This window comes from Aethalodelphis obliquidens, unplaced genomic scaffold (assembly GCF_003676395.1).
Source record: "Aethalodelphis obliquidens isolate GAN/ISIS:26980383/991018 unplaced genomic scaffold, ASM367639v1 scaffold77, whole genome shotgun sequence".
NCBI lineage: Eukaryota > Metazoa > Chordata > Mammalia > Artiodactyla > Delphinidae > Aethalodelphis > Aethalodelphis obliquidens.
The window spans coordinates 5,409,702-5,553,880 of record NW_020838021.1 but is presented as its reverse complement, the minus strand read 5'-3'; the positions used below and the strand labels follow the sequence as shown (position 1 = coordinate 5,553,880).

Genomic DNA, 144,179 nt, shown 5'->3' with positions numbered 1-144,179 from the left:
TAAGTGTAAATTTAGAAAACCTCTATTAACACACAACTTCTCAGGAAGACGTTCTTTCCTAAGGCAAGGGACATCTTTATTTCAGATTACATTGTCATCTTGATCATCCTCTATTTAGAGCCAAAGTTCTGCTTACACCAGTGCTTCTCAAAATTTGGTATATGTCAGAAACCCTCAGAGAGCCTGTTAAACATGCAGATTCCAGGGCCCCAAGCTGGTCTTGATTCAAAAGGTAGGGCCTAAAAAATCTGTATTTTCACAAATAACCCAGACAGTTCTTTTGTAAAAGTTCCAAGGACCACACTGTGAGAAACACTGACTCACACGTTTTCTTTCTCCCCTTGTGTTACGTTGTTTTGAATCCTTGCATTATAAATCCTTTCTGTATCTCTCTTGAGTGCCTTCTGCATGCCCTAATCAACCTCCACTAATATTCCCTGGGCCCCATCTTGTCTCATTAGCCTGAACTGGAAAAAGTTACATTTTCTACATTTTCCTTCTCCAGATTCATACCTCTCTGGCCTTCACACACGTGCAGCCCCCTTAGAAAGCACCAATTAGGTGGACCCTTCTAGAAAACTTCCAGTCTTCCCTAAGCCAATCAGATTCCTAAGTGTTTCGTAGCAGGAGCTCTTCAAATAAACACATAAGCTCTGTTTCTAGAAAACCTCCCTGTTACCAAGGAAAACCTTATCTAAGCCTTTAGTTTCCTCAATACTACAGAGTGGACAAGATAAAACAAAGGAGGAGGATCTCAAACCCATCTCTTTAACATTTTTTAGCAACTCAAGAAAAAAAAAAGGTGTCAGTGAAGAGCTAGAATCATATTTTCTTAAAAATTCACAATTGTCTGTTGATATGAATTATCCAAGTTATCACTGAGCCCTCATACCACAGATAGAGAAGAGATAGTAAGCCATCACCTGGAGACTCATTTGGGGAGATTTTCATGTAGATCAATGCCTGGGCCCTGCCCTAGACCCGGGTTTCTCAACTTTGGCATTACCGACATTTTGGTCAGATAATTTTTTGTCATGAGGTGCTGTCCTTAGCCCATAAAGCTTAAAATATTTACTATCTGGCCCTTTACATAAAAAGTTTGATGACCCCTGTGGTAATTGAATTAGCCACTTACTCAATTTTCAGGGAGACTGAAGCTAGGGAGGAGAGGCAGAAGTGAGATGGTAAACTTCTATTGCTTGTTTTAAGCCTTATAAATGAAGTTGAGATAGCATAAAGACATGACAATGCACTGAAAGACAAAACACAATTTCTTCCTCCAAATTAAATTTCTTTTTGAAAAAAAAATTCTATGTCTACTTCACTGGTAAGACCTTTTTAAACCCCTTGTCTTGGAAATTAAAATGCTTCATATTTGTTCATGCTTCCTGGAATTCTGTTTTCCTGGAGGTCATCAAAAGCTCTGAGCTTCACTTCTTCTATCTTAGCTACGGAACCACCTCCTGGAAAAAGAGCCTATTAGTAGTTGATTTTCCTAAGCCCATCTCAGCCTTCCTGATTTAGAAGACTGTCCCTGCTATATGGGAACATAGGCTGGGAATAATGAGCGTCATAGCAAGGCTGTGCGGGGCTGATTAAAACAACTGCTTCTACATATTGAAATAGCTACAGATGAAATGATGTGATGTCTGGGAGTTGCTTCAAAATAATGGGAGAGAGTAGGTGGAGATATATATGAAACAAGAGTGACTATCTCTAATAATTTTTGAAGCTGAACAGTAGGCACTGCATGTTCATTACATTATTTCCTCTATATTTGAAAACATTTGAGAATTTCAATAATACATTTTTTTATTAAAAGAAAGTCTGGGGGGCTTCCCTGGTGGCGCAGTGGTTGAGAGTCCGCCTGCCGATGCAGGGGACACAGGTTCGTGCCCCGGTCCGGGAGGATCCCACATGCCGCGGAGCGGCTGGGCCCGTGAGCCGTGGCCGCTGAGCCTGCGCGTCCGGAGCCTGTGCTCCGCAACAGGAGAGGCCACAACAGTGAGAGGCCCGTGTACCACAAAAAAAAAAAGAAAAGAAAATCTGCTTCAAGTGCCAGATGAGAACAAAAATGCTTAAAAACTGAAAGGAAAGATCCTCAATTTTCTTCTGAAGCAGCACTTTAATGTTTTGATTTGATGGACCTTGGGCCATGAGGAGACAGTTCCCCAAAACTATTTAGTCCTAATTCTTAGCAAAATACCTAGCATGATGTAGGTGCAAAATAAATATTTATTGACTCAATGAACAAACCCAGGTCCTTTATGCTACAAGATCCTCCAGGAGAGTAATAACAACCATGATAACAGCAATAAGTAACAATTATTGAGGATTTATTATGTGCCAGGCACTGTGCCAAATACTGAGAATACATCATTATTTCCTTCAATCCTTATTACAACCTTATAAGCTTCATAAGGGCATGAATTTTTACTGTTTATTCACTGGTATGTCCCCAGTGCTTAAAACATGACTGACACAATAAATATTTATTCAATGAATAAATCTAACGTATGTGCTATTAACATAACCCTTATGCAGATGAAGAATCTGAGGCTTAAAAAGGTTAAATGACCTGCCCAGCTAGCAAATAGCAGAGCTGGGTTCAAATCCAGATAATATAACTCAAAAAATTCTCTTTCAACCACTAACTATACTGATGCTAATTCACACTTCAAAGTCTTGTCTATTATTATAACTGTGCCAGCCAGTGACCTTCAAAGGCCCTAAAAAATACAATATGTGATGAAAATATTTTGATAGCAACTCAAACTGAACAGACTTAAGAGTATGGGGTACTGCTTGGAACAGGACTAAAAGGGAACTTAAACATGAAAATGGGTCTCTCCCAAACATCTCTATCAAGGGTCCCCAACCCCTGGGCCATGGACCAGTACCAGTCCATGCCCTGTTAGGAACCGGGCTGCACAGCAGGAGGTGAGCAGCGGGTGAGCGAGTGAAGCTTTATCTGCGGATCCCCATCGCTCTGCATCTCTCACATTACCGCCTGCACCATTGCCCACCCATGCATCCCCACCATCTGTGGAAAAATTGTCTTCCATGAAACTGATCCCTGATGCCAAAATTGCTGGGGACCACTGATCTATATGAAAGATACTTGTGAAATCTTAGAAGCATTCCCATTAAAGTTAGAATGAAGGCAAGGATAACCTTGCCAAGGAAAACCTATCACCACTATTATCTATCATTGTATTGGAGGTCATAGACAAAGCAATAAGATAGCAATAAGACAATTCTGTTAGAATTAAAAAGGAAGAGACAATATCATCTTTGTTTTTAAACAAAATAACCTATTAGAAAATCCACAAAAAGCTTAAACACTACCAAAACTAAGAGCGTTTACAAGACTGTTGGATGCAATATATGTTATTTATTAGTAGCAACCACTTTAAAAATGCAAAATTAATTTAACAAATTTTTAAAGTCATTCACCATAAATTTCAAAACTCCATGGTGTCTAGGAGTAAATATAGTAAAAGTTACATAAGATTTTTATGAAGATAACATATAAGATGTAAAGGAAGACCTAGATAAATGAATATGTCATGTTCATAGACGGAAGTTATACATAGATGTCAATTCTCCACAAACTGACTTGCTAATTCATTGAAATTCCAATCAAAATTCCACTGGAATTAAGAATAAAGGGTCGGGGCTTCCCTGGTGGCTCAGTGGTTGAGAATCTGCCTGCCACTGCAGGGGACATGGGTTCGAGCCCTGGTCTGGGAAGATCCCACATGCTGCGGAGCAACTGGGCCCATGAGCCACAACTACTGAACCTGCGCATCTGGAGCCTGTGCTCCGCAACAAAAGGCCACAACAGTGAGAGGCCCGCGCACCACAATGAAGAGAGGCCCCCGCTCGCCGCAACTAGAGAAAGCCCGAGTGCAGAGGCGAAGACCCAAGGCAGCCAAAAATAAACAAATAAATAAATAAAATTTAAAAAATAAAAGAGGAGAAAGGGTCAAGAATAGACAAAATGATCTTGCACAAGAACAAGGAACCCTGCCCTATAAGGTTTTAAGACTTATAAGGAATAGTATTTTTTATTTTATTTTTCATTTTTTTAAGGCCTATGTGAATGTTTTTAACATCTTTATTGGAGTATAATTGCTTTACAATGATGTGTTAGTTTCTGCTTTACAACAAAGTGAATCAGTTATACATATACATATGTCCCCATATCTCTTCCCTCTTGCATCACCCTCCCTCCCACCCTCCCTATTCCACCGCTCTAGGTGGTCACAAAGCACCGACCTGATCTCCCTGTGCTATGCGGCTGCTTCCCACTAGCTATCTAGTTTACGTTTGGTAGTGTATATATATCCATGCCACTCTCTCACTTTCTCCCAGCTTACCCTTCCCCCTACCCATATCCTCAAGTCCATTCTGCATCTTTATTCCCGTCTCATAATCTAGTCTCATAGAATTGTGGTCGGAAAAGATATTTGATATGATTTCAATTTTCTTAAATTTACCAGGGCTTGATTTGTGACCCAAGATATGATCTATCCTGGAGAATGTTCCATGAGCACTTGAGAAGAAAGTGTACTCTGTTGTTCTTGGATGGAATATCCTATAAATATCAATTAAGTCTATCTGGTCTAATGTGTCCTTGAAAGTTTGTGTTTCCTTATTGATTTTCATATTGGATGACCTGTCCATTGGTGAATGTAAGGTGTTAAAGTTCCCTACTATTACTGTACTACTGTCGATTTCCCCTTTTATGGTTGTTAGCATTTGCCTTATGTATAGAGGTCCTCCTATGTTGGGTGCATAAATATTTACAGTTGTTATATCTTCTTCTTGGATTGATCCCTTTTTCATTATGTAGTGTCCTTCTTTGTCTCTTGTTAATAGTCTTTATTTTAAAGTCTATTTTGTCTGATATGAGTTTTGCTACTCCAGGTTTCTTCCAATTTCCATTTGCATGGAATATTTTTTTCCATCCCCTCACTTTCAATCTTTATGTGTCCCTAGGTCTGAAGTGGGTCTCTTGTAGACAGCATATATATGGGTCATGTTTTTGTATCCATTCAGCCAGTCTGTGTCTTTTGGTTAGAGCATTTAATCCATTTACATTTAAGGTAATTATCAATATGTATATTCCTATTACCATTTTCTTAATTGTTTTAGGTTTGTTTTTGTAGGTCTTTTCCTTCTCTTGTGTTTCCTGCCTAGAGAAGTTCCTTTAGCATTTGTTGTAAAGCTGGTTTGGTGGTGCTGAACTCTCTTAACTTTTGCTTGTCTGTAAAGGTTTTAATTTCTCCATTGAATCTGAATAAGATCCTTGCTGGGTAGAGTAATCCTGCTTGTAGGTTTTTCCCTTTCATCACTTTAAATATGTCCTGCCACTCCCTTCTGGTTTGCAGAGTTTCGGCTGAAAGATCAGCTGTAAACCTTATGGGGGTTCCCTTGTATGTTATTTGTTGCTTTTCCTTTGCTGCTTTTAATATTTTTTCTTTGTATTTAATTTTAGGTAGTTTGATTAATATGTGTCTTGGCATGTTTCTCCTTGGATTTATCCTGTATGGGACTCTCTGTGCTTCCTGTACTCAATTGACTATTTCTTTTCCCATTTTAGGGTAGTTTTCAACTATAACCTCTTCAAATATTTTCTCAGTCCCTTTCTTCTCTTCTTCTTCTGAGACCCCTATAATTCGAATGTTGGTGCATTTAATGTTGTCCCAGAGGTCTCTGAGACTGTCCTCAGTTCTTTTCATTCTTTTTTCTGCTCCCTGGCAGTTATTTCCACCTTTTTATATTCCAGCTCACTTATCCATTCAGTGGTGGGCTGCACAGGCCCCCGGGGGGTGTGGACAGTGACCTGTGCTTGCACACAGGATTCTTGGTGGCAGCAGCAGCAGCGTTAGCATTTCACACCCATCCTGGGGTCCGAGCTGATAGCCACGGCTTGCACCCATCTCTGGAGCTCATTTAGGCAGTGCTGTGTCTTCTGTGGGCAGACAGGGAAGGAATCCCCTCTCCTCGCGCACCCCAAAACAATGGTCTCTTGCCTCTTCGGCAGGTCCAGACTTTTTCCCAGACTCTCTCCCGGCTAGCTGTGCAGCACTCTGGGTCTCACTTTGCTGTTTCTTTCAGTGGCTACTATTTGGGGTTGAAAATTAGACATTCTAGAAAATATGTTGTAGTGATTCTGAATTCTGGTATGTTCCTATGATTACTGAGTTTTTATTCTAGTAGACAGTTAACTTACTTGAACTGAAACTGCAAACTTTGTGTACCTTGTGGTATGCAGCAACTGATATATCTTCTTTGTTCTTACGGCTAACCACTTAGATTTTTAGCCTGGCCCCCTGTGCAGTCTCCCATGTGCCTGTGTAATTAGGACAGAGATGAAGCTCAGCCTTTCTGTGGTTTCCTTGCCTCTAAGGTTTCACACCTAAATACCAGCTGTCCTGCTGGCCTTGAGCTCTGTCTATTGGCACTTCAAGTCCTTAGGCTTCAGCTTTCTGCTGCTCCATCGAAGCACAGATGGGACTACATTCAGTTAAAAAAAAAAAGCACTACTAACTATATACCCGAAACAACTGAAAACAGGTGCTCAAATAAGTACATATGCATGCATGTTCATAGCAGTACTGTTCACAATAGGGAAGAGGTTGAAATAGCCCAAATGTCCATCGATGGATGAATGGATAAACAAATTATATACACAGGCAATTGAATATTATTTGGCCACAAAAAAGAATGAAGTACTGGTATCTGCTATAACACAGATGACTGTAAGTGAAACATTATGCTAAGTGAAAGAAGCCAGACGAGAAGGCCACATATTATAGGAATCCATTTATATGAAATAATTGGAATACATAAATCCATACAAGTAGAATACAGGTTGGTGGTTGCCAGGGGCTGGGGGGGAGGGTGGACTGAGGAGAAACTGCTTAGTGGGTAAGAAGTTTTACTTTAGAGTGATGGCAAAGTTTTGGAATTAGATATAGGTGGTGGTTCACAACATTGTATATATATTAAATGCCACTTGCAAATGATTAATTTATGTTGTATGAATTTCACTTCAATTAATTATTTTTAAATTATTTTTCAACATTACTAGCCATTAAAGAAATGTAAATTAAGACCACAAAGAGATATAAATACATACTTATTAGAACAGCTAAAATAAAAAAGAGCAACAATATCAAATGCTGGCAAGGATATGGAACAACTGGATGTCTCATACATTACTGGTGGGAATGTAGAATGGATGATCATAGTTTGCCAGTTTCTTATAAAACTAAATATCCAACTAGCATACAACACAGCAATCATATTCCTGGGCATTCACCCCAGAGAAGTGACATTTTATGTCTACACAATAAACCTGTACACGAATCTTCACAGCAGCTCCATTTGTAATAGTCCAAAACTGCAAACAACTGAAATGCCCCTCAGCAGGTGAATGGTTAAATAAACTGTGGCACATCTATTCTATGGAATACTAATCAGAAATAAAAAGGCATGAAATATTGAAAACACACGGATCTCAGGGGCCTTATGCTAAGTGAAAAAAAAAGTCAATTTCATAGGGTCAAAAAATTCACATGCTATATGATTCCATTTATATAACATTCTAAATGTGACAAAATTGCAGTGATGGAAAACAGATTAGTGGTTATCAGGGGTTAGGCATGGTGAGGAGAGGAAGGGTGAATATGACTATAAAGGGGTAGCACAAGGAAGATCTTTGTGGTAACATGATTGTTATTCATCTTGATTGTGATGGTGGTTTCCAAAATCTACACATGTGACAAAATGACATAGAACTATGCATACATTCTATCAATGTCAGTTTCCTGGTTTTGATATTGTACTACAGTTATGTAAGATGTAACCACTGGGGGAAACTGGGAGAAGGGTACATGGACCTCTCTGTACTATTTTTGATACTTGCTGTGAATCTATAATTGTTTCCAAAGTAAAAAATAAATAAATTAAAAAAATATACCTCAATAAAGCTGATTTTAAAAATAAAAATAATTTTTAAAAGTTAAACCAAACCATGGGAATTCCCTGGTGCTCCAGTGGTTAGGACTCGGCGCTCTCTCTGCTGGGGCCCAGGTTCAATCCCTGGTCAGAGAACTAAGATCTCGCAAGCCACAAAAAACGTTAAACCAAACCACCTACTAAAAGAAAAAGAAAAAAAAAAAAAGCAAATGCTCAGATCTTTCTCTATGTAGCTCCCTATTTCAAGTATAGATTTCTCTCTGGTCTTTACCTGTTTTGTGTTGGGTCTCATGAGTTCTCTCTTGCACATGCATACTTAAGCTGACAAAAGGATTTGGGCAGAACTTATATACACAATTTGAGTCTCACTCCTTCTATAATTTTCTTGCTGCTAGGATTTCCCTCTTTAAGCTTCCAGTTGATTTTCCAGCCCTGAAAGGTACCTTGAGCCAATAAGACTGTGCTTCACCCCTGTTTCTTTAAACCATAGTCATGGGGGTTAGGAAATGGCTTCAGACCAGAAAGTCACAAACTAACTCTTACCCCTTGCAGTTGCAGTGTTTTTCCTTCTGTCTGATTTTGTGCACTTTCCAGTGTCTGTAGTTTTTAAAATCAATTTTTATAATTGTTACCCGCAATAAGATTCATTTGACCACTTCACTCCTCCACAATTACCAGAAGCTTCTGTTTTATCTTTTTAATTATATCAATATTATTATAAGAGCTTCCTTGTCATGAAATCCACATATGAGGAAAGTTTCCAAATAAAAAGAAGCTCCAACTCTACCACAAATTTTTTCTGTCAAATGTTCTTAATATGAATATCTTAGCCACTGTATTCCTCAGGATAGATAGAAGCATAATCAAGCTCATATGTACTGTCAAAAAAAACTGACCTTTTGGGGGATACCAGCTTTATTAAAATATAATTAACATACCACATAATTCACAATGCAAAGTAGTAACCACTATACGATCACAGCCACATACCACATAATTCACACGTGTAAATTATACTGTTCAATATTTTTAGTATATATACAGAGTTTTGTGATCATTATAATAATCAATTTTAGGACTTTTTCATCACCCTCAAGAAGAAGCCCCTATACCCTTTAGCTATGACCCTTTTACCCCCTAGTCCCCACAGACCTAGGCAACCACTAATCTACTGCCCATTCTGGACATTTTGTATCAGTTGAATCATATAATATATGTTCTTTCAAGGCTAGATTCTTTCACTGAGCATAATGTTTTCAAAGTTCATCCATATTATTGTAGCTTCATTCCTTTTTATGGCCAAATAATATTCCATAGTATGGATATACCATATTTTGTTCATTCATTCATAATTTTTTAATTGGGTTGTGTCTTTTTTTATTATTGAACTGTAAGATTTCTTTATATAGTCCAGATACAAGTCCCTTATCAGATATATGATTCACAAATATTTTCTTCCATTCTTTTTTAAATTTATTTATTTTATTTGTTTTTGGCTGTGTTGGGTCTTCATTGCTGCACATGGGCTTTCTCTAGTTGCGGCAAGCAGGGGCTACTCTTCGTTGCAGTACGCAGGCTTCTCATTGCAGTGGCTTCTCTTGTGGAGCACAGGCTCTAGGTGCACGGGCTCAGTAGTTGTGGCTCACGGGCTTAGTTGCTCCGTGGAATGTGGGATCTTCCCAGACCAGGGGTTGAACCTGTGTTCCCTGCGTTGGCAGACGGATTCTTAACCACTGTGCTACCAGGGAAGTCCTTTCTTCCATTCTTGTGGGTGTCTTTTAGCTTTTTTGATAGTATCCTTTGAAGCATAAAAGCTTTTACTTTTTATCAAGTACAACTTATCTATTTTTTTTCCTTTTTTGCTAATGCATGTGGTGTGATATCTAAGAAACCAGTGACAAATCCAAGATCACGAAGATTTACTCCTATGTTTTCTTCTAAGAGTTTTATAGTTTTAGGTGTTAGGTTTAGGTCTTTGATCCATTTCAAATTAATTTCTTGTATGTCGGGTGAGGCAGGGGTCCGACTTCATTCTTTTGCATGTTGATATTCAGTTTTCCCACACCATTTGCTGAAGAGACTATTTTCCCCTCATTGGGTTGTTTTGGTATTCTTGTTGAAAATCAGCAGACTGTAAATGTGAGGGTTTATCTCTGGATTCTCAGTTCCATTCCATTTATCTATCTGTTTATCCTTATGCCAGTGCCTTACTGCCTTGATTATTTTTGCATTGTCGACAGTTTTGAAATCAGAAAGTGTGAGGCCTCCAACTTTGTTCTTCTTTTTCAACATTATTTTAGCTATTCTGGATCCCTTGAACTTCCATATGAGTTTTAGGACTACCTTGTCAATTTCTACAAAGAAGCCAGCTGGAATTCTGATACAGATTGGATTGAACCTATAGATCAGTTGGGGAAGTACTGCCATCTTAATGACAGTTAAGTCCTCCAGTCCATGGATATAAGATGTCTTTCTATTTATTTACACTTGGTTTAATTTCTTTCAATAATGTTTTGTAGTCTTAAGAATATAAAGTTTGCATCCCTTTTGTTAAATTTATTCCTACATATTTTAATCTTTTTTATGCTATTATAAATGAAACTGTTTTCCTAATTTCATTTTCAGTTTGCTCATTGCTGTTGTATAGAAATACAATTGATTTTTGCATATTAATTCTGTATCCTCCAACTTTGCCACACTTGTTTATTAGTTCTAATAGCTTTTAGTGGATTCCTTAGGATTTTCTATATACTAAACTGTGTCATCTGCAAATGAGATAGTTTTATCCTTCCTCTATCATTTAAATGCCTTTAATTTCATTGTCTTGTCTATTTGCCCTGGCTAGAACTCCAGTGAAATGTTGAATAGAAGTAGTGAGAGTAAACATTCTCGTCTTGTTCCTCACCTCAGGGGGTAAATCTCAGTGGTGTACAACCTTTATTTTTTGCTCATGTTACATGTAAGCTATGGGCTATTGGAGGGTCATCGCAACTGTGCTCAGTTCTTCTTAGCTTTACTTTGTAGACATAGATGTCTTCTCATTCTAGGACCCAACCTGAGGCCTTACCTGGGCTATACAATTCTCTTGGCAGAGGGCAAAAACAAGAGGCTGAGCCAAACCACATAATCACCTTAAACCTCTGCTTGGATGTGACATGTGTCATATCCATTCACACTCTATTGCCAAAGCGTGTCAGTGGAACTCAAAGTCAAACCTATACTCCTCCCACAAGAGGCATGGCAAGTCACCTGGCAAAGGGTAAGGATACACAGTCCTCTTACAGGAAAGGTGGGGAGTAAATAACTGTGAACAGTAATATCATCTACCCTATTGAGTCTATATTTAATTTTCATCATCTCTAAGAGTTACAAAAATGATTAACTAAGCAATAAATGCAATTAATATCTTGACACAAAAACACAATGATGCCAGCTATTTTTTGTGACCAAGACCATTCTTTAGAAATTGTCCAAGGTCACAGAGAATACTATATAGGAAAAGTTATCTAAAACTTCAAAATAAGGAAAAATGATGATTGCATGACCTGTTAAATACCATGGCAGCACATTTTCTAATAAGCCTTTTAGTCACCTGACTCTCTCAAGGTTTGTAACTTAAACTGTCTACAACTGATAAGAGTCCAGAGAATTTTAGTCTTATAAAGTTAGAGGTTAACTTGCAGAAAACTACTAAGAAGTGATTCACTTTTTGGAGGCTGCTTGGTTCAGTGAAAAAACTCAAATTTTTCAGTTTATTGCACTATAAAACATTAGCCAATTTTGAATCTAACTTATTTTATTTTGGCATTGTTTTCCCAACTGACTAGATGAATCCCTGTTTTTCAAATGTTCTTTGAACAAGCATTCTTGCATATCAGCTGATTCTTTCATTACTTGGCTGGAACAAAACATTGACATGTGCTACCAAACTACTCTGTCTGAGACTTGTGCTTTTATAGATATCACCTAGGCCAAGCAATTTCCCCTGAACCTCTCTCCTTCCAACCTCTCACCTATCTTCTGTGCTCCCACAGCACCCTGTACTTTTCCTATCAAAGCACTATTCACATTGCATAGGAATTGCCTGCTGATTTATCTTCCTCCCTTCCCAGACCGTGAGCACCTTGGCATAGATCTTGCCTTGCTCAGATCCCCAGGGCCAAGTACAGTGTCTCCCACATCCCATATAATCAATCAACATTTGTAGAATGAATGATTGGTCTGTGATTGTAGCAAGTTGATGACAAATAACTAAAATGAATGAATGAAGCAAGAAAAATTGGTCTTCATAATTCCAAAAGACACATGCACCCCAGTGTTCATTGCAGCACTATTTACAATAGCCAGGTCATGGAAGCAACCTAAATGCCCATCGACAGACGAACGGATAAAGAAGATGTGGTACATATATACAATGGAATATTACTGAGCCATAAAAAGGAACAAAACTGGGTCATTTGTAGAGACGTGGATGGACCTAGAGACTGTCATACAGAATGAAGTTAAGTCAGAAAAAGAAAAACAAATATCGTATATTAGCTCATATATGCAGAACCTAGAAAAATGGTACAGATGAACTGGTTTGCAGGGTAGAAATAGAGACACAGATGTAGAGAACAAACGTGTGGACACAAGGGGGGAAAGCAGCGGGGGGTGTGTGTGTGTAATGAATTGCAAGATGATTGGGATTGACACGTATACACTGATGTGTATAAAATAGATAACTAATAAGAACCTGCTGTATAAAAAATAAATAAAATTCAAATCAAAACACAAAAAGAAAAATTGGCCTTTAGAATTCAGGGGAAGATATCTCAATAGACATAATAACTATGGGAGAAAATTAAAGAGAGAAAATATAGCTGGTCCTCACTTTCAGAAAGGCCAATACATGAAATTCAAATTTAGGGTACAAGAGTACACATTCATCTTCCTAAAGCTTCTTTGTTTCATGAAATAATTCACTACAGTTCCCTGAAACAACAGGATCTCCTTCTGTGTTTAAGTACCTCTTATTAATTATCTGACTGAGTTAGCTTTAGAATCTGTTGACAAATGAAGATCAGAAGTGAAAATGTGAGTCAATGAGAAAATTATTTGATTTATGCATGTGTTTTCTCTAGAGCACTTTACAGGAACATATTTATTGTGTAAAGTGAACCAGGAGTACCCCGGATAATGAAAAAGTTTAGCTTACAGGCCAATAGCTCTCTACCTCTAAAGGCCTTTGGATAAAAAAAAAGAGGGGGTGAATGAATGTGTTTTTATGCTTCATTTTATCACCTTTAATGTTTGCCATCTTACTTACTATCTCCCTGGTGAAGCCCTCCCTCCCCTTCTAAAACAAAGTATCCTCCCATTCTTCCTCAAAAGAGGACATATTGTTAATAATGCTAACATTTAACTAAGCTACACTAATCAGAATTTTAATGGAAATTTGTTTATCACTTTAATTTTTTAATATTTATTTATTTTGGCTGCGCCAGGTCTTAGTTGTGGCATGCGGGATCTTTTAGCTGCAGCATGTGGGCTTCTTAGTTGTGGCATGTGGAATCTTAGTTGCGGCATGCATGTGGGATCTAGTTCCCTGACCAGGGATCGAACCTGGGCCCCCTGCATTGGGAGCACGGAGTCTTACCCACTGGACCACCAGGAAAGTCCCTATCACTTTAAGTTTAGCATGTGTCTCTGTTAAGCCATTCAGTATGTTCTCCAAATGCAGTAGGTAAGTGAAAGTTTTGTTAACTGAACTGTGGTTTTTAAAATGTCCTAAGGAAGCTTTCTGACTAAACATAAAAGCAAATCACTTATTTCATACCTCAGCAACTTTAATGATTCACCAAGGCAGAGAATGCATGTTGGACATATATTTCTTACTTTGAGAAAGAGTTTAAACTCTATTTGGACTGGTAGGCAGTCAGAATTTCCCTGGACATATCCCACAGGGAACAGTGAGATGTGACTCCTGAAAAATTCCTAATGACTTCATCTTTCAACATACTAGCTCTAAAATGACTGGGAGTATGACTGCATGAAAAGTGCCTCTGGCTTATATCTTCTATCACCCTTAATGTTCTTTCTTCAAAGGTTAGCCTATTCTTGTTCCTAGGACATTAGACATCTACCTTTTATGTCTGCCAACAGAAATGAACGATTAAAGAGACCCTGGGAAAATGTGCCATGTAAATTGCCTCAATGAGTATTATTTCAATTATAAAGAGAAAAAGATGTGTTTGAAAAAATTTGAACTCCAATATTTTTTTAAGTTGCTCTAAACTAAACTAATATCCTTCCCAAAATAATGGCCGCTTCCACCAAAATAAAAATAACCAGAAAGAGAATTTTCTTTAGCCAACTCATTGTCTGTCAAAAATAATTATATCAACCTTGAAAAGAAAAAACACTGCCATTTATTAAGAGGTATAGAAAAGGAGAGGCACCCACTGTTATATAGAGACCAATCTAGAAATTCATTTACTCAGGCTCCCTCGTGAAAAAAAGCATGGATGAATTAGCCTACCAGTCATCTCTAATTTATCAATGGGTTGCACTCCAAAATTTATTTGTAAGTCAACGGTTTGAAACTCAGAACATATTTTCTCATAAGAACAAAGGGTAGTTAGGGTCTCAGACCAGCTCACGAAAGCCTACAGATTGTAAATCTACCTCAGCCATGGAACTGCTGGTATCAGTCTGCAGGCTGGATCCTGATAACAATAGGCCACAGTACAGGAGAGAAGAATAAAAGGATCTCCTTTTCCCTTCCTGTTGCAGAGCAATTTAAAGAAAACTTTCCCAAAAGGTCAAGCTTAGGTATAATACCATCCGTTCCCCTAATAATCCTGCCCAATGTCTTTAACCTCTCTTAAACCCCTCAAGGCTAACACAACCCCTAGTTTCATGTTTGTTGAGGTAGAGGTCAGCAGGCTGAGCAGCAGATAGTAGGGACTCAGCTCTGATTTCTTGTATGTGAGATATGGACACCAACTCTAGATAAATTGGGATACAGAGAAAGGACTCTGTTCACGGATGTTGGGTCCATAGGTGGCACTAGCCATAAGGGGCAAGGTGGCTAGTCAACTATTGCAAGAATCAAAAAATTAAATATCAGTTGTGACATAATCCTACAATGAAACTGGAGGAAACAAGCAAACACAAAATCCAGAAGCTTAACTTCACAAATCAGCCCAAGGTAAAACCACCAAGTGGGCCAGGTCCCTTTTGGCAACTTTCCCACCCCTTCTTTCACCTTCAAGTGGCCATCTGAGTTGCCTACTGTGGCACTCTCCCAAGATCAGGCCATGTGCCTTTCTCTGACTTTTGCCTAGGTAAAATCTCTCAGTGCTTTCCTAGGGAATATGAGAGCATGATGCACTACCATCAGAAATCACGTGTGCTTCCGTGCTAGTGAGAGAATTGATTGCCTCCTCCCACAATGCCTTAGCTTAATGAATATGCACAACTCCAGAAGTGCTTGTAAAGTGCTTAACTGTGAGAATTTCATACACCACAGCTATCCAGTAGGGTGGGTATTTTGGAACCAGGGCCTTTCAGTGTCCACTTAAACTATACCTATAGACAACTACCTACCTCACCTATATATGTACATACCAGGCCTAGAACCAAAAACCTCTGGAGAGTTGATATCCCCAGGAAATCTCCATCCTCTGATTTTAAAAACAACCATTTATTGAGCTCTATATAAATATGGGCCAAGCACCACTGTATAAATTATCTCACTTAATCCTTAGGACTACCTTATGAAATGGTTGTCATTATTAGCCTCACTTTACCAATAAGGAAAAAGAGGCCCAATCCATCTAAAAAAAAAAGGCAGGGAAAAAGTAAAAAAGGAAGAGACAACAGGACAAACAGAAAACAAATAGCAAGATGTCAGATTTAAACTTAGCCATCCAATAATGACATTAAATGTATGGTCTAGACACCCCAATTAAAAGGCAGAGATTGTAAAATTGGATTCAAAAACAAGAAAATCCACTTTAAATATAAAGGAAAAGGATGGAAAAAATATACCATGCAAATGCAATCAAAAGAAAGCTTGAGAAGCTATATTAATATTAAAGTAGATTTTAGAATAAGGAATAGTATCAGGGGTAAAGAAGAATACTTCATTTTGATAAAGGGGTCAATTCACCAAGAATATATAATCCTAAGTGAGCATGCACCTAATCACAAATGTTCAAAATACTTGAAGCAAAAACTGACAAACTAAAAGAAGAAATAATTATCACAATTATATTTGTAAATTTCAAAACACCTCTCTCAGTAATCGACAGACCAAGCAGACAGAAAAATCAGCAAGGATACAGAAGATTTGGAACGCCACCAACCGACCTGACCTAATTGGCATTTATAGAACACTGCGTCCGACTAAAACAGAATACACATTCTTTTCAAGTGCATGTGGAATATTCACCATGGTAGGCCAGCTGCTGTGTCATAAAACAAGTCTCAGTAAATTTAAGAGGATTTAAATAATTCAAAGTAAGTTCTATGACCACAGCACAACTAAACTATATACCAATAACAGAAGGATATCTGGAAATACTGCAAATATTTGGAAATTAAGCAACAAACTTCTAAATACCACATGGGTCAAAGAATAAATCACAAGGGAAGTTGGAAAATATTTTGAGCTGAATGAAAATGAAAATACCACACAGCAAATTTGTGAGATGCAGCTAGAGCAGGGGTTAGAGAGAAATTTATAGCATTGAATTATTAAATGTTTATACGACCCCCCACTCACCAACATCAGAATATTATGCAAGGAAAAGTAAAGAACAGAGGACAAAACCCAGCTCTGAATGCAACTCCAATCATAGAAAAGTGAACCACTGCAGATAAGAGGAGAAGGTTTAAGTGGTATCAAAAGTAGGTCTGAACTCCAAACTGCTTACCTTAGTAGTAGATGCTTGCTGACGATTCACATCTAGGCTAATAAGAGGTTAGATCCAGGAAGTTCAGTGAAGGTAGGCTGGAGAAGGCAGGGGAGTCAGAGTGAACAAGAGCAGCATGTGCTAGCAGAGTTGAACTCTGATCCCAGGACAGAGGCTGTTACTCTTGATTTTAAAATATTTTCTTGCTAAGGATGGGTTTTCCCTGAGGCCTAATACACTTATCTCCCCCAGAAATAGCCTCTGGATGGGTTCTGTCCCTAATTGACGGAAGATTAAAGATGCTGGGATTGTAAGCTCGTTAAACTCTTGTTAATTCCCAGATATCATCCCCATATTATAATCACCTGAGGGGCTGTTGTTTTTAAAAACTACTCCAGGCCTGCATCGCCAGGAGAATCTGATTCAGTATATTTAGAGTGGGGAGTGGAGCCTAATGTTTTTGATTAATTCTGATTCTGATGATTCCCAGTTTGCATACTGGTATAAATATTACCACTAATAACAATTGCTAACAGTTACTGAGTACCTGCCACGTACTAGGTCCTCTTTACGTGCTTTACATGTATTGTGAGATTTAATTCATGAACAAAAGGGCACTGTGAAGACCAGGTGAGGAAGTGTAAGTGGAGTTCACCCCACTCAGAGGAAACAGACAAGGAAAATCATCTTGACCTCGAGGCAATAACTTTTCAATGATCTGTAAATATACAAAAAATATGATTAACACAGATTAAGGTGATAGAAGGACTGGTGACATCAGGCTTAGTCATGAAAACAAGACTGAAAAAGTCTTGAGGCAACATGGAATAGTATACAGAGGTATGATCCAATCCTGGGCTAGTGTGATAACAGGTTGGCTTCAAGGATTCTGAGCTCTACCAAAATTGGTCTGAATTCTCAATCTGTTCAACATTCTTTCTCCTCCAGTGCCAAATTAGGATTAAACCAGATCCAAAAAGACCTACACCCTCTAGATCTGAGTAGAAATAGGTTGGCTTCCTGAACATCTAAATCCTTCATGAAGTCTTCCCAGATCAACCTGTTGAGAACAAAACTTCCCAGATCACACAGTCTGAGGTCATTCTTCCTCTGAGTACTCACCATCATCTTAAAATGTAACTGGACCTCAGATGGCATGTGGTATGAATACCTTACTCATTTTACATCTCATTTCCTGCTTGTATATCTTGTAAGCATGATCTTTTGTCTGTATTATTGATGTCTTGGATCAATTATCCTGGAAAGCACAAAAGGTGCCTGCATAATAGTACCTGGCAGTGGTATACCTAATTACAGTTTATAAATGTTCTTTGATGATAATATATGTAACCCTAGAAGATACACACTGCATTAAAATAAAGATCCTGAAAGCCTTGAATATAGTACAATAATACCATTCTGGTTAAAATTTTGTGAGGACAGGGGAATAGCTCTTTATCAGTCTGATACTCAAGTCCAAGGACATCTATCATCTGACAAAAACCAGACATTGTCTAAGTTAGAGTTTAAGTACCAGATCATTTTCTAGCTCCTATCCCTGAAAGGAAGGCTATTTCCCATTTGCAATGATGCATTTCTCAAGTTTATGTGCTCTGTGCTCAGTCAAAATCTTCTCCTTTCCTTCTTCCTCCATTAAACACCTCCATTTAATACCGCATCAAAGGAATTAAGCTTTGTTAGCCTGACCTATGTAGAAATGGTCATTATAGCTTAAAACGGAACCTAAGAATCAGAAACAAAGAGCAATTCTTCTTACATTAATGTGTATCTTCTCAGGTTGCCACACACTTCCTTTAGTCACTATTTCCAATATCTCTCCTATTGTTATTCTCAATTATCACGTCAATTTGTGTTTATAACTACAACAAAATCTGTATTCAATTAGCATGAATTAGCATCTTTTAAAGAAGTCGTCCTTTTATTCTCAAGTTTACACCAACTAAAATCTCTTTGGACCTGACAGGATATCTAGGAATGTTATTAAAAATTTCAATTAAAAAATTAAACATTTAAACTTGCTTCTGATAAGTAATAAGATAGAATATATTATGTGATAAGATAGAATAATATAATATTGTAATATTATAAGCTTCATTCTACCTAAGAGGCAACCTTTAGAGATCAGTATCCACAAAAACGTAAAAAAAAAAAATCAAAGGCCAGGCACAGCTTTTAAACTAATGAGATCTTATGTTGCTGGGATCATGGAAACCAAACAATGATCACATGAGTTTTCTGATCTTTACAAACATGCTTATAAAAAGTAAGGCCATCATAAATCCCAGTTTAAGAACCTGGTCCCAAATATTCAAAAATGTTTTCCTGGACTAAACCAAAGCATCAGAGACCTGGGTGCCTGAGATGCATATTTTGGTGTCATTGTAGAGATATCCTTAACTTGAATGAGCTGAGGTGTTGGCCATCAGCTAACATTGAGGTCCATTACAAGATATTGATACATCACTTTGTTTTATTTACTGAAAAGACAGGACCACTTCTTTATGAGAATGCAAAGGAGAAGTTTCTTTAGGCTTCATTGCCAGAAAATGTTATTCTCCATCACGACTGGCTTTTTATTTACGGACACTGTAATTCCTGTAACTGACCACATTACCTTCTCTGTGTGGCCTGACAGGTTTTTCAGAGCCAATTCATGACACAAGTGTACACAACATTTGGGGGTATTGGCCTCACTTGGGGCATTAGTTTCACTCAGAAATCAAATTTTCTTCTTTACTTTTATTTTTTTTTCTTTAACATTTTGAAGAGTGTGGCCCATTTATTTTTTAACATCTTTACTGGAGTATAATTGCTTTACAATGGTGTGTTAGTTTCTGATTTATAACAAACTGAATCAGCTATACATATACATATATCCCCATATCTCCTCCCTCTTGCATCGCCCTCTCACTCTCCCTATGCCACCCCTCTAGGTGGTCACAAAGCACCAAGCTGATCTCCCTGTGCTATGCGGCTGCTTGCCACTAGCTATCTAGTTTACGTTTGGTAGTGTATATATGTCCATGCCACTCTCTCACTTCATCCCAGGTTACCCTCCCCCCTCGCCATGTCCTCAAGTCCATTCTCTATGTCTGCGTCTTTATTCCTGTCCTGCCCCTACGTTCTTCAGAAGATTTGTTTTTTTAGGTTCCATATATATATGTTAGCATACGGTATTTGTTTTTCTCTTTCAGACTTACTTCACTCTGTATGACAGACTCTAGGTCCATCCACCTCACTAAAAATAACTCAATTTCATTTCTTTTTGTGGCCGAGTAATATTCCATTGTATATATGTGCCACATCTTTTTTTTTTTTAACATCTTTATTGGGGTATAATTGCTTTACAATGGTGTGTTAGTTTTTGCTTTACAACAAAGTGAATCAGTTATACATATACATATGTTCCCACATCTCTTCCCTCTTGCGTCTCCCTCCCTCCCACCCTCCCTATCCCACCCCTCCAGGAGGTCACAAAGCACCAAGCTGATATCCGTGCTATGCGGCTGCTTCCCACTAGCTATCTACCTTACGTTTGGTAGTGTATATACGTCCATGCCTCTCTCTCGCTTTGTCACAGCTCACCCTTCCCCCTCCCCATAGCCTCAAGTCCGTTCTCCAGTAGGTCTGTGTCTTTATTCCTGTCTTACCCCTAGGTTCTTCATGACATTTTTTTTTCTTAAATTCCATATATATGTGTTAGCATACGGTATTTGTTTTACTCTTTCTGACTTACTTCACTCTGTATGACAGACTCTAGGTCCATCCACCTCACTACAAATAGCTCAATTTCGTTTCTTTTTATGGCTGAGTAATACTCCATTGTATATATGTGCCACATCTTCTTTATCCATTCATCTGTCGATGGACACTTAGGTTGCTTCCATGTCCTGGCTATTGTAAATAGAGCTGCAATGAACATTGTGGTACATGACTCTTTTTGAATTATGGTTTTCTCAGGGTATATGCCCAGTAGTGGGATTGCTGGGTCGTATGGTAGTACTATTTTCAGTATTTTAAGGAAACTCCATACTTTTCTCCATAGCGGCTGTATCAATTTACATTCCCACCAACATTGCAAGAGGGTTCCCTTTTCTCCACACCCTCTCCAGCATTTATTGTTTGTAGATTTTTTGATAATGGCCACTCTGACTGGTGTGAGCTGATACCTCATTGTAGTTCTGATTTGCATTTCTCTAATGATTAATGATGTTGAGCATTCTTTCATGTGTTTGTTGGCAGTCTGTATATCTTCTTTGGAGAAATGTCTGTTTAGGTCTTCTGCCCATTTTTGGATTGGGCCGTTTGTTTTTTTGTTCTTGAGCTGCATGAGCTGCTTGTAAATTTTGGAAATTAATCCTTTGTCAGTTGCTTCATTTCCAAATATTTTCTCCCATTCTGAGGGTTGTCTTTTGGTCTTGTTTATGGTTTCCTTTGCTGTGCAAAAGCTTTTAAGTTTCATTAGGTCCCATTTGTTTATTTTTGTTTTTATTTCCATTTCTCTAGGAGGTGGGCCAAAAAGGATCCTGCTGTGATTTATGTCATAGAGTGTTCTGCCTATGTTTTTCTCTAAGAGTTTGATAGTTTCTGGCCTTACATTTAGCTCTTTAATCCATTTTGAGCTTATTTTTGTGTATGGTGTTAGGGAGTGATCTAATCTCATGCTTTTACATGTAGCTGTCCAGTTTTCCCAGCACCACTTATTGAAGAGGCTGTCTTTTCTCCATTGTTTATTCTTGCCTCCTTTATTAAAAATAAGGTGACCATATGAGCGTGGGTTTATCTCTGGGCTTTCTATCCTGTTCCATTGATCTATCTTTCTGTTTTTGTGCCAGTACCATACTGTCTTGATTACTGTAGCTTTGTATTATAGTCTGAAGTCCGGAAGCCTGATTCCTCCAGCTCCGTTTTTCTTTCTCAAGATTGCTTTGGCTATTCGGGATCTTTAGTGTTTCCATACAAATTGTGAAATTTTTTGTTCTAGTTCTGTGGAAAATGACATTGGTAGTTTGATAGGGATTGCATTGAATCTGTAGATTGCTTTGGATGGTAGACTCATTTCACAATGTTGATTCTTCCAATCCAAGAACATGGTATATCTCTCCATCTGTTTGTATCATCTTTAATTTCTTTCATCACTGTCTTATAGTTTTCTGCATACACGTCTTTTGTCTCCTTAGGTAGGTTTATTCCAAGATATTTTATTCCTTATGTTGCAATGGCAAATGGGAGTGTTTCCTTAATTTCTCTTTCAGATTTTTCATCATCAGTGTATAGGAATGCAAGAGTTTTCTGTGCATTAATTTTGTATCCTGCTACTTTACCAAATTCATTGTTTAGCTCTAGTAGTTTTCTGGTAGAGTCTTTAGGATTCTCTATGTACAGTATCATGTCATCTGCAAACAGTGACAGCTTTACTTCTTCTTTTCTGATTTGGATTCATTTTATTTCTTTTCCTTCTCTGACTGCTATAGCTAAAACTTCCAAAACTAGTGGTGAGAGTGGGCAACCTTGTCTTGTTCCTGATTTTAGTGGAAATGGTTTCAGTTTTTCACCATTGAGAACGATGTTGGCTGTGGGTTTGTCATATATGGCCTTTATTATGTTGAGGTAAGTTCCCTCTATGCCTACTTTCGGGAGGGTTTTTTTTTAATCATAAATGGGTGTTGAATTTTGTTGAAAGCTTTTTCTGCATCTATTGAGATGATCATATGGTTTTTCTCCTTCAGTTTGTTAATATGGTGTATCACATTGATTGATTTGCGTATATTGAAGAATCCTTGCATTCCTGGGATAAACCCCACTTGATCATGGTGTGTGATCCTTTTAATGTGCTGTTGGATTCTGTTTGCTAGTATTTTGTTGAGGATTTTTGCATCTATGTTCATCAGTGACATTGGCATGTAGTTGTCTTCCTTTGTGACAACTTTTTGTGGTTTTGGTATCAGGATGATGGTGGCCTCGTAGAATGAGTTTGGGAGTGTTGCTCCCTCTGCTATATTTTGGAAGAGTTTGAACAGGATAGGTGTTAGCTCTTCTCTAAATGTTTGATAGAATTCACCATCTGGTCCTGGGCTTTTGTTTGTTGGAATATTTTTAATCACAGTCTCAATTTCAGTGCTTGTGATTGGTCTGTTGATATTTTCTTTTTTCTCCCTGGTTCAGTCTCAGTAGGTTGTACTTTTCTAAGAATTTGTCCATTTCTTGCAGGTTGTCCATTTTATTGGCATATAGTTGCTTGTAGTAGTCTTTCATGATCCTTTGTATTTCTGCAGTGTCAGTTGTTACTTCTCCTTTTTCTGTTCTAATTCTATTAATTTGAGTCTTCTCCCTTTTTTTCTTGATGAGTCTTGCTGATGGTTTATCAATCTTGTTTATCTTCTCAAAAAAACAGCTTTTAGTTTTACTGTTCTTTGCTATTGTTTCCTTCATTCCTTTTTCATTTATTTCTGATCTGATCTTTATGATTTCTTTCCTTCTGCTAACTTTAGGGTTTTTTGTTCTTCTTTCTCTAATTGCTTTAGGTGTAAGGTTAGGTTGTTTATTTGAGGTGTTTCTTGTTTCTTGAGGTAGGATTGTGTTGCTATAAACTTCCCTCTTAGAACTGCTTTTGCTGCATCCCATAGATTTTTGGTTGTCGTGTTTTCATTGTCATTTGTTTCTAGGTATTTTTTGATTTCCCCTTTGATTTCTTCAGTGACCTCTTAGTTGTTTAGTTATTTAGTAGCATATTGTTTAGCCTCCATGTGTTTGTATTTTTTACAGATTTTTTCCTGTAATTGATATCTAGTCTCATAGCGTTCTGGTCAGAAAAGATACTTGACAGGATTTCAATTTTCTTAAATTTACCAAGGCTTGGTTTCTGACCCAAGATATGATCTATCCTGGAGAATGTTCCATGAGCACTTGAGAAGAATGTGTATTCTGTTGTTTTTGGATGGAATGTCCTATAAATATCAATTAAGTCCATCTTGTTTAATGTATCATTTAAAGCTTGTGTTTCCTTATTTATTTTCATTTTGGATGATCTGTCCATGGGTGAAAGTGGGGTGTTACAGTTCCCTACTATGATTGTGTTACTGTCAATTTCCCCTTTTATGGCTTTGTCATTACTCTGAACTCTTTTTCAAGTAGAATGCCTATTTCCGCTTCACTTGTTTGGTCTGGTGGGTTTTTACCTTGCTCCTTCATCTGCTGTGTGTTTCTCTGTCTTCTCATTTTGCTTAAATTAGTGTGTTTTCGGTCTCCTTTTCGCAGGCTGCAGGTTCTTTGTTCCCATTGTTTTTGGTGTCTGCCCCCAGTGGCTAAGGTTGGTTCAGTGGGTTGGTTAGGCTTCCTGGTACAGGGGACTGGTGCCTGTGTTCTGGTGAATGAGGCTGGATCTTGTCTTTCTGGTGGGCAGGACTGCGTCCAGTGGTGTTTCTTGGGGGTGTCTGTGACCTTATTATGATTTTAGGCAGCCTCTCTGCTAATGGGTGGGGTTGTGTTCCTGTCTTGCTAAATGTTTGGCATAGGGTGCCCAGCACTGGAACTTGCTGGTCGTTGAGTGGAGGTGGGTCTTAGCGTTGAGGTGGAGATCTCTGGGAGAGCTTTCGCCATTTGATATTACGTGGAGCCGGGTGGTCTCTGATGGACCAATGTCCTGAACTTGGCTCTCCCACCTCAGAGGCACAGGCCTGACACCCAGCCAGAGCACCAAGACCCTGTCAGCCACATGGCTCAGAAAAAAAGGGAGAAAAAAAGAAAGAAAGAAAATAAGAAGAAAGAAAAGAAAGTTATTAAAACTTAAAAAATTTAAATTATTAAAAATAAAAAAATTAAAACATAATTTAAAAAAAAGAAAGAAAGAAGAGGGCATCCAAACCAAAAAACAAATCCACCAATGATAGCTAGCGCTAAAAACTATACTAAGAAAAAAAAAACGGACAGACAGAACCCTAGGACAAATGGTAAAAGCAAAGCTATACAGACAAAATCACACAAGGAAGCATACACACTCACAAAAAGAGGAGGAAAAATATATATACCTATATATAAAAAAAGGAAGAGAACAACCAAATCAATAAACAAATCTACCAATGACAATGAACTCTAAATACTAATCTAAGGTAAACATAAGACCAGAAACAAATTAGATGCAGAAAGCAAACCCCATTTCTACAGTTGCTCCCAAAGTCCACTGCCTCAATTTTGGGATGATGTGTTGTCTCTTCAGGTATTCCACAGATGCAGGGTGCATCAAGTTGATTGTGGAGATTTAATCCGCTGCTCCTGAGGCTGCTGGGAGAGATTTCCCTTTCTCTTCTTTGTTCGCACAGCTCCCGGGATTCGGCTTTGGATTTGGACCCGCCTCTGCATGTAGGTCGACTGAGGGCGCCTGTTCTTCGCTCAGACAGGACGCGGTTAAAGAAGCAGCTGCTTCGGGGGCCTGGCTCACTCAGGCCGGGGGGAGGGAGGGGTATGGATGTGGGGCGAGCCTGTGGCGGTAGAGGCCAGCGTGACGTTGCACCAGCCTGAGGCGCGCCGTGCGTTCTCCCGGGGAAGTTGTCCCTGGATCACGGGACCCTGGCAGTGGCGGGCTGCACAGGCTCCCCAGAAGGGGGGTGTGGATAGTGAGTGACCTGTGCTTGCACACAGGCTTCTCGGTGGCGGCGGCAGCAGCCTTAGCGTCTCATGCCCGTCTCTGGGGCTCCATTAAGCAGCGCTCTTAATCCCCTCTCCTTGCGCACCAGTAAACAAAGAGGCAAGAAAAAGTCTCTTGCCTCTTCGGCAGCTCCAGACTTTTTCCCGGACTCCCTCCCGGCTAGGCTAGCCGTGGCGCACTAACCCCTTCAGGCTGTGTTCACACAGCCAACCCCAGTCCTCTCCCTGCGCTCTGACCGAAGCCAGAGCCTCAGCTCCCAGCCCCGCCCGCGCCGGCGGGTGAGCAGACAAGCCTCTCGGGCTGGTGAGTGGTGGTCGCCCTGATCCTCTGTGGGGGAATCTCTCCGCTTTGCCCTCCGCACCCGTTTCTGCGCTCTCCTCCGCAGCCCCGAAGCTTCCCTCCTCCGCCACCCGCAGTCTCCGCCCGCGAAGGGGCTTCCTAGTGTGTGGACACCTTTCCTCCTTCACAGCTCCCTCCCACTGGTGCAGGTCCCATCCCTATTCTTTTGTCTCTGTTTATTCTTTTTTCTTTTGCCCTACCCAGGTACGTGGGGGAGTTTCTTGCCTTTTGGGAGGTCTGAGGTCTCCTACCAGCGTTCAGTGGGTGTTCTGTAGGAGTTGCTCCACATGTAGATGTATTTCTGATGTATCTGCGGGGAGGAAGGTGATCTCCACATCTCACTCCTCCACCATCCTGAAGGTCTCTCCCCTCCCTCCGATGTTTGTTTGCCTCCATTGACTAGAATGAACTTCCACGAGAGCAGAGTTTGTTTTGCTAAAGGTTGTACATCTGGTGCTTAAGAGGCACTCAAATATTTTTTGATTAAATCTTTCATAGGATTCTCTATAGCAGGTTTTTTGTAAGTAAAATTTTACTGGAATTCAGTCATGCTCATTCATTTCCATATCATCTATGGCTGCTTTCACACTATAATGCAGAGCTGAGGAAGTCCGAAAGGGTCCACGTAAGCCCACAAAGTCTCAAATATTTATTCAAAGTCTCAAATATTTACTATCTGGCTCCTTACAGAATGATTGCTGACCCCCAACAGCACTCACTTGTCCTTCATTTCTGAAGTTAAACTGCAAGTGCTCTAGGCACAGGAGTTAGGTCTTAATACTCCTGTGTATGTAAAACAGAAAACCTTTAAAATAGCTATCGAATAGATTTTCTTCTTCCAACATAAATTATTTCTGCTCAGTTAAATTCAAAGTTAGCATTTTCCATCCTCAGTGCATTTCTAGCAAGGCCAAAAGCAAAGGTTACCTGTGTTCAATAATTTGGGGGCGAGAGAGGAGAGATTCTGAGGCTAAGTAGCAGCAAATTTTCACAATCATGACATCTTTAAAATGTGAATGCAACATAACAACTGGAAAGCTATTCCCTGATGTGTTTCTAACAAATGATTTTGAGGTGAACCATAGTTATTTTCTCATTGTAAAAATCATTCTAACAATGTATCATGTTTTTAATGCCAGGCACATTATGGGTGCACAACAGTCATTGAATGGATCACTCTCCCATAAATAATCACTGTGCTCATCAATTTTTGCAAATTATAATTACCTGAAAAGGGGCATCAAGATTTATATCCCTGGGCTTCCCTGGTGGCGCAGTGGCTGAGAGTCCGCCTGCCGATGCATGGGACACAGGTTCGTGCCCCGCTCCGGGAGGATCCCACATGCCGCGGACCGGCTGGGCCCGTGAGCCATGGCCGCTGAGCCTGCGCGTCCGGAGCCTGTGCTCCGCAACGGGAGAGGCCACAACAGTGAGAGGCCCACGTACCGCAAAAAAAAAAAAAAAAAAAGATTTATATCCCTTTGCGAATTCTAAAATACACTCAGAATGTCTCAATCTTTTTTAAAAATAAAGCCTTTATTGTCATTCTTTCTCTTAAAAAAATTAATTTGCATAGTTATCATTGGTTCTAAGGAACTGAAGAATAAATGAATAATTCTAGGCATCATTTCAGCCCACTGTCTACCCCAGGTACAGAGGTAAGCAAATAGGATTTTCTCATATTATTGGGTAAGATGTCTGTTATTTGGAAACATTGTAGTCCATGGACTAAGACACAAATAAGAAGAAAGAGCTAGGAATCTTATCTTTGCTAAGTTATTTTGAATAAGCAACAATATACACAATGATATACAATCATTTGAGAAAACTATTGTTTATTTAGAAAAAGGGTTACATGGGTAGAATTCATTAGATAAAAAAACTTTATTTTAAAAATGTCACTGTGAAACTTTTCCAGATTAAAGTTAAGCAATACAAAGCTCCTGTAGCTGTAGACTTAAAAGACAATTAACTTTCGATCCCCCCGCCCAGATTTTTCTAACATAATTACAAGAAAAAATGGCAAGGGACAAGGGAGTGCTGGTACCTTTTTTTTTTCTAACAGGTTTTAATGTCTTACACATAGTATATAAAATGATTCCTAGGCATTGCATAAGACACTGCTCCCACTTTGATTTTTACTAATATTAAAAACAGGCCAAATAATAAATTAAAACTGAGTTTTTAAATGAGGTAAATTCAAGAGGGTTCAATAATTGTTTATTTTCCATTTCAAACAATAAAAAGGAAGCATTTCAAATTGAAAAAAAAAAACTAAACTCAGGCAATATTTAGTTAACCTAAAGGGAAATTCTGTACATATGTAACCTTATTTGCTTCTTGGAAACTGTATACAGCACATTGTGCTAAAAATATGGAAGTTAATACTTTCAGCCATTTACTGAAAATAAACATGTAGAAACTAAGCAACAAGTTAAATACAATAATGCACAACTCAACAATTTTAAGTTTTCGGCATGGAGCAATAGAGCAGATCACTGAATAATTTAAGGAGATGCAAACGGGCCCTCTTCGTTCATAATTCTTGGCAATCTACTCAGGACAATAAATTTCTGGTCACAGCTGAACAATTTCATTCCAATCTCATCTGAAAGAAACAAAGTGATTATATTGATAGATAAGAAAGGCATTGGTAGGGGGCAGGGAGGAAGGAGAGGGGATGGATGGAAGGGGGAAGGAGGGACAGATGAAAGGAGGAGGGAGGGAGGGAGGGAAGAAGGGAGGAGAGGAGGAGGAGGAAGGAAGGAAGATTTAAGAAAATCAATGAGTTCTGTCAATAACAAAGGCTTGAATTAAGTCCCTAAATAAGGATGAAATATTTGTGTATTTCTTATTGCCTATTCTTAGAAACCACTAAAGATAGGTACATTATGATGAATTTTAAAAAAAACAAACCACAGAACATTTTGTCTGTGAGAGAGGGAAAGGGGGAGTGGGGGGAGGGGAGGGAGGAAAAAATGAAATAGAATTCCACAGGGACAAGCAATAGCTTGTCAAAAGTAAACAGAACACATAACCGTGAAAAGGAACCAATTTTACCTGATCAACAAAAAAAGAGAAAAATGACATCACATTTTTCACAAGGACATGATTTTAATAGTTACTTATATTAAGATGCAATGTCTGCTAAATTATAAAAATTGCTTTAAAAATATATTGACTTAATTATACTCATTTCCTTTCCTTTATGTATTGACATTTTTCAAATACTGCATATTGAAATAAATTCAAAACATGATCATTACAACATGTGGCAAATAGTTTCATATCTGCCTAACATTGTTCTCATTCAAATTTTAATCTAATGCTTAACGCATTAAACTTTATTGATGAAAATACTACATTCACATATTTCATTAAAACCAGAGCTAGAAGGGCCTTAGAAAATAATCACACTTGCATGATATGCTGACAAATAATTTACATATCGTTTCTATACAGTATTCTGTTCACACCATGTATAATCTTGACATTACCAATTATAATTATAGATACATTAATGTTGAACTTACAGTTTTAATACTTAAAAATCATTGTTCCTGTTCATCACTGATGAATGGATAAACAAAATGTGGTACACATCCATACAATGGAATAGTATTCAGTTATAAAAAGAAATCAATTTCTGATACATGCTACAACATGGATGAACCTTGAAAACATGATGCTAAGTGAAAGAAGCCACATATAACAAAAGGCCACATATTGCATGATTCCATTTTTATGAAATGTCCAAAACAGGCAAATCCATCGAGACAGAAAATACATTAGTTGTTTCCAGAGGCTGCAGGAAGGAGAGAATTGCAGGTGACTGCTAACAGATGCAGGGTCTCTTCTGAGGGTGATGGAGATGTTCTGGAATTACTGGTGATGGTTACAACACAGGGATATACGAAAAACCACTTTTAAATGGAATATTTTATAAGAACTTCATCTCAATTTTTTTTAGCTGCAAAAAAAGTCAATGTTCCAATAAAGAGAATCACGGTATCAGCATGATCATAATTAGAATAAAAAATGCCTATTATGAAAATGTCATAATTACTGGGCAAGGGAAATTCTGATGACACATTTAAGGGCACATTAAAGGATAAAACTGCTATTGCTGTTAAAACATGTGAAGATGATCTTTCCCAGGAACTGAAATTAAAATTTTTACAAGAAGCCAAAATCCTCAAGCAATATAATCATCCCAATATTGTCAAACTTATCAAAGTTCGCACACAAATACAGTCTATCTACATGATTAAGGAACTGGTTCCAGGAGTCGATTTCCTCTCCTTTCTGAGAAAGAAGGATGAACTAAAACAGTTAGTGACATTTTCATTAGATGCTGCTTCTGGATGGCAAATCTCGAGTAAACATTGTATACACAGGAACCTTGCTGCAAGAAACTGCCTGGAGGTGAAAATAATGTTCTGAAAATCAGTGACTTTGGAATGTCTCATCAAGAGGATGGTAGTGTGTATTCATCTTCTGATTTAAAGCAGATTCCCATTAAATGGACAGCACCAGAAGCTCTTAATTATAGGAGATATCGTTCTGAGAGTGACGCATGGAGCTGTGGCATCCTCCTCTAGGAGACCTTCAGCTTAGGGGTCTGTCCATACCCTGGAATGACAAATCAGCAAGCACAAGAGCAAGTGGAAAGAAGATACTAGATGTCAGTCTCTCAGCAGTAACCAGAACATATTTATAAAATAATGACGTCTTGGGATTACAAACTTGAAAACCACCCCAAGTTCAGTGAACTTCAGAAAGAACTGCCATCAAGAAGAAAGTCACATAGTGATGAAACAGCACCAAATTCAGACTTCAGGACTCTATCTTCCAGCAGAGTAATATTTTATTCTCATTAATAATAAGTTTATATCACCTTACCTGGAATATTCTTCTTCTTGTTTATTAACTAGTTTTTTAAATATGTGCAACTTTAACCATTGTAATAAGAAAGCACAGGTTCTAAATGCAAGAGATCCCTCAAATCTGTCTTTTCCCATCTAGGACTGTTTATGTTTCTCAAAGGGTTTCTACTTCAGGCTCAGTTCAGAGTTGACTGTCCTCCATCCTAGACACCTCTACTCTCTCAGTGCTATAAACTGCATTGGTAATACCATCTGTGCAGGATACACTCCAACAAAAGGTGGCCTTCCACTATGCTAAGACAAGATTACATTTGTAAACATCACTTCCTATTGGGAATTATCTGGACAACTTTTAGTAAGGTTGTCATTTCCCTCTGTTCCACCATGCCCTCCTCCTTTGTCAGGGCATCAGAAAACTATGCATGAAATGCCCTCAAAGAGTACCCTTTCAGGGTTGAGGAAGTTGATTTTAAATGATGTTACTTTATAGACAGCTGTGACAGCAAGAACGAAGTCTGAAACGTTAGGTCTGGGTGAAAGAGCAGCTAGACTGGTGATCAAAATAGAGAAGAAAGGCAAATAGAAAATCAGCCTTATTATCAGAGCCATGCCTTTATAAACACACACACACTTTCTATTTTTATCATCAAAAAGGTCCTAAGAAATGTTTCAATAGTTCATAGACTCCTCATAAAAGAACACTCTGGGGCTTCCCTGGTGGCGCAGTGGTTGAGAGTCCGCCTGCCGATGCAGGGGACACGGGTTTGTGCCCCGGTCCGGGAGGATCCCACATGCCGTGGAGCAGCTGGGCCCGTGAGCCATTGCCGCTGAGCCTGCGCGTCCGGAGCCTGTGCTCCGCAACGGGAGAGGCCACAACAGTGAGAGGCCTGCGTACCGCGAAAAAAAAAAAAGAACCCTCTGGATGGCAACAAAATTTATTTAGAGAAACTATAAAATACAAGCCCAGTGAATTAAAAGATTATTCCTGGTTAATCCTAGTACGTGTACACATACACACACAGGCACGCACATGCCAAGTACAAAGGTACACATGGATGAAGTTGACAGAAGAGTCCAATGAACATTTACAAGAAAGAAAGAAGTTACAGGAGAAAGATATAGGGACAGCCATCCTAATTCCACTTTACTCCTTCATTTACCCTTAAACTGCTGCCTAGCAATTCTTATCATAGCAAACACACTTCCTGAGGTATCCCAAGTGGATAAAATGGAACAGTTAAAACTAGGATTCTACTGAACTGAATCTCAGCATACCCAGGGGTGCCTCTCAAGATAAATGTGTGTGTGAGGAATATGTGTCACACTCAAGGGTAAATGTGGCATGGGAGCCTTTTGGAAGTGCTCATGCCTACATCCAGATAAAGAACAGCACAGCACCTGAGTGAAAATTTGGTCTGCCTTAAGTGGAAGAAAGGAAATAGAAAATTCCTCCTGTTCTCTCCAACTGTTTGGTGCCTATGAATATCAGTGTACAGAACTCACTGATACTTTAAAGGATGATAATGAAGAGAAAAATAGTTTAGGTCTATCATTTCAATCTCCTAACAAGACTTTTTTACACATTTAATGATTGCTACATACAGACCCAGATGAAAGTATAATAAACCTGCCCTCAAAAAATATGTTGCAGCACACAAAGCAACTTCTTAAACAGTATACTATCAAATGCTATAAATACACTGAACCTTCTTCTGGGGGCAAAAATAGTCAGTGATGTTTCTCCTCAATTCCAAAGAGATATAGTTAATACTCCTGTACATAGCTCTCCATGTAAAGTTAAGAGTATCTGAAACATAGCAGGTAATAAAGAAAAATACTTGATTGTTTGATTAGAAGGAAGAGATGAAGTTACTGCCTTCAACAAGACCACAATCTAAGGAGAGGGATATGTAACACATTCATATATACATAGGAATCAGTGACTAGGACTCTATAGGCAAGCTGACACACACGTGTAAGCAATGGGAAACTACTGAGGAAGATACTTAATTGAACACTTCCTACTCCAACACATATTATTACCAGCATCTAGGACTGTGTCTCAACATGGTAACACATTCCTAAAATAAGCAAACTTGGAGCAGTTAGGAGGTCAGTTTCCAAGTATGGACTGAAGAAGAAAGGCTCAGAACAGGAATTACAAAATCGATTGCTTACAGGGGCTACTATAAAATGGAAACAAATGGAAGTGAGCTGGGTGGGGCCTGAATGAGGTAAACTACAAAAAAAGACCCACTCTATTTAAGGGGAACAAGCACCTAGGCAGGTCTAGCTGACTGTTGCCATGCAGAAATCAGGACACAATGTTGCCAGATGTTCCAGTTCTTCAAAAGAAAATGAAATTTGGATTTTGTCAACTCTTCTGATTTTTAAAGGCAACTTTTTTTTTAATGTTAAATATTGTGCAAGGCCAAGAAGGTATGTCTAATAAGCCACATTCTGCCTAAGGGCTGAGAATTTGCAACCCTGTGTTTAAACGATAAGAGTTAGGTTACACGTAAGAGACCAGAGGTGAGAGACAGACCTGTAAAATATATTATTAGGCTTCACTGGAGTATTAGAATAGGAATGTAGTATACTACAAATGCAGATGGATAGGATAGAGTTAATTGCTAATATTCTTTGAAATTAAGAGCCAAGAATCCAGAATCAAAGTGCAAGAAGACTGAGCTTCTCAAAACCTAGAAGCAAGTCTCAGTTTAGCAGTGTCTGGTTCACAAAAGGACTCTCAAAAGTTAGCTGAACTCAGTGAATTGAGGACCACACATATCAATTTACAATTGCGAAGCTAAAGAATGCTTCTAAGTGGAAATTTTTCATAGACAGGAATTTTTGAAGATTAAACTAGGGGAAACAGTTAAAGGCAAAGCAGCTAGTAGTGTTCAAGAGACTAAATCAAGGAAAGAGTAGATGAATTTGGACGAAGACATTAGCAATAACGAGTAACAGGAGATACAGAGAACAAGCAAAAAGGATTTTGCAACAAAACATTATGAAACAGGAAAAGAAGACTCTGGAAGGAATTTAATCTGGGTCACATTTATATATTGTATTTTCTTAACTCTAACATGATCATTTTAATGTTTTTGAAATCAAGGTGATACATACAAATCAATGTCATTTCTCTATCCACTTTTCTCAAAAAACAGTTCTAGAAACCAACAATGAATCTTACAATTAATGACATCTCTGACTCATGGAAATGTGACATGTGTAGCAGTTCTCCTTTCTGTAGAATATAAAATAAATTAAAAAGGGAGCAGGGAGCAGCAGATTTGAAGTAGCCTAAAGGTAAATGGTGCCAATAAGAAATGATGAGACCTCTAAATGAAAAGGAAGAACCACATAAAGACTTGACCAACCCTAGAAGGTATCCAACAGAAGGCAGCCACAGAACAGCCCAAAAAAAGGGAAAAAATCAACCGGTGCCTCACAAAGAGTCTACCCAAGAAGAGAGTAAAGAGAGATGTCCAAAATCACAATGAAATTGTCGACGACCATGACTGGCCCACTGCTAATGAAGATATAAGAGGCAGAGTGTTTTTGTTTTCTTTAATAAGGGGACCAGGTGAAAGCAAGAAGTAAAAAGCAAAACGCCAAACTGAAACGAAGGTTATGGTGAAGAATAAAAAAAGAAGATTAAGAGTTTATGGTTCACTGGGGAAGACAGCTAGTGGTTAGGGTGGGCAATGGCTAGAATTTAAGAATAGGTAATAATATTTCTTTTATAATCTTTCTAATTTTAAAAAATCTACTGAATTCTAAATGCTCTCTCATAATTCTCATCCACCCTTCTGTAATACTTAGATAACAAGCACAAAATAACAGAACAGAAAAAGCACACTATTTGTCAAGAAGTTACCTACCTGGCAACCTCAAATCCCTGCTTTGCAGCCAAAATAAACAGGACAAAATCCATACTCTAAAGCTCACACCTTTATACAAAACAGGCTCTCAGACATTTCTCACTCTTAAACAACTGTAAACCGCCTTGGCTATCTATCCAGTTTCATTAGAAGATTAGAAGCAGCAAATAATATTAGGAGGAGGGTAGAGAAAGCAAGTATACTTGATATCATTAAAAAGTGACAGCTAATATGGAAACCAGAAAATTGTTGATTCTTCAACAACTTCTAATACAGCCATCTCAAACCATTAAATGTAGAGGGCAAATCATCCTACATACACCTCAATAATCCTAAGGCATCACACCAAACAATAACTATTCAAGTGATGATCTGAGTGCTCAGAAAAGATTATATTAAGGTTCTGAACAGTCCGTCCACATACAATTTATTTAAGATGGATAAAACACTTTTAAAATCTCACATAAGGCATAACTACTTTGAAAACAAAGTTGCATATTTTAAATTCCAGAACTAAAAGCACAGACCATATTTTTGGCTTTGCAAAACATGGGCAGTGGTAGAAAGAGAGGCAGGAAACTTAAAACAAAACTCTGGATAACGTGTCTGCATGAAAAGGCAAAAAGAAGATCAGAGAACACTGAAGGGCAAGAAGACCTATGTTTGCATATTGGTGTGTCAGCTAATATCTCTGTCACCCTCTTCTACTTAACCTCTTAGAGTCTCAGTTTCTTCATCTGTAAAATGCAGATACCACCATCACCTACAAGGTACTTTAAAAAAGTAACTATCCAGAGAAGATGGGAATGAGTGGTGAAGAGAAAGCCAGATGTTTTTAAATACATCTTGGTGCTTTAAAAAAAAAAAAAAAAGGCGTAGCTAACAGCAAGCTTAAAATGAAAACAGCTTAAAAATAACCGGGAATCTTGTCTCGCATCTTTACCCAAAGACCTGACCATTATATTTAGGTGAAAAACTCTAGCTGTATCTTGCAAAATGGATCTAGTTTCTTCAACATTATCAGACCTCATTTTATATTTCTATCTTTAAATGAAAAGAGGTGAGAGAACACTCACCTTGATTGAAAGTCTTCATTATCTGTGCTTGTCCGAGGACTTATGAGTAGATGACAAATTAAGGGAAAACAACTTTTGGGGGGAAAAAAAGAATGCTGTCTCATCTTTTAGTATAATCCCTCAGCTTGCAGGCCTAATTGGCTCTTACCAGCCTGGTAGCCTCAAACTCTACCAGCTCTTCTCATCTGCCACATCATCTTGCCCTGCTACTCCCCATGCCCCCAGCCCAAGGGACTCTCTGTTCCCCTTCTTCCTCTCGGTGGTAGAGCCAGAGGGACTTTAAATCCCTTGATGGCATAAAACAATCTCAGTCACCAAAGAAGTTTAAAAAACAATCAAGTCTCCCATTTCCACGTTTTGTACATCTGAGAGGGTTAACTGGAGAGACCATTTAAAAGGTAGTAAGTCCTTGAGCATTTAGACCACATACTACAAGGGTACAATTCTAAATAAGACCAGTATCAAAGCTTTCCATTATACTGATTAAAAACATCAATAAGATGAAAAGGATATTGTTTCTTCTCTTCCTTTCCTCCTGAACTGTCCCGTTTCTCTTTCTTTTCTATCTTTTCTTTATCATGCCTGGACTCCTATAACGAATGGTGGAATTAGTTGGGGAAGGGAAAACCAAATATAAAAATCAGCTCAAAATCTCTTTTCATCACTCACCAGTCATAAATTTTTCTTCAAACTTATTTAATATGACACCAAAAGCACAAGCAACAAAAGAAAAAAACTGGACTTCATCAAAAGTAAAAACTTTCATGCATCAAAGAACACTATCAAGAAAGTGAAAACACAACCTACAGAACAGGAGAAAATATTTGCATATCATATATCTCATAAGTGTCTAATATCAAGACTACGTAAAGAATTCTTACAACTGAGCAACAAAAAGACAAACAATCCAATTAAAAAATGGCCAAAGCATCTGAATAGATTTCTCCAAAGAAGATATACAAATGGCCAACAAGTACATGAAAAGATGCTCGACATCATTAGTCATTAAGAAAATACAAAATCAAAACAACAATGAGATACTACTTTACACCCACTAGGATGGCTACAATAAAAACTAAATAAATAAAAATAAAAACAGAAACAGAAAATAACAAGTGTTGGCAAGGATGTAGGGAAATTGGCACCCTCATACATTGCTGGTAGAAATGTAAACTGTGCAGCCACTGTGGAAAACAGTTTGGCGGTTCCTCAAAAAGCTAAACATAGCATTACCATATAACCCAGATATTCCACTCCTGGGTATATACACAAGATCATTGAAAACAGGTATTCAAACAAATACTTCATAGCAGCACACCAATGTTCATAGCAGCACAATTCACAATAGCCAAAAGGTGGAAAACAAGACAAAAGTCCATCAAGTGACGAGTGGATGAACAAGTATGGTATATTCGTAAAATGGAATATTACTTAGCCATGAAAAGAAATGAAGTACTGATACATGTAACACCATGAAGAATCTCAAAAACATTATGCTAAGTGAAAGAAGTCAGACACAAAAGGCCACATTATAATACAGTTCCACTTATATGAAACAGCCAAAGTTTTTGATAAGTCCACAGAGACAGAAAGCAGATTCGTAGTTGCCGGGGGGTGGGGGTGGGGGTGGGGGTGGGGAAGGGGTGATGGAGAATGACTGCTTAATGAGTATGTGGTTTCCCTTTGGGGTGATGAAAATGTTCTTGAACTAGACAGAAATGATGAGTGCAAACACTGCAAATATACTAAATGCCACTGAATGGTACATTTTAAAATGGTTAATTTTATGTGAATTTTACCTCAATTTAAAAAATACTTATTTAAAAGGAGCAGCCTCCCTTTTAAAACGGTCACCTTATAATTTTCCAAAACTGCTTTTAAGAACTATGAATATATGGCATATATGTTGAATATATATCATAATGATGCTTTGTAAACACTTTACACTTTAGTAATGGCTTGCTTACTTTATGGCAGATGCATCAGATGTATTCTATCATCCATTAGTATCTAAGAGAATGCACACTATACTTAATTTTAAAATCAAATATGAGTTGTGAACACATAAGTTTATTAGGAAAAAATGTTATAAAAATGTGTTTAAAAATCAGAATTAATAAAGACTTTATAACAGTGTGATGATCAGGGAGAATACATGCGACCATATTTTAACCTCATGAATGAAGAGAAACTAAAAGAACTGTTGTCAGAGAAAAAAGAAAACACGAAAAGAAAGGCTGAAACTCAATGAAAAGAAGTAGCTGGGAGTGGAATGGAGAGGAAGGGAATTTCAGAGGTAAACTAATTCCACCCTCCCAGTAATTTGGGACTGAACTGGCTCAAGTTCTCCAAGATAACCTGCCCTCCCCCAAAGCCTCCTCTTCCTGCCCCCAAATAATTAACCAAAGACTACTTGACTACAAAAAAACCTCAGTATTTGCTAAATTTTCTAATGGGTGATTTTCTAAGAAAAAGTATATTGTTCTTTTTGTTCTTGTAATTTACCTTTTTGCCACCAGAGGAGATTTTATCCATTTTTTCAGATTTAAATGAGTCACCGCCTTTTTCTTTGCCTGACGATTTTGACTTATTTTTTTCCTTGTCTTTCTCATTTGGATAAGGAGACTCACACGGACTCTCACTTTTGTGTTTTGAAACCCCCACTAAAATTATAAAAGAGAATCATGAAAGCCTTTTCCAATTCAGTTTGATGACTGCTTGGGAAGTATTAATAAGTCTACCTACTTGTTCCATTTTCCTCTTTCCGCCTCTTGGTTAAGTCCGGTGGCACTTCTCGGTCATTGTTTGAGTGATCCTAGAACCAAGAATTGTGAACTACATTGATCAAGAGTTTTTGTTTTAAAGTATTACTTTTATACAAGAAGAGAATAGCTAGTAACTAGCATTGGAGAATATCTGTGGTGCTTTCACATACTTGGTAAAATGACATGAAAGACAAGCAGAGCTGGTAGAGATTATTAGGCTGAAGATCCTTATTACTGACTACGGTGAAAATACCAGTTAAAACACTAAATAATAGACTGTCATGCAACAAACTAGTACTTTAAAAAAGGCAACAAACACACTACTGTACATGATAATGAGCTTTCCAAACTAATTTTTAAAAAATTACAAACCCTTTTCCGGTCTTTCCTGTCCTTTTCATCTTTTTTTTCTCTTTCTCTGGATCTTTCCCTCGACTTGTCCAAATCTTTCTTGTCCATTTCTCTCTCCTTACTCTTGGACAGTGGTGGAGGAGTATGATTAATGTAGAGCTGTTAAATTAAGGCAATATTACTAAAGATTATTAGTTTTCCAGTATTGGCATCATTTGCTTGATTGTTTATTTAATGAAAGACATTTGGTAGTAGACCCAAAGTCAAAACTGGTCAGCTGTCTGGATTATGAGAGGTAAAATAAAAGAGCATGGCACAAATTACGCAAAGAATTCAATTCTTGACCTTATAAAAATTATCATTTTTTTAACTCAACCAGTTCATTTCTGCCTCAACTGAGATTTTTATTAGTAAATTCACAAGCTACAGTTCCTTATATAGCTCTGTTGTGAAGACCCATAACCACCATTATTACAAGAGTCCATATGTGAAAAATAGTGACTGAATTTTCTCTACTGCAAACAAACAAAAAAATACAAACCTCTACACAATCATGGAAATTTAAAATAGTTTTACCATCCACTGATAAGCAATTGATGACAGTGAGCAAAAGTATAAAATAAAACCTAGCCTTGACTTTACTAATAAGTCTTTTCTGCCTCAGTGTATACCATGCATAGATTATCCTAAATACTGTTATAATAAAGGCTGCATATTCACTACTTCTAAAAGCGCTCCAATTTCTGTCAAATAATCACAACTGATTGTAAAATTTGTCTTACTGGTTCTAAATAGCTCAGAAAGCCATATTGTCAGTTAAGGTTGATAAAACAACTCAGACTGAAAAATGATAAAACCAATATTCTCTTTTACCTATTCTTTCTCCAATGAAAGGCCCATAGACAATAAAACAGCCAAAGATCAAGGATATGCTAATTCTAAATAATTAAGAGGTAACCTTACTTATGCAAGTTGTAAATATGGAAATCCATTCTAAAACAAAATATTAAGGAAATAATAAGACACCTAACCTTACGGCATTTATAACTGTGCTACAAGCTTACGTTTAACTTAAGACATTAAAAATGTTAGGCAGCAGAATACTGAATATAACTCATTACATAACTACACAATTCTAGATATAACTTGGGAATGAAAAGAACAGTGAGTCAAAAGTCAAATATTTTTACACAAAGAAATCCTTTGGTATTCAAAGGAATACATGAAAAAAGACAGCCATCAGTTTGAGAATTAAATTAACACTTGTTTTTTTAACACCACCAAATATTTTCAATTCAGTTTGCTCAGAAATACTGCCATAGCAATGCATAAGTAGATTCTTTAAAATTTCAATGTTTAAAAGTTGATGATCAACTGAAATAGACAAAATGTTTATTAATAACAAAGAGCAAGAGAATGAGAAACAACCATAAAGTGCTTGTCCAAAAGGTACTCTTGCTGGGTATATGCCCTAAATGACACTTTAATATTTTCTAATTGTGAGGTTTATTCACATCTTAAGTCAATACTATTTATGAAACTGACAAGACAAAGAAAGTAATATGTTATTACAATACTCAAAGAAGACTTATCTTAGGGAAGTATTGCTTAATTCTTCCAGTAAAAAATTTTTTTTGTTTGTGATTACAAATAAGCACGTGTACACACATACATACATACACACACACACACACACACACACACACCCCTCCACAAGAATGAAGTTTTTAAGTGTACCTAACTTGAATTCTGTATTGCAGAGAATTGGGAATCCTAGAAATTCTTAGTTTAGAAATGTACCAATTCTATTCCTTCTTTCTACCCTTCTAAGAATAGTTCTGATCACAATGCTCTTTTCCACAAAAACATACAGTCTCTCATTGAGTACGGAATAAAATGCATATTCCTTAGCTTGGGTATTCCAAACTCTTCACAACCCTTGCACAATTCTACCCTACTATGGAGTGACCCAATGTACTCTAGGCTGCGGCTACCGCTGCTCCCTAACACCCTGTGCTTCCCAGCAGTTCTCTTCACCAGAACGGTCGCTCATTTTTATCTTAATCTCTTAAACTCCTACTTTGCCTTCAAAGACAGATCGAAAGCCATCAGCACTTCAACATTCCCTCAACTCCACAAATCACTGTCCAGTGAACTCTTATTTTATATTAACCTTTTTTTTTGTGGCAGGAATTCCCAATTAATTTCATGTCATTTATTTTTGTCCATAACATAGTTTACAGGATAGTAGGGGAGCTAATGTGCTTTTTCTACTTTTACACACTTCCTAGTGTCTTGTACACATAGTGAGTACTCAATACGTGTTTGATGAATAAAATTAATGATTTGTTAAACTGATCTGCATGTAGCATTGTTGGATTTGGGTTTTTTTTAATTTACTTTTATTCCTGATACTACTGGATCCTGTTTTTTACTGGCTTTTATCCTTGACATTGAGATCATTAGATCCAAAAAAACAATTTGACTGATCTTCAAATTCTGTTTAAGAGACCACTGCCACACTGACCCTTTTAAGGATACAATATATAAAGATGGCCTCACATGTAGGTTCAGGTTTGGTTGGTTGTAAATCCTTGTTTTAAGATGATGAACAGAATTAAAAGCTGAATTTTACTGAGGTGGTTATTGCTGCCCTCTGAAACTACAGAGAAGCTTGGTTTAAAGGAGCATGCTTTTGGGCTTCTCTGGTGGCGCAGTGGTTGGGAGTCTGCCTGCCAATGCAGGGGTGACGGGTTCGTGCCCCAGTCCGGGAAGATCCCACATGCCGCAGAGCGGCTAGGCCCATGAGCCATGGCCGCTGGGCCTGTGCGTCCGGAGACTGTGCTCCGCAACGGGAGAGGCCACAACAGTGAGAGGCCCGCGTACCGCAAAAAAAAAAAAGGAGCAAGGTGAACTGACAGAAAAGATTTGGACACTAAACTAGAATCCCACTTGAAAAGCCAAGTCCATGTGTATTACAAAGTGAAAATAGTAACTAGTTTAGTAAAAAGGAGGATCCTAGGGGCAAAGTATAACTAAAAGGTCAAACTAGAGCAGGGAAACATTTTTATATGTATGATGACAAAGTAACCTGAAAAAATAGACACATACCTTTCAAATCCTCTAAAAAGTAAAAGCTACCACAGAAAGTTTAAATTATAGATCATTAATTTTAGAGAGCACTCAAAGTCCAGTGAAATTTTTTTTCTAAGACATTCATATGCTATTAAACTTTCTTAGACACACAAAAAATCAACATCAACTACTATGCTTTACCAAGTCCAAAGGCATAAGAGTTCATTTCGAATATTTACTGAATACCTAATCATATTGCCAGGTACCATACTAAGCACTAAGGATCTGAAAAGTGGTATGAGTTGCAATTTTTACAAGGGTATTCATATGCCATTTTCAAAATTTTCTGGTTGAATGTGGAATAAATCCATTGAATTTTAAATGCCCACAAAATCACCATCCTTTTTTTTTAAGCGGGGTGGGGGGATCACTATAATTTAAAAAATAAGACAAACACACGAAAGAAGTTAAGAACCCTTTCAACTACTATTGAAATGGGTGCTAAGAATCAAGGAACCATATTTTTTTTTGGAATTTTTGTTTTCATTGTGGTAGGAACACTTGAGGAACCTTAATTTTAGTCCAAGTTTTGGTACTAACAAGTTATATGCCACTGGGAAAAGATCAAGAACTTTAGTCTCTTATTTGTTAAAAAAGACACTGCCACCTGCCCTACCTACCTCACAGCACTGTGATGAATATGAGATGAGATAACATATGTTTATCTCATATGTTTTATTTTCAAAAGGCTTTCACAAATGTAAGGAACCATAATCTTCATCATTGCTTAGAAAATCCAGTTAACTATAACAGCAGGTTTTCAACTGCTTCAAAATATGTTTCAGGAAATAAATATTCACAAGGTAACATTGTTAACCCATGAATTTAAAATAGTCCACACAAGCCACTGATGGTTAAGACTGACATACATACACAATCCCACTCTGGTTATGAAAACCTACTATACTGGAATACATATTCAATTTAGCAAATAAAAAGTTTTACTTTAAAAGAAAGCATTCACAGTTCAACTGATTCTCTTTTGATTAATACAGTATATTCTAAAAACAATGCTATAATTTTAGGACACAGGCACATCAGCTAATCTAAACTGTTAAAAATTAGTGCTTACTTGCCCAAAAGCCACAGACATTTCATTATAAAGCTAACAGTTCTAAAAGCAGTTAGTACTGTCAACTGGCTTTGTTTCAAAATATCATTTTTTACTGGTCCACCAGTAAGGAATCATACTTAGCAGCTATAAGAGGAGGCAAAGTAGAAAATCGAAGTGAAACAGGGTACAAATTTTATAATAATAAAGACAAAATAACATGAACATTGGACAATTCAACTATAACCATGAAATGAATGAACTCTGTAATAAGATACACAAACTGCACATGATTTTTAGTAGCAGAATCCTCAAGAAAGTAGAGTAATAGGCAAGAATTAATACTGACATGTAAACACAACCATCAAGTTGAGTATTCCCCTCCAGGAGAATGATTAGTTTACATTAACCATATTTCTTGATAATATGCTACAACTACCAAAAAAGGTAGCTCAGCAGAGGCGATATAAAGATTTTTATGGGTTAAGATGGGCTCAGTTTTTAGAACAGTTATGTGAATGCATCAGATATATTTTTTGGCCTTTTGGGTTATCTAAAAAAGTTAGAAAACAGCCTGACAGATTTGTTTTGAGAAATTAAATAAGCCTACTCCTCAAAAGAAACCAACAACTCCTTCCTCAAATCTTAAACTTACTTTCAGATTTTGAAGCATAAAAGGATAATGCATAACAGCAAGGAGAGATTATAGAAAGGTTGCCACATTACACACATTTTATAACAATTTCATTAAAAGGGACCATTGTCATCCATTGTTTCAGTTTGTGATAGGTATTTTTAAAGGTTATTCCACTAACTTACTGAATTTACTAGGGTGAGGGTACCTACTCAATAAATGAAGTAAAGAATTTTTCTTTGTTTTACTTAGGCATGATGATTTTAAAAGACTCAAACCTTTGCTGAAGACTCCTTGAGTTCGATGAGACTGTCCTGTAGAAAATGAATGGAGATGACAGGTGAGCTGGCATAGTTCTCAGAACCCAGAGGAACTTTGGGAAGTATGGCTGTAACCTGGAAATAAACCAGCTACTTCTTGTGAGGATAAATCTCGTGATGTCATTGTTATATGAATATCAACAGTAAAAAACAAAAGCAAAACTATGTAATGGAATTGTAATGTTTAAAAAAAACTAAATTATATGTACTCATTGTAATAAACAAAAATCTTTCTCTGCTCAGAACTTTAAAATAAATGTCAATGCCACATTTTTCATAACACTGCATTTAAACTACAGATAATGGTAAAAGGCTTAAGAAAGCAAAACATTTTTTCTCCACAAAAAGTTTTAAATAGTGGAGGTCACTGTGGAAGAACAATATTGCCTTATATTTTCATAGTTTTTCTTTAATAGGGAGGTTTCAAATTTTCCTTTACTTGTGACTCCACCATAAATATATACACATTTTATCCTAGCCAGAAAACTCAGTGGCATTACATTAACAAGAAAACAAAATGTATTTATAAAAGAGTAATCACTTTTTTTTTTTGCAAAGTGCCTCTAACAGTGAATCTCATACCTCCCACAAAAAAAAGCACTTAAAAAAAGAAAGAAAATGAAATCAATTATGGTATTCAACCACAGTGCTCTTGATGAAGAATTAGTTAACTTACAGGTTTAAAAGTTCAACGTACTGCAAATTCAAAGATTCCATGAAATTAGATGAGTTTAGAATTAAAATTAAATATGGAGCAAGGAATGGCTACCCTGAGTCTTCAAGAAGGCTACACCCACGATTTTGTGCTGCAGTTGAATGCCTGGGGTTTCTCTTTGCTGGGTGGTAGAATTGGATGCCACATCTGCTTTTATCGTAACGCAAGGTTCAACTTGTTGGGAACCCAATGGGTATAAACAAACCTCCAAGGGAAGATACAACAGAAGCTGCATGCTCACTGAATATACACAACTACAGGAGAACTGATCACCAAGGAGACTTTAAAATGGAACTCCTTTCAAGACTCCTTCTTAGAAGGCACACATCGGTATGATGCTCATCAAGAAGCTTGATGAATTCAGAGGTATCTTGTTTATCCTGTATCATCCAGGAAGTCTTCAGTGCTATATATTCTTCAATATTTATGCCGAAAAATAGGCTTCATTCTGCTGAAAAGATTCATTTGCTTGTAGCTACCATTGCACTCCAAAAAAGACTGCGTAAAGCAGTGAGGCACTTCTGGGTAAAATTTCTCTTGCACTTTGAAACACTACAAAATTAGTGCTAGGTCCTTGAAGTTTTAATATTTTTATAAGAAAAATACTCAATAGGAAAAAAATATCAGTCCACCAATATGTAAAAAATTCATTTTCTAATGCAACATAAAACCTCCAGTGGCTCCAGTGAATACTTGGCACAAGACTTGAAGGAAGTCAGGACACGTATTCCAAACAGGTGAGCCTAACATGGACGCTGCCTTCCTCAGGCTATACTAACCTTTACTGTTGCGGAATGTGATGGAGAAGGGTAGGTATCAATTTTGCGACGTTTTTGTTCTGTTGGGATGAAAAGAAATAGTCACAATAAGGTATGTTTCCACTTTTTTCCACACACTTAAAAAAAAATCACCAACTTCTAAGGTTATCAAGTATTAGTTCCCCCTACTAAAGTCCCTAGATAACTTGCCATAATAACAAGACAAGAACCAACTTTATATTACAACAACCAAAGGTAAACAAATATAAATCAAACTTGCCCCTTTCAGGCTCTGCAATATCTGATCGGGGAACAGGTGACTTCAAGGACCCAGAAACTGGTGTTTTCTCTCCTTTAACGTTTTCCTTTAATTTCATTTCCTTTGCTATATCTCTTTCTCTGGATGGCTCCTTCTCTCTTTCCTTTTCTTGAGTCGACTTTGATTCTGCATTGGGGACAGTGGTCTTGAATTTCTCATCTTTAACTTTTTCTTCCTTCTTGAATTTTTCTTTCTCTTTGTCAGACTTAGGTGTTCTTTCCTTCGTCTCTCTTGCTTTTTCATCTTTATTTGGCCGTTCTTCCTTCGGTTTTTCTTTACCATCTTTACCACCAAGTACTCGGGCCTCTGGAGTAGTAGCTGGAGTCTTTTCTTTTTTCTCTTTTTCTTTCTCTTTCCCTTTTTCTTTGTCATTTTCTTTAACAGCTTTGCTGCTTAAGAATAAAAACATGACATTTTAAGACAAATGGTCATAAAATACATTCAATGTTATAAATCATAAAGCGTTTCTTACTGACTTCAAAAATTCTAGAACTATGAGTAGCCCTTTAAAAACTAAAGGACAACTTTAAGACAAGTAAAAAGCAAGTACTTCTTTATCCAGTAAATAATAACCAAATTCACAAATAGCAGATTAAAAAAGAATAATTAAAGTGATGTTAGGCCCTTTTTTTGTACATGTTCATAACCTTTGAGGATTACAAAGTAACAACCCAAAACTATCCCATAAGCCAACCAAGGGTGCTACCATCAGGAACTGGATTACTTGGCTGGATGGACCACTGGTCTAAATTAGTAGGCTTCTCTCATGTTAATTATTCTTACCCAGATTGTACACAGCAAACACTCAATCCTAAAATTTTTTTTTAACTTCACCACATACATTCCCCTGCATATCCCAGCAGAGGAAACAAAGTCAGTCTCAGCATTATACAAAACGTGAGAATGGTAAGCACATCATCAAAACAGCAGTATAGACAAAATTTCTCAGTCCAACAAAAATGACTTCCATAGTATTCATCTATCACCCTCTGTCATTCATGTCTAATGAGGTTGCTTAATCATGTAAGAATTCAGAATTTTGACATACAGCACAGTGTTCCTACCTGTTAGAGCCACTATTTCCATTGCTTGAATTCCCTTTTGGTGTGGCACTAGAAGCTTTATTAACTGCTTTCACACCACACTGAGATCTCTCCCTTGATTTATCTGAAATAAAGGTAAGGTTTTATTTGACAAGCCCCTAGATGTAAATAAGCTACAATTGCACAGCAAAATGATTAGAGACTAGACAGAAAGAAACAAAGGGCTGATCACTTCTTGACAGTTACATACTCCTACTTAGGGATTAAAAAAGTAACACTAAGCCAGCATTTTACTTGTCATGTGATACAAAACATTTCAGTTTGCTGAAACAAAATGTATTACTTATAAATTTCTACAAATAAGCATACCAGTCTCCTCATTACTGCTTTCATCCGATTTAGATGCACTTCCTACTGACGATGAAGAAGGCCCACCGCCAGGCCCATTTTGTACACTGGCAATTGCATTCCTCGGAGGGGGGTCTTTGTGATGAAACTCATTTTCAGGTATCATGTATGACTTTCTACTTTTCAACTGCCCAGAGTAGCTGAAAGTCGCACAAAGTGTTTAAATATACAAATACAAGTCAAAAGGCACAAACATGGGGTTTAAAAGAATAAAATTAGCAAGTTATTCACTCTGCTACTTGATTCCAGAGAATAAAAAATATTAATTTTCAGTAAGTTCCTGAATGTCTTTATAAGAGAACCTAGATGCTTTCTTAAAAATTTCAATGTAAACTAATCCTTCAACTAAAATGCCTTTTTTCCACTATTGAAGATTTGATAACTCAACTGATGATAAAATTACATTTCCTCCAAACCAGGATATACTATATATGATTTTTGAAACTATCATCCAGTATAGACCGGAAGCTGATAATCAGAAGTGACAACTCTCACCAGCCTGTGGGAACATGATCGCATAATCTCCCATAATCTCCTGAAGTAAGGCAGAAGATAAACTTCAACACTGTAAGACATTTTAAAGTCTTCAGAATCCTTCTGTAATCTAGTCTCATAAATCACATTAAAGTATAATTGTGTTACCCCATAGCCAATGCATATAGATCTGGCCTCTTCTCTTTTTCCTCTTGGCAGATTTTATGCACTCTTCTTTCCAAAGCCTGACCCAGATTCAAAACTTTTGGGTACCAAGGAAGTATTTTTGTTAGCACAATCAAGATATTCCTGATGTGAGTATATTCGCCTGTTTCAAGGCAATGTACCGATGCCTACAACAAACATTTTAAGATCTGTTATTAAAAAAGTATAAGTATGAAGAGAAAAAACCACCTTTGAGAAATACAATTTTTTCTTACCTTGGTTAGTTTGTAATGCCATTTATGTACAACGTGTCGAAAATTTTCATAGTCTAATTGATCAGCTTTATTTCCACCATCAAAACCAGTTGCCCGTAATATAGTAAGAAATCCTGGATAATTTCCACATTCCTAAGGGCAAAAAATAGGCTGTCACTTTTAAAGAAAAATTCTGTCCTCCAAAATAGTAGAAGCTGAAACTTAAGTAGACTAGATTAATGATTCCATGTGAAAATATAATGTGTATTTTCAATGATAGGTAGTTTTCACAGAAAGATCCACCTTATTCAATGACATTAATTTGAAATGTCAGTTTGAGATAGGATAAAAATATAGCATGTTTTTTAATAATGAATGAATTGTGCTTAAATTTTAAACATTGTTGTACAACTGAATCTTAAACTCAGCTTCCCTTTTAAAACTGAACCCAGAGCTTACTGGAAGCGGTCATTATATACATGGTAAATGGGTAAAATGTAAGAGTATTTGTCATACCTTTTCATATGTGGCTCTATCACTGTGCCACCTGGTCACAGTCTCTAACATGCAGCAAAGGAATCTCCCATATCGACTAGCTTCATTTTCAGTACAGCTTGCGACTGTGTAAATTATATCAGAGAAAACCTACAGAAAACAATGTGTGAAAAACAAAAACAAATCAAGGTCAAAATTAGTTCAAAATATTAAAAGATCATGTAATAGCAAATCATAATAAACTAAACAGGTAAGTTTAGTCAAAATGCATCTTCCCCTTTTATATTCACAATTCCAGAGACCTTTAAAGATTCTGGCTTTTGTGAGGAAATAGCACATTCATAAAGCAACAATAACAACAACAACAACAAAAAAAAACCACTTTTATAAAGAAAGCGGATTTACAATGAGGGAAGAAAAAAACTATCATTATTATTACAACGTAACTTATTTAACAAAGACTTAGCCATAGATATTACTGGGGTTAAGGGGACAGTAAGCAGAGGCGAGGCTGATAGAAACTAGAAATAGGCAGCTGAGAGGCTGTAACATACGTCATGTTTTTAGACCACAAAATGCAGCAACTTATTATTATGAAAAAAGCCAGATGCAAAAATCTGTGAATGTGACCACATTGAAAAGCATCCCTGCTTTTATATATGTGCAAAAGTGTAAGCTTTTTCATTGCTTCTTGAGGGGGTGAAGGTTAAAAATGGAGAAGAGAGTTCTGCCTATTATGACAAACATATAAACCCAAATATTGAGTTAATGGATTAACTAGGGGTGCTTATTATATATCAGGCACTACTCAAAGTGCTTTTGTGTATAGTGACTCATTTATTCCTCATAACAATCTTATGAAGCAGGTACTATTATCCCGTTTTACAGATAGAAAACTGAGGCACAGAGAGGTTAAAAAAAACTTGCCAAAGATCATATAGCTAGAAAGTAGCAGAGCTAGGATTCAAGTTCAGGCACTTGGCTCTTGAGTTCATGCTTTTAACCACACACACAATAATACCTCTATAGATTATATATAATGTTTAGCTATCTTTGTGTGAGACTTTTTTTTAAAGGTTGCAATAAAAAGAACTTACTCGATCATAGCAAAGAAGTGTGGAAAAATTTGGAGTTTTCTGTTGATGTACCAATTCAACAAAACGAGCACAGTAAACAGCATCAATTGCTGAAAAAATACATCGAGGAAATATACACAGCTGTAGAAATTTTGTGATGGTCTCATTTTTGGTAGATTCTAAAAATAAGGGAAGAATATATTAAGTGGTAAACTTCTTCCTCAAGTGCCTCAAGGCCACTAAACATGACAACATAAACTTTAGTGTAGAGAATGATATAAAACCACAAACTATTTATAGTTTGTAACCAAAAGGTCATGCCTGGGATAAGACTTTCATTTTCACTCTGTGGACATTTTTCTACCTATAATTTCTCCAGAGATAAGATTTTATACAGAAAAGTTGAATGATAAGCTGCCAATATTGTAGTTTTAAGTTAATTAATTTCACCAGCAAATTAAATCTGTTCCTTCAGTGAACATGTGAAGTCGACTCTGCGTTAATGAATAACCAAAGAATGGGATAGTGAACACTGAGTTGAAATACAAACATAATATACTTCAATACCTCCAAAGTTATAAAAGTTTGCTTTTTTAATGTAGCAGCGGCAGAAATGTAACAATTCCAACAACTTACTTGCTAAAAGCCAATTGTCCTTTTCCAGTTTCAGTCTCTGTAGCACTCGCTGTACATGTTCCATCTGCTTCTTTTCTTCTTCAAGAAGCTTGTCCTGAAGGGCAGTACATCGCTCCTTCTCTTTTTTCTTTTTATTTGGAGGCTACAAAGTATAAGTTGGATACTTTTCTAACTACAGGCACATTACCTCTCCTTCTTTTAATTAAAAAATTTGAGGAGATAAATGCTGATATCTTATACTAATTACTTCAACAGGGATGTTTAGGAGTCCACTTGGATGTGCTTTGACCTCCATTCAACAAATCCAAGACAAAGTCAGTCTTCGTACACTATCAAAACAGGATACCTTCTCAACACTGGTACTTTTACTCTGAGGCATGGAATCATCTTTGATCCTTCCTTCTCTGTTCCAATATTCTAACTGCTTACAAGTCTTTTGCATTCCTACTACCTCCACCATAGTCTATGCTCTCAGTACTTCATAATGAATTACCCAAAAAGCCACCTAGTTGGTCTCCCGCCTAATGCCAGTCCCTTGCCCTATCAAACGTATCCTTCATATCACCGTCACAAGCAATCTGCCTAAAGTACCATTTTTACCATTATCACTTCCCCACTGAGGAATCTAAAATAGCTCTCAATTTTATCAAGCCTTCCTTTTTTTTTTAAGTGCATTTTTAAAAACTAATTATTTATTTGGCTGCGCCGGGTCTTAGTTGAGGCACGTGGGATCTTCGTTGCAGCACACGGGATCTTCTTTTAGTTGCGGCATGTGGACTTTTAGTTGCGGCATGCGTGCAGGATCTAGTTCCCCAACCAGGGATCAAACCCCGGCCTCCTATATTTGGAGCGCGGAGTCTTAACCACTGGACCCCCAGGGAAGTCCCTCAAGCCTTCCTTTCTAACTTTCATCGCTCTACATCACCTGGCCCCAACCTAACCTTTCAAATTTATCACTAAGCCCAATCGCCACAGTAAAAGTGGTCTCTTTAAACCTCAGACTACTTCATACCTTTGCTGAAGCTTTACAGTCACCAATTTGCCTCCATATTTCCAAACTTAACCTATCTTCAAGGCCTATCCAGTTCAAGACTCACCTCTTCAATAAAGCTTTCTCCTAAAGGATTCTCCTTTGGGGAATTCCTATTGCTCTTGCAATTGGAGTTAAGTAGATCATTTTAAGTTGCTAACACAGCCCTCAAATACCTTTTGATTGGTCATAACCTCCACGTACTCACCAAGCCCCTGCCCCACCCATGGAGAGGATAACCTCTAAACCCACTTAGAAAAACATTATGTGTAACAACAAGATAGGAACCTGAGCTAATACAATTCCAAAGTATGGATAATGTTGAATTAATACCATGAAGTTATTGTACTTGAGCTACTAGACCAAAAACCTACCATTTCCTGATTGTCATCAATTGCTTTCATCTGGACTTTAAGTTTATTGACTTCCCGTTCATAGCTGGTATGTGGAACTGCAAGGTCATACATTGTCAATGACCAGAATGTGGCATAGAATTGAGGGCTGATGTCGTCCCAGACTTTGGAAACATGTAAGGAAACCACTGCTTCATGGACAGGAGCCATCACCATTTCACATGATGTAATGTACTTGTGAACTTTATGTTGCTGTTTATTTCCCTTCTCTGATTTTTTAAGTTCATCATACTTTGACTGGAGATAAAAAGTAAAAACACACACATACAATATAATTTATAGCACTGATTTTCATAGTATAAAAACCTAGGTTCCCTTTTCAAGAATCAGAAGATGACCAATCAAAACTGTTGCAGGAATTCTAATTTCTTACCAACAACATTTCTTTTAAGATAAATCATCCCTGGAAGCTGTTTCAATATTTAGCCCTGTGTGCTTACTATGAGCTTTTCCAAAGATTCTTATTGCATCTGACCTGTTGAGTAAGTGAATAGGGTATGTGGGCCCCCTGTCCATTTCCCCCACCCTACTCTCTCTTGCTGTTGCATGAAGGATTGAACATGCAGGGTTTCCACTCCTGCTTTTGAGATATTCAAGGGAACCAAGTAGAGGGTCTTAACACTAGTAAAGAGGCAGAATGGAACTAGTAACAGCCAACCAAAACAGAATGTTTTATCGCTACATGTAGCCCCTATCATCTGTTACGATTTGTCAATTAAGAAGCTGGATCAACACAAAGAAAGGTTATGAGAACGTTACCATAAGACCGCTAAGTAGGGGGACCAACTGTCCAGGTTTTCCAGTGATTGAGGGGTTTCCCAGGATGCAAGACTGTAGTGCTAAAACCGGGAAAGTCTCAGGCAAACCAGGACCAACTGGTAACCCTATTGCTAAGCTAAATTATGATTTTCTCTGAATGGCTATGGTATACTGGAGTTTAAAGCATGTGGGAACTGACTTAAACCACAGCTTTTTTTGGCCTGATTGGTTTATCCTAATTTGGGGGAGAGTCAGAGGAAGGCCATACCCTTAATTGTATGAGAAAAAGAATCTGTTAGTACAATGGGAGGGACTACATATTAGTTCATAGAATGTGTGTCAAACATAAAAAAGAAAACAATACAAAGTGGAGTTGTTGCTATTATCTCATGTCCTTCAGTCTCTTTGAGACGAAAGAGCTCTCACCCAGAAAACTGTCTGGGTTAGGCATCATCCCTGAAGATGAACCTAAGAGGAGATCTAAAACTAGCTTCTTCTTTATGCTAGAAAGCACTTAAATCATTTACAGTTTGTGCTAAACATGGAGCCCAGAACTAGAAGGTCTGAAGTCAAAGGTCCCACTTCCAGTTCTGCATCGTGATAGGCAAAAAGAGTCTTGGCTCCTACAGTCCAGCTGCCGTCCCTCCTGAGCGCTCCATACCCCAGGCTCACTGGATTGAAGGCATGCCAAGTACTCTTTGTTCCACAGGGTATCTCAAACAGGCTCTGAGAATCATACAATTACTTTAGAAGTGGGAAAAATTATCTCCTGTCTTCCCCATTTTAGAGAGCATGCTGGTAACTACTGAGGCCACATAGGTGGCAAAGCTATAAATATAAAGAACATTACTTAGGAGAGAGGTCCAATTACACCAGAGACCTGAGAGAATAGCAGCTGGGATAAGAAAGGCTTTTAAATTTTTGAGGGTGGGTCCTATTGAAGGCAACTAATATGAATCTATGTGAACAGAAAGACAGCTGTTGAGGTTCTAACAAAACACAGAATAAAACAGTGATGAAACTAACTAAATAAGATAGCTTATCTACCTGATTTGGTCATATTCAGAATATGAACTAGGGGAAAAGCCTTTCTTTTAGACCAGTGCTGCAAGGTGGCTCTCAGCAATTAAAACTGAAAATTAGGTTACAGGTATGACAGTGTTATAGAATAGCCCCAGTCTCCCTAATCCTTTGGTTCTGAATCTGTGACTTCTATTTCCAGGCACCCCCCTCATTCCTATCTAGTTGAAAAAAAAGCTTGATCAGAAAAGACAGCTATACTGCATATTTGCCTAGGACAAATATTTCCTTGCCTAAAGTCAGTTTAACCCTTCTTCAAGCTCACATCTTCAGTCAAGTAGATAAGTATAACAGCTCTACAAAGTCACCTGGGGAACTAGACCTACGGAATAGAACTGATACCCACTGTTACTGTACTTTTTTTTGTTGTTTTTGGCCGTGCCATGCAGCATGCGGTATCTTAGTTCCTCAACCAGGGATCGAACCCATGCCCTCTGCAGTGGAAGTGCAGAGTCCTAACCACTGGACCGCCAGGGAATTCCCCGCTGTACTTCTAATTACTGTTCAAAAAGCTCTTGGCCTAACAATGTTATTCCCATGAGAGCCTGCCAATAGTCAATTTATGGAAGGGACCTAGCAGCCCTCTAATACTCATACTCTCTCATCAAAGGTTCTTCAAGAGGGGCTTTCACCCAAGAGGCAAAAGTAAGGATCCCTAGGAAAGCCTGGATGCCCAATCCAGTGTAACCAAGGTTGCCGAGGAATTCCCTTTCCAGAGGGTGGCATGTGGCCTACCCCTGATTTGGTTGTATAGCCACCTCTGTATAGTTCTCTGTTTTTCTCCTCAAACTTGAAAGGAAAATGACATTTCTTTGTTTAGATATTTTTACCTCTTAAATGACAAAGACACAATATTTTACACAGGCTACGGAAAAAGTAGCTGTTGGTATGAATGACCTGCTCCATTTTCTGACCTGGAAAAGTTCAGCCAACCTCAGGCAACCAGGTGTTCCTGTTTGCTAGGGTTCAATAGCGCTGATTAGTGTGTCACTTCTCAGTATAGCACAGGGCAGGTCAGAATTTCTGAGATGAAGCAATTCTCCCACCTCAGTCCTGCAAGAAATCAGGTCCCCTGTTGTATAGCTGAGACTGATCTACTGTGGGGTGGGGCGACAACACAAAACATAACTACACAAAGAGAGCATAACAATTTTCTGGATTGAGAGAGTCTAAAGGAGAAGAAGCAGCCCAATCCTACTCCCTTATTCCCTTTTTCCCTCTAGAGAGTACAGCACAGTATTACAAGTGATAATTGAATCAATTAACATTTAGTTAGTTGTTAGAGGGTAAGTGTGAGACTGTAGCAGTTGATATGTAAACACTAACAGCTGATGGTTGATTAAATGATCAATTAGATCCCAAATTTCTCAGCACCTTTTCCCCCACTCTACTACACAGCCCTGTATCCCCACTGGGAACAAGAAGGGAGCCTACTTAAAGATAAGGGAACAAGATCTTCCTCAAAATCTGTAGTGAAAGCCTTGCATAGCATAGACTTAAAAAACAACAACAGATAAACAGAAGGGCCAGAATCTAAGCCTACAGAAAAATGAAGAACATGCTTGGGCTCCAGTCAGAGTGGGGAAGTACCACAGTTTCCAAACAGAGTACTGACCATGGCCCTGAGGGAAAAGGAAAAGTAAATTCCTATTAGAGGTAACTGGTTTAAAGGGAAGAGTCCAGGTGGCAGATAGAGAAAAGGAAGGAGGGCTGTCTTCTCTTCCCCCACAACCTTACTTGAATTTCAATACAGTCACTAACAGGATACCCTGCTTGGGAGGGCTCGCTCTAGTTTGCTTTTTGTTGTTGTTTGTTGTCAGTTGTTTCATTTAGGTGGAGAGAAATAAAACAAGAGTCATGAATATACCTTTCCTAGAAGTTACACAACAGAGAGTGCAAGAGTATTTAGAATGTTTGGGGGTGGTTAAGTCTGTCAGTCTTTATTTCTTTCAAGGCAGTACATGTAATAGCAAGTCAACTGTCTGACAGTGATACTGTCACTGAGGAAACAGGATTCTCTGTATTCAAGAGGAGTGTTTCTCAGAATGACGTACCACATTCACCTGCATCAGAATCATCTAGTGCTTGTTAAAAAAACAAAAACAAAACAAAAATCCCCAGGTACCATTCAAATTACTAAATTAGAATTTATGGACATGGGGTTGAGTTTTTAAGATGCTTCCTTGGTGATTCTCTAATAATTCCCTGATGAGCTGCACTAATGTTGGAGAACTATAGTTCTAGAGGGCCCATAAGACATCAACTTGGACAACTGGTGGTGTAGTAACAATAAAATTATAGAACTAGTAAGACTTACTTTTTAAAGGGGATATTTTCATTGCCCACTGCACAGAGCTGAGTATTAACAAAAGAGCAACTCTCTCTATCTATGTCAAATTAAAATGCATTTACAAATAAAACAGTTAAGTAGTAATGTGGAATCATTCCTGAAGGGCAGCAAAGATACTTATACTTACCGAAATATGGTGTGCATACATTGGCCTAGACAGGAAAAATGCTGCATCATGGGGTGTGTGAAATTCATTACAGAGCACATCAATTGAAGGCACTCGCTTTATATAATCTTCTGTGCTTAGATTAGATGCTAAAAACCCACCAAACTGTACCAGGGTATCATGACACTAAATTTAAAAAATAAGACAAAAAACACAAATGTGCTACCATTTTACTAAACCAACATAACATTTTCCAAAATGACTAAGATATATTTTAACAATATTTTGATTAACAATTAAGAATTCAAATTTTACTACTTGAAAGAACTTTGGAGACAATCTACAAACTTAATCATATATCATACTACAAAAAAGATACCCAAGTCCTGAAAAGCTGACTAATCTAAGACTTTAATAGTCAACCAAGGTCTCAAGTTCCAAGCTATTGTTCACCACCTTTAGTAGCAGAATATATTTATCTAAATCACATAGAACAATTTTATGTATATGCAAGTCAATTTTCTTGGCCCTTAAAAGTCGAAAACTTTATAAAATATGATGTTTTTTATTTCCTTGTAATATAGTTGGTGACAGTTAAACACATCTTGTAGGCTAACCATAGGTTTTGGTGCTTAATATTTTTAAATATACTTTATAAATGAAGATCATATCTACTTTGTTGTGGCTGAAATTCCAGATTTCCAGAGATCAGAAAAGATGAGAGCAAACAACTTGACGTTATCTACTCAACTGAAAACATTATACATATTATTATACCCCCTAGATCCATCTCTTAAATATCATAATTTGCAAAGAGTCCCAATTTCCAGAATGTCTATTATATATTGTATATAATATATATCATATGATATATATATGATGTGCAAAATGACATTTTTCAAATTGTATCACATTCTATATTTTCCACTATCAAGATTTAAAAACCCACAGAAACACAAAGGCCACTTTAACTTGCCTGATCATAGAGCTTTCCCACGAGTTTCAAATGTTTCTCTCCACCTTCCTGAAAGATTACCCCATTCCTCTGCTGAGCCATAAGCAAACAGAGAGGAAGAGCAAGGTCATGGTCTAATAGTGCATCCTTTAATCTCTGGGAGGATTTTTTAGTGTTTCTTATCTGGCCAAAGTAACCACCCTGCAAAAGAGAAGACATAACTTTACCAGTGTACCAGTACATAAAACATGCCATCTGATTTGAAGAAAAAACACAGAAAGGGTTTGGTTACAATCCTGAAGATAACAAACCCACACACTCTACATTCCTTCCCTCTCTTTACAAATTTATTTTACTGACACTATTACTGCCACTGGCTTTAGTCACTGGCTTAAAGATAACTGTCAACTGTCTTTAAACTTCTACATATTTTCCACTTTCTACCATGCAGTCCCTTATAAAGGATTATCCTTTAGTCAGTGTGGGGCAGAGTCAACAACTGTCAGATTTATGCCCATTGGGGTATCAAGGACCACAGAAGATTTGATATTTATTTCCCTCCAGATGTATTACTTACTGTCTTTTACACTTTGTTTCAGCTTTTTTAAAAAGGTTAAAATAACTAGTATATCGCAATTTTTAAAAGGGAGGTGGGGGCGATTTTAAGAGGAGGGTATGTATGGCTTTGACACTTAGCTTTATGTACTTATGTGCTGTTTAAATTCTTTATTATGAACATGCGTACATTTTGATTACTGCAGCTTTGTAACACTGTCTGAAGTCTGGGAGGGTTATGCCTACTGCTTTGTTCTTTTTCCTCAGGATTGCTTTGGCAATTTGGGGTCTTTTATGGTTCCATATAAATTTTAGGATTATTTGTTCTAGTTCTGTAAAAAATGTCATGGGTAATTTGATAGGTATTGCATTCAATCTATAGATTGCTTTGGGTAGCATGGCCATTTTAACAATGTTAACTCTTCCAATCTAAGAGCATGGGATATCTTTCCATTTCTCTGAATCATCTTCAATTTCCTTTATTAATGTTTTGTAGTTTTCAGCTTATAAGTCTTTCACCTCCTTGGTGATGTTTATTCCCAAGTATTTTATTTTTTTTGATGCGATTTTAAAAGGGAGCATGCATACATTTTGAATTTTGAGTCACTAAACAAAAAGAGCAATTCTCACCTCAGCTTTTAGTTGCTCTCCACCAGTCATGGCCTCTAGTTGCTCCATTGTCATTTCTTCTGTAATTTCTATTCCTGCCATTTTTTGTACCACTTCTTTCAATATAAGCAGGTCAAAACTATTTAGGAAAAATAAGAAATAGTCTATAGTTGAAACTTCAAACATAAAAGTAAAAATGAATTGTAATTAATATACTAAGAATCCCTAAATTATTTGTATATAAATATTTGGGGCATGTAGTATGTTTAACTTTTTACTTGGAAGTAATTTCAAACTTACAGATAGGATACAAAGATAAGAACAGTACAAAGCACACCCACATAGCCTTTATCCCTACTTCACCTGTTATTAACATTGTGAACATCCCGTTCACTTTATCATTTCTGCTTTCTCTCTCTCTCCCCCATCTTCTCTCTCTCTCTCTCTCTCTCCCTCCCTCCCTCCCTCTCTCTCTCTCTCTCTCTCTCTCACACACACACACACACACACACACACACACACTCTCTCTCTCTCTCTCTCTCTCTCTCTCACAATTTTCTTGAACTATGTGAGAGTAACTTATCTAGTAAGTAACATCATTTTAGAGGTACCTAAAATTCCTAATTACCCCTAAAATTGCTAATGTGTTTCCTAAGACTATCGCTATTCTCTTACATAACCACAGCAATAGTTATCAACTTTAGTAAACCTAACACTGATGCAATACTTTTATCTAATATACGGTCATATTTCATTTTTAGCAGCCAACCCAATAATGCCCTTCATAACATTTTTTTTTATCCTCCAGTACAGGATGCTCAATATATATTTTTTGATAGTATAGAGCCATCTCTTTAAACAATCACACACACTTAGGAGGAATGGAGGGAGGGAGAGGAGAAAAGAAAAAAGGAAGGAAATGCAAATTCCAAGTTGTGATATTTGAGCCTAAGATGACAGTTTAGTGGCCTGCCTTACACATATTTATTACTGTGCCAACAGTTATTCATTTGAATTCTCAAAGTTTAGGACTGTCAATGGAAATAACACCTTATGACTTCCAAGATCTTCCTTACTTTGTTAAGTAATGAAGATAAGGAAAAACATTCTTTCCTACAGAACAAATACAGATGTTTTTCCAAAGAAAGGTAAAGCTAGGTATACCCAAGACACAAGTTAATAGACAAAGGAACAGTTTTCTAAGATTCTTATTAAGTGCTTACTCTCTCAACTTGCCTCGCTTCTCTAAACATAGTTTTTGAAAACAAGAGGGCCCTCTTCAAATAAGTATGCAACAAGTACCAATGAAATATTTTGTTTTTCCTTTAAACAATCTTTTCATTAGATGGTCACAAAAACTATATCACAGTACAGAAAACTGAACTAGAGATTTAAAAGTAATGTGATGTTTTCCTGGCCTATACAGACACAGAAGAGTAAAATGTATACGAATGGCCAATAGAGGAGTATAAAGCAAGTGATATATGCGGATTAAATCCCAAACCTAATTTTTTTTAAGCTTTCCCTAAACCAAAACAATCTGTCAAGAATTACTTAGGTAATACTTGTTTGGAGCACCAGATAGCTTTACAGATTTCTGTTTGCTTTCTACCAGAAAGCTTTTGAAAACCATTTCCAGTTCTTTTGAGTCTAGTCAGTCTATTGCTGATGGGGTTTAATATACATTCCAATTCAAACTCTAAGCACTGATATTGGTCCAGAATAAAATAATAAAACTCAGTATTTATAAAGAAAAGAAGACAATGTCCAAAAGGTGCATTAGTGTTACCTATCTCTGAAGTTTAAATTCAAAAAATAGTTGTGTTTTAAAGATACTATATATACCCTCAAAATAAACACATTCCTACCAAATGTTCAATGTAAAGGCCAATTACTGTCCAGTAGCATAATCAATAGTGCAATGAGTTTTGCCATAAGAGGATTTACAATATACCATATCAACCATTTATTCAAAAGCCTAACAGGTAGTCAAAGTGAGTTAGTTACTTTAATGAGTTACACATATAGCCAAATATTACATTTCTTTCTGCATATTTTAAGTTATTTCTTTTAATTAAAGAATTCCATATAAATAAGTGAGCAATTATTTTCTTAAGCCTACAACCAACAAACAGTTTTTCAACATAATAGTAATGTCAGTATCCCAATACCGGCAGAAGTACTCTAATTACTGAATTTCATTTACATATAATTTGCTATGAATACCTTTTGCCTGCCTTTAGCTGATTAGCCACATATTGAAGAAGACCAGCAAGATCAATTGGATATTTACGAAAAACTGCACCACAGAAACTAGCCAGACCTATATGAGATAAAAAAGGAATAGGGCTTTTTAAAAAACAGTTCATAAAACAAAAAGCACAATATTAAGTGTTATTTCAACGAAATTTCCCAAACAAAATGAGGTGGGAAAAATTGTATTGCTGATGCCACTGAACAGAATTTTATAATTAATAATAGCTAATATTTATTGACCATACATATGCCAAGCAGTCTATTAAGCTCTTTATGTAATTATCTCATTTAACCTTTGCAGTAATTATCTCAGGTTGGTATAAACCTATCGATGAGGGAAATTCCGAACAGACAGGTCACGTAACTTGCTCATGGACACACAGTTGGTATGAGGTAGAACAGTGATTCAAACTTATACGGCCTGATTCCATAACTTGTGACGTTAATTAGGCCACAACAAAATCTTGCAGATAACTCAGTAAACTTGAATGATCAACAAAACACCTGCCCCTCAAATGTCTGAGTCACACAAAAAAATCTCATTTTATCTAGGAACATGCCACTAGTTGTGGAGGGGCAAGGAAACATTGCCAGACCAAGAGGCAATCAAAAGACCAATTTTAGCCAAGAGTCCTTATCACATTAGTAGGGAGAAAACCCCACTCAAGACAAGAGCAGGAGGGACTTCCCTGGCCATCCAATTGTTAAGACTTGGCACGCCCAATGCAGGGGGCATGGGTTCAATCCCTGGTCAGGAAACCAAGATCCTGCATGCAGCACGGCGTGGCCTTTTTAAAAAAAAAAAAAAAAGAGGAGGAGACCCCAGTAAAGTCAAGTGATCTGCAGCCTTTTCAAGAATTATTTGCTGAGCACCTAAAGGACAATGGACAAAACACAGGTCCTGCCCTCAAGGAACTTACAGTCCAGAGAGATATAGAAAACTAAACTAAAATAACTATGATGAATAAAAAGTTCCATAGAAGTACAGAAGAGGGGCACCTTATTCTGACTTTTGGGTTGTTAACAGGGAAAGCTTTCCAAAGAAAGTGACCTCTAAGCTAAAATCTAATGAATAAGTAGAAAATGTGTTGGAAGAGATGAGTGGGCATAGAAGGGTATCCCAAGGGTACCCCAAGAAGAGGGAATAACATGTGCAAAAGAAAGTGCAAGAAGTTCAGCATTAACGGAACCTAGAATATTAGGGAGGGGCAAAAGATGAGGCTAGTATAGAAAGGACCTGATCCCAAAAGAACTTACTTGTATGATTTATTACAGATTGCAGACTTCAAAGAGCAATGGGAAGCTACTGCAAGATTCAGCTATCAGAGACACAACAGGTTGAAAGAAAATGTAACTGGCTGCTAGAAATCAAAGGTACAAGGAAAAAAAACAAGGCTAGGGCTTTTTGTTAAACAACCAAGTTTTTGTTCTTTTAAGGTGACTGGAACCTCAGGATGGAAAGGAGAGAAGGGAGAATAGTTCCCTTAAGATTAATTCTTCTAGGGACTTCCCTGGCAGTCCACTGGTTAAGACTTCACCTTCAAATGTAGGGGGTGCAGGTTCGATCCCTGGTTGGAGAGCTAAGAGCCCACATGCCTCACAGCCAAAAAACCAAAACATAAAACAGAAGCAATATTGTAACAAATTCAATAAAGACTTTAAAATTGGTCCACATCAAGAAAAAAATCTTAAAAAAAAAAGATTAATTCTTCTAAAGTAATAGAATGGATGGGAACTTTCATCTCCCCAGTAATGCTTGCCCAAATGCTATCACAGCCAATACTGGCCTCTTGAGTTAGAAAATGAATTAAGTACCATATGAACCTCCTTACACAGCCAAGGACATGGACCCTCTGTAGAACAAGTTGAGTGGCTAGATATTCTCAAGAGCACTTGACAAATAGGCTCTTAGCATAGGTAACAGAATACATAGCATAGCAATGACAAAAGATGGAAATTTCATCCTTGGAAAAATAAAAATACTTACTCTGAAGCCAGCTTGAGATGGTTGTGTCGTCATGTTTCATTCTCTCCTTTTCTGGATTAGCTAAAGCTTCAATGATACAATCTTTCATATAATTAAGAAAAAATTTTGTCACCACATCCCTAACAAAGACCGCTAAAACAACAACAACAAAAAGCCACCCCTTGGAAAATAAATTGTTAGCTCCAATTTATTACCAATTATGGAAAAATACACTCACTGTAGTACCAACTTTTCTTTTTTAGCCTCTTTCCCAGCTTTCAGCAAGCAGATTCTAACTATATCAAAGATATTTAGTAATCTTAACATTGTCTTTCTCAGTATACAACACAGACACACACACAAACTCCCAACTGGTCAACCTCTCGATCAGCCAACTGAATCAACCTCAGATGGTTGCTAAAGGAACTTAGAATGAAAATAAAACATTCACCACTAAGATCTATGAAACGTGAAATCTATGTTATTACTTCACCTGAAAGGATACAGGCCAAGACGTCATAATTCAACGAAGTGAGGTATTTCAATGAATCTACTACAGGTGTTATTAAGTTATCATACTTCTGTATTTGTGACAAGATCTGGAAGACAGCAACAAAGAATAAAAGGCATTGACTAATCAAAAGAGAACTTTTACCGTGCTAACTAAATAATGGCTACACTTTTTTTTCAAAAGAAATAATGCTTAAAATTAGTTTCCTTCCATTGTGTATTTATATAAAACCTACTATTCTATCATTTCCTTAGAAAATATTTTCTTAGGCTACAATTTCCAATTAGGAAATAATTCCAGGGCATCCAAACTTGAATTTTGGAATTATAGAGGCTAGACTTATGTAAAATGTGTTTTAGAAATCTCTTTCTAAACATGAAAGTGTTACATCTGAATCACAATGAAATGCTGTTCAAATGTTTCTAAAAACTAAAATCAACAAATAATGCATCACTTTATTAATGTTTTTATAACTCAAAATGTGGTACACAAGACAATGTCAGTCTGTTTAATAACAGTAGCACTGTCACTTATTGTTAGAAAAGTAGATCAATGTGTTAAACATATTACATACTAAATTTTGTTTTTAGAACCATACAATGTTTCATTTGCTAAAGTTTTTGTCCCCTAAAACTATCAAACATTTTTAAACTACATCATTCTATTTCCACTTGTGCTGATTTAAAGACTACAAAAAGAAAAATCCCTGAAAATAGTATTAACCTCAAAACATACATAATCAAACAAAATGGTTGGATTGCTGTGGCTCAACTTCCCAATTTGTCTTCCAGAAGGCTTCACATTTTCCTTGGTTAGACGCCTACAAGGGGAGAAAAAGGTGGCAGGGATCATCTTAAGTAATTTCCCTTTTAATGTTGGTAGCTTTGTTACATCATGAAAGAAATTTTATTTCCCAAATATCCAAAATGGATCCATGTAAACAACCACCCTCATCATATGCTTTACTACAGGACTTGGGCTATTTTGATTAGGCATTCTCCAAGAGGGTATTAAAATTTTGTATTAATGCTTAACATTTACAATATACACATGTTCATTTTATAGTAATAGTCTAATAAGCATTAAAACTCTTAACGTACTCTACAAGTACATAAAACTCTTCTTACAGAGAATAATTATTTTAGATTTAGAAGGGCTCATTATCACTTTAGGGATTAAGATATCAAATTTGGTGTAATACTTTGAAATGCCTCATGCCATCTGTGTCAGTGACCCTAACAGAGTAACAGCTAATGCTGCACTCACTCCTTGATACAAGAAGTTCTCTGGTTTTCATATTCAAAGTAAACAATTCTTGAAAAATCAATTCTACTCTTGTCCTTCCTCTTTAATTCTCCCTCTACTCAGTATTCTTTTACTAACATTTTGGAAATTTATATCTACGAAATGCTTACAAATTCAAAACAATTATTACACAGGATCTTAAACTCTTCTGATGAAATTACTACATAATAAATCTAGAAACCTGAAAAACTAACAAGTGACAGGAAGCTTTCTAGAGTGAAAATGTAATGAAGCAAATAATGAATTTAGTTGACAATTCAAGGAATGTGACCATTCTGGAAGTGACAAACTTGATATAATTATCTTAAGAAACTTATGACAAAACTGATCCATTAATCAAAATTATTTCATCAACAACTGCTTCCCTTTCCCATTCTGCATGGCCCAGTTTCTTTTTGTCCCATGGAAAAGAGAGACCCATCAGTTTTAAACTTTGGCTATACTCTGTTCTACTTTGAAGCTTTATTTGAAGCACAAATAAAGTTCTACCACCACCTGCCCTTACTTCTAACCCTACTATTTCAGGCAAGCCCTCCTACTTGCCAAAGCCAACCCTTCCTTTCCATATTTTTTATCCCATTCCCTTCTGCTTCCTCTCCCCCAACACCAAAAAAAATAAATAAAAGGAATATTCTCTTGATTATGTCCTCCTCTCAAGCAACCATGGTGCTTGGCATATGGAACACAATCAATGAACATTTGTGGCATGAATTACTGGATGCCCTATAGAAAATTCATGTTTTAAACAGTAATCAAAACTTGTGAAATTCCCAAGCAATAAATTAATACATTCCATTCTCAACTTAAAAAGTTCAATCAATATCAAAATCATATTATTCAAGGCTGGTGAAATAGCTGAGCTTACAAATATAACAAAAATCCGAGTATATTAAAAATTCTGCACATATTCTTCTGTGATAAACATTTGTATTAATTTACTTATTCATTAATTCATATTAATGTCTTCTGTGACAGGCAAAGTGCTAAGCACCAGGAATACAAGGATGAGTAACAGCACCTGCTCTCAAGCTCAGTCCAGCTGGGGAGTAGATTTAAAACCACTTTTAAAATTTTTATATTCTTAAACAAATAGAGCAACTTATAGAACAGTACTTATTATATGCTATCAATAGTATAAAAAGGGAGGGAATAATATATTTGTATTCACTTGCATATACATAAAAATAGCCGGAATGATAAATAAGAAACTAAACAGTGACCACTTTTTTTTTCCCTTGGGAGAACTGAGTGGACAGGGTGAGAGACTTTTTACTGTCTACCTTTTCATATCTACTACAATTTAAACCGTGTGAATATATAAAATAGTCAAAAAATTAGATAACTTTAAAAAGAAAAATAATCATAGCAATATACATAAGCGGTATGATAGTAGTTATATGCATATGACATAGTGGTAGCACAAATAAAGAACAATCAATTGTGCTTGGTGGTATGTGCAAGGGAAGGCTTCACAGAGGTGACACTGGAGCCCACTGTCCAATGATGAGGTCACCAGATGGAGAGAGGAAAAAGAGGTAAGGGAAAACCTGTACAAACAAAAGAAACAAAAAATTATATGCAAAGGAAAAGGAGACCATAGCACACTCAGGGAAACATAAGTGGGCTCAGTACAGCTAGAGGTAGAATTGGCGGGAAATGAGGATGGAAATAGGGAGAGACAGATCATGAAGGTTCTCTTATATCACCAAGCCATAAAGTCTGACATATAACCTGCAGGCAATGCTTAGTCACCAAAGGATTTTGAAGAAAGAGAATAATACAAGGCACTATAACACTCCAGATAAAAGAACTAAGTTAGTGGTGGTAGAGAGTGGAAGAGACAGATTCAATATTTAATGTATCGGGGCTTCCCTGGTGGTGCAGTGGTTGAGAATACGCCTGTCAATGCAGGGGACACGGGTTTGATCCCTGGTCCAGGAAGATCCCACATGCCTCGGAGCAACTAAGCCCGTGCGCCACAACTACTGAGCCTGTGCTCTAGAGCCCGTGAGCCACAACTACTGAGCCCGTGCACCTGGAGCCCGTGCTCCACGACGAGAGAAGCCACCGCACTGCAATGAAGAATAGCCCCTGCTCGCCGCAACTAGAGAAAGCCCGCGTGCTACAACGAAGACCCAACACAGCCAAAATTAAATAAATTTATCAAAAAAAATTTAATGTATCATTAAATAATCCATATAAAGCACTTAGTTCAGCGCCCACCACACATAGTAATGGCTTCAAAAATATTCGTTGTTGTTAAGCTAGAAACTCTACTTGGGGAATTTTTAAGCCTAGAACTCTTTTGGAAGGACCAGTTCTAATATCATCTCTTTCCATGCCTTCCCCAACTTCCATGGGGTGAAATATTCATTCTCCTCTCTATCATCCCATAGAACTTTATACATATTGTATAACAGCATCTATTAAACCAGACTGTGATTGTGCACACACCTGTTTCCCTGGTAGACTGTGACTTACGACAATATCACTCAGCAAAGAAAGTATCACTGGGGGCTTCCCTGGTGGCACAGTGGTTAAGAATCTGCCTGACAATGCAGGGGACATGGGTTCGAGCCCTAGTCTGGGAAGATTCCACATGCCACAGAGCAACTAAGCCTGTGTGCCACAACTGCTGACCCTGCGCTCTAGAGCCTGCGAGCCACAACTACTGAACCTTGCATGCCTAGAGCCTGTGCTCCACAACAAGAGAAGCCACCACAATGAGAAGCCCGTGCACCACAACGAAGAGCAGCCCCTGCTCGCCGCAACTAGAGAAAGCCCGTGCACAGCAACGAAGACCCAACACAGCCATAAATAAATAAATGAATAAATTTATTATTTAAAAAAAAAAGTGTCACTGCATACTGTTAGTTAAACCAGTGAATGTACTACTTCTAATTAGAATAACCATACAACTGCACAAATGTAAAAGAAATGATAATGAACAGCCTTGCTGAAAACCCTTGCAATACAGCAGTGTAATTAGTATCTAAACCAATACTGATCTGAAGTATACAATTTTCATAATTAAACTTCAAACAGTTTATCAGGAAGTATCAATAGATTAACATCACTCTTTTGTTTTGTTTTGGTTTTTTTTGCGGTACGCGGGCCTCTCACTGTTGTGACCTCTCCCGTTGCGGAGCACAGGCTCCGGACGCGCAGGCTCAGCAGCCATGGCTCACGGGCCTAGCCGCTCCTCGGCATGTGGGATCTTCCCGGACCAGGGCAAGAACTCGTGTCCCCTGCATCGGCAGGCGGAATCTCAACCACCGCGCCACCAGGGAAGCCCCACTCTTATGTTTTTAATGACATGAAAATAAAGCACACAAATGAAAAAACTAGAAATTTTTCAAAAGTTGACTCCCTAAGGAGATAGTTCTGCATGATTCTACTAGATCTTCCAGAAAGAAAAAATAAATCTTTATTATAACTTTCAACAGAAATTCCTAGAACTTTGACTACCTTGTACAAGCCACCGAATGTATTATGCAAACTGAGCGAAGGCTACACAGTATGCTCTCCTTTAAAAAAAAAAACACGTCATCCTATAATATAATGCATCCTGAAGAGGATTTTTATCAGATTTTATAGCTGGGCAAACATGACAACTACAAAAACTAACATGGTAGTCAAAATGAGCTAAAAACCACAAAAATTGATAGTCACTCTATGTGTAGTATATAATTAGCTACACCATTAGCAAATACTCCTGGGCTTCCTCAAAACTGAGGCTCAGACATAAGCTGGCTGAAAGACATTGTAAATCAGATCCAGATATTAAGAAGAAAAATAAATTAAAACTTACTTCATGATATATTTGGCTCTGTCTATTGTTTGAGCTTTAACTTTTACTAAAAGTGGATGACTGTTGTAAGTTTCATTCTTCCACTGGCCATACAGACGATATCTTGAAAATGATGAGATGAAGAATTAGGAAAAGTTAAACACTTAGAGGTTAGTGCACTAGAATAGTAGCTAAAAATACAAAAATATTATGTATTTACCTATGCTGATATGGAAATGTTTTAAACATTCCCCACAGTTCCTCAGACATACAAGCATTGCAGTCCATCAAAGAAAGAGATGGAAGTAATACCTGGTCAGTAATGCTAAGCAAGCAGCTAAGGATAACTTCCTACGAAAAATGGAGGAAAAATTATTTCAGTTAAGAGGTGCATATTAACCCCCCCCAACAAATTTATGTAAGCCTTGGAAAAATTGCCGTTCCTTGATTTAATAACACACCATATCTAATTCCCCACACTATCACTGTACGTTTCACAATGGTTATTTGTGTTTCTCCATCTAAGAAAGCAAATGAGGTGAGGGAAGGAAAGGGGTAGCAAGAATGAGGGACTTTTTATCCCTTTTCCTTTCTCAACATGGTAATCCTCAAAAACAGGAGGCTGTCAATCTTAAAAGATACTTTGTACGATATGCCAAAAGCTACATTCAACATGTAAAGTATAAAATAGTTATTCACATAGGTGATTAAAGCTTGTTCACAGTAAAATTTACAGTATGCTGTACCTAGACAAACATTAGACACATTGGATTTTTCTAGTCTCTTACCGTCTTCTCTTTATCTTCTTGTTTGCTTCCATCAGACTGAAACTAAAATTAAAAAAAACTATAAATAAAATGCAAAAAGGTTAAGATTATGCTGTCACAATTTCGTTTCTAATTTGAAAAAAAATTAACTTGCACGTAGTTGTGAATTATTTCGTTACTTGTTACACACATGTAGATTTTACATACAGTCAGTATTACCAATTAACATTTTAAATTCTCATCTACATTTCTAACCTCCAAATAATTTGTGACATTCATGAACTTTAAATGCCAGTTTTATAAGCCAATTCTTTTCTCAACCTCATTATCACAAACCAAAGCATCCTAAAACTGATCTGAGTATTTATTATAAAATTGTAGCCAGCACAATTTAGTTATAATGCATTTGCATTTCTCCTTCGAGATGTTCTAGTTTTCCCCCTCAGAATTGGTAAAATCTAACACTAAAGCAACGACAACAAAAATTAAACCCAAAGAAATCCAAAGCTATGTTTTAATTCACCACCACTTAAGCCCTAAGAAATAGGCCCAAAATATTAATACCATTGCTGACAAAGACCAAACCACTTCCTAACTTGGACAGACTGAATGAAAAAGCATGGGTCATTATTTTATCAGTGATTTGCAGGTGGGCTGCTGAAGTGCCATGTTTGACAATGCTGTCTATACATACAAAATGAAATTGTGAGTAACATTTGTGTGTGTATAGGCAGGTGGAGTGTTGGGGGAGTACACAAAGGCCAAAAGGACAGGTGAAGCACTGATACTCAAGGACAATCTAGATATCTGGAATGTATTTAGCTCAATACCAAGTATGAGAAAGGGAAAAGCTAATATGCAGCTAACATACCTTATTGGTAGATAAGGATATTTTGTGCATGTATGTTTTCATGCTTGAGTAAGTTAATGGGTGTTACTACAGGGAAGTCTAACTTCTGTGCAATATTTTCACATAAGACTAATTCAGGGACGGCCATGTTACCTTGATGGGAAAACATACAGAATCACACTTTTTTAACTGGCAGGTTAAAAAGATATGGTTCCCTTTCACAGAAACGATTATTAAGTCAACATACATCCTGGTCAGCAAATAAGGAGTCAGGTTATGAAGGAGTGGCCTGGCAGAAAACAAACTATATAGTTGCTTTTATTTTGTTGGAAGGGGATGGTAATTCTGGTGGCATACTGTGTGTACACTGGGAGGCAGAAATAATGGTATGTCATAATTGGAAGAATCCAGTTTATAGGGTATTGTGTTGGGGATAAAGGCAGTTAAGCTACTCCTTTGCTAGCATACTATGATTCAAATTAACCTAATAAAGCTATAAATAGTTTCCTCCATACAAATAAAACATTTTCTTAGTTACTAAGCTGTCCTAATTCCTCTTACTAGATACTTATATTAGTTTCTAATGTCTGTTTGTCAATTCTCTAGATTTCACAAGCAGGAAAATTTGAAAGAGAGAAAGAAATATGGAAAGCACAAGGAAACTATCTAGAAGAGCAGTAAGAAAAGGTTTCTATCAAAGGCTAATTATAACCAAGATGAACAACAACAACAAAACAAGATGTACATGCATGTAAAAGTGATTTTCTTTACACATTCCACTCCGCTGATGCTTTCTTTTTCATTTAGTTTAACTTAATTTGCTTTTTAATTCAGAGCACATACAAAACTCTCCATTCCCACAATAGAATACTGAAAGTTTTATTGAATGGCCAGGCAGAAGTTGAAGAAAGAAAGGATGGGGAGGGACAAAAGACATTCATTCATTTGTTTACTATGTGCCAGGCACTGGGAATTCAAAGATGAACAGTAGAGAGTTCCTATCTTTGAGGAACTGACAAGGCTACTTGTCAGTAAGAATCTAGAAAATCAGTAAGAATCTGTCAGTAAGAATCTAGAAAAGAGAGATCTTTCAGGATCTCTTTAAGATCAAGACTACACTTACCAATGTACTGTTAGGAACTGAATTTTAAGTTTGAATAAAATTGAGCACTCACAATTATGTCTACACAGACCATCAGCTATAAATGACCCCAAGCAGGTTCCAATCTTGCCCTATAACAACAGAGCAGCTGACAGGGCTGCATAACACTACTGAGCACTGCCCTCCCCCCCCAAAAAAGCAGGTTCATCAAGAAGGGGCTTTTGGAGAGTTGAGAAATAAAGGCTGGAGTAAGTCATAGATATAACTAGATAAATTACTTTTTTATTACTAATGTCCTATTTTTAGTACCTCTAACCCATGAATGTTTCAAATGCTACTTTAGAGCAGGGGTCCCCAAGCCCCAGGCCGAGGACCAGTACCGGTCCGTGGCCTGTTAGGAACTGGGTCGCACAGCAGGAGGTGAGCAGCAGGCGAGCGAGTGAAGCCTCATCTGCTGTTCCCCATCCCCCCCACCAACATCCATGGAAAAAATGAAAAGGGAAAAAAATGAAAAATATTTAAATTTGTGACTTAGACTACATCTAAGTAAATTATGGCATTATTGTCACCGTCCTTATTATCATTCATTGAGTACTACATGCCATATAATAGGCTAAGAACTACGCATTTATGTCTTAAAGCTACTCTAATAGAAGAATCTTTTTGTTAGGGTCTAAATAAGACCCATCAAAATAACTTAGAAATAGGAAAATATAACCTATAAGTTAAAAGTTATGGGAACCTAGCCAAAGCAGTCTTGAGGGAAAAAAATGGAGCTGGAGGAATCAGACTCCCTGACTTCAGACTATACTACAAAGCTACAGTAATCAAGACACTCTGGTACTGACAGAAAAACAGAAATATAGATCAATGGAACAGGTTAGAAAGCCCAGAGATAAACCCACGCACCTATGATCAACTAATCTATGACAAAGGAGGCAAGGATATACAATGGAGAAAAGACAGTCTCTTCAATAAGTGGTGCTGGGAAAACTGGACAGCTACATGTAAAAGAATGAAATTAGGACACTCCCTAACACCATACACAAAAATAAACTCAAAATGGATTAAAAAGACCTAAATGTAAGGCCGGACACTCTAAAACTCTTAGAGGAAAACATAGGAAGAACACTCTTTGACATAAATCACAGCAAGATCTTTTTTGATCCACCTCCTAGAGTAATGGAAACAGAAACAAAAATAAACAAATGGGACCTAATGAAACTTCAAAGCTTTTGCAAAGCAAACTACAAACAAGATGAAAAGACAATCCTCAGAAAGGCAGAAAATATCTGCAAATGAATCAACGGACAAAGGATTAATCTCTAAAATATACAAGCAGTTCATTATCAAAAAAACAAACAACCCAATCAAAAAACGGGCAGAAGACCTAAATAGACATTTCTCCAAAGAAGACATACAGATGGCCAAGAGGCACAGGAAAAGCTGCTCAACATCACTAATTAGTAGAAAAATGCATATCAAAACTACAATGAGGTATCACCTCACAGCAGTCAGAATGGCCATTATCACAAAATCTAGAAACAATAAATGCTGGAAAGAGTGTGGTGAAAAGGGAACCCTCCTGCACTGTTGGTGGGAATGTAAACTGACCACTATGGAGAACAGTATGGAGATTCCTTAAAAAACTAAAATAGAACTACCATATGACCCAGCAGTCCCACTACTGGGCATATACCCAGAGAAAACCATAATTCAAAAAGAGACATGTACCACAATGTTCATTGCAGCCCCATTTACAACAGCCAGGTCATGGAAGCAACCTAAATGTCCATCAACAGATGAATGGATAAAGAAGATGTGGCACATATATACAATGGAATATTACTCAGCTATAAAAAGAAACAAAATTGAGTTATCTCTAGTGAGGTGGATGGACCTAGAGTCTGTCATACAGAGTGAAGTAAGTCAGAAAGAGAAAAACAAATACCGTATGCTAACGCATATATATGAAATCTAAAAAAAAAACAAAAAACCAAAATGGTACTTATGAACCCAGTGGCAGGGCAGGAATAAAGACATACACATAGAGAATGGACTTGAGGACACAGGGGGGAGGGGAAAGCTGGGGCGAAGTGAGAGTAGCATCGACATATATACACTACTAAATGTAAGATAGATAGCTAGTGGGAAACAGCAGCACAGCACAAGGAGATCAGCTCGGTGCTTTTCGACGACCTAGAGGGTGGGATAGGGAGGGTATATGGGGATATATGTACGCATATGGCTGATTCACTTTGTTGTACAACAGAAACTAACACAGCATTGTGAAGCAATTATACTCCAATAAAGATGTATTTTTTTTAAAAAGTGGAGAGATATGTGTCCATACTACCCTTGACTAGTTCACTCATGAAACCCCAGCAACAAAAATTTCCTTTATTTGATAAAAATTCTTTGATTTGTTACTAATTTATAACAAATTTCAAAAATGAGAGGGAAAAAAACATCTATCACTACAACGTAAAGAAGCTAAAGGCATTCCTACATAAAATCAAATCTACTCTTGAGGGAAGTGAAACTGCTACTTTAAAGTGGCATCTTATATTTAAAGACAGAAATAGATTAAAGTATATTATTAACGCTTTTTAAAAAATCATCAAAAGCTAGTGTAGTGATAGCTTACATAAGTGATAACTTATTATGATCTAAAAAATTCATGACAACTATATTTTTAACTAAAATTGAATACCTAATTATTAGTATCTAATTCATGTTTAGACATATCTCATTTGATCCATATTGCAACCCCAGGAGCTAGATAAGCCAAATATTATTACCACGAATCTCTGGCTTAGAAAAGTGACCAGCTTAAGGTCACATTACTAGCAAGTAGCTAGCAGCTCATCCTGATGAAACTAGTTCACCTAATTATCAATTTCTAATGCTTTAATTACTCTGTTTGGGGGACAGCCTTAAATGAAGAATCTGTGGGCAAGGTAGGTTCCAAAGTCAACACATAAAGTAAAAATTACATATACTCACAATTACCCTACAAAAATCCCTTATATCATCTATAAAGTATACAGAAACATTACCTTTCATTTAAGTCCAACTCAAGACTCTGTTTTTCCCCTCTAATATTAGGAGAAATCACTAAGTGACCACGAGATGTGAACATGAAATAAAGTGACTGGCTTGCATTTAGGGGGCCATGTCACACGAAAACACAGTTTAAAAACTAGACTAACTGAATGTGGTGAGATACTCTCTAAGACACCTGAGAAACTGAACCAAAATGAAAGAAAAAAATTTCTCCAATTTCACCCTTGCTCCTAGACATACACACAGTATTTTGATGGAACAAGTCTGGCCACATTCACATAAACTAAGCACAGGTATGGTGTAATTCCACTGTACTTGACTGACTCCCATACCTTCATCCAAAAGGAATATTAATTTTGAGCTCTAACCCACACAACCAAGTTAGATCTTCAATTTTGAAAAGAAATAAATGGACTGAAGCAGGATCACAGGCTCTCCCTCCCCTAATAGCTAACAAAAAACAACAAACATCAAGTCAAAATTCTAAAGTAGCTGGTTCATAAACTAGAGTTTCAGGATCAATGGTATTAAGGTACATTCTCTCCCTAGGAACCCAAATTTTTATTATGAAAAATTTCAAGTTTACATAAAAGTTGAATGGATAGTATACTTATCCATAAACACCTATATATCTACCATGTAGATTCAACAATTAATATTTTGCCTTTTTTTCTTGACCAAATAAAATGCAGACATGATACTTTATCTCAAAAAAATTCAGTGTGCATCTCCTAAGAATAAGGACAGGGACTTCCCTGGTGGCGCAGTGGTTAAGAGTCTGCCTGCCAACGCAGGGGTTCGAGCCGTGGTCCAGGAAGATCCCACATGCCATGGAGCAACTAAGCCCGTGTGCCACAACTACTGAGCCTGTGCTCTAGAGCCCACGTGCCACAAGTACTGAAGCCCGTGCGCCTAGAGCCCGTGCTCCGCAACAGGAGAAGCTACCGCAATGAGAAGCCCGCATACCGCAACCAAGAGTAGCCCCTGCTCACCACAACTAGAGAAAGCCCGCACGCAGCAGCGAAGACCCAACACAACCAAAAATAAATTAATTAAAAAAAAAAGAATAAGGACATTCTTCCACATTACCACAATTATCATAATCACAACTATTCCGAATATCATCTAGTACCCAATCTAAGGTATATATCCTGACCCTTTGACTCTAGGTTTCTCTAAGCTTTATCTGTGAATCAATTTAGTGCACTTTGGCTCTTTACCAAAGGCCAACATAAGAAATAGCCATATAAAGAGACAGTGAGATAACTGAATTAAGATGACAGAGTGAAGCATGAACACATAATTTCTCTCCCCCAATCCCTAATGCAATGAACAAAGTACGTCTTCCTATTTGTTTTTAATCTCCCAAATTCACCACCAACCAAGCAAAAAAAGAGGAAATTATGCTATTAACTTCAAGGTGATGCACACACAAACACACATAAGATTCTGAACTACAGACAGTGTGGTATGGCGCCTGACCTTAACCCAATCCCCAGAAGTATCGAGCAAGGAAGGTAAGTCAACAAAATCCTTTAGGCAATGTGGCCTGCAAGGTAAATAAGTAGCCTGAGGAAAAACCCTTGTGAGTAGAAGCCCAGCAGGATTCTGGCTACTAAGGCTTGCTGTCTCTCAAAGGAACTGTGCTCAGATGATGAGAGAATCAAACTCCAAGGGAGTTGGATACCCACTTGGTTGGGCATGCCTAGCATAGGATGGGTAACACGATCTCAGAAGACAAAGCAGAGGTTCCCTAAACTGGGGGCTATACTCAGCCTCACTGAGCTTATTCACTCCCCTATTCCAGACTACAGAAAAGATTGAAAAGAGAACCCAATACTCAAACTGTAGCTTGAGGGGAGAAGGACTGGTCATAAATAAGGTAGGAAGGGTGTGAGGATTCACTCACACTATATGAAAAAGAAGTTGTCCATATTAAGATGAAAAGAAATGCTGTGGCTACTATGGAAACATAAATAGCCTAAAAAAATCATATAAAAGACAAATGAACTTAGTCTGGAAGAAAGTAGAACACAGAGGACAGACAGATTCTCCAAAAGTATCTGCATATTGTCATAGAAAAAAATATTATGAACTCAGTAAGACAAGAAAAGCTTGGATATGAGATACACAGAATGAGATGAAAACAGAGACTGCAGAGATAAAATAAAACACCACTGATACAGATATAATTTAAAATAGCAAGGAATTTCAAGAATTGAAAAATTTAGACAACCAATCATTTCTTCCATTTTAGACACACTACATTTGTATAGGCAGTAGGGCATGGTGATTTTGAGCTTGGCCTCTGAAGCCAGACTGCCTGGATTGAACTCGCATATCTGTCCCATACTAGCTGTGTGACCTGGGACGAGTTACTTAACCTAGAGCACAAAAGGCTTGGTAAAGATTAAATGAGCTGATGCATGTAAGGTACTAAAATAGGGCCTGACACAGAGTAAGAGCTCAATATTAGTAATCACTATCAGAAACAACTTAATCCACTAACATCAGCTGGATGCAAAAAAGCACCAAGGAATTCATCTTTATGTGTGTAGGTGCTATCAAAAACATTTAAGTATGTCAGGTGAGCATGTTAAAGCTGTGCTTTATAATTAAAGAAAATTTTAAAGATACCAAAACGTGTGCATTCATATAGAAATATTCTATAGAGCCACCTCCCTCTTTTAAGCCTGAAATAAGGACCAAAATTGGTTAATATACTAGAACAACAGTTCTCAAAGTTTGCTCTTTGGATCAGTAGCACCTGGAAACATGTTAGAAATGCAAATTCTCGGGTCCCACCCAGACCTACTGAATCAGAAACTGAGGGTGGAGCCCAACAATCTGTATTTTAAGAAGACCCCCAGGTGATCCTGATGCATGTAAAGTTTGAGGTTCACTGTACTAGATAGTCCTATACTACATACCTCAAATTTCAGAAATACATAACCACATACACATACACACACACAATCAGAGACATAAATGATTTCAAATAACTATAGGCTGAAAAGACTATTCTGTTAAGTGATATCTAACATAAGCTATTTTTTTAATATGCATAATTTATATATACAAGCAACCTCAAGCTTATGAATGAGAGATTTGTTAAAGATTTGTTCATTGTAAATACATTATTTGGAACTAAGGTCATATTCCCCCTTTAGAAGCAATCTTAAAAACTCGTGTTAAATTCCTAGCTAGGCAACATAAGCCTTTTAAACCTATAAACACATAATGATTTGTTATAGTGAAATGTTTTTAGGGTAAAAACAATGAACCAAAATTCTAAGTCAGATCATTGGAAAGATTCACTTTTCCTACCACAACCTTAGCAATGAGAGAAGACAGATTTCTTCCCACACTGGGATCAAAATAAACTTTTTCTGCTTCCCTTCTGCCCTTCTACCTCTGCAAAAATAGAGACTAGAGTTAGGGGCAGGCACCAGACACAATTCTGATAGAACAGAGATAAATGAGGGCTGCAATGGAGATGGCAGAGTGGAAGAGTAACAGCTTTAGCACCTGTGTATCTTGATAACAATATTGTATCTGTATATGTTTATACATATGTCTGTATACGGGACTTCTACAAGTTTGATGTTCGGTCTCCTGCTTACAAGTTTATGATACTTGTAGCCAAAGAAAGAATTTCAGAACAAGAGATCTGAACATTAAGATTTTCAATGAAAAAGAATAGCATAAAAAAAAAGAATACCATTAGTGGGTAAAGGTAAGATGAAAAAGAGGCTGTTTACATTGTCTCAAAGTATCTCCCCACAGGATACACATTAACAACAAAGAGAAAAAGAATAACTACACTGGAGAAACCTGGCAGCCATCACCTTAACCAAGTGATCGATGTTAACAGCACCAGTAATGGGACAAATTGACTTCACATGCTTCCCAATACGATTCAATGGGAAAAACAAGTACTAGTTAACATGACATCCCTTTCAGACGATAAGGATCAAGATAATGAAACACTGTTATACTTCTTTTTTATATGGATATATGCTATATAATAAATATTATGTATAGTAATGAACTACTTAGCAGATTTCTTCAGCATACCTTTACACAATATAAATTTGTTAACATTAAAAAAATTTATCTACCAGCTAAGTATTTAAAGCCAAATCAAACATCTCAGGTCTCAAGTGATTAATACACAACAGTTGTTAAATTTTCTATATAGTTACTGTAGTCGAAAATTAAAATTAGGTGCAATCGCCAAACACTGGAGAAAACTGCATTTGTGCTTGTAAGGATTTCTAGATTCTTTTGCTTACGTTGCTTTACAATTGAAAAGAAATTGTGTATTCTTTTCAACTTTAAGACCTTGGTTAGGCAAAGATCTCATAGAACACAAAGAGCAAACTATAAAAGAGAAGTGCTGTTAAATTGGAATCGATCACAATTTTAAATTTTTGCTTTTCAAAAGACAGTAAACAAAATGACAAGGCAAATCAGACTGAGAATAAAAGACAACTGAATTTAAAATGGGCAAGAGATTTGAATAGACATTTCAACAAAGATGATTACAAATGGCAAATAAGGGCATGAAAAGATGCTCAACATCACTGATCATCAGGGAAATGTAAATTAAAAGCACAAAAGATAGAACTACACACCCATTAGAGTGACTAAAATTTAAAAGACTGACAACACCAAGTGTTGATGAGGATGTAGAGCAAATGGAAGTCATATACATTGCTCCCAGGAATGCAAAATGGTACACACATGTTGGAAAAGTTTGACAAAAAGTTAAACATACACTTACCCATATGGCCCAGCAATCCCATTCCTGGGGAAACAAAAACATATGCACCCCCCCAAAAAAGACTTGTACAAGAATATCCATAGCAGCTTTATTTATAATGGCCCCCAACTAGAAACAACCCAAATGCCCATCAACTGGTGAATGGATAAACTCTGTTATATCTATATAATGAAATATTACACAGCAATAAAGAACTACTGACATGTGCAACAACTGAAATGACTCTCAAAAGCATTAAGTGGAAGAAATCAGACAAAAAAAGAGTACATTCTATACTATCCCATTTATGTGAAGTTCTAGAAAAAGCAAAACAACAGTGACAGAAAGCCTACCAGTGGTTGCCAGGAACCAGCAATGAAGGGAGGGAACTGATGGCAAAGGGGCAAGAGGGAACTTGCTGGGATGATGAAAATATCCTATATCATGATTGCGGTGGTGGACACACAACTGTATACATCTGTCAAAACTCATCAAATTGTACACTTAAAATAAGTGAGGTTTATTGTATGTAAATTATAACTTGAAGCTAATTTTAAAAAATAATAAGTCAAACATGGAAGCAACCTGTTTCCATCTACAGATGAATGGATAAAAAAGATGTGGTGTGTGTATGTGTGTATATATATCTATATAGACATATAGATACATATATGTGTGTGTGTATATATATATCTATATATGTATATATATAGATATATATATACACACACACACACAATGGAATATATCACTCAGCCATAAAAAAGAATGAAATAATGCCATTTGCAGCAACATGGATGGACCCAGAGATTACCATACTAAGCGAAGTAAGTCAGACAGAGAAAGACAACTATATGATATCACTTATATGTGGAATCTAAAAAGATGATACAAATGAACTTATTTACAAAACAGAAACAGACTCACAGGCATAGAAAACAAACATAGTTACCAAAGGGGAAGGGGGAGGAGGGATAAATTGGGAGTATGGGATTAACAGATGCACACTACCATATATAAAATAGACAAACAATAAGGATTTACTGTATAGCACAGGGAACTATATTCAATATCTTGTAATAAACTATAATGGAAAAGAATCCCAAAAAAAGAATATATATATATATATATATATATATATATATATGTAGAGCCAAATCACTTTGCTCTACATCTGAAACTAACACAATATTGTAAATCAACTATACATCAATAAAAAAAACAATAACATAAAGTTACCCTTGGGGTAGTGATTAGAAGGGCATTTAAGGAAAACTCTGGGGTGCTAGTACTGTTCTATTTCTTGATCTAAATGGTGGATACATGGGTGTTTAGTTTGGAAAATGTCACTGAGCTGTACAATTATGGTTTGTGTGCCTTCTGTATTATGTTTTATTTCAATAAAAAGTTTACTAAAAAAAATAAAAGAATGGATCCTGAACAGTCTGAGGTTGAAGGAACTTCACACAAATAATGGCAATGATTCAAAACTGCAGCCAAGAAAACTGAGCAGAAGAAAAGCAAGAGGAAAGAATGTTGAATTAACCACTATTTATAAGGGGATTCAAAAAGCAATCACACGTCCAAAGCATATTTTCCTATCTGGAGGACTTGACTAATAATCTGGCTGGATTTAAGTTTTTATATATAAATGGTTGGGACACAACTGACTTTCCCCAAACCTTACTCAACATAACCTTTTCTTAAGTTTACTTTCTTTTTATTTCTAGAGAATATACTCAGAACAGTTTCATTCCATAATTTAGTTTTCTGCTTGGAAGAAAAAAAATCTTACTAACCTCCTTCATAAATGACTTGCCTATCCGCACCACTTTTGCGAATAAAATGGGATCGTGAGAAAGGTGAGGACCAAGGTAACAGAACATATTGAAGACGTCTCTCCTCAAATCTTCAAAGCTCTCTGCTTGTTTTGGTGCTCTCTTATTTTGCAAAGCATTAACAGGTGAGCCTTTAGCACCTTTAGGAACGCCAACTCTACAAAAAGAAGGAAAATTTATATGTATATAACTATACAATACCCCATTTTAAGTTAACACAATCATATTAATCAGTAAGTAAAACTTTTCTTGCTTATATTTGCTTTCTCTATTTCAACTGTGCCTAACTTCATTATACCAAATAATTTAACTGGTAGAAAAAGACAAAAACAATACTCATTTGAAAAAAAAAATCAGAGCTTAAGAGACTGTTTCAAATTAACTGCATAAGAAAAGGAAATCAGAGAAATGCAGATTCCAAGTAACATTTAACATACATCATATGAATTTGTTTTTAGTTAAATTTGGCCAATATCAGGAATCTGGATATGGGAATGGGGAACAAGGGATGGACCTCAGAGACACAAAGATGAAACAGAAAAATATGGATATAACAACACTGATTCAAGTTAATAAACATTTCTCAATCTGGCTTCCACTACCTAGACTGAATATGAGGTAGGTGGTGGTAGGGAAGGTGAGCAGCATAATGAAAGAGGGTGTGTCACACTAAAAAGGACAGCATGCCCAGAGTTCTCACCTGCTGAGCAGGTGTCCCGCTGTGGAGTCACAGGGGTCACTCTCTGAGAAGAAGCCTTCATGGTCCACAGCCCAGGTGGCACTGAAGGCAGCAGCCAGCAGCTATGCACGAGTCACAAGGCTGGGGCTTTTGAGGCAGGCTCTGATCTGTGGGGCTGAAGCCAGAGCTGCTGCCAGTACTGCTCCTAAGTATCCTGCAAGTAGGCTGAGGGCTAGCGGACTGGTCGACACAGTAACTATGGGATGATGAGAGAGGCTGCACTACCAATTTCCAGAACAGCAGCCTATATGCCAGGAGAGATAAGGCAAGCAGAGAGGCAAAGTCCTCACTCAGAGCCACTCAACCCAGGATAGAGGAAAATTACACTAAGTAAAAACCTTAGGAATTCTCTGCCCCCCAAGAGAGGAGGAAAAGTCAAAAACAGAAGAATGGAGTTTTCACTCTCAACGGAGCAAACCCAACCTAGAAATCTAACATACAGTTTTTAGACAACACTGCAGCACAAATTCTGCAACACCTGGTCTCCATGATAGGACACAATTCACTGATTAATACCTGCCAAACTGATATGCTCTGTGAATAGTTCTTATCTTCTGATAAAACATACTAAAATATATGCCTGGTTTGAGGAGACAAGATAAACATGCAGATTTTTTTTTTGTAGTCCGAAACTATTTCTACCTCAATTAGTAAAGCATACAGTAAACATACCTTCGGTAGAGAGGCTCAATAGTTATATGAATAAGCTTGCAAATTGCAAGGGCTATTAGTTTATGTGAAGCTGCATAGTATGGAGGCATCTGATCCATAATGTTCTGTGCATGCTGCCAATCACCGATCTTTAACAAGGCTTCCAACAAACCAAGTTTTTGGTTGTCAGGTGGCTAAAAAGGAATAATTACAGCAAAGATACTCAGAATACAGACACCGATAAATCTTTATATATATTTCATTTAAAAAATTAAGCCAAACAATACAACAATGTATGTCAACAACAGCTGCCATTCATGGGAACTGCAACACTATTTTCCTGAAAGTACAATCAAGTTTTTTAGTGATTGGAAAATAACAACAGGATCTGCTTTTTCATTTAGCAGCCAAAGCATGACAGTTTATAGACTTGGAATTAAATTAGGTCCTACTTAATGTTTTATTGTGCCACAGGGAACTAGAATTCATCCATCTTTGAGAATCCCTTTAGGACTGGAGAGACATTAATACACAGAACACAAATACAGTCAATACGTGTGTTATCTTATTTAGAATACACTCTGAAATTTATATAAGAAAAAACATTGCAGCCTCTTTTGGGAAGGTGCCAATCAGATTAAAAACAAAACCACCTTTGCAAATTTGTATTCCAAAAACCAGGTTTCACCACAATCAAAACTAAGAAATTATCCTTCCATAAGTTGATTAACCATCACAAGTTAAATTTCATAATTCTAAATCCAGAAGACAATGTTAATTTTATCAGAATAAACTATATACCTTCTCCACTTTCTCCTCTTCTTTTTCCTTTTCTTTCTCTCGCTCGTCAATTTTATCGGAAGACAGTACAACCATTGTAAGTTTTCTAACAATCTGCTTAGCTTCTACAATTTCTCGTTTGTGTTCATCCATAATGCAATTATCAGCTGGAAGAAGCTAAAAATGGTTCATTAAAATTTCATAAAACAGCTAATACTATTGGCACATCCAAAATGCAAGCACTATCTACTCTCTATTGATAAAACTAAATAAGAAGCCTGGCCTATTTATGACCATAATTTCCCTTCTAAATAGGTCTCTCTTCATTATTTTCATATAACCTGACAGGATTAAGTACCTGAATTTTGTACACCTTTTAAACTCAGGTAGCAATTCAAAGTTTCATCTCTTCTGTCTGTCAGAGGTCCTAAATTAATATAATACTACAACAGTGATGCTTACCATTGAATTTATTAGTTTACCCAAGAAGATGTGTACCTGTTCCATTAAAAATATCACAGATTTCCCCTTTAAAGGCCAAACTCCAAATTAAATAAAGTACTACATACGGATCCAATTTGGAAGAGGTAAACTACTGATTGACATAAAGGGGCAAAGTTGATTCCTCTAAATGAAAAATCTCTTGGGAATGACATATATACACTAATATGTATAAAACAGATAATAAGAACCTGCAAAAAAGAAAAAGATTATACTTATGGGTATAGCTCTCAGAGCAGCCCTGATAATTTATACGGGTTTCCTTTATTATTGCTTGCTTCTGTTGTCATGCTTAGAAAATACATTTTCTTCTAGTTATATAAAAAAAAAACTCTACAAACTCCATTAAATTTCCATGGGATCTAGAAATAAACTTTACATGTCTATAAAAAAATAAGTAAAAAAATAAATGAAAAATCTCAAGTCGAAAAATTATGAACAGCTTGACATCTCACTTTTCATTTTCTAGATACCTATTTGACTTAAGTCACAAACTAGTTTCTAGTTTATTACAAAAGAAAAAGTAATATGTGGATAGTTGACCCTCCATTATGAACAAAGGATCAAGTATCTCAAGTTCAGCCATCTTGTATAAATGGAAGATGGCTAATGTGGACATTTCGTAAAATAACCTAGACACATAACCAACAAACCATTACTTAGTAGCTTTTGCTAGGCACTATGGTGAGCTATAAAAGAAGCATTCCTGCCCCTAGAAATGCATAATCTATTTCAGTAGCTAAGTCTAATGCAAAGTAAACAATCAGTAAATAATAAAAGGAAACACAGTGAAATATTAAGCCACATACTATAGACTTTATCCCATTAATCAAAAAAGGGGAGTGGGAGAAAATGCATTATGGACTGGTACAAGGAGGTAAATGAGACTTTTTCTCATTCTTTATTCTCTCCACTGGCAATCAAACCCATTTTTATTGCTTTATTTATATATCTATCACATATCTACCACAGGTCCTCATCTTTTACCTAGTCTACTGCAATTGCCTCTAAAATCTCCATTTAACCCCAATGGGTTAAATCTAAGTTTTTAATTATAGTTCTCTCAATTTCTAGTCTTCTGTATTTTGAGAATATGTTATTAGGTGTATATAAAGTTACAACGATTATATCTTCCCATAAACAGAACTTTATTATTATAAAGTGACTATCTCTATTTTACCTGACAATAATAATTTCCCTAGTATATTTTCCCCACCATTTTACTTTCAACCTTTCTTTGTCCTTAGGTTTTAGACGTCTCATGTAAACAATAAACTGGTTTTTAATCCCATGTGAAAATCTCTGTCACCTTAACAGGAACACTTAGTCTGCTTATATTTAAAGTTAAACTGAAAAATATCAGTAATAAATGTATCATCATTTTTGTACTTTCCATTTGTCCTGCCAGTCTACACTTGCCTATAAACTCATACCTACGTCTTCAGATTCTCCTTTTTCTGACCAAGTTTCCATGTTTTCAGTTTGTACATCCCTTCTCTACTCTAAATCTTGAATGGCTCTCTACTATCAACAAGAAAAAAAATCCAAACTCCTTACCATGGCACTTAACAACCCTTCACAGTTTGGTCCCCAACCTAATTCTTTCTCCCTCCTCATTTCTCCTACATACCACCCGAGGCTCCAACCACTCTGAGCTTCCTGCTGTTCCCCTAAGGTGATAGTGAAGCCTTTTCAAACCTCCTGCCTTTATATTAGGTTAATTCTACCTACAAAGCTTCCCACCTTTTAAGCCTGGCCAACACCTACTCATCTATCAAGTTCCCAGTTCAACATCAGTAGTTTGGAAAAGCCTTCCAGAATCCCCCCAAGACAGAGATGGTCACTATCTATTCTGGGCCCTCACAGCACTTTGTGAATACTTCCAATAAAGTACTTATTGTATAATGCAAAATGTTTTCTCCCTTGCTAGACTATGACTGCTTCCAAGGTAGTGATCAAGTTTCATTCAACTCTGTAACCACAATATGCAATGACAGGCAAGGAAGTGATTTCAAAGGCGGTGAAGATGATGTCAGCTTTGGACAGTTCATAGATATCCTAATGCACAACTTAATAAAACAGGAATTTCTATGTTACAAACCTAGAGTTTTCAAATTGACAGGCTAAGCTGTTGCTAAACTAGAGATTATAAATCATAATCACATACACACTCCTCTAAATCCTAGATCCAGCAATAAAAGCACAATACCAGTCATTTATTATCCAGTAAAAATACAAAAGAAGCCATTTTTTTAAAGTATATGAAAAGTTCCCCATTCATACTGAATGCCTAAAATTAACATGTGGGTGAGAAGGAAGAACTATTTAGGTAATCTCATATTTCCCCTAATTTGTGTATAATACTGAAGTCTAAAACCACATTGATTAGAACTTGGCCTCGCTCTCCATGAGGTATGCCTTGACGACAATTAAGAACTTTAACTTCATAGCCAACCTTGAATTCTGTAACGGTGACAAAACGTATTTCATTTCCATGGTTCCAATGAACTAAATTCATTTGCTTTATAAGGTAAACACAAAGCAGTAATGCAATAGGGCTTCAAAAATTAAGACTTGAGAGCCTAGAACCAATCTTGGAGTGCTATATATGGCTGCCTACTCCTCTTCCCCACCCCTGGGACGAACAACCAAATATTCTTAGCAGCCCACTGGACGGACTTACATGTACATAAAGATCATCTAAATCAATAAGATTAAATTGTAGAAGTACTGCTGCAACTCTGTACAAAGATGAAGGAGTCTCTCCATTTGGTTCCTTGAAAAACAAAAGAAAAGTTTCTATTTAGTGCCTAAAGTACAACTAAAATCATATCCATTTATCTACCAATAATTAAGAACAATTACATCAAATAACTCTAGGTCAACAATAAGCTTCATTGCTCTTCCTGATCATAAATAACATCCAAATTCAGGACAAAGATATTTATGTGAATATCCCTTTTCACACTAGCACATCTGATGAACACAAGGAAAGCAGTTTCAAAAATGGACACATTTTACAATACATGCTGATATTTGAATAAAATCTGAAACTTGAACAGAATGAGATTTTATACTGCATAATATCTATTTTGGGTTTCTGTTTATATGTGTGTTTTCTTAACTTGGTTTTTCAAGTACTTCTCAGTGGAGATGCAGATAGACAAGACTGACAAATCTGGAAGTACGGAACCATCTGTGTCTGCTTTATACTTTTCTTCCTATTCTTTTAGTTCTTGGGGTTTATGCTAAGTATATCTGCTTGCCAGCTGATTTCCCCTTCAAAACAGGTGTCTATACTTAATACACGTGAATAATTCAACATTTTAAACAAGGAATGGTCAATTCCAGGTCAGCCCTATGGACCCTACGGAGAAACAGAAGGATCTTTGAATGCTATCAAGAAAACTTTTTCCTAATTTTTAAACTGCTTGGGGTCAGATGAATAGAAGAATGACGTGAGGACAACTAGCAATTATTAAATGGCAAAATGCAAATAAAAAGCAAACAGTGACAATACACTATGTTCTGCTTCTACTCAACACTGAAAATGAGATCTTTGTAAGTAAGCGCCCCCCACAATTGTGGTAGGTGTTATGTACATAATATATGAAGCTAACGAAACTAATAGATATCATATAAAAAAGGCATTGTTTCACTGTAATTTTTAAGACAGATAAGTCTTCAACTTAGCAATAGTTTGATTCTAAATGTTTTTTAAACGGTTATTTAGTATCAAAACATTTTCCCGTTAAAAACAAATGGTGGTCACACTTTTGAAGCAAACCCACAAAAGCTCACTACCTGACTTGAATCCACCAGGAATATTCTCATTTTTCCCATTATCTCTGTTTAAATGAGTCACAAGAAGCCCCTGACTCTCAGGACAAATGTCAACTCCCGTACACTGATTTTCATATTGCTCTGCACAATCCCTGTTCTGTCCTATCCTACCTATCCATAGCCTTCTTAAAAAACTTCCATGGAATCCTCTGGAATTCCTGATCCATCCTCAGCAAAACCCCATATATCCTGAACCTCTCCTCTAAATATATCCTCTAAACCCCTCCTCCCCCCTTCACCTTGACACTTGAACAAAGACTAGACTCACTAGGAACACCACTCCCACTGTAACCCAGTCAAGTGGTGGCTCTTTTCCCCAGACCCCTCACACTACTAGGCCTGGAGATGGGGTATGAATCATCTCTGCTTTTTATAGTTGTTTTCAGACTATTCTCCCTCCATGCTCCCTAAAGCTCAGCCAGCTCTGAATTTCCTATCACTCACTATCCCTCACTATTGCTGTGATCTAGTTTCATCTGTGATCTAGTTTCATTCTGCTGTGGTCAAAGAAGATATTTTGTATGATTTCAATGTTACAAATGTATTGAGACTTGTTTTGTGGTCTAATATAAGGTCTATCCTGGAGGATGTTCCATGTGTACTCAGGAAGAATGTGTAATCTATTGTTGTTGGGTGGAGTGTTCTATATATGTCTGTTAAGTCTAACTGGTTTACAGTGTTGTTCAAGTCCTCTATTTCCTTATTGATCTTTTGTCTAGTTGTTCTATCCATTAATGAGAGTGAGGTATGGAAATATCCAACAGTTATTGTAGAACTGTCTATTTCTCCTTTCAATTCTGTTAATCTTTGCTTCATATATTTTAAGGCTCTGTTTGGTGCATATACATTTATTAACTGTTGTGTGTTACGTTCTTGATAGGTTGACCCTTTTATCAATACATAATGCCTTTTGTTATCTATTATAAAAAATTTTGTCTTAAAGTCTATATAGCCACCCCAGCTCTCTCCTGGATACTATTTGCACGGGGTATCTATTTCCATACTTTCGCTTTCAACATATTTATATCTTTGGATCTTAAAGTAAGTTTCTTATAGATAACATATAGTTGAATCATGCTTTTTTTTTCCCTCTCATTTTATTACAATGAATTTTAACAGTACAGAAAAGTCACGTGACCTTGGTGGGTCTGGATCATGCTTTTTTATACATTCTGCCAAACTCTGCTTTTTAATTATAAAGTTTAACCCATTTACATTTAAATAATTAGTGACAAAGAAGGACTTCCACCATTTTGTTATTTGTTTTCTATGTCTTATATTATTTTTTGTTTCTCATTTCCTCCATTACTGTCTTTTTTTGTAGTGTGCCATTTTGATTCCCTTCTCCTTTCCTCTTCTATTTATTTTTTAAAGTATTTTCTTAGTGGTTGGTTATCTTGAGTCTTACAATTAACATTTTAAACTTATAATAACCTATTTTGAATTAATATCAATTTAGCTTCATTTTTTTTTTGGCCATATAGCATGGCATGTGGGATCTGAGTTCCCTGACCAAGGATCGAACTCGCTTCCCCGGCACTGGAAGCACAGCATCTTAACTACTGGACCACCAGGGAAGTCCAAACTTAGCTTCAATATTATACAAAAACTCTGCACCTATAAATCTCTATCCCTCCCCCTTTTATAGTGTTATACATTGTGTGCCAATCAGATTTATAATTGTTGTTTTATTCCTTTGTCTTTTAAATCATATAAGTAAAAAGGAGGAGTTACAAACCAAAAAATACAGTAATACTGGCTTTTATATTTACTATATAAATATAAAGTTTACCTATAAAGTTTCCTTTACCGGTGTTCTTTATTTCTTCACATGACTTCAAGTTACTGCTTAGTGTCCTTTCATTTCAGCCCAAAGGACTCCCTTTAGCATTTCTCGTAGAGTAGGTCTACCAGCAACGAACTCCCCCAGCTTTTGTTTACCGTAGAATATCATAATCTCTCATTTTTGAGGGATAGTTTTGTTGGATATAGAATTCTTGGTTTCATTCATTCAGCATTTTATATATGCCATCCCACTGCCTTCTGAAGAGAAATCAGCTGTCAATCTCATTGAGGATCTCTTGTATGCAATGGGTCACATCTGTTTTGCTGCTTTCAAGATTCTCTTTGTCTTTCAACATTTGACTATAATGTGTCTCAGTGTGGTCTCTGGTGAGTTTATCCCTCTTGGTGTTCCTAGAGTCTCTTAGATGTGTAGATTCATATTTTTCATCAAATTTGGGAAGGTTCCGACCATTACTTTCTCAAATACACTTTCTGTCCTTTTCTCCCTCTCCTCTGCCTCTGGGACTCCATAATGTACATATTGGTACACGTTTTTGGGGGGGTTTTCTGGCCGCCTGCACAGCTTGCAGGATCTTAGTTCCCCAATCAGGGACTGAACCCAGGACCACGGCAGTGAAAGTGCCAAGTCCTAACCACTGAACCGCCAGGGAACTCCCCACATATTCGTACACTTGATGGTGTCCTATAGGTCTCTGTTCATTTTTCTTCATTCTTTTCTGTTTCTGCTCCTTTCAACCTCAATTAACTTATCAAGTTGTCTAATTGTTTCTTCAGCCTTCTCAAATCTGCTGTTGTACCCATCTAGTGAATTTTCATTTCAGTTATCACACCTTTTAGCTCCAGAATTTGTTTGGTTCCTTTTTTTTAAAAATAATTTCTGTATTTTTTATTGATATTCTCTGTCTGGTGAGACAGTGCTTTCCTGGTTTTCTTTAGTTCTTTTCCCATGGTTTCCTATAGATAATAAGCATATTTAGGACTGTTGATTTAAATTATTTATCTAGTATGTCCATTGCCTGTGCTTCCTCAGGGACAGTTTCTATTAATTTCCTTTTTCTTATGAATGACCCTTACTTTGTTTCTTTGCGTAACTCATCATTTCTTGCAGAAAACTGAACATTTTGAATACTGTGTGGCAACTCTGAAAATCATATTCTGCCCCCTCTATGGGCTTTGTTGATGCTGCTTACTGTGGTTTATTGTTGTTTGTTTAGTGACTTCTCTAAACTCATTTTGTAAAGTCTATACTATTATTGTGTGTGGCCACTGAAACCTGTTTCTTTTTAGCTTAGTGGTCAGCTAGTGTTTTGCATTTCTTAAAGGCCTGAAGAGAAAAAAGAAAAAAATACTCTTCCAGTCTTTGCACATTGGCTCTATGTTAGGGCACTCCTCAACACTTAGCTGGGCCATTTACAATTCTGCCTTAGTCTTCACTTCCTGCTTGTGTAGAGCCTGAAGGCCAGCCAGAGGAAAAAGCTTAGGGTCTTCTCAGCCCTTTTCTGAGCATGCATCCAGTTCTGGGCATGTGCTTGGCCTTTTTTTCTTCTGATTCCATGGTACATACAGGAACTTTTCTAAAGCCCTTATTCCCCTGTGTATCTCCTTATCCAACTTCTTCCTTCCCAGGTTTTCAGTCTCTCTACTGCTTGTCTGACTGTTGTCTCTTACTCCAGACTGCTAAAGCCAATAGTTGTGTCTTCAAATGTTTTTGGCAAAAGCCACCCCAGGGCTTCCCTGGTGGCGCAGTGGTTGAGAGTCCGCCTGCCTATGCAGGGGACACGGGTTCGTGCCCCGGTCCGGGAAGATCCCACATGCCACGGAGCAGCTGGGCCCGTGAGCCATAGCCGCTGAGCCTGCGTGTCCGGAGCCTGTGCTCCGCAACGGGAGAGGCCACAACAGTGAGAGACCCGCGTACCGCAAAAAAAATAAAATAAAAATAAAAAGCCACCCCAGCCCTAGGGATGCTCCCAGTCAGGCAAAAAAAAAGACAGGCCCTTGCACCAGTCCTTCAGGTAGCAGCCAGATAGGCTGAATTCTTTGTAAACAATTCTTTATATCCTCTGGCATTAGCAATCTGTACTAGGAGTGCAGGCTTCTATCTTCACAGCCACCATCAATCTGGGTGTGAGGGATAGTAGGCAGGCAATTTAAAATATCACAGTACTCTCTTACCCCAAACAGCAGCTTCTTTCTTCACCAAACCTTTCCTTAGTTGTTTTATGTTTTTACTAAATTCCAGAGTTCTGTAAAAGTCGATTCAGTTTTTTGCCAGTTCATTAGTTGTTTTCATGAAGGGACAGAGCTCTGGAGTTCTCTACTCTGCCACTTTTACTTATGTCCTATTGTTGTCATCTGTGGACTCCTGGGTCACTGCCCTTCACTTAGCAATGAATGATCTTAGCTTCTGATTCACTTTCACTTTCTCCAACTCTATTCCTTTCTTAATTTTTGGAGATTTTCAAATACACGTTAGTGATTCTTCCATCATCTTGGTCTCTCAGTTCCTTGAATCCCACTCTTCCAAAGATCTCCTGTACCCTATCTCAGCCATTCACTCCATATCCTGAACTTTAATATTACCAATAGCTACAACTCCTCAAAGTACTAATTTCACATATCCACCCTTAAGTGGGTCCTTAATGCTGCTGGCCAATCATACTCTATTTCTCTTGTCCATTCACTCTCCCACTCTCTTACACAACTATTTCCTACTTTCTCTCCTAAGCTCCAATACCTCCTTTCTCATCCTCTCTCTCAGTTGATGACCTTGCTTTCTATTTCAGCACGAAAACTGGAGCAATCAATAGGACTTCTATAAATTCTCACCATCAGATCTACCCACCTACCAACAACTGTACCCACATATGCTGCCTTTCCACCTGTTATTACTCTATGCTCCTATTTAAACTCCATCCATCACTTATGCCATAAACTGCATTCTCTCTATCCTACTCAAGAACACTGATCCAATAATTCTCTCCTCTTTCTCCTACATCACCAGTTTTCCTTTCTATGCAATCATTCCCATCAGCATATAAATGTATTCTCTCTCCCATCTTCAAAAAAAAAAATCTTGAGTTCACTTCCTCTACCAGCTATCACCCCATTTGTCTGTGCCTCTTTGTAGCAACTCTTTTACAGAGTTGTCTGTTCTCATCGTCTCCAATACCACTCTCCCCATTCTCTCTCTTAACACCACCCAAACTCTACAAATATGGCTAGCTCTGACCTCCCTGCTGATAAATCCAATGACCATTTTTTAGTCCTCATCTTAAATGACCTATCAGAGATATTTAACGGAATTGATCATTCCTTCTTCTATTTAGCTTCCAAGATGCTATATTCTTTTTGTTTTCCTCTTTCCTTATATGTATGTGTTCCTTCTATACCTCCTTTGCTGGTTCCTCCTCTTCTCCCAGGCCCTTTAACATCAGAGTGCCCCAAGGCTCAGCCCTTGGTTCTCTTATGTCTCTATATCCAACTTGATGATTTCATCCAGTATCACAACTTTAAATATCATCTATGTGCTTTTGGCACCCACATTTCTATTTCTAGCCCAGTCCTTTCTCTAGAACACCAGATCCAAATATCCAGTTATTGGAACTTCCCTGGTGGCACAGTGGTTAAGAATCTGCCTGCAATGCAGGGGACACGGGTTCAAGCCCTGGTCCGGGAAGATCCCACATGCCGCGGAGCAACTAAGCCTGTGTGCCACAACTACTGAGCCTGTGCTCTAGAGCCCGCGAGCCACAACTACTGAAGCCCGTGTGCCTAGAGCCCATGCTCCGCAACAAGAGAAGCCACCGTAATGAGAAGCCCACGCACCACAGTGAAGAGTAGCCCCCGCTCACCGCAACTAGAGAAAGCCAGCACGCAGCAACGAAGACCCAATGCAGCCAAAACTAAAATAAACAAATAAATAAGTTTATAAAAAAAATATCCAGTTATTTACTCAACATCTCCACTTGGATATCTAAATCTTTAACAGGTATCTCAAACTTAACATGCCCAAAACTGAGTTCCTGATTCCTACCCACAACACTCTACCTGGCACATAAGAGGTACTCAGTCAATATTTCTTAAATGAATAAATGTGGGGTTATAACGGTGCCTGACCATGGTACTATTACTGTGTTTTGAATCCAGAAATCAAGGGTGAGAGTCATCATCTCCTTCCTCTTTCCTGTGGCAAGACAACTCCAGCCAAGTTTGTCTTTCAATACCCTCATACTTTCTAGTTAGTCCTTTCTTCCTGCCCTTTGTGCTGACCTTCATGCTGTCCCTAAACCCTCTATTGTAGCGATCCCTGGTAGGAGAATCAAACAGACATACCTGCCCAATTTTCCAAACTGGTCATGTGCCCTAAAACTGTTTACATCTGTACCACCCTTCCAAGTCAAAACATCCAGTATAGCTGACCCCAGGTTGAAGCCAGAATTAAAATCACTCTCACTGACTTCATAGCAGAAATAATTACCTTTGCCTAGAAGTCCTAAGCATTAAGGGAAAAAATTAAAAGAAGCCTGTTAATCCAAATAATTTCCAACTGGTGAAAACATGGGTTATGGTCAGTGGGAGTAAACATTTTCAGATAGTGATGGGGAGGGGGGAGTGGAGTTAGGCAAGGGACCAATACACAGGGTGAGCACACACGCCTAGGAGCCAATTCCCCAGGTTACATGCCCTAAGCAGTTTTTTATTTTCATGGCTTTTCCTACTTTACCTCCCAAGACCACAAATTACCTAAAATCCCTGACATTTCTTCCCCTGCCCGCAGTGGTCCTTAAGACTGCAGATTCTCAAAACAAGATAGCTCAGGCAAGAGAAATAAGGGAATGGTGTTATACAGAGCAATACAAGGGTTACTCTTTCCAATAATAGGTCACTTCTAAATCAAATGTTTCTTGGCTGGGTATTTCTTATGTAAGACAAAGGCCCCATTATCTACTAAAAAAAGGATCATTCTAACATTGGTCAACCCCCATGGATATTTTAATTCAGCTCAAAAAGTGTTACCATTATGAGGAATATTTTCATGTAAAAATTTTTAATTCTGAAACTCACATTCAACTAACAATACTTGATATTAAGCAGTAGGTCATCCATATTCACTGCAATATGCTCTGAAAACCTCAGTCTGCAAAGCCCTAACCTATATTCTAATTAATCGTGCCCAAGTTAAATTTCAGCTACCCTGTCACTTCAGCAGTCGGCTTCATGTTCTCAAACCCAAAACAATCAAGGTGCCTCTTAAAATGTGATGAAACACTTGAACTTCTCTTTCTCTGTACTAAGAGCAGACTCCCTGGCTACTGGTAGGAATAGGAACATCTGCCATCACTAATTTTTGAACCAAGGTGAAATGCTCTTGCCCCAAAACCCTGCCATTCATCTTGTTTGGTATCACAAAGCTATATGCTTTTAGTTCTGATCTAATTTCTCTTCTGGAGCATTCCAGAGAAATGGAAAACTGAAGATAAGCAAAGGCAGTAGGTGGTATATATTTGAGAATCCTAAAAGAAAACTGTCTTACTATCCTGAACTTGAGCTCCAGAGGACAGGAATAGACACTCTTCACCAGAGTATCCTCAATGCTTAGCAAAGCAACAACATACCCTAAAAACTCAATAAATGAGTATTTCTTGACTAGTTGAATATCCCAGGCAGGTAGACAAATTAGGAAAGCTATACCAAAAAGGCAACAGAGGCCTTATTACATTAAAATCCTCCATGCTATCAAGAGAGTTATCTTCCTAAAACATAGATAACTCATTTGTAGTAATTAGTGAACATTTACCATAGGCTAAGCAATAAATTAATCCAGAGAAATTAGTAAAATATAGACCATCCTAAATGACTAACAACCTAGCAAAGGAGACAGACATGGTTTATTCTAATATAACCTGATAAGTGCTAGAAGCCTGTGTCAAGTTTTATGAGAACAGAGTTTAAGAAGTGACTAATTATGCACGGGTGAAGTGCCCACCAAAACTTTATAGCACAAGTAGCACGTGATCTTAAAGAATAAATAAGAGTTTACAAGATGAAGAAAAGATAGGCGAGAGGGGGTGGGTAAGAACAGTTTTCTAGTTATAAAGAACTGCATGTAAACAGAGGTCTATACATAGCAATGCCCCCACCTAAGTTCAGGAAATGGCTAGTAACTGAATATGACTAGAATATGAGGTTTGAGGGAAAAAATCATTAAAGATGAGGCTAGAAAGAAAGAATGGGGCTAGATGGGGAAGAGCCTTTTCTGCCACATTTAAAAGTCTGAATTTCATCCTGCAGGTAATGGTTTTTAAACAGTGAGTCAATTCGATCTCTTTCAGAATGTAACAGTAGTTAATAATATGAAAGGTGGATTGAAAGAGAAATAATCAGAGGCATAGATTTGCAAGATAACTACTGTGGTGGTTTAAGTGAAAAATGATGTAAGATATGCCTCAAGAATTTATTCACATCCATAAAAAAATTCCAATGGTAACTACCTGTACAATAAAATTCTAAGTCAACACAGTGTTCAAGGCCCTTGACAATCTAAAGTTATGCCAACCTTTCCAACCTCACTTCCTATCCTTTCTTTTCCCCACATCTTACAATCCAGCCACATGAGACTATGTACCATTTCTTCAATATGTTACGTACATTCACACTGCCACGTCTTCACTGACACACTATTTGTTACTTCTGCACAGACAACTCTCAACAAACTCCTACTCATCCTTCAAGGACCAGGTTTAAAAAAGGTTCTATCTGTGAAGTCTTCCCTGACTCCATCTCTCTCAAGGCAAAAATGTATTATGCTTTCTTCTAGGCTTTCACATCACATCATTCATACCACTAATGTAGTTTTTTCTATCCCCTCTGCTAGAATGGCTGAGCTAAAACCAGTCATTAAGAAATAAAATTCAAATTAAATTTTACATATAAAATCACAAAATTAACATACATACACACACACACACACACACACACACACACACACACACACATATTGTTCTTTACCTGGTAAAACTTGAATTTGAACCCAAGAATATGACACAGTGTTTGCGGTTCACACATACTCATGTAAGATTCTAATAAAGATATAAAGAAGTCATCGTGTTCTGGCCTGCATTCAAACACTTCTAAAATGACATCCAGAACTCTATTGGGATCCAGATTAAAGCATCCTGCAACAGATGGATATACACAAATTCAAAAGTGATTATACATAATCTCTAGAAAAGCCATTAACCTTCAGGGACAACATACATAAAATAAAAATGTTTTTAAAAACAACTTCTTTTACAAGTTTGCTTCCCCTGCCCCAGAGGGAAATCTTCATAATTTTCAAGGTCATCACGGCTACTCCCCACATGTTACAGATGAGAAATATGACTTGCCCAGGATTGCAAAGTGGGTTAATGACAGGGCTTAGGCTGGAGCCCAGGACCTGTGACACTAAGTCAAGTGAAATTTCTTCTATGCCACATCATCTCATCAGTTCTTGATTACTTACGCTAGTGAAAGAGATTCACATTTTTAATTCTTAGCAAAATATGAAAATCAAACAATACAAGTTAGGCAACTAAAGGTTTTTTTTATGTTTTATGCAGAAGTGCTTGGAATGTTGACAAATGAGTTAAAAGTTCAGGTTCATGAAAGTAGAGCACGATTTTTATAATCATTTTTTAATTTATCTTACATATACAACAAAACGTAATTGTACATTCATAGTTTTGGGCAGCATTCTAAAGGAAAACAGGTATACTGCTAATACTAAAAAGATGAGAATACAAGGAGTTGGGGACAAAACACAAGCAAACAGAGAAGGAAGAAAACAATCTAGGTAGAGCAGGAAAGGGAAAGGAAAGAAGCACTTAATAGGTACCGATGGCTACTTATCCTTGCTAATCTCCTAGGGTAAGCTAAAAAGGGCCAACAGACATGAATTTAATAAACATTCCTATCAGCCACCCTACTATTAATACATTATTACCTCTATTTGCATTCAGCTTCAGCTGTTACCATAATTATATTATAGCACAGTCACATCATACGTGCATTTAATTTGAGAATGCAACCATTTACACACAGCAAAATAAACAAAAGAGAGAATTTAAATGATATAGTCAATTCCACCCACCATTCCTCTCAATATAATGTATGCTTATGACCCAGAGTGAGCATATCAATCGTCTGTTCCCTCAGTTTATATCAGTTCCCTCATGCCTTGTGCATCAAGCTGAATGGAATTCTAGTATTTTTAATTACGTATTTTTCATTAGGCATAGCCCTTAAATGCAAGCTAACCACTTCATCTGGGGCAAGCAAATAAACACTGATTTCTTCTAATGCTGGAGGAAAAAGAACAACTGTGTTAACTTAGGGAGAGACGTTAGGTCTAAACACTATACACCTTATGGATGACTTAGAGGATTTTTCAAAGAAAATTCTTATATATCCTATTAATGATTTCCAGAGTTACTTCTATTATCTCCACACTTAAGTATATTAAATGCTATAAAACTAATGTCTAATTTGCAGTATCTTAGCAATCACTTAGAAAACCAAACTCTCCAAATACAAGAAGTATTTCTTTCCTCTTTTTATGAAACGCAAAGTTAAGAGTATATTTTCTTCCATTTCTCTCATACTAAGGAAAGAAAGGAACAACACAGTGATCATCTCTTACTGAAAAGAGCTCCAGGCTTTCATAAATTCTCCAAAGAGATGTTTACCTAAAGTTCTGGGAAGAAAACGTCTAAATATTTTTGCCTGTCCTTGCACCCCCAAAAAGTATGGCTTATGAATGTACAAGTGACTCCAAAATAGCAACTGGAATTTTTAAATGCTGCTGGTGGAAATAAAAAATGTAAAACAGTACGACTGCTTTGTAAAGTTGGCAGTTTCCTTAAAAGTTAAACTTAACACCTACCATATGACCCAGCCATTTCATTCCTAGGTATTTACCTCAAGAGAAAAAATATCTATGTCCATACAAAGACTTGTACACAAATATTCACAGCAGCTTTATTTATAATAGGACACTGAAATAGCCATCAACATGTGAATGGATAAACAAACTGTAGTACAGTATATTTGTAGAATATACAGTGGAATACTACTCAACAATAACAAGGAAAGAACTACCAATACAAGCAACAACATGGATGAATTACAAAATAATTATGCTGAATGAAATAAGCCAGACCCCCCCAAAAAAAACTCACTATATGATTCCATTTATAAAAGAATTATAGAAAATGAAAACTAATCTATAGTTTAGAAAGCAGATCATTGATTACCTGGGGAGGAGAAAAGAGGAAGTACGGGGGGGAATGAAATACAAATGGGCAAGAGGAAACTGGGGGGGGGAGTGATAGAAATGTGCATTATCTAGATTGTGGTGATGTTTTCACAGGTGTATACATGTGTTCAAACTCAAACTGTACACTTCAAACATGCACATTTTATTGTATATCAATTATGCCTAGATAAAGCTGGGGAAAAAAAGCCACTGACAACAGATTATAGAAGTAGGATCTAGCAAATTCTCCAACCTTATAACTGCTCCTATATTTACTAAATATAAAAGTTTAATCAACTAAATAAAAATGAATAATGCTCTACTCTGTCAGAGAGGACAAAAGATACACTGAATACACTTTTGAAAAAATGGCTGGCTTATAATTACCCATTATGCTACATCCACAAAACTTGTGAATAAGGACTAGAACAGCAACATGTTACACGGAAATGTGTTTCATTCACATTGCTTTAAAGTTTGTATTTTCAATGTGCTACAATATGAACCATTGACATTACGTTTTGTTTAAACAGTATTATTCCATGAAGGCTATTTTAACAGTGATCTGTACAGTCAACTAACTACCAATTTCTTTCTAGAGGCAATTTAAGGTAGTAACCTACACAAAAAGGATGCAACTTTTATTTATAATAGATAACCTTTGTATCTTTCACAAAAGAAAAACTGGCTTAGGAATTTTCTATTATATGTCTCAGGTGCCATAAGTTAGTCCAATCAGTTGGAATGACCTATGCTACATAATATGGAAAAAGTAGCCAAACCAAGGACTTAGAAAACCATTTTTGAAACCTTAGAGATTTGCTAAATAACAGTTAAGCTATTTCACATACAAGATTTTAGTAACAATAAGTAAGCTTGAAATGTCCAAAATAATTTTTTTCTAATGGCAGCTGTGGTAGAACAGACACTCTTGTGCTCAAACATCTTAAAAAAGGCTTTTATCCAGCCCAAGCATCAACAGTCATGTGACCTTGAGACAGATCATAAGCCTAGCTCCCTACCTCTACCACCAGCTACATTAAGGAATATACACACACACATGCCTTTTGAGGAACAAACAGGGAACCATATCGGAAGCGGAAACATTTTTAAATGGTAGACTTGTAATGGCCATGGATTCATTCCTTCATTTAAATAAACATTAAATAACTACCCACTAAGTGCCAGGTGCTTGTGATACAGAGATTAATAAAATGCCTTCCCTACCCTTGAGGAGAGTTCACACCTTTTGGATGATACATCTTTGAAAAAATGCATTGAAAAGTAACTGAAGGCTCCCCAAAGATGGACAAGATGGCCAGTATATTAGAGCAAGTAATTGCAACTAGAGGCCAAAAATATGATAAAAGTGACAACGGTTCTTTTAGGAATAGGTCAAATTGAGATTCTTAACAGGAACAAAAAGGCCAAGGTAATATTGTAAACATGACTTGGAGAGATGTCCAGCCTGTACATTTCAGACAAGAAAACAGAATGATAGCGTCAACCATCATGTTCCTGACAGAATAAACCTTACAAGACAAAGAAAAACCATGTTTTGAACAAAAGGACATGATCTGGCTCTGGCATGTAGAATTACTTTAGAAACAGGCTATACCATGGTCTCAATGTTTTTTGTACCCCCAAAATTCATATGTTGAAATTCTAATGCCCAATGTGATGGTATTAGGAAGTGGGGCCTTTGGAAGGTGAATAGGTCATAAGAGCATAGTCTCATGAATCAGATTAATGCCCTTTAAAAAGAGAGCTCCGTTGCCCCTTTTACCATGTGAGGATACAACAAGTTAGCGGTCTGCAACCCGGAAGAGGGCCCTCATGAGAACCCAACCATTCTGGCACTCTGATCTTGGACTTCCAGCCCCCAAAACCGTGAGAAGTACGTTTCTGTTGTTTATAAGCCCCCCAGTCTGTGGTATTTTGTTACAGAAGCCTGAATGGACTAAAACAGACTAATAACTTATGCTAGACTATTTCTAAGAAATAGTATTTGCAAAAAACTGCACATCTCAAGGCAAGAACCAGAGAGCCAAGATGCACCCAACAAAATAAAAGTATAATTGTAAAAACAACTACGCTTGAGAACACCAATCGCTGTCTTCTTTTTCATAGTAGAGATAAACAACTTCTTCATAACTAGTGTATAGTAAAGAAACTCCAATAAAGCAAAACCTTAGGGAAAGGAAGCAGTCAACTGGTTTCCCTTTCCAAGGGATAGGAGAGAGTTGACTAAAAGATAAGAAGCTTCAAGGCTTAATGGCTCTTATATCCATACTGATCCAAAGACAAAATACTAAGTACACTCAAGATAATGTAGTCAAAGTGATTAAATGTCCCATAATCTACCAAAGAATAAAATCATTTGACTGGGGATTTTATTTTGTCTTTAATGTTTCTCTGGTCACTTAACAAGCAACCAAGAGGACTTGTGAGACTGAAGGAGGAGAGATTCTCACCCCACCCTTCCCCATCTCCAGCCAAATCTACAATCTTGGACACCAGGCGACAAATGAAGGTCCTGAGGTTTGGTGAAGAGGGCTCTGATTCTGGGTGAGAAGGAAAGGATCAGAGAGCCAAGGCCAAAAAGATCCTGGACCACTAAACCCAAAACCAGGAAGAACCATTTTCAGTCTCTAAAACCAAACTCGGAACTTCCCTGACGGTCCAGTGGATAAGACCACGGTCCCAATGCAGGGGGCCCGGGTTTGATCCCTGGTCAGGGAACTAGATCCCACATGCTGCAACTAAGAGCCCACATGCCGTAACTGAAGATCCCACACACAACAACAAAGATCCTGCACGTGGCAACGATCCCACGTGTCGCAACTAAGACCCAGCACAGCCAGCTAAATAAATAAATAAACAAACAAACAAACACACACAAGTAAGCTAGCTCCATGACTAATTTTTAGCCAGAACTTCTGATTTAGAGCAGCGATCAGCATACCATGGCCTATGGGTCAAATACATTCGATGTTTGTAAATAAAGTTGTGCTGGAACACAGACTCACTCATTTATTTACATGTTGTCCATGGCTGCTCTCACACTACAATGGCAAAAGTGAGTAGCTGCAACAAAAACCATGTGACCCAAAAGGAAAAAGATATTTACTCTCTCATCCTTTACAGAAAAGGTTTGCTGACCACTAATTTAGAAGAAAGAAAAGAACACCTAGCTATTACTTTTTTGAAGGGCATTCAGAAGAGTAGGGTGCTTATAGTTTAGTTCAGCAATCAAAGGAGTCCATCTTTGGGAATTCCCTGGCGGTCCAGTGGTTAGGACTCTACGCCTTCACTGCCGAGGGCCCAGGTTCAATCCCTGGTCAGGGAACTAAGATCCCACAAGCCACGTGGCACGGCCAAAGAGTCCATCTCTGATATCCTTTCCTCTAATTTCTAAAAGATGCTTTTTGCCATCTTGATGCAGGGATCATTTGTGAGGCATCTATGATATGGCAGCTCAAGGGACTAATAATCACTATCCATTCCTGTTAAGTTTTTCAAGCTTACTGTCAGACAAACACCAGGCAGACTTATAATGGTTCCTATTCCTTGCTTTCTTGCAGTAAACAGCCCAAGGTTATCTGATAGGATATACTGTTTATTTAGGACATAAACATTTTGATGTGCCAGAATCTTTTAGGGAGCAAATGACTATCTTTTAACTATAGAATGATAAATAAGGATTTCTCCTGATCAGACCAAGTACCCTGAAATATAAGTGTATCTAAAATGCATGCCTCGGGACTTCCCTGGTGGCACAGTGGTTAAGAATCTGCCTGCCAATGCAGGGAACACAGGTTCAAGTCCTGGTCCAGGAAGATCCCACATGCCGCAGAACAACTAAGCCCATGTGCCACAACTACTGAGCCTGAGCTCTAGAGAGCCCACAAGCCACAACTACTGAGCCCACGTGCCACAAGTACTGAAGCCTGCGAGCCTAGAGCCCTTGTTCCACAAGAGAAGCCACCGCAATGAGAAGCCCGTGCACTGCAACGAAGAGTAGCCCCTGCTCGACACAACTAGAGAAAGCCCACGTGCAGCAACGAAGACCCAACGCAGCCAAATAAATAAATAAATTTATTTTTTAAATAATGCATGCCTCCCAAACCAGATATCAGTTCTGTCAATGGCTGGTGAAGGAGATCAGACCTGAGATAGCTTTGTATAAGATATTATCTGTCTAGGTTGCTCCTAAAGAGAAAGCAATGGGAATAAACAAGAGGAAACTCATCCAAAGATGCCATGAAAAGCAGGATGCTATGTTAGTGAACTGCTCTGGACAGATGAGACAAGGCCTACCTGAAGTCTGCACTGAGGGGGAATCCGATAAATTCTAACTCTTAAAGAGTGAGTACTCACTGGAATTGAAGTCTTAACCTCAACTTTAATGTCAATGAAAAATTCCTTTCTCAGACAATGGGGGAGGAGGGAATCAGCTAGTCAAAGAGAAACAAACACTAAGCCAGGGAGATGAACTTTCTCAAATCCTCCATGTCAGGGAAAAAAGAGGCTAGGAATCACTATAAAGTCTACCAGAAAGCGGGAAACATTCATTCGTTTTTCAATGAGTATTTATCCAGCACCTACGTACCAGGCACTGAGGTTAGAGGTACTAAACAAAACAGACAAAAACCCTTGTCCTCATGGAGCTTACTTGCATTCCAGTGGGGGTGTGGCATAAAATACGGTGCACATTATATGGTGTTAAGTGCTCAGAAGAAAGACAGTGAACCACAGGGAGTGTCGGGGTGGGGGGTGGCCATATAAGGCTACACTGCGGAGGTGGCATTTGAGTGTTTCTGGGCTAGCGTGCTTTGGAGCACACCCGACGGACTAGAACAGAGGTTTAGCCCAAGAAATCAAATTGTTTATACTCATGGAATATCCATGTGAGTTATGAGCTTGCAGTTGTGACTGTCACACTGTTCTTCAGAGACAGTAACATAACCTGTTCTCTATGGGGACAAAGTTCAAGAAAAGAAAGTACACAGCATACATTTTTCCCAGTTAGATAAAAGCACACTTTCAAGAAAATCCCTCTTTGAAATGTTCCCAAAATAACAAAGGACTAAAAACGTATAAACTCACAAGGACAAAAAAATAGAAGAAACAAGGCCAGACAAGAGATGTCAACAAATAAGCAGATAAAGTAAAAAAAAAAAAAAAAAGTGAGGACCTTATACAGCAGAGAATTTTTTTGTGGGGGATACCATCTTAAGAGAGTACATGGCAGGATATAAGGAAAGACAAACTTATAGCAAGGCAGTACTGACAAACATCTCAAACTAGATCAAAATTCTGCAGGAAAAATGTAGAGCCTACCCTGGAAAGAACAGAAAGGAAACCCTACAGGAGGATTTTTTTTTAATGGGTCACTGCTACACAGGTAAGCAAGAGCCCTGCAGCCTTAGGGGACTGCCAGTCTTGGTGTTAATTTGACAATGGAAGAAAGTAGCAAAGAGACTAAATCAGCTGCCAGAACTAGACTTACTTCAAAGAAAAGGGTAAATTTAAACTAAAAGCTCCTTACCTCTATACCTGTTGGCCACCAAAAGCTTAAGCTAAAAACAAAAATTACTGTAGTAAAACTGGTTTTATCTGGGTCCCCACTGGAGAAAGGGGATAAGGATTGGGACACCTCCTCTCTCTTTCTCATCCATAAATTTCAAAAACAGAGAAAGAACTGAGAATTGAGCATAAGCATCCTCTAAAATATAACCAGTGAAGCAGGAAATATGACTTTTCCAACAGGTCTCAAAACTTAAGACATCTAGGTGTTGCAAAATCTTCCCTGAGATAGCATAACACCTAACAAATAGCAAAAACTCTTTCCATTCTTGAAAAATCAGGAGTACCCTATTTTTCTATCATTCATTCCTCCTTTCTATAGAAGCCAACTATTTCCTCCAAATGCTCAATGCAAATAAAAAGAACAATGCTAAAGAAATTCTATTTAAAAGGTAGGGAAAGTAACACTTTCCTATTTGTTACACTTTTACAACATCTGCACTTACTTTAACAGACTGTTGTAAAAATAAAATAAAATGTGTATCAAAGTTGCTCGGTATTTTTAAAATCAAGTTCAAAAGAACTAAACATCTCCACGTTTCAAGAGTTCACCGAAGATTTTATTAAAGTTTCACATTTGCTTACTTATTTTCTGCCCTCCATAAAATTATTGGAAAATACTTAAAAATTAAAGATAGAAATACTAGAGAGCAGAAACTAATACAAACACAAAGGTAAGAGTAACAAGATTTCTTATAAATATCATCCCAAATTTTTTTATTACTGATAACAATCTTAAAAGTACAAGCTAGACACTTCTCTCGTTTCTTAACTTAAAAACAAAAAACTATAGGGAATGCACTAGTTTCGTCTTTATGGATATTCTTCAACAGTTAAAAAAATTTATCTTAGTAACATATAGTGTATATAGATATACGTCTTACCTATTAAAGATTTGATATTTTCTAAGATTAAATCACTAGTAGTATTTCCAGATAAATCTTGCCCCAATTCAGCAATCAGCTTGGCATAACCTTCATTTTCTTCTCTTAACAAATTAAATTTTTGCTGCTTATAACTGAAATTAAACATCATAAAGCAGATAAAATTAATTTCAATTAACAAGCTTGCATAAGAGTATTGTATTCTTCTCACTGAATTTTCTTACTCTCTTATATAAAACAATCATAAGAACAGTTGTTGAAAGTTTACCTCTTTGTCTATCTTTTAGGATAGAAAATAACAGTGATTCTTAAGGGACACCCCAATGTTAATTACACAAGGAAAGGATATCGCTAATATCATAACACTATTTCCATCATTGACAAGAATATACCTTAAAGCCACAGTTGTAAATTATTTTATTGGTAGTAATAAAAGCACTGAATATTATTTTAACTTCTAACACGGAAAAAAATTAACATTGGTTTCACACAGGTAAAGTTCACTGCTGACTCAATAACCATAGGCTACTCTTAAAAGGAAAAAACACAAGACACATGCTAACAGCAACAACAACAAAAATCTTCAAAACGCCTTTAGAAACTTCTAGTATTCAACATGAGAACTAAAAAGCATGCTCAGGTACTTGATCTGCAACATAAAAATACATGTACTTACAAGAGTTTTGTCTTGATTTTAACTGACTTTTGATTGAATTGCTGTGATTGTTTGATAAGCCCTAACGATTCCAATGTTTCTGGATCCAAGCGTTCCTTCAGAACTGTGTCTGAAACTAAATGCTGTATTAAAAAATATTAAAGGCCATTTTACTCCTCAGCATTCCAACTATGCATTCACAATATTAAAACATATTCAAAATTATTTTCCCAAATAAGAATATTAAAATCACCTTATATATATACATCAACAACTTTATTAAAAGGCTTGGAACTTCAATCTAACAAAAATGATGACTTTCCAAGTACTGAAACATACAGCTTTTTAAAACTTCACTAAAAATTATATGCCATGCTGTACACAACCTAAAAATGACAAGAACTACAGATGTAATTCTGATTAAAATTGAGTCTGTCAACTGAATTTTCTTTAAGATAATGCAGCATTTCAGCCTTCTTTGGCTTCTACTGTTTAAGTCAAATTCTATTGTCTGTCCTCGCAGCAAAGACAAGGACATTCTTCCAGGTCTGAGTAATGGCATTCCGCCTTGGTTTTAAATTTATGAACATAAAATGGTTTGCTAGACAATGATTATGATGAGCTCTAGAATTAATTATTTTTAAACTACCTCCATTCTTTTTCTCCTTGCCTAACAGTTTATGAAAAATTGTTCAGTTTAAAAGCTGTCCATATCATTTCTAGTCACTTGATAGATGCTTACCTTTTCCTTAGTTAGGAACTTACTAGGTCAGGAATATCACCAGAGGTTTTCTATGCATAGATAGTTTAAGTGATATGGTAGCATGCCTATTTCATAGAAAAAAATTAGCATGTCTAATTTTACAAAGCATTCCATTTCAAAACCCGAATCTCACCTTATAATGAACAGTCAACTGAATGTCAATACCCTCCTCCATTAACATGATTATCTGTGATTATAATCATTCCACATAAAATTTAGAAATGGAAAGTATTTTTTAAAACTTACCAAACATGTTAATACCAATTGTGTAAAATAGTCTCTCTTGCTTTTTTCTTCTAAACAATTTGTCTCAATATCTATAATGATGAAGAAAAAGAAAGATGAAAGTTTGATTTTTCTAGACTCCACAACTATAATAAGATACCTGTTTTCTTTAAAACTAGCTAAATTTAAAACTCCTCATTCTGAATTTGGGGAAAAAATTTAAACTGTGGTAAGCATAAGCAGTCCTTCATGTGCATATGAATACTTAAAGATTTATAAATTTTATAAATTATATATTATAAATTATTATATTATAAATTATAAATACTTATAATTTATAAATACTTATTAAAAACTTATATAAATACTTATAATTTCTCCTCATACTGAAAAACTGACCTTGTGACCAATGGCATATCCATAAAATGGTAAGTTGATTATGGAGCTATGTGCTAAGGCACTGCAAGCAACAAAGCTTCCAAAAAATACTGTTTTCAAAAATGGAAACATTAGGGAATTCCCTGGTGGTCCAGTGGTTAGGACTTGGCGCTTTCACTGCCAAGGGCCAGGGTTCAATCCCTAGTTGGGGAACTAGGATCCCACAAGCCACGCAGAACGGCCAAAAAAAAAAGGGAAACATTCAAGCAAAGTTTAAACAACCACATGTCAGAGATGCTAAGGTAAAAAGCTGAACTGGGTGACAACGAAGATCTCTTCTAATACTAAAGATCCTATTACTCAGAAGATCAAACCCTTGACTTTGGCCACCTTGGTACCATGTTCTAACCAAGCTACTTGGTCACCAACTCTATGAAAACTGTATTAAAAGGTATTTTTAACATCCTATTTTGAATTACAATTCTAGTCAGCAAACAAAACTTCACTCAAAATTTTCATTTTCTTCCTACTGAAATATTTTTTTAAAAAACTGAGACCTCCTTGAGTTTCAGTACATTATTCAAAAAATTTGTCAAACAATTTTCTGATCTAAAGTATAGAGGAAATAAACAATTAGCTCTAAATGGTGAGCATCAAAAACTTCAACCAGGATTAGCAGGATTACAAAATTGATCTCAGGATTGTTTTAACTGATTACACACCATTACCTTATTTTTAAAGTCAATTCATATTTAGAATGTGCTATAGAAAACGGCACCAATTTTAGTGATGTAATAAAAATCGCCCTCTAAAAGTTCTAGGGCTCCCCCAGACAGACATCCTACAACTGCTTTGCTTCAGTTTACTTTCTACTGCCATCACTAAGAATCAAAAGAGAAGAGGACCTATCATTAAACACATCCATATTTTCCGGGGCCTTCTCCACTTTTCCTTCTTGGACAGTGCCATCTCCCAATATTCTGGCAACTACAGCTAAGCACACAGTCAGCTCAAGCGTATTAAGGGAATTTCAGGGTGTAATTTATACAATGTAAATTGCAGTACAATCTCAATCTATCAATAAGACTTTTAATCTGTGTGTATCTCAACAATCCCTTCCAGGGACTCCTAGTTGTCTCCTCATTATCTAGTCTTCTGGTCCCTCCTCAGCCTAGAACTTCAAGGATACTGATCTTGAGGGGTCAGGACTAAAGTGGGCCTATTCTTTTAACCAATATCCATCTACCCTCAAAGGCCCTACAGTCCCTAAGATCTACCTCCAAAGTCCCCAAGATGAGAGCATTTGGGTAGCACGTTCATCCTCTTCAAGTAAAGTCTACTCTCCTCTCAGCCATCGGACCTGATTAACTCTCTGGGTTCTGACCATATTAGGAAATGCTTAATGGGACCTCAGTAAATTTCTTGGCTAAACTATCTCAATAATCAATATAGGACTCTACTATTCCAATTATACTTTCCCTGTTTTCTTTATTCTTTTTGTTCTAACTTACGAAATCATTCATTATTTATTCATTATTTCTGACTCCTCAACCCCAAATCAGCACCTAGTAAGTTTTCTTTAATTTCCCTCTGATTTTCCTAAAAAGCCCTCAGCCATTTCCATCTCTAGGCCCAGTATCACCAACCACCTAACCCAGCTCAGAGGTCCCATCAGTGCATCAAGTCACATCAGACTCTCCTTTCGGGTTAATATAGCTCTCAGGCCCCCTCACCCTTACATGATTAATCTTTTAAAGGAAATTGTTATCTTAACCAGGAAAGTACAGCACTGATTTCTCTTATACCTGTTAAAATATTAGAAAGATAACATGATACACTAGAAAGATCATGGACTCTAGAACCAAAAAAACCCAGGTTCAAACCCTGCCTTATACTAGTTGTGTGGCCTTGAAAAATCACTTTTCTGAGCTTCGATTTTCTGATCCATGTATCTACTTTACAGAATGCTGTGAGGATTTAAATGAAATTAAATGCTTAACATACAGAAGGTGCTCCAAAATGGCACCTACATTATTATTACTGTGATCATCATTATAATTATCATCATCATTATTAGAGGTAGCTCACGTTCTCACTCCTATTCCCCTACCTCGGTCTGGGGTCACCCTTGGATCATTTTTTTTCTGCCAAGGGTGGGGGTACGTGAGTGAGGGGGCAGGTGAGGGAAATTCTCTTTCCAAGTTTGCCGTCCTGATCCTGCTTGTAAAAATGGACTGGATAGGCTAAAAGAAATTTCCCAAGAGCAACCAAACATCATCTTCATGAATTCATGTTACTAGTAAAAAGCAATGACTTGTAATAATAATTCATATTATATAACTAAATAACTATGAAGGGAAAATATATCCTAATAAAATAAGTCAATATAAAAAATTACTAGAACTTACTAGTAAGCTGATAATTGACGATTACCCAAAGAAAGATATAAAATGTACTCCTGACACTATCAATGAATAACAGCTTCCACACAATGGTACCTACAAATCACTCTTTAAGTCTTACAAATTTATAGTAAAAACAAACAATTTTCTAAATTGAAACCTGTCTCGTGTTATATTTATTAGTAACATAATATAATATCTTTAGTGCCTGCTCTAAAAATTAAGCTTAAAAGGTTTTTGTTGTTGGCATAAATCAATCAATCCAATAGACAGCATGAACAAATACTTTATCATCTAAACCAGGATAGTTTTAAGATTGAAAGAAGGCACAATTAATAATTACGCCAGGAGAACAAAACAAAAAGTGGACATACGGTCACCAGTCAATGGTCTTTTCATTTATCACTCACGGTCCACACACATTTTGACCTGTTCCCAACCTTACTGTTGTTATAAAATCTTAAACGTCCTGAAGGATCAAGGACCAGACATTTAGATTTGTTGCAGTCAAATTTGGGATTCTCAGTAAGACATTTAAGTAACCTATCTAATTCTAAGAGTTAAGATTAATGAGCTAAAGTAATTCATTCCAACTTGACAAAGTCTCAGAGGATAACTCATATTTTAAAGCGAATATTATAATGTTTGGTAATGTTTTCTAACAGGTCAAAGTTACAGAAAGCATAAGACTGATGAGGAAAACTGTGCTCAAAGATACTTTAATTCAGATTTAAAATCAGAGAAATAAATTTGTAATATACATTATTTTTTAAATCCATGCCTCCCATGGAGGGACACTACCTTTTGTTCTAAGTCAAAGAAATATTCCTTTCTTATCTTGCATGAATTCTTATTTATTCTGGACAAATAGAGAAGCTGCTATTTCCAAAGTTGGTTTCTCATCCTCAAAACAAAAGTACTTTTGATTACTTTGGCTCTTCTTGCTCTCTCTAAAATTAAGAAGAATCAAAAGAGTACAATAGTAAAGTAAATACCTCTTGAGTATCCTAAGTTTGAGATTCTGACATTCATTGATAATCTGCACTGAATAATATTAATTAGGTGGTTACTAAAATCTGAATAATTCAAACTAACTTATCTTCAGAAAACTTGGCCTTTTTACTTGAAATGACTTAATTTAGCTCAATTTTATATAAAGATACATTCTGAAACACTCAAACTATTTGAATTATAAACTAAAACTATTTAAAGCTAGCTTATAAATAGTAATTAAACTCACATCTGACTTATAATATATATTCCCTGTAAAGTAAAATATATATATATTCTAGATTTGTAGAAACATTTGTAAAATCCGCAGTTTGAAAGACAGCATTTTATTTAACACAGTACATTAATTTACCAAACAACACTTTTTACAGGTGAAATAAAGGCTTATTAATACCTACCTAATATGCAGAATACGTCGGCAAGAATGGAGGGCATATCCTCACGAAATTCCTAATTTTAAAAAATACAATTATTCATAGTAAATACTAGAATAGCACACTAGCAATTATTATGGTTTCAGAAAAACACTCTTCAGTAAAACTTAAAAACAAAACCCTAATACCACTATGTTGACAAATAAAAGTTTTCAAGTTTCATAATATAGAGAAAATTAAGAGGGAGATAATGGTTGAAAAAAATGTTTAAATGTCTACCATGAAATAACTTGAGTTTAAAAAAAAAAAGAAACTTAAAACAAGCACCTCAGGAAATAATAAAGAACACAAATGAGTAACATTTTTCCAGTGAAGTTTCATGTCAGAAACCACTGGAATTTGGAGTACCTTACACCTACCTAAAGCAAGACTGTTAAATATGGTACATTTTTCATCTAAAACTTTAAATGTTGTGCTCATGCCTGAGTCAACACTGATCTATGCAAAGATCATAGTATTATCAGAACAAAAATCTAAAAAATGCAATAATAATTACAAGCTGTTGTCTCATAACTCAAGAGTCTCTGAAGATGAAAATAATTACCAAAAATCTATCTTTATTTTCTTTATGCACTGATGTTTGCAGCCTTTGGAGAAACTGACCCGAAACTCTCCCCTCATTTCTGGATGAATACTTCAGCATTTATCCTAGATTTGTCTCCTGACTTCCCACTCCCACACCCAATTTTAGAGCCATTTTCCATTAGTAAGGATCATAGTTCAACTATTGCAATTAGTTTGCTGGCACTATAGCAACCCTAAAATTAGCCTACTTTCAGAGAGTAAAGGAAAGAAATATAATTCTAAAGAAAAAACTGGTAGCTGTAAGAGACAGACAAGATATGTTTCTGTGGCTAAGATATGGGACAGTGCAATATAGGACTATGAGAATCTAGCCACGACAAAGAATCCAGCTGCAGAAGTATATATATCACTAAGGACTCAAAGAAAGAGAAGCTAAGTAAGAACAAAACACACATTAAGTTCATTTGGACTATTCATTTTCAATAAATGGGAAAAGTATTAGAATCAAATTCCATTAACACACTAAACCCTATACTGATGCCCAATTTACAGAATGAAATAATCTTCATTGCCGATCAGACATTAGTCTCTTCTTAAGGGCTATGAAATTTGGCTATGTCTACTTGAATGCAAGTGCTCCAAAACAATAGAGCAAGACAAGAGTTTTCAAACATGGAATATTAGTTGTTGAAAAAATAGACTACTCCAACACAAGCTAATCAGATAGAGACAGTTGAGAGGTAAAGGAGAAACTCATATTGAACCTCTACTGTTCAAATACATCTCAACATGAGGGGGGGGGAAAAATCACAACTACTAAACATAGAAAGTCCTTAAGACCATCCTCGGGAAAGCACAAAAATCATACAAAGAAAAAGGCGACAGAAGCTTAAAGCAGCACAGGGGAAATTCATACTGACATCAAGAAACTCCAGGTACCACCTCAATAATACTTATTATGAAAGCTGTTCTCAACTGGGCAGATAATTTTATTTATACAAGTGTAAAACCCAGCCTAATAATAATAGAATAATACACCACTTGTAATAAAATGAAACTTAACTCCTGCTTTACAATAAACACCCTTACAATTTGAGAGTTCATCTTTCAATTCAAATACCAAACAACCATGGAAAGTATCTGGTCTGAATCTAACTTAAATTTTCTAATAAATAAAAGAGTGAAACAGAATATCCACTTAAAGGTTAGGGAAAAATCTAGTTATCATTTTCTAAAGCAAACAACAGGAAAATTAGCATCAAGCAAACATTAGAATCATACAACCTCAATTTAAAATAATTTAATCCTCAATTTTTTTAATACATTTAATTTCTAAACATAACCACAAACAAAAGAAAATGCCTTGTTATGCTATACTGGGAGAACAGTCTAACCAAATTATTTTTTTATAGGAGCTTTTTTTTTTTTGTCCTCCCAGCTTACGTAGTATTTCCTGCTCTACTCACAACCAGAGAAAAAGATTAAAATACCTATATTTCTGTCTAGCAACAATGGCTTACCAATATTATCTTAAAACATTCACTACTATAATTTTGAATAAAATGAAACACAAGTTATACACGTCAGGGATCCTTGCATCAAAGGCAAAAAGAAATATGCAACAATTATCAAATTTAAAAAACATATATATACTTACACTAATGTCATTAAGAACATTAGATGCCTGTTCATGCTTTAGATTTCCTTTAATGACATGGCATGATAACTCATAAAGAGCTTGCTGGAAATCTGTCAAACATAAAAGAAAGAGTATAATGACACAGTCTCTTGAACATGAAAGGTAGACTCTCTAGGGGAAGATCTACGTATTTCCTACTTCTCGGAATTATTATAAACATCAATAATGATTAAGAAAACTATACTTCTAATGCTTCTCTCTAGCAGACTTTTTCCTTTTATTTTCACAAAAACAATACTTAGAGTAGAAAAAAGTTAACCTTGACTCCACTACTATAACATAACTACTGCTTGAGCACTTCCTTGCAATCTTTTTCTATATGTCTACATATTTTACATACTTGCATTCATAGTTTACATCATTTGGCATTCTGATTACCTGACAAACATTTCTAAAAGCATTTTCTCGTGCTACCAAAGTCTACGAAATTATTTTTAATGAGTGCATAGAACTCTAGCAAGTGAATATAAACTAACCATTCTTCTCGCCAGGAGATTCACAGATTTTTCTAACTATATTCAGATTATAGTCAATTCAATCGCAGGGCTACACTGACAACAGATAAGGAATAGCAGTAAATATAAAATTTAATTTTACCCATATCCTACTGTCAGAGAAATTTCTCCCCAAAATCTCATTTTCTCCTCTATTTCCATCAGAATTCAAACTAAAATACATTCAGCCCTCTGTATCCATAGGTTCTGCATCCACAGATATGGAGGGCTGACTTTAGTCACTGTACAATGCCATTTTATATAAGGGACTTGAGGATCCTCAGATTTTGGTATCAGAGGGGGATCCTGGAACCAATCCCCTGCAGATACTAAGGGATGATCGTAGTTACATATGTACATACACACATAAAACATCAGTCCTATGAGAACTGTCAACCACATGTACAGTAGTCTCATTCACTATTAATCAGCATAGCCCCCCTTTCCTGGAGAAGGAATTTGAGGAGGGGGGAGGAGTTAATGGTCAGGTGAACACCTCCTTTCAGCCACCTTTTTCTTTAGTCCCATACACTAAAATCTTTATCTCCTTCCTCTCATTAAAAGTAGGAAAACAAGTAGCTCTAAAAACATTAATGTAAAATAAAGTCAATTTATAATCCACTTTTGAAATAAATCAAAAAATCTTTCAGGGCAATATAACAAGTCAAGAAATCAAATATCTGGGAGTTCCCTGGTGTTCTAGTGGTAAGGATTCGGTGATTTCACTGCTGTGGCCGGGGTTCAATCCCTGGTCGGGGAACTGAGATCCTGTAAGCTGTGCAGCGCGGCCAAAAAATAAAAAGTTAAAAGAGAAATCAAATATTTAAAAATCTTCTCCTTTGGTCTACTACTAGCCACAAAAAAGGAACATAACAGAAATCAAAACGTTTATCAATCCCCCTTTAAACAATGAAAATAGTATTTTACAATGAAGTAAATTCGTCCATTAAATTATTCACAAAAGAAATACAGCCAGATTATCCCAATTCCTTATGAAGAATCCATTAAATATATTCTATCTTTTTCACAAATATGCCTTCATTATGCTTATAGTAAACTATATAAAAACTAAAATGCAAAGGAAAAATTTCTGTTAGTACGGTAGGAATATGAGGTCAATTTCATGCTTTCAATTTCCATTAATAAAATGCTTTTATAACGAATAATAGCCATTTGAAGTTATCCAGTTAACTAAGATTTTTTAAAAAGCAATCACTCTTAGAAGCACAAAACAGCTGAGCATCATAAACTAAATTCCCGTAAGAATATGGGCTCACAGGGGCTGAGGGAATTCTAATCTTAATCAAAGGAGATTAAAGTAGAGAACAAATGGCCCAGGTCATCTTGCTGACACTAAGTGACATAAAAACAATCACAATGTAATCCACAAAGTAGCAAAGACAGTCCCCAATTCACATGTTATTTAAATGCCCATTTAAGTGGCTAGCCCTGCAAAATCCACAAAGCCCTGCAGAATCTACACTAAAGCTGAAAGCCCTGCAAAAAAGCCCTGCAAAATCTACACTAAAGCTGAAAAAGCCCTGCAAAATCTACACTAAAGCTGAAAAACTTTACATTTACAATGGGGAGGAAAACTTACAACCCTTATAATTACACAGAAAAGAATAAATGCTAACGTTTCAGAAAAAGCAGCTTTAAGAACAGCCACAAGTAAAAGGGACTTCTAGACATTCTTTGTGGAATTTGAGCATTTTAGACACTAGTTCTTGGTTATGTCGAATATCACTAAGACTACTCATGTTTATCAGCCATCCTTACAACGTTATTTTATGGGGGTGTGGGAAAGAGACTTATAAAAAGAACAAGGAGAAGCAGCGTGTGCAAGGGAAACTGCCTGCCTGAAATGAAATCAATTTGAGGGAGAGGCACAAAGGGAAAAAAGGGCACAAGGAACACCACCCAAACTCAATCCTCCTGAGATAGACGAAGGAAATTCTGAAGAAACAACATTCAATTCCCTGCATGGACTACCCACTGGGGCCCTCAGACCAAAGCTTGATTGTTGGCAGATATCAGCCAAAGAGTGTTATGCACTGAGGAAGTAGGCAAGGGCTCATATTAAGGTAATATTTAATTTCTGATAAAAGTAAACTTATCTACAGAAAATTATCTCATATTTTTTTATTTAAAATAGAATATTGACTATAAATTATTTTTCCAGATTTGAAAAAAAAATGTTATGGGTTCTATCCCCAATGAAAGCTACACATGAAAATGCTTTAAACTTACTGGGCATTACTGCTTTTGTTTTTGCCCCTCCTTTTCTAAATCCATATACCTAATTTTATTTATTTTTTTTATTTTTTATTTTTTTGCGTTATGCGGGCCTCTCACTGTTGCAGCCTCTCCCGTTGCGGAGCACAGGCTCCGGACGCGCAGGCTCAGCAGCCATGGCTCATGGGCCCAGCCGCTCCGCGGCATGTGGGATCTTCCCAGACCGGGGCATGAACCTGTGTCCCCTGCATCGGCAGGCGGACTCTCAACCACTGCACCACCAGGGAAGCCCCATATACCTAATTCTAAATTAATGAAAGTTAAATAGCAAGTCCTTTAAAATTAACATAACTAAAAATTTACACCCTGTTTAATAACATTTTACTTAATATACCATATTTGTGATATGCAGTAGTAAACAACTCTGTTCCTTTTAATGTTTTCCATGACACTACCTTTAACAAGATCCCCAGATACCACCTAAACATAACCAGCTTTAGTAAAAACACTGAACCTCAGTTTCTGGAAGTTTCCTAGTGCCAAAAAGATCAGAATAGTTTTTTTTTTCCGTGCTAGCTCTTCTCTTCTGTTTATGATTGATACCTAGCCTGTATAAGTTTTACTACAGCTAGCCACTGCTGAAATGTAGGTAAATATACCATGTTACAATTATAAAAGCCAAGCAACGTTATATAACTATTATGCAGGTCAAAAGACAACCATATAAAGAGATATATAGTCTTACTATAACTATAGTTTTAATCTCAATTCTAATATATTCATATAAAAGCTTTATATAATGTGAATATCTTAGACCTTTTGCTTTTATTCATAAAATTTAATGGAAAACAGGATATTTATTAATTTTGACCAAGCCAAAAATAATAGCTATGATACTTTATTTATTTATTTTTTTTTAGGCTGCGTTGGGTCTTTGTTGCAGCACGCAGGCTTTCTCTAGCTGTGGCGAGAGGGGGCTACTCTTCATGGGGGTGCACGGGCTTCTCATTGTGGTGGCTTCTCTTGTTGCAGAGCACACGCTCTAGGCATGCAGGCTTCAGTAGCTACAGCAAGCAGGCTCAGTAGTTGCAGCACATGGGCCCTAGATTGCGCAGGCTTCAGTAGTGGCACGTGGGCTCAGTAGTTGTGGTGCACAGGTGATAGGGTGCGCGGGCTTCAGTAGTTGTGGCTCGCAGGCTCTAGAGTGCAGGCTCAGTAGTTGTGGCGCACGGGCTTAGTTGCTCCATGGCATGTGGGATCTTCCCGGACCAGGGATCAAACCCATGCCCCCTGCATTGGCAGGAGGATTCTTAACCACTGTGCCACCAGGGAAGTCCTATGATACTTTTAAAAGTCTTACCTCTAGAAGTTGAACTATCATGGCTTTTATTTTCACTGAGGATCCGGCATAAATGCAAACTAGAATAAAACAAACAATCTGTATTAATTTCTAATCCTAACATAGATAATCCTTATAGAGCAAATTATATCAACTAAAAATATCTGGAAATGTATCAGATATTTTTAAATCTATTAGTTTATAATTTAAATAAACCTATAAACCCTAATTGGTCAGAACTGGAGGATGCTAGTGAATCAAGTCATTATTTTGAAAACTGGTAAATAAAAGAATGAAAATCAAGCACTTATTCTGCCTTTTGTATATGAACGAATAGTTAATAAGAAATGCCTCTGTTAGTATTTCAGCTAACAAACAAAGGAATGGTAGAATTAGAACAGCACCATTTTAAGGTCCCTAATAAATTAAAGGATCTAGGCATCTATTAATGGCTGTTCACATCACAAAAGACAATCAGATATTATGTGCCTCCTGATCCTGATATACAAGAATACACCACCACCTATGAAGTTGTCTTTAAAGGGGGGAGGGCAATAACTTAAATTCAAACTGTGAGAAACTCTATAGGACAATGGCCCAGTCTCTTCAACAAATATATTACAAGGGAAAATAAAAGATGGTGCGGGATCCTTAGGGTGAAAAAGGCTTAAGAGATTTATCGATCACAGTGTATGGCTCCTTATTTGGATCCTGTTTCAAACAAATATTTTAAAAATTAACATTTATGAGTCAACTGGAATATTTTATAACTTTTTAAACGATAGATGCTGAAATATCTACACATGAAATATTTACTTCAAAAGTATGGGAAAATGGGTAGGGTTATAGATGAAACAAGACTGGTTAGCAGTTGATAAATATTTAAGTTGGTTGATGATTTCATTGGGGAGCTATTATATCTACTTTCTCATCTGAGACTTTTTTCCTATAACAAATTTTAAAAACAAAAAGTTGAAATTTTTTCATAAAATTAAAAAAATACTTGTTGTATGGTGAATATTTCTTCACTAATTTAAATACAGCAAAGGATAGATATACAGTATACAGTGAAAAGAGGTATGTTTAATTGGAATTCCAGAAAGAAGAGAGAACAGGGCAAAAGCAGTATTTGAAGAAATAATAGCTAAGAATTCAGTTTTCCAGAACTGAAGTGAAATCCGTATCTGGTTATATCAATAGTAAAACTACAGAAAACCAAAGACAAAATCATTTAAGCACCTGAGGAAAAAAAGGCAATTATTACCTTCATGACTTCTCAACAAGAACACTTGATAGCTGGAAGATACATTCAAGGTGCTAAAACAAAGTACCTGTCAACCTAAAATTCTATACCCAAAAAACACAGTTCCAAGAAAAGACAAAATAAGGACTGAACTTCAGACTAATAAAAATTGAGTTCACATACTAAAAGAAATGCTTGAGGACATTCTTCAGGCGGGATAAAAATGATCCCAGAAAGAACCTTAGAGTTGCAGCAAGAAATGAGGGAAAAAAGTGCTAAGTATATAGGTAATTCTAATTTAATATTAACTGAATAATAATAATAGTGACTTATGGTATTTAAACATGTGTAGTATTAAATATAGAGAGATAGATATATAAATGGAAAAACACTGAAATACATCAAGGCTAACGTGGGTTTATCCCAAATACACAAAGTTGGTTCAAATTAACTCACCACATTAAACTGACTTTTAAAATAACACAATAATTCAGGAATAGGTTCTATTCCTAATTTTCTAAAAGTTCTTTTATGCATAAAAGACATTTGACAAAATTCAACTTCCATTCACTATTTTTTAAAAAGACTTTTAGAAAATCAGGAATAGAAAAAAACTTATAATTTGATAAAGTAGCAGTTCTGATAGTGTGGTTCACAAACCCCTGATCCCCAAGACACTTTCTAGAGCTCTGTAAGCTCAAAACTATATTCATAATAATACTAAGACTTCATTTCCCTTCTTTTGCTGTAATGACATTTGCCCTAATAATTCAAAAGCAAAGGAAGGTTAAGACGGTTAGCACCTTAACATTTATCAAGGCAGTAGCACCAAACTGTCTCATTGAATTCTTCATTATCAAGAAATCAAAGGAAAGAATATAGCCAGTCTCATGTAAGATGTCACCAAACTGTTTCATTATATATTTCATGACCATTCACAAACAAAAGCCAGTTTCACTTAAGAATGTCCTTGATAGGAGTGACCTCAGCAAGATGGCAAAATAGGAAGCCCCAGGCCTTCCTTCCTCCCATAGAAACACAACTCAACAATACACATATCCAATTCCCTTTACGAGAAATTCAGAAACCAGTTAAGAGGCTCCTGCATCCCAGGCGAGGACTAAACCAGCTGCATCAAAGCTCGTAGGAAAACACAACACACTCTTTCACCATAGTCCCTCCTCCTGGCACACCACCACACAACTGGGAGGAAATTCCCAATTCCCAAATTCTCCCTGAGGAGGGAAAGAGGAGACTGGACTATATATACCTCTAACATTCTGATTGGTTGGGGGGGGGAGTGGGTAACAGCTTGGCAGTCTCTCCCTCAACGGAGAAAAAAGAGTGTCCAATAGCCCAGCCTTTGGGGAGGGGGGACTGCCTGAGAGACTGGTTTCTGTCTAGCCTGACTTAGGGCACTGATGGCACCCAGCATACTCTAGCTGCCTGGGAGCCACTAAGAACAAAAAGAGCTGGGTGCTGTGCTGCTGCTTCACAGGACCCATGGTACAACAGATGGACACCAGAGAATGCAAGAGAGTGCCAGTTTCCGGAAAAAAAGAAACTGGAAAATCCCTCTCATCTGGAATCTACACATGAGTCCAGAGAAGACATATCCAGAGAAAAAAATTGAGAGGCCCCCAGAATCTATAGCCAAGCTGATTGGTAAAGGCCTTCCCCTGTACTAAAGCAGTCCATAAAGACTGGGATAAGAGTGTTTTTTCAAATGCAAGGATACCAACACAAATTACAAAGAACATAAAGAAACAGGTAAAATGGCCCAATACAAGAAACAAAATTAGTCTCCAGAAACTGATCCTAAAGAATTGGAGTCATATGAATTATCTGACAAAGAATTTAAAATAACCATCATAAAAATGCTCAATGAGCTCAGGAAAATGATGCATGAACAAAATGAGAATTTTAACAAAAGGACAGAAAATTTTAAAAGAACCAAATTTTGGAGCTAAAGAATGTAACAACTAAACTGAAAAAGTCACTAGAGAGCATTATGGATAATTCAAGAGCATTATGGATAGTCATATACAAAAGAATGAAATTGGACACTTCTTACATCATATACAAAAATCAACTCAAAATAGATCAAATACATAAAAATAAGACCTGAAACTGTAAAGCTCCTAGAAAAAAACACAGGGGGAAAGCCTCATGACATTGGTCTTGGCAATGATTTCTTGGATATGACACCAAAAGCACAATGAAAGCAAAAACAGACAAGTGGGACATCAAACTAAAACTTGTGTGCGCAGCAAAGAAACAATGAACAGAATGAAAAGGCAGGGGACTACCCTGGTGGGCCAGTGGTTAAGACTCCATGCTTCCACTGCAGGGGGCATGGGTTCCAACCCTGGTCAAGGAACTAGGACCCTGCGTGCCACACGGTGCGGCCAAAAAAAAAAAAATGAAAAGGCAACCTACGAAATGGAAAAAAAAAATGTTTGCAAACCAGCCATGTATCTGATAAGGGGCTAATATCCAAAATATTTAAGAAACGTCTACATCTCAATAGCAAGAAAAAAAATCTGATTTAAAAATGAGCAAAGAATTTGAATAGACATTTTTCCAAAGAAGACATACCAATGGCCAATAGGTGTATTAAAAGATGCTCAACATCACTTATCATCAGAGAAGTGCAAATCAAAACTACAATAAGGCATCACCTCACACTTGTAAGGGTGGTCATTATTAAAAAACCCCAAACAAACAAACAAAAAAACCAGAAATGACATCTGATAAAGGACTATTATCCAAAATATACGAATAACACTTAAAACTCAACAATAAGAAAACAAACAACCCAATTTAAACATGAGCAAAGACCTTAACTGACACCTCATCAAAGAGGATATACAGATGGCAAATAAGCATATGAAAAGATGTTCCACATCATATATCATCAGGGACATGGAAATTTAAACAATGAGATACCACTACACACCCATCAGAATGGCCAAAATCTGGAACACTGCCAACGACAGATGCTGGTGAGGATGTGGTGCAAAGTAACTCTCAATCATCACTGGTGGGAATGAAAAATGGTACAGCCACACTGGAACACAGTTTGGTGGTTTCTTACAAAATTAAACATACTCTTACCTTACAATCCAGCAATCCCACTCTCCTTGATATTTACCCAAAGGAGGTGAAAACTTATGTCCACACAAAAACCTGCACATGGATTTATAGCAGCTTTATTCATGACTGCCAAAACTTGGAAGAAACCAGGATATACTTCAGTACGTGAATGGATACATAAATTGGTACACTGACCCCATAGAATATTATTCAGCACTAAACAGAAATGAGCTATCAAGACATGAAAAGACATGGAGAAACCTTAAATGAACACTAATAAGTCAAAGAAGCCAATCTGAAAAAACTACATAGTATATGTTTCCAACTAAATGTCATTCTGGAAAAGGCAAAACTATGGAGACAGTAAAAAGTTCAATGGTTGCCAGGGGTTAGGAGGAAGGATGAATAGGCAGAGCACAGAGGATTTTTAGGGCAGTAAAAATACTCTGATACTATAATGATGGATACACATCATTACACCTTTGTCCAAATGCATAGAATGTACAACACCAAGAGTGAACACAGAGGTAAACTTTGAATTTGGGGCAATTATGATGTATCAATGTAGGTTCATCAGTTGTAACAAATGTAACACTCTGGTGGGGGATGTTGATAATGGGGAGGCTGTGCATGTGCGGGGGCAGGGGGTAAGGGAAATTTCTGTAACCTCCTCTCAATTTTTCTGTGAACCTTAAAACACCTGTTTAAAAAAATTAATTCTTTAAAAACCAACAGAAAATAAGTGTTAGGGAGGATATGAAGAAACTGGAAACCCTGTGCACTGTTGGTGGGAATGTAAAATGGTAAACAGTACGGAAGTTCCTCAAAAAATTAAAAATAGAACTATCATACAATCTAGCAATCCCACTTCCAGGTATTTACTCATAAGAGTTGAAAAGAGGATATCAAAGAGGTATTTGCACTCCCATGTTCACTGCAGCATTATTCACAATAGCCAAGAGATAGAAACAACCTAAATGTCCATCAACAGATGAATACATAAAGAAAACATGGTGTATACATACAATGGAACATTACTCAGGCACAAAGAAATCCTGTCATATACAACATGGATGAGCCCTGAAGATAGTATGCTAAGTAAATCAGTCACAGAAGGATAAATATGGCATGATTTTACTTATATGAGGTATCTAAAGTAATCAAGCTCATAGAAGCAAAAAGTAGAATTTCGGTGGTTGCCAGGGGCTAGGGGGAAAGAGAAATGGGAACTTGCTGTTTAATGGGTATAAAACTTCAGTCAAGCAAGATGAAAAAGATCTAAAGATCTGTTGTACTACACTGTGCTCATCGTTAACAATACTGTACTGTACACTTTAAAATGTGTTAAGATTTATCTGATGTTATGTGTTTGTATCTACAATAAAGAAAATGTCCTTAATGAAGTAGTGAAAATTAATTTTAATAAATCCTAGCCCTGAGAACATGCCTTTTTTAAAAATACATATTTTTAATATTCTATGTGACAAATTGGAAAGTATACATAAAACATTTCTGTCACACACCAAAATACCATGGTTGTCTCCAGGAAAATCACCTATACGACTGTTTGAATTCTGAGCTGAACTAGCTGCTTTTTCACAGAACACCATTTTTACTTGAAAGAAATGACAAACTATGGTTATTCGGATTTGGGTCTTTGGCAGGCATTTTCTCAAAAATGAACCAAGAGAGCCAGTCACTTCAAGAAAAACAACTGAGAGTATTTGTTGCCAATGAGAAAATGTAAGGTTTCAAACAAAAATTAGAATTTTGGAAAACTTTTATCTGGCACCATGGACTTGGCTAGCTCCCAATTCATAAAAACTTTCCCGATAAGTTCAGTGATGATACTAAAGAATGTGGGGGGTTTTTATATTATACAATGTATTGTGTCAATATTTGGAAGTGCTGCATCATTCAGTGAACCAATATTTTCCAAATGACCAATGCATGATGTTGCAAAATAATGCATGGGTAAAAGACAGATTCCAAGTAAAAGAGAGACAATTGGATTTCAATTTAACAAAGTACAAAAAGTACACTGATATGGTTTTGGATTTGGCATTGCAACAAACCATTAACAAACTACCACCTGACAAATTTTGACATGATATCAAAGAATATCTACAATTATCTGAAAAGGTTACTAAAATTCTCCTCCTTTTGCCAACTATTTATGTGTGAGGCTGAACTTTCTTCATATACGTCAACCACAACAATATATTGCAACCCCTACTTCACAGCACACATAAAAATCAACTCCAGTTAGATAAGACTTAAAAAGGGAGAGCAAAATAATGTTTCCAGAAAATCATAGGATAAGTTCATTAACCTGAAAATGGAGAGAAACTAGTAAACCCAAAAAAGTACTAATCAAAAACCAGAAGATTGATAAATTTAACTACATTAAAATGAACAACTTCTGCTCATCAAAAGTCACCACCATAAGAGTGGAAGTACAAGCCTAAGAATAACAAAAGATATTTGCCACACATACAATGTAACCCACAAAGGGGACAAATACAGACTACAGAAAGAACTCCCACAAATCAATGAAAGAAGTGCAAACAATCCAACAGAAAAATGGGGAAAAGATATAAAGAGGCATTTCACAAAAAACCAGAAATCCAAATGGCCAATAACACAGAAAAAGACGCCTATGCTACTACAAATGAACGCATATGCAAAACAAACAGACTCACAGATATAGAAAACAAACTGTGGTTACCAAAGGGGAGAGGGACGGGGGGCGAGGGGAGGGGGAGACAATTTAGGAGTATGGGATTAACAGATACAAACTAATACGTATAAAATAGATAAGCAACAATGATATACTGTATAGCACAGGGAATTATAGCCATTACCTCATAATAACCTGTAATGGAGTATAATCTGCAAAAATACTGAATCACTATGCTGTACCCCCAAAACTAATATAATATTGTAAATAAACTACACTTCAATTTTAAAAATTGGGAAAAATGCCTATGAAAATATGAGCCCCAAGAAAATAACATTAGATACATATTATATTGACCAAAAATTTACAGTCTGACAATATTAAATGTTAGCCAGGATGTGAAGGTGAACTCTCATACACTGCTGGTGGGAGTATATTTTAAAATAGTTTGGCAGTATCTAGCAGAGCTAAAGTTAATCACAATCTAGAACCTAGCCACACATACAATGTATGTATTCTACAGTTCAGTATATATCCCACAAGAACACATGCTGTGTACACTAAGATACCTGTATAAGAATGGTTCTATTGGCACTGTTGGTAACAGCCAAAAGCTCAAAAAAACAAAATTGTTCATTGGTAGCCTAAGAGATAAATTGTGGTATAGTTATACAATGGAGTATCTTTTAACTATGAAAATCAAAGAACTGCAAATACTTGCAAAAATATGAATGATTCCTAAAGACATAATGTTGAGCAAAAGCAGCCAGATACAATAGAATACACCCTCTATGATTCCACTTATATGAAATTCAAGAAGAGCAAACTTAAACTTATTTGGGTAGCAAAACTGTAAATAAAAACTAGAGAAAGCCATAAATGTCAGTTACCACAGGGGAGATAAAGAGGGTGCAATCAGGAAGGGGGATTATGTTGACTAGAGCTGGATATGAGTTACATGGGTGTGCATCTTACAGTGATTCTTTAAGCTCTACATTTAGATTTTATGTACTTTTCTGTATTTTTTTAATTTCACATTTCAGAAAAAGAAATATTCTTATTACAAGCTGTACAAAGCTCTAACGAAAAAGAAGAGAACCAATGAATGCGCATGTTTCTCACTCTTTTATGTCTAGCAATGCTCTTTCCATAGTCAATAAAACAAGTAACTTTAAGACTTACAGAATATGCTTATATATCACATCTAAGGTGAAATATGATGCCACATGACAATCATCCACAGAGAGATTATCGACTTTGCAGATTATGCATGCCCTTGCAGTTCACCTCTCTGTGTCTTGATTATTTCAATACTTCTTCATCAGAATGAGCAGGGTACGGTTCAATAAACTTTTCCCAGTCAACAATTCATTTGTAGGTCTCACAAAATTATTTTCAAAACCAAAGAACAAAAATACCTTGCCACTGAAGAACAATTACTAAATTAAATCTGCATAGTTTGAAAATCTCATTTAGTTATTAGTTTTTAACCAATTCCTATTAAAAGAACAAAAAAAAACTTTTCAGAGAGCACCTTAGAAATGGTTAAATAAGCTGATTTAAGTTTGACCCCAAGTACCTTCAACTACTTCTGAGAACCAGATAGGCCTTCCAATGTGTTAAGACAGTGGGTAAGCTTTTAATTTCTCAAAATAAGTTAAACCTACCACAAACTTACCTCAGATAAAAAAAAATCAATCTTCATTACATTAGGCAATACAAAAATATCTGCTTCAAGACTATCATCAGAGAATATAACCTAAAAATGTCTGATACTTAGCTCCTTTTTTGTTAAGAGTAAATATATAAGAAGGTGCATCAAGGCTGCTTCAATATTTGCTATAAAGTACTGAAACAATTCCCCCTTGTGGTTCTCACTGTCCCCAGAGGTTCGTTTCCCTTTAGAATGTAGTAGCAGGAAATACTGCATCTTTGACAGAAGAATGCAAGGGACATCAAGTAACTCATCTTTCCCTTCGTACCCAGGCTACTAAAAAGCAAGGTCAAATATTCCTTCTTACAATGAATGTGTTTGCTTATTCACATTTTCAATAGCTTCATTTTCTATTTGTTTTAATAAGCTTAATGCAAATGTCTTTTGTTATAATCCTTCCAGTGGGGAGGGGGGAATGTCAGTGTTCCAAATCCCACTTAATCTAATGGTACAGTCATTGTTACATAATTTTTAAAAATCATTGAAATGTAATTTCATCTTGTCAGTCACAAGGCCACAAACATATTCATTAAAGGATGCAGATGATAATGTCATCATGAACTATTAATAAGCATCTCAAAGATTTGCTCAAATTGTGTAAGGAATCACTGATGGGTTATTATGATAAGGCAACTTACTTGTATAACAGATACTTTTATTTCCCTAGTATAAAACACTTCTGCCTTAGTTGTTGGAGGAAACTAAAAACAATCACTAAGAATTTTCCCCCAATCAGTAGATTTGTCCCAGCTCTTCCCCTAAGTAATTCACTAACAGAAGTATCCTTAAGTATCCTAAGTATCTTTAAGTATCCTTAAAGAAACAATTGTTTCTGAATGTTGGGTGTCTTACTACAGCTCTCATACAGTTTTAGTTCTCTACCCTAAATTTTAAAGGGAGGAAAACAAAACTACCTCCAACAGTTGCCCATTTTAATGTGGTTTTAAAAATAATCAAATATTCTGCCTCGGTACAAATTCAAATGATTATTTTAGTCCTTTAATAACCTCCAAATAATTGAGTTTACCATTTTTTCCACTTTTATAACAGTTTGGTGCTACTGTGGAGATGCTATCTCAGGCCCCTGAGAACAAAGAATATACTTTCTGTCAAATTCCTGTGAATCTTAAACTGAATAAAATGTCTTAAGTTCTTCCAAGAACTTAATGTTATTTTGCAAATACTCTTTAACATGAGTATTTGGCTTTCCGTCTTACTTGGTCCTATTTTCCAGTAAAAAAAAACACAACACAACCTGCACTACTTGATTATGTTCAACATCTCAAAGTTGGCTCTACATATAAAAAATTGATGTCAATCTGTGCTTCAATTAATTTTTAAAAACAAAACAACAGAAAAGGCTGCATTTTGTTAAGCAAGTGCTACCTCTATTATCATTGATAGAAGAGAGACATAACCCACAAAAATGAATATTGGGACATGTAGTTTTATATTGAAAGATGCATTTAAGAAAATGAAAATATGCACTTATGAGGAGGAAAGGGAACAGGAAATCTTAAAAAAGACAACAGAAGTTCCTGCTCACAAGTACATTAATAGCACTCACACTACCTTGACTAAAGAATAATTTAATTTTTCTAGCAAACAAAGAAAGCAGTAGCCTGGAAAAATGTTCTGATACTGCTATAACATTTTCTGAAGAATGAATTTCTCTTACCAGGGAAATAAGACCAAGACTTATGAACACAGGTCAAATGAGAAAACAAATGCCAAATGAAAAGTAAGACATAAAGAAATGGTTTCAGATAAAGCTTCAGCTGAACTTAGAGCACCTTTTGAAGGAAAAAAAAGACTTAAATACTAACACTGAAGTTTCTTAGAATTATTATTTGCTATAAACTCCCTCCTCCAACTTCCCTCCAAAAAATTCAGGACAGACAACATTTAATGAACATCCAAATGTACTTCCATAAGTTCTGGAATATGTCATCTAGTAGCAGAAGAAGAAAAAGAATGGCACCAAAACATTTGGCGATTAAATTTTAAAACTTTATTTTAACTACCAGTAATTAATAAGGTAACACCCAACAAAAATTTCTAATTGATGTATAATTTTTTTAAAAGAAAGAATTAAGTTCTTCAAACAGACAAATAGATGATATTCAACAAATACAAGTATTTCAAAATTAAACTAAGTATTGACATGAGGCTAACATCTTCAGATTAAGAGCTTGGAATATAAATCCTCCATTAAGGTTGCTTGTGACACAAAGAAATGCTGAGCTCACTGTGTTAATCATGCCTACTAAAAACAAAATTCTCCCCTGGATCTACCAGTACATGCAAGTTTATTAGCTTAATCGTGGCAAACCCTATGCTAATATGAAATCATCAAGAAACTAGAGCTCTAATTCCAAAATTAAAGTGATTAAATCCATATCTTGCATATGTCGCAGAATTTCAAAGAGTTTGTATTAAGATGTGAAACTCTGAAGAGCAGATCTAAGTGTTACTGGAAAGGACAATTATGTTTTGGTAGTCCTCCTCTGTCCTTTTGCTATCTCTTGGAAAAGATCATTTTAAGAATTCTGTAATTTACCATGAAAAACATAATCAGTATCTCTGGAAACAACAGATTAGCTAAGTATGTGATGGACCATTCAGATAGGCAAAATACAGTTTTTCTTTTCTCCCTAGTTACTTAACAAAATTTATTCTTCAAAGCCAAGACTTTCCATCTTAATAGACAGTTGCTTTTCATGAGGCACAATTAAGAATTTGCCCTCTCAAAGTTATAAAATATCCCATACATTGCATATGTTCACTATGCTGCTGAAGTTGACTACAACTCCCAGAATACAGACTTACACTGCTGAGACAGACAAGAAATGAACTAATACCTCATGAAACATATCATGCAGTTTTTTAAAAAGGTAACTTTCAGTCAAGTTAAAGCTCATCTGCTAATTTATCTCATTAAAAAGGAAAAATCCACCCAAGATATAATTTTAAATACTGGTCATACCTTAAAAGCCAAATATATAAATGGATTCATTAATAATTTGGTGGCACATTTTTTTTAACATTTCCAGCTGCTGGTTTATATTTTAAGAAGCTGTTTTTCAGACAAAAGAAAGGATTTTTTGTAATATATTTATAATACCATTTTTTCTAATAAAATGAAAATGCTAACTCTATCTTTAGCAAGATACAAAAATTCCAAAGTTAGACTATATGCAACAAAGTTTTCAAAGAGGGAAAAGAGGTCCAGTAAATGAAGACTAAGCACTGGATGGTGATTTGTTTGACTATTTCATACAACTAACAACTATTTACACTATTTCATTATTGTCACACAACTCTCTTCATGTAACAGAACAGAGTTATAAAACTGACTAAACTGATCTGGATCTACGATAGTTCAAACTACATTCCACAAGCCATGCACTAACTACATAAACGTTAAGTCCTAATAGCAGTTTTGAAGCAGCTCTTCAAACACAGAAATTATGATGGGTAGCATGGATCATGTAAATATACATAAAGTGAATCCAAAATTCCATTTTGACTAGGTATTTCGACTTCCTACATGACTTTTTCTCCAACCACTGCCAGTCAGAAGCCAAGCAGAATTTCCTACCCTGAATACCACTCATTCTAAGGTGGGAGTCATAGTAAAACTGTCAAAAACAGTTAGCTAGAAGGAGGAAGCTGAGCAATCTACAGATGACAGTCCCTAAATAACTGTTGGCTTTAAAAGTAAACAAAACAACAATGAACTGATTTATCCGTTTTGGGGGGTTATCCTAATCGAATATAGATGAAAATGATGGTTTGGTTTGGTAACTTCCCATCCTGCCTTCCTTGCACACAAGAGACTTAATAGCTATTTGTTAACTAGCAAGTACAAGGATTTGGAAAATGTTCCTAACAGTTAAAAATGAATGCTTATCAAACAGACTTCTCTGGCAGTTAACAAAATAAGCTCTCTAAGCATATGCTAGAAAGGCTATGGGGGGTGGGGGAAGGACGGGGACGGGAGGGTTGAACCAAAAGAAAACGTGAGACAGTCCCCACTCTTCAAGGGTCTCTCAATTCGTTAGAGTACAAGAGTATACATGAAAGAGTCAGAGACTAATTAATTGCTAACCTGAGTGGTACAGACTTTAAGTGCAAGAGCTGTCCAAAGAAGTTTAAATATCTAAAGATTGGAATAATAATATTACTTTTAATAGCTATCACTTGAGTACTTACTATAAGGCAAGTGCTTTACAGGCGTTATTTAGTCTTCACAACAATGCTTTGAGTACTTATTATTCCCAATTTACTCAAGGGGAAACGGTCAAAGTGGTTAAGGAACTTACCCAAGGTCACTCGGCTAGTTAAGTGGCTAAAACTGCCGCTTACCCAGGCAATCCAAGTCTAGCGCTCACACTAAGACTTCATAAGGCAGCGCGAGCGCGGCAGCGGGGTGGGGAGGGCCATATAGGCCGGCGCTATTACACGCGCAAGATCGGCCGACGCATTCCCCACGTTTCGTTCCAAGTAACGAAGTTTCAAAGATCCGTATCTCGCGCCAGCAACCGTAAACTGACTACGGGGATCGGCGCGCAACCACGGCAAAAACGGCTAACAGGAGTTAATCTAAGACGGGGCTGAGCTTTAATTAATAAAGCGATTCAGAGGAAAAAAACTGCAGTAAGTTATTTGTTTTAAAATCTGGGGTTTGTTCCGCCGCTTAAGAGAATTTTCCCCCCGAGACAGGGAGAGCTGAAATTCGGGGCAAGGAAACCGCGGTTATAGCAAATTACTGTTTTCTGTATTACTGAAAGGAAAAAAAAAAACCAAGTTTTGGGTCTACAGGAAACGCGTTATTCTAGGTACACGAGAACCTTGGAGAGTTGCCAAAATTAGTTGCAGTCCCAGGACAAAATGGGGTTTAGGAACATTTAATGACGAAAGTTGATTCCAACCCGAAACGGCTCTAAGGTGAAAAGACGGAGCAAAGAAATGCCGGTAGGTCTTCGGGGAAAGCGGCAATCCTTGCTACACTTCGCCCACGGGCAGCGGCGCCGCGCGAGGCCGGGACAGTCCGAGAGACAGCTCCCGGAGAGGACGAGAGGTGCCAAGCGGGGTTCTTCCCGAAGCCCCGGGCTTCGCGGCGGCGGGCGGAGAGGAGGGGAGGGAGTCCGGGACGGTTCGGACTTCGGGCAGAGGAGGCGCCGGGCTCCAAACTGCGGAGTCGAACGGGTGCAGAGTAAAGAAATGGGACAGACTGAAACTCCGAACCCTCCCGGCGCGGCCCCGTGAAGAGAAAGGAGCCAAGTGAGCTCAAGCGATGAGGGGGACAAAAAGAGACGGAACGAAAGCGCAGGGACCCGTAGGGACAAAACGAGAGTTCCGCTAAGAGGCTAAAAAAGACAAGCTCCGGCGGGCAGCGGGGCTTTCTGGGAAGCCGGGGAAGGCAGGAGGTCGGCGGCGACTACCAGCACCTCTCATCCCCGAGTTCGAAACTCCTAGACAACCATCCACACCCGCCACCCGGATGGGGGAGGGGACACCTCTTCCCCACCACCACCTCCCCACAAATATGAGAGCAAGGCTGACGCCCGAGCCCAGCCCGGCCGTGCGCCCGCCTCCAGCCCGGACACTCACAATTCGCCTCTCCCTGATTTCTCCCAGTTCTTTATCCACTCTACGGGAACCAAGACAGTCGCGGCCGCCATCTTCCCCTCACTAGTAGCAGAAACCCGGATGTGTAGCACGCGAGCGAGGGGTCAAAGGGGAGCACCGCCCACGAGGAATGCCGGGAGTCGCGAGTTCGGTTTTCGATTTCCCGCCCCACTTTCCACCCCACCCTGCGGAAGGCCGAGGCCCTGTTGCCAACCAGGTGGCTGGGACCCGTGGGTCCCATCGCAGAGTGACTACGCTGGCCGGGCCCTCTGCAAACCTTGCCCCCCCTTCCCTTTAGAACAGGAAAAATGCCATCCCCAGGCCAACTCGTAGCCTTTATCTTCTTCCGTAGCATCTACTCCAGACCGATAATTCAAAATTGTGTTTTTTAAAGCACCTAATATGTGCTAGACACTGGGGACAGAGAAATAATAAGCCATGATGCCTACCCTCAACGAGCTCAGTCCGTGGGGAAGACAAACATATAAACAGATCAATTACAATACACCCCGCTGAGATCAAAGAAATTGGGGAAGAGGCAGCCGATTACTGTGTGCCAGGCATTCTGCTAATCCGAAGGATACAATCTTACGAGAAAGATAAATCGGCCCTGGGAAACGCTTGCAACCATCAGGGCTGACAGCTACTGTGTCTGCGGCTGTCATTGTAACCTTAGGCAAAACTAGGGGGCGCAAGTATGAAGAGAAACGAGTTGTTTACACTACATAGTCTGAAAGTATCTCCCGACGAGATAACTTCGTATTTCAAAGGGCGAAATAGAAACTTTACGGTCGGAAAACATGGCCGACACCCTCCTAACTCTGATGAATATAAGCATCCTTATGTATTAAACAAATAGGCGTCATATGCCTCCTGATGAGGTGCTAAGAAAAACACTAACCAATTTTGTAGTATTCATCATGCCAAAATTCTCATAACCTGAATTTAATCACGAGGGAACATCAGACAAGCCCATATTAAGGAACAGTCTACAAAATTACTGGCTTGCACTCTTCAAAATCATCAAGGTCACTAAAGACAAAGAGAGATTGAGGAACTCTTCCAGATTAATGAAAACAACAGAACAACTGATCCCCAGCCAGAAAAAAAAAAATTTTTTTTATTTTGCTGAAAAGGGCATTCTTGGGACAGTTGACCAAATTTGAATATCTGTAGATTAAGTAATAATATTGTATCAATGTTAATTTCTTGAGTTTAATACTCGTTTTGTGGTTATGTGAAAGTCCTTATTTAAGAAAATATGAAGTATTTAGAGATAATGGTGAACCATGTTGCAACTTTAAAATATTTCAGAAAAAAACGATAGGATGATGAGGCAAATGTAAAATATTAACATTTTAGGAATCTGGGTGAAGGACTGACAGATTTTCTGTTCTATTTGTGCAACTTTTCAAAATAAAGAGGTTTTAAAAATACATGTTTGGCTGAAAATTTAGAAAATACAGACAAATGAAATGAAGAAATCCTACCACACATATATTAATGTATGAACTTTAGAACTAATATCTAAATTTGGCAAGTTTTACCAAATGGACCAGGTTTATTTGCATTGAAAAACTGTTCAGGGGATAGGCTGTATTTAGAATCAGTTGGGGAAAATGCTACATTGTTTATGATTGTTTTTCATCAGCTATATCTAGTCTAATGTCCTGTCTGATTCTGAAATTCTAAAGCCACCCATTAGAAAATATACACCGTTCAGTTTCAGTGACATCTCAAAAAAAATCTTTTGCCACTTCAAGGAGGTTCAGAGATATGAGTTCCCTCTGATCTTTTCATTTTTCTTATTATGAAATATTTTTAAAGTGAACAGAATGGTATAGCGAATCTTCATTGTACCATCATCCTCCCTAAAGAGTTTGAAATCATTGTTACAGGATGGCCTCTGTGATACAAGAAGAACTATCCTGATGCTTATGTATACTTCACTGTATAATCTACAGCAGTGAGCACTATCCACATTTGGGATCAGATAATTCTTTGCAGAAGGCAGGGGGAATCCAGTGCACTGTAGGATGTTTAGCAACATCCCTGGCCTGGACCCACTAGATGTCGGTAGCACCTCCCACACCAGTTGTTACAACAGTATCTCCAGACATTGCTAAATGTCTCCTGGAGTGTAAAATAGCCCCCTGTTGAGAGCTAGTGAGCTATAATATTCTGCTGTATTGTGGCTTACCTTGCCACTGTATCACAGTGATTTCTTCTTCCAAACACTGAACTGTGTGCAGTATGCATGCTACTCAGTATGCCACAAATGTGGTATGACCTGACTGCAGTGATGCCCTTTGAGGCCTTGCTCTTCCCCTCTCCCAGAGCCTGCAGAACTATTTTTACATGGTATGATAACTCCTTTAGGAATTGCTCACAGCTAATTGCTTTTTGCTCCATAAGATTGCAAAGCTATCATATCTTTCGCATCCTTGTTGGCTTGCCTTTTCTTTGCTATCAGCATCTGGTATTGTCTCAGCAGCTGGGGGTACTGTTCCCTGATGATTTCACTGGCTCACAGGTACCAAAGGACTAGGCAGGGACTGAGGTCTGTGGTGAAGGCTAGGGATTGGGTAGTTTCAATATTGACAGCCTGATGCATGGAGTGATTGGTTGATTCTAGGTAATTGTAAGGTCAAGCAATCTTTTTATTATCTCAGTGACAACAGATAATGGGACCAAGAAGGAAGCACATAATAGCAAAACAAGACAAAATAAATAAAATAAATAATGAATGCGAAAGCCGTACATTTTGTGGGACTGTCCCGTGAATGCTGAGTATTGGTAATGGGTTTTTATTAACCAAAGACTTAGTTATGTTAAATATACATATTAAATTTCTACGATAACCACTACAAATATATAAGGATATTATATATCTTCCAAACTATCTGAGGGGGAAAAAAATTGAAAGAGAAAGAGGAAAAAAATCAATCCCAAAAAGGCAAGAAAGGTAGGGAAATTTTTTGGAAAAGTGGAACAGAGAGAATAGAGGAAGAAGTTTAAACCTACCAATTTAAATTTAAATATATCAAAAATTGCATAAAATGTAAATGAACTAAATGCTCCAGTTAAAAGTAAAGATTATCAGTCTGGGTTTAAAGAAGGCTAGCTATTTTTAAGAGACATCTCTAAAACACAGGGACACAGAAAGTTTGAAAGTAAAAACAATGGGGAAAATACACCAGGCAAATACTAAGATCAACAAAAATTAAGCTGTTATAGCTAGATTAATATCAGGCAAACTAGACTTTACGGGAGGAAAAAATTACCAAATTTAAAGACGGTTACCATATATTGATAAAAATTTCAATTCACCAAGAAAATGTAACCATTCTAATCTTGAATGTAATCAACCACTTTGAAATATATGAAGCATATAACAGAACTACAAAGAGAAATAGACAAATCCACTACCACAGTGAGTCTTTAATTCATCTCTCCTAGATATTGATAGATGAAACAGACAAAAAAGAATCTGTAAAGATGTAGAAAATTTGAACATCAAATGAACAAGTTTGATCTAGTAGATATACATAGAACGCTGTACCTAGCAACTGGAAAATAAATATCCTTTATAATAACACATGAATGGGGCACCATGTACAGATTGCACACTGATCAAAAGCACCTAGCCAGAGGGACAAGTGGGGATCAAAAATTTATCCCATGCTCCACTTGCCAGACCACATGCTCAGGTGTGCTGCTGTATCTACCTGGAAGAAAGGGCACAGTTTCCTAATTCACATAAAGGCAATGTGTCATCGAGTGGTGGTCCAGCACACGGAATATTTATGAAAGTTAAACATATACTAGATTTAAAAAAGCAAATGACAACAAATTTTAAATAATTCGTCTCATATAGTTCACATTTACTGACCACAATGCAATTAAATTGGAAATCAATAACAAAAAGATAAAGAAAACCCCTATGTTTGAAAATGTAAAAACATACTTTGAAGTAAATCACAGGTCAAGGAAAAAAGTCATACTAAAAATTAGAAAGTATTTAGAACAGAGCAATAATGAAAATATTACATATCAAAACTAATGAAAAAATGATGCATTGCAGCTAAAGTGGTATTTAGAAAGAAATTTATGCTCTTCAACCTTTGTATTATTAAAGAAACAAGACTGGAAATTAAAAAGCTAAGCATCTAATTTAAGAAGTTCCAAAAAACAATACAGAATAAATGAAAGAAAGCAGAAATAATGACACTTTTAAATAGAAAATATTAATCAAAAGAAACTATCCAAAAGAAAATCAATAGAACCTAAAATTGTTTGGTTGAAAAGTCTAATAAGACTGACAAACCTCTGGCAAGAACTGATTATAAATAAAAGAGAGAGAGGTACATATAAACAAATATTAGGGATTGTATCAGTTGGGCTCATGACAGGAGACAGATGACATACTCATAGGGGATAATTAAAGAGAGTTTAATAAAGGAACCATGCACAGGAGTGTGGGCAGGATTAAGGAAAACCAAAAATGGATGGTGAAGCACCTCAGGGCCAGCGATACTGAGAGACATTAGCAGCCCTAAGCCTGAGGAGGCAAGTGGAGGGAGTGGTTCCCAAAAACTAAGGAAATAAGGAAAAATGAAATAATAAGGAAAGGAACATTCAACAGGAACTGTGGCCTTCTGTAGAAGAATAACTGCCAACTCACATCCCAGCAGGGAGGAGGCTGGGGAATAAATGCCCTGACCTTTCTCTCCTTTTACCATTTTATCTCCTGCTGATACCTCCCATTGGCTGATGACTACTGCAAGCCATAATTCAAGGGAGCCTGGAAAATGCATTTAGTATGGGTCAGGGGACAGAGCAGGATGGAGAAGGATAGAAAGTGGATTTTGAAAGGGAAAATGGAATTTCCGGCACTGACCATTTCTTTTGCCCCTCCACACCACTCTTGCCCTTTGTCCAGATGAAAAACCCATGCCCTCAAAAGAAATGTACAAAGCCCCATCAGCTACTGTATCAGTGCAGGGTGATGTCGATTCATTCATACTCCTACATGAAATCTAAAATATTAGCCACCACCAGTGCTTTGCATATAAAGTAGAAGAGAAAACATAGCTGCTGTAGCCCCTGCTTCTGTGGCTGGAAGCGAGCTCTAAGTTGATAATCATAGCCTCCTTTTTCTGCCACCCACTCCATGTTTCCCTTGCCCTCTGTCAGCATCTCAGTAGGACAGGATACATTACCTGGTGGAGTGACCTAAACCTTCATCTCCACAGGATCTGAATTCTTATAATCTTAGCTTGACTGAGTTACCAGTTTTCATTGGCCAAGGGAGTGATACGAGGCACTCCAGTGAAGCCCCTAGGTCCTAGACATAGTCATCCTTGCCTCCGTTGTGTAGCAGCGACCTAATTTGCCTTTGGTAATCAGGATAGACCACCCTGGTCTATAAAGTGACCCCCTGTCTGCCTGTTAGTTCAAAAACACGAGGAACACAAAATGGCCAGAGAGCAGTATCAACTTCTAAAACATAGGAATCCTGGTGGAAGTAATTCTCCCTTGGGCATTAGAACCTCTTAACCCACTGAGTCCAAGATGTAGGGATGGGAAGCAAATATTTCTCCAGTGAGAGGGGTCATTCCCACCTCTACCTCTTGAATCCTGGACCCATACCTTCTGGCTACAAGGGAGATGATGTGATACATTGGCCACTGGTTTGAAGCATATACTAGGTTCTATAGGACACTACCCCAAACTTGCAAGCTGTGGTGCCATAACTGAGCCTTCAGCAGGAAATTTCATCACTCTATCAAGCCAGTGGTTTCTGGGTGATGGGACATGTGATAAGACCAATGAATTCCATAGAGATGAGCCTATCGCCACACTTCCTTTATGCTGAACTGAGTTCCTTTGTTGGAAGCAACTTAGGTCGGATACTATGGTGATGAATCAGGCATCCTGTGAGTCCGCATGGTGGTGCTGGCAGAAGCACTGCAAGCATGAAAAGTAAATCCATATTCAGAATATGCCTCTATTCCTGTGAAGACACTGGCTTTTTCCTCAGTGATGGAAGGGGTTCAGTGTAACCAATCTGCCAACAGATGACTATCTGGTCCTCCTGGGGAATGGTGCCAGGTTGGTGCCTCAGTGTTTGGTCTGCTGATAAGCAGGTTGCCAATTCAAAGTGGTGTTAGACACATCAGCATTGGTGAGGGAAGACCCTCTACATATCCCCCATCCCAGCTGCCGTGGCCATTTTGTACATGGGCCAACTAAGCCAGCACTAGGGCAGCTGAAGGAAGAGGCTAACATCAACAGAAAAGTTCATCTTATCCACCAACCTCTTTACTAGGCCTACCTATCACAAATTTCGATCCTTTTCTTTCCACACGCTTCACCATCCAGCCAATTCGTTAGCCTCTGCCCTTGAATCAATCCGCACCAGTTTATTAGGGCATTTCTCTCTCCACCAAATAGACAATCGGATGTAGTACTTGGGAGGATTTTCCTTTACCTCTGTTTTTAGGGGCCATCTCTGAGTAGTGCTGTCAGACAACTGTGTCCCACCTCTGCCAGGTGCCAGCCTACCATGGAGACCCATGTATAAACCCTTGGGCCTACATTTTCTTGTTCTGCTAAATGATCATAGAGAACTCTCCTTGAGGCTGTATGTGAGGGCTGATGGAGAGGCAACTATGCAGTAGGAGCAAACACCATGAGCGTCTGAGCCACTTCCTCATTCACTTTACTTTTACCTGCTAGGATCTGATTTCATACACAATTTCCATTTAACAGTGGAATGCTGCTGCACATGACTATGTGATGATTGAGTGAATTAGAAAACACACAGTTCATAATGGGCAGTTCAAGTCACATAGTCTCTTGGTGTCCTATGGTCAGGAATTCAATGACTACCAGGGCCTAGTAGCAATCTAGACATTACCTTTCAAATGGAGAATAATTGTCAAGTAGGGAAAGCATGGCCTTACTTAGATACCCTAAGGGTCTATGCTGTGCCGCTTCTAGAACAGAGAGCTTCCAGAACATCTCTGCCACAAACTCCTCCAAAACTGTTGGGTCTGCAGAGTCCTAAGGCCCAGGTAACAGGACAGCATGCACTGAAACCTGTCTGCTGCAGTAGCTTTTCTTGCTTCAGATCCCACTCGAAACTGGCAGCCTTACAGGTTGCTCAGTAAATGGGTCAGAGCAGCATGCCCAAATATGGTATACGTTGCCTCTGAAGTCCAAAGGGGTCCACCAAGTATTGGTTTCCTTCTTTGTAGTGGGTTGTACAAGGAAAAAACAACTTATCTCCTTAGAAGAGAGAGCCTGACATTGCCTGGATCACTGGACCCCTAAAAATGTCGTCCATGTAGCAGGCCCATGAAATTTCATGGGGGTTATCTCCTATCCTCTGGCCATAAGGCATCTAGGGTGCTTGATCCTTACTGCCCCTCAGATTCATTAGCATAATGCCATCAATGTAATGGACCAGCATTATGTCTGTGGGATAAAAAGACAACCAACTTCCTTCTGGAGAAGATTATGACAGAAAACAGCATAATTTGAGATAGCCCTGAGGTAAGAGTGAGAGCAAACTATGTCTGATTATCTCTACTGATAATATTTGCTAAGGCAACAAGTGCCAGAAGCTGTGTCGATGTGCTCCAGTAAAAATACCATAGTGGGAAACACAGTTGTGATTGGTGTCGCTACCTGATTAAATTAACAATAACCCAGCATCCCACAAAACTTATATGGCTTTTCCCACAGGCCAAACAGGCAAGTTATACAGGGGCATGTGGTTGGAATCATCACACTTCCAATTTTCAAGTCCTTGGTGGTGGCTCTAGTCTTTTCAGTTGTACCAGGAATTCAGTATTGCTTTCGTTTACTTTCTTAGCAGTAGGGGTGAAAGGAGGGGAAAGTACACTTCCAGGGGATGCTACTTGACCCTTCCTATCATAAAGCCCTCCCTCCATGGATCAGCAGGTCAGAAAAAACGTGTGGTAATTCTGCTGAGATTCCCACTGAAACCAGCTCAGACCAAGACTTAATTTATCACCCATCTCCATATGTCCCCACTCTGGAGATGGACCACAGTAGCATACTGGGCCTCCAAGAATTAGCCTGAAATCAGAGCCAGAATCTGATAATCTTCAGAAGATTCTGGATATTTCCTTTTCCCTGGTCATGGTCCCAGTCTGAGGAAGGACTTGGAAGATGTGCAGATTATATCTGTGACAGCATAGCAGCAGGGTCCTTTCTCAAAGAGATCTGGCCTCCCCCTTAATCAAGGGGCTCCAGATCTGTGAACTGGCTTAGTAGATCCGGGAACATAGTAAGAGTTAAGGAGTCTGCAAAATTTCTGCCCATCAGAACTAGAACTTTTTGGACTTCCCGGCTGGAGCAAGGGTTAAGAATCCACCTGCCAAGGCAGGGGACATGGGTTTGAGCCCTGGTCCAGGAAGATCCCACATGCCGCGGAGCAACTAAGCCCGTGCACCACAACTACTGAGCCTGCACTCTAGAGCCAGAGAGCCACAACTACTGAGCCTCCATGCCACAACTACTGAAGCCCATGCGACTAGAGCCCATGCTCCGCAACAAGAGAAGCCACCGCATTGAGAAGCCCGCACACCGCAACGAAGAGTAGCCCCTGTTCGCCTCAACTAGAGAAAGCCTGCGAGCAGTGATGAAGACCCAACACAGCCAAAAATAAAAAAATTTATTTTTTAAAAAAACTAGAATTTTTTTTTGCTTCTGTAGGTCACATCTATTTCATCCCTAGGGAAATCCATAAACAATCATCCACTCCAACAGATGAATGTCAAAACACTCTGACAACATTCTATTCTTGTGCTTTATTATGTTAATTGCACCCACCTTAGTTCTGCCTGTTAAGTGCCATGACTTGCACTCTACCACTTAGACCCTATTATTCCTACAGAAATCAGGGAGCCCAGTTCCACTGAAGCATCTCTCGCCATCATCTCTGACCTACAGAGGATATTCCACGGAGCCAGTGCTCCTCTCATCAATGTATACCTTGAGGCTTAGTGTAGAGTGTCCTCCCAGTAGGGTGACAAACTTGTCCCAATTTTCCTGGGACTGTCACGGTTTTAAAACTGAAAATCCAGGACTTCCCCAGCGGTCCAGTGATTAAGACTTCACGCTTCCAATGCAGGGGACACGGGCTCGATCCCTGGTCGGAGAACTAAGATCCCACATGTCATGCGGCACAGCCAAAAAAAAACCCTGAAAATCCTACAACCCAGAAAACTCTACTGCATAGTCCTCCCTATGAGTGTAGTCGGTGGTAGGCAAGGCACTGATCAGGTCACCCGTAATAGATACGCTTCAACATTCCCTTCTCCTTGGGCATTACAGGCTATACTAAAATCTAACGATTCTTATGGGAGTGCAGGCAATGAAGTGTTGTGCGAGTTGGTCCTAAAGAGAATCAGCGTTCCTTGTGAGGCAAACACCCCAGTGGAAATCACAAAAAGGTTTTTATGCAGAGGAAGGCTGGTACTGTTAGACAAGGAAGAGAGGACTGCTTCCACTGGCAAGGAAAGTTCAAAGGGACTTGGAGTCTGCATTTTTCTCAGCTTCATCTGTTTATACTCAAATATTTCCATCCAATGTGTTAGGCTCCTGTTCTTTCCCCAGGAGTGCCAGTAACTTAGCCTCAGAGTCCTAGCAAGGCTGTAACTTTAATTGATGCTATAGCTCTCCAACATTTATAATCAGTCCCTGAGTATGATCTTCATATCCGTCCTGCAGCTCCAGGAGAATAAAGACTACTTTAATGGTGGCATTGGGCTCTTTCATTTTCCACTATGATCTGAGTTGTGCATTCAAGGCTTTTCATTTGTGCTCTTTTCTGTGTAAGCTCTCTATGAGCATCAGAAGAAGTTAGCCCTAGCCACATCCATTGCAATCATCATTGTCACCATGGGGACTAAGTGCGCTAGCCACTTGATTTCCGAAAGCTTTGCCCTCCACTTGTATTTCATTTCAAGCCACCGTGGGTGATAATTTGAGTAATCATCATTCAGTGCATGCCACGCATTACAAGTGCCCTATTTCTCTCTAGAAAAGAAGTTGTCACAGATTGCATTCTTTAGGAGGCAGAAGCTGAAACCGAGTTAGGCGTGCAAACGGTTTACTGGAGAGTGAAACCTGTAAGGGAAATGAGGAGGCAGTAGAATTAGGCAGAGGCAGTACAGGCAGGCAAGGCAAACCCAAATGCAGAGTATGTATTGAGTCCATTAAGGACAACTCACTGTCGCCTCCAAGGTGTAAGGGGTCCAATGTAATTAACTTGCCATAAGGTGGCTGGCCAGTGTCCCCTCAGTCACTGGTACCATATAAAGAGCTCACCGTTGTTCTCTGCCATTGGCTTCTTGGGCACTCAACAGTGGCAGTTTAACTTTTTTTTTTTTTTAGTTTTGAAAAACGTTTTATTCGAGAATTACATAATTTCAAATATCTTCCAAAATACAGTTTCCTAGATTGCTACAAAAGAAAGCAAATTCAATAAGAAATTTAAATCATTAAATATGTTTCACTAGTATATACATATGAATGCCAAGCAATTAATATTTAGCCCTGGAATGCATACCATGTCTTTCGTTTTTCCTTATTAAAGGCTCAATCCAGCACTTTGTATAGGTTATGTACAACAGGCAAAGTTCGGTGTTCATAGGAGTTTCACATTAGCTGCCTCAATTTATAGCTGTGATAGCTTGTCCACAGGGGTGTCAAATTTGAGGTCTGTAGGAAACAGATCTGGGGCCCGAGGATAGATTAGTCTGTAGGACTGTCTGACTGTAACATCAGCAACACCAGCAATATCTCCAATTTCTTTTTGGGTCCTTTTCTCAGCTGATGCCTGTGAGGCCATGTAAATGGTGGCTGCTGCCACAGATATCGGGCTCCTTCCAGGAACCAAGTCCAACCCCACAGCTTTATGGGCTATATGTGTAGCTGCCATCTGTACTTGTTTAGGAAGACAAAGGTTGGAACAAAACCTGGACATGAAGGCCCCAGTTGTAATCAAATCCACACTGGTTTCTAAAGCTTTCAAAATAAGTTTAAAACATCGAGCAGTTTCTTGGCCTTGGAGAGGTGAAGCCCATACTGCTGGGCCCAGGCATAGTCTCCCTCCCTGGTGGCATAACCATCTATTAATGGGCCCATTGCACGAGTACTGAGTGGCTAAGGAGAAAGGTTGGCTTATCTACCTGGCTGGGGACTTTTTTGTCTTCTGGGTTTGCGTTTTGTTTTATTTTTTTTGGGTTTTGTTTTCTTTTATTGAAATATAGTTGATGTATCCACCTGGCTATTTTTTAATATCTTCTGCAACGAATGCTCTTTGGCAGATATGAAAGTGAGACACAAATATTTGTGCACTTTGAGCCCACTCCCAGCGGTCCATCTATGTATCTCTTTTGCAGACTTCCTTGCCATTGGTATTCCAGCATTGTTCCTTCTATGCCGCCAATGAGCCAAGATACCTGCCACTTCTCAGGATTCACTGTATGTCCATATATCAGGCTTCACCTTCCTCCATACAAAGTGAACGACCACGGTATTGCCCACTGGAATGATTCCCCTTTAGCAGATAGGAAAAAGGGCAAGAGAAATGGGCAAGCATTTCACAGAGGTGGCAAGATGAATGTAGAGAGATGCAAACTAATGTGATATTATATATACATTATGCCACCAGATTACCAACAATTCAAATTTCAGTGTCCGTGTATGACCTTTTATTGGGATACAGCCATGCTCGTTCATTTACATATTGTCTATGGCTGATTTCACACTACAATGGCAGAGTTGTGTAGCTGCCTTAGTCTGTATGGCCTGTGAAGCCAAAAATACTTACTGTCAGCTCCTTTTCTAGACAGTAAAGTTTAAGAAAAATTTGAGTTAAATTTAAGGTAAGTTAAACACAGAATTTCAACATTCCTATCTCATTTAGACATCCTTCTACCTGGAAAAGATATCTAGAAGAGAGCTGGGGAGATGCTGAACAAAAACCAAAACCGAAGTCAGGGGTTCTCCAACTTTAGTAGGCATCACAATCCCCTGGAGGGCTTGTTAAAAACACAGACTGAAAAAAAAAAAACCACAGACTGCTGCGCCCTGCTCCAGGGTTCCCGATTCAGTAGGTCTGGGGTGAGGTTTGAGAATCTGCATTTCTAGCAAGTTCCAGGTGATGGTGATGTTGCTGGTCTGGAGACCACACTTTGAGAATCACTGCCCTAAGAGTTAGAAGTGGTTACTAAGCTGAGGTACTTCAGCAACCCGCATCAGAATCACCTAGATCTCTGGCTTCATGGGGCTTACATTTGAGTGGAGAAGTGATATAATAAACAAACAGATAATGTCATATAAAATAAAGCAGAGCAAAGGCATGGAGAGTGATGGGGCATGCTATTTAAGACAGGGTGGTCAAGTCCAGCCTCTTTAAGAAGATAACCTTAATGAAGAAGAGACCTTAATGAAAGGAGAGAGCAACCTATTAATATGTAAATATTAATGTTAATTCATATTAATATGTTAATATGTGAGGGAAGAGTATTCCAGGCAGAAAGAACAGTCGGTGCAAAGACCATGAGGCGTGAATGTGCTTGGTGTGCGTTCCTGGAAAAATTCAAAGCCAAGAATTTGACTCTGTTCTTTGTGATTCTTTGTGTTCTTCCTTCCCCAGGGCAATAAGCTTCAGTTTAGTCTCTACCACACAAACAGGGTCATACAGTACATGCTGTTCTGCAACTTACGTTTTCCCATAATGATAAATCATGAACATTCTTTCATGTCACTACGTTTAAGATCAGCCTCATTGTTTATAAAGGATGAATATTCCATTGTAGAAATGCACCAGGGATTTACTTTTCAAAGATCAATGATTTGTAGTATAACCATTTTTCTATAGATGAATACATAGACTGTTTCCAGTTCTTGGCTATGACTAAAAAATGCTGTAGTGTGCTTTTTCATATGTGTGTGTGTGTGTGTGTGTGTGTGTGTGTCTACATGTCTGTGTACTTGTCCATGCATTTCTTTATGCACTAAAAATTTACTGAGCTGGTACTATGTGTTAGGTATTGTGTTATATGCTGAAAATACTACGATGAACAAAACCCATGGTTCTTGC

The 144,179-nt window shown here is 37.4% G+C and overlaps 1 protein-coding gene and 1 pseudogene across 11 annotated transcripts; one reads left to right on the top strand and one right to left on the bottom strand.

Annotated features, from left to right (window-relative positions):
* Window positions 1–29,865: 29,865 nt before the first annotated feature.
* On the bottom strand, window positions 29,866–131,139 carry THOC2 (THO complex subunit 2). Of its 11 annotated transcripts, none has more exons than XM_027092338.1 (40): window positions 131,015–131,139; window positions 116,687–116,745; window positions 112,556–112,647; window positions 110,338–110,389; window positions 106,170–106,240; window positions 105,182–105,303; window positions 104,506–104,639; window positions 95,746–95,912; window positions 92,589–92,639; window positions 85,772–85,864; window positions 82,609–82,764; window positions 81,829–82,001; window positions 80,379–80,574; window positions 68,818–68,859; window positions 68,250–68,380; window positions 68,051–68,152; window positions 63,670–63,754; window positions 62,929–63,022; window positions 62,445–62,525; window positions 60,428–60,524; window positions 58,223–58,340; window positions 57,059–57,238; window positions 56,104–56,268; window positions 51,749–52,024; window positions 50,345–50,486; window positions 49,730–49,887; window positions 48,654–48,782; window positions 48,159–48,290; window positions 47,887–48,071; window positions 47,206–47,384; window positions 46,858–46,960; window positions 45,755–46,185; window positions 45,496–45,554; window positions 43,960–44,091; window positions 38,883–39,020; window positions 38,491–38,560; window positions 38,251–38,408; window positions 36,259–36,335; window positions 35,746–35,791; window positions 29,866–30,528 (listed from the first exon to the last, which is right to left on the bottom strand). In XM_027092338.1, exons 1-39 carry the CDS (start codon window positions 131,083–131,085, stop codon window positions 35,764–35,766), a joined length of 4,929 nt encoding a protein of 1,642 aa, XP_026948139.1. In that variant the 5' UTR covers window positions 131,086–131,139; the 3' UTR covers window positions 29,866–30,528; window positions 35,746–35,763. The 11 variants fall into 11 exon arrangements, 9 of the variants coding, with proteins under 9 accessions (XP_026948139.1, XP_026948141.1, XP_026948142.1 ...); XM_027092340.1 differs by having other exon boundaries at window positions 35,746–35,785; XM_027092341.1 differs by having other exon boundaries at window positions 43,960–44,076.
* Window positions 29,959–30,593, top strand: LOC113612451 (tyrosine-protein kinase Fer pseudogene; annotated as a pseudogene).
* Window positions 131,140–144,179: the final 13,040 nt, after the last annotated feature.

Bases quoted from the DNA above. Each gene is read 5' to 3' on its own strand.
- THOC2 (XM_027092338.1), bottom strand. From the start codon at position 131,085: ATGGCGGCCGCGACTGTCTTGGTTCCCGTAGAGTGGATAAAGAACTGG. The intron at 104,640-105,181 runs GTAAGTACATGT...GTTTAATTTCAG, and splicing joins AAAATCAAGACAAAACTCTT to TTATAAGCAGCAAAAATTTA. The intron at 68,860-80,378 runs GTTAGTAAGATT...TTTTAATTTTAG, and splicing joins GCAAGTCATTTATGAAGGAG to TTTCAGTCTGATGGAAGCAA.